This window comes from Anopheles moucheti, chromosome 2 (assembly GCF_943734755.1).
Source record: "Anopheles moucheti chromosome 2, idAnoMoucSN_F20_07, whole genome shotgun sequence".
NCBI classification, from domain to species: domain Eukaryota; kingdom Metazoa; phylum Arthropoda; class Insecta; order Diptera; family Culicidae; genus Anopheles; species Anopheles moucheti.
Window position 1 is genome coordinate 29575037 of NC_069140.1, and position 140031 is coordinate 29715067.

The 140031-nt window shown below is 45.1% G+C and overlaps 17 protein-coding genes across 18 annotated transcripts; 11 read left to right on the forward strand and 6 right to left on the reverse strand.

Annotated features, from left to right (window-relative positions):
- Positions 1-2801: 2801 nt before the first annotated feature.
- On the forward strand, positions 2802-12196 carry LOC128299527 (uncharacterized). The gene is made up of 7 exons (XM_053035521.1): positions 2802-2956; positions 4161-4392; positions 4491-4627; positions 4712-5011; positions 11029-11260; positions 11331-11467; positions 11555-12196. The coding sequence occupies exons 1-7, from the start codon at positions 2890-2892 to the stop codon at positions 11863-11865; spliced, it is 1416 nt and encodes a 471-aa protein (XP_052891481.1). The 5' UTR covers positions 2802-2889; the 3' UTR covers positions 11866-12196.
- A 220-nt stretch (positions 12197-12416) lies between these two features.
- On the forward strand, positions 12417-13482 carry LOC128309357 (uncharacterized). The gene is made up of 4 exons (XM_053045723.1): positions 12417-12592; positions 12749-12951; positions 13044-13221; positions 13290-13482. The coding sequence occupies exons 1-4, from the start codon at positions 12475-12477 to the stop codon at positions 13334-13336; spliced, it is 546 nt and encodes a 181-aa protein (XP_052901683.1). The 5' UTR covers positions 12417-12474; the 3' UTR covers positions 13337-13482.
- On the forward strand, positions 13376-13910 carry LOC128299529 (protein FAM98B). Its single transcript, XM_053035523.1, has 2 exons — positions 13376-13681; positions 13896-13910. Exons 1-2 carry the CDS (start codon positions 13376-13378, stop codon positions 13908-13910), a joined length of 321 nt encoding a protein of 106 aa, XP_052891483.1.
- Positions 13911-16279: 2369 nt separating this feature from the next.
- LOC128309348 (uncharacterized) lies at positions 16280-28887 on the forward strand. Its single transcript, XM_053045712.1, has 6 exons — positions 16280-16352; positions 19403-19467; positions 21261-21614; positions 22118-25456; positions 25707-25805; positions 26097-28887. The coding sequence occupies exons 1-6, from the start codon at positions 16280-16282 to the stop codon at positions 27453-27455; spliced, it is 5289 nt and encodes a 1762-aa protein (XP_052901672.1). The 3' UTR covers positions 27456-28887.
- Positions 28888-29237: 350 nt separating this feature from the next.
- LOC128309349 (zinc finger CCCH domain-containing protein 13) lies at positions 29238-33797 on the forward strand. The gene is made up of 4 exons (XM_053045715.1): positions 29238-29369; positions 29470-32569; positions 32640-32936; positions 33004-33797. The coding sequence occupies exons 1-4, from the start codon at positions 29331-29333 to the stop codon at positions 33249-33251; spliced, it is 3684 nt and encodes a 1227-aa protein (XP_052901675.1). The 5' UTR covers positions 29238-29330; the 3' UTR covers positions 33252-33797.
- Positions 33798-33864: 67 nt separating this feature from the next.
- LOC128309355 (mitochondrial chaperone BCS1) lies at positions 33865-35297 on the reverse strand. The gene has a single exon (XM_053045720.1). The coding sequence runs from the start codon at positions 35209-35211 to the stop codon at positions 33937-33939; it is 1275 nt and encodes a 424-aa protein (XP_052901680.1). The 5' UTR covers positions 35212-35297; the 3' UTR covers positions 33865-33936.
- A 282-nt stretch (positions 35298-35579) lies between these two features.
- On the forward strand, positions 35580-37145 carry LOC128309356 (O-glucosyltransferase rumi homolog). Its single transcript, XM_053045722.1, has 2 exons — positions 35580-35707; positions 35762-37145. The coding sequence occupies exons 1-2, from the start codon at positions 35581-35583 to the stop codon at positions 36817-36819; spliced, it is 1185 nt and encodes a 394-aa protein (XP_052901682.1). The 5' UTR covers position 35580; the 3' UTR covers positions 36820-37145.
- A 1357-nt stretch (positions 37146-38502) lies between these two features.
- Positions 38503-44206, forward strand: LOC128309353 (UDP-glucuronic acid decarboxylase 1). The gene is made up of 5 exons (XM_053045718.1): positions 38503-38584; positions 39318-39817; positions 41844-42431; positions 42505-42771; positions 43335-44206. Exons 1-5 carry the CDS (start codon positions 38524-38526, stop codon positions 43455-43457), a joined length of 1539 nt encoding a protein of 512 aa, XP_052901678.1. The 5' UTR covers positions 38503-38523; the 3' UTR covers positions 43458-44206.
- Positions 44207-44818: 612 nt separating this feature from the next.
- LOC128309351 (zinc finger protein 761-like) lies at positions 44819-47195 on the forward strand. Its single transcript, XM_053045717.1, has 5 exons — positions 44819-45170; positions 45244-45521; positions 45597-45893; positions 45956-46741; positions 46871-47195. The coding sequence occupies exons 1-5, from the start codon at positions 44927-44929 to the stop codon at positions 47156-47158; spliced, it is 1893 nt and encodes a 630-aa protein (XP_052901677.1). The 5' UTR covers positions 44819-44926; the 3' UTR covers positions 47159-47195.
- A 118-nt stretch (positions 47196-47313) lies between these two features.
- Positions 47314-50023, reverse strand: LOC128310446 (hexosaminidase D). The gene is made up of 3 exons (XM_053047089.1): positions 49652-50023; positions 47824-49406; positions 47314-47761 (listed from the first exon to the last, which is right to left on the reverse strand). The coding sequence occupies exons 1-3, from the start codon at positions 49980-49982 to the stop codon at positions 47597-47599; spliced, it is 2079 nt and encodes a 692-aa protein (XP_052903049.1). The 5' UTR covers positions 49983-50023; the 3' UTR covers positions 47314-47596.
- A 5130-nt stretch (positions 50024-55153) lies between these two features.
- Positions 55154-56906, reverse strand: LOC128297274 (lysophospholipase-like protein 1). Its single transcript, XM_053032889.1, has 2 exons — positions 56678-56906; positions 55154-56541 (listed from the first exon to the last, which is right to left on the reverse strand). The coding sequence occupies exons 1-2, from the start codon at positions 56751-56753 to the stop codon at positions 55853-55855; spliced, it is 765 nt and encodes a 254-aa protein (XP_052888849.1). The 5' UTR covers positions 56754-56906; the 3' UTR covers positions 55154-55852.
- An 871-nt stretch (positions 56907-57777) lies between these two features.
- LOC128296696 (probable methylcrotonoyl-CoA carboxylase beta chain, mitochondrial) lies at positions 57778-59971 on the forward strand. The gene is made up of 2 exons (XM_053032161.1): positions 57778-58032; positions 58105-59971. The coding sequence occupies exons 1-2, from the start codon at positions 57880-57882 to the stop codon at positions 59719-59721; spliced, it is 1770 nt and encodes a 589-aa protein (XP_052888121.1). The 5' UTR covers positions 57778-57879; the 3' UTR covers positions 59722-59971.
- LOC128299536 (probable methylcrotonoyl-CoA carboxylase beta chain, mitochondrial) lies at positions 59904-61045 on the forward strand. The gene is made up of 2 exons (XM_053035534.1): positions 59904-59920; positions 60082-61045. The coding sequence occupies exons 1-2, from the start codon at positions 59904-59906 to the stop codon at positions 61043-61045; spliced, it is 981 nt and encodes a 326-aa protein (XP_052891494.1).
- A 272-nt stretch (positions 61046-61317) lies between these two features.
- LOC128307372 (DNA topoisomerase 2-binding protein 1-A) lies at positions 61318-66601 on the reverse strand. The gene is made up of 4 exons (XM_053045178.1): positions 66364-66601; positions 62514-66297; positions 62010-62419; positions 61318-61938 (listed from the first exon to the last, which is right to left on the reverse strand). The coding sequence occupies exons 1-4, from the start codon at positions 66472-66474 to the stop codon at positions 61513-61515; spliced, it is 4731 nt and encodes a 1576-aa protein (XP_052901138.1). The 5' UTR covers positions 66475-66601; the 3' UTR covers positions 61318-61512.
- Positions 66602-67043: 442 nt separating this feature from the next.
- On the forward strand, positions 67044-69407 carry LOC128309475 (T-complex protein 1 subunit gamma). Its single transcript, XM_053045875.1, has 3 exons — positions 67044-67154; positions 67218-67279; positions 67403-69407. Exons 1-3 carry the CDS (start codon positions 67121-67123, stop codon positions 68951-68953), a joined length of 1647 nt encoding a protein of 548 aa, XP_052901835.1. The 5' UTR covers positions 67044-67120; the 3' UTR covers positions 68954-69407.
- Positions 69408-70368: 961 nt separating this feature from the next.
- Positions 70369-75538, reverse strand: LOC128297598 (E3 ubiquitin-protein ligase Iruka). Of its 2 annotated transcripts, none has more exons than XM_053033274.1 (6): positions 75383-75538; positions 75047-75317; positions 74832-74972; positions 74135-74761; positions 73835-74057; positions 70369-73746 (listed from the first exon to the last, which is right to left on the reverse strand). In XM_053033274.1, the coding sequence occupies exons 2-6, from the start codon at positions 75131-75133 to the stop codon at positions 73448-73450; spliced, it is 1377 nt and encodes a 458-aa protein (XP_052889234.1). In that variant the 5' UTR covers positions 75134-75317; positions 75383-75538; the 3' UTR covers positions 70369-73447. The 2 variants fall into 2 exon arrangements, with proteins under 2 accessions (XP_052889234.1, XP_052889233.1); XM_053033273.1 differs by having other exon boundaries at positions 74135-74764.
- A 747-nt stretch (positions 75539-76285) lies between these two features.
- LOC128305590 (uncharacterized) lies at positions 76286-105655 on the reverse strand. The gene is made up of 3 exons (XM_053043117.1): positions 104490-105655; positions 79493-79794; positions 76286-79415 (listed from the first exon to the last, which is right to left on the reverse strand). The coding sequence occupies exons 1-3, from the start codon at positions 105250-105252 to the stop codon at positions 77649-77651; spliced, it is 2832 nt and encodes a 943-aa protein (XP_052899077.1). The 5' UTR covers positions 105253-105655; the 3' UTR covers positions 76286-77648.
- Positions 105656-140031: the final 34376 nt, after the last annotated feature.

Consider the following 140031-nt stretch of genomic DNA (forward strand, 5'->3'; position numbering starts at 1 on the left):
GCGGAGTAGGCCCTTTCGCTTTGTCTCATTTCAAGTCCCCTCAATGTTCCCCTTCCCTCCTGCATCATTTTTAAAATTAGAGGCCCCAACTATAATTCCGCCCTGGGCCTCCAAGGGGATTGATCCTCAACTGAAGATGAGCTACAGCAGAAGATCATAAGCAGTATAATCCTTTAGGAATAGTTATGCAAAGGATAAGCACGAAAAAAAAACGAAGACTACTTCAAACATTCTTTTTGAACAATTTTCCTATTAAATAATTTAGAAAGGTCCAAAGCCAAAGCCAAAGCCAAGGTTGCAAAGTTCAAACTCCAAACGAAGATATTTTGTAAAATTCTTACGTAATTGCATAATACGTTTTGCTTTGTTTAGTTTTTTATCATTTACATTCGACTTCTATTTTGCGAAGTGCAGTAATTAAGATGCATGGTAAAAAATGTCTTCAAGGCCAGTTTTATTTTTCAAAGGAATTTTTATCTTCAAAAACCCCAGCTGAAGTGCATACTCAAAAGCTCCTTTGAACAGACAAACCAAACACTTCGAGGTGGGCTAATACAGATTGTGTACACCAAAACAGAAAAAAAAAACCGGCCAATGTTCATCATTGAATACCCCTCCCAACGGCTGACTTTTCGAACAGGAACAATTCGTTCTGGCAGAAATCATCCAGTCGCTTCATAACTCAAACAACGCTATGACCTAACTTCTCGCCATACTAAAGCGGTCATGTATCATGAACGAAAAAACAAAATTCCAGTACTCCACGCAATTACGATTATGCTAATCAGCAATGCTTCTCGGGCGGTCTATGGCATCGATGAGCTATCGTCGTCTTACCCGTCGTCGTGGCGTAGGTGATGGTGATCATTAGAAGCGGTTTTTTATCACCCTACTCTAGGGCTAGCGCGTATTGTATCCAGCAAATTTCGAATGTTTGCTATTGCGTGGGAAATTTCCTTGCTATTCTATCGATCCGTACATTTCCATATGTACCATTATGCAATCCACTAATGCACTAATTGCGTTGTTAAGCTCAGAAACTACAGGTAGTAAATTCGAAAAAAGGTGCATCTACAATGCTCAACAACACGCAACAGACAGTGTAAACATTCCATTTAACTTGTTTACCGACTGATTATAAATAGCCGGCCATTGAACTTAGACCATTCGCTATGTTACCATGTAAACAGCACATTTAGGGATTAATGTAATTCACCGATATACAACGACGAAGCAAATATGCATCATTTACAGGAACAAAACTCTTGTTTATTTTTTTAACGCCTACTGCTTCTTCGATTATTTTTTTTAACTCAGTCATAATTCTAGACGAAACTTAATCTAACAGCTTTGTAGGTCACACCAGGCCTGCCCTTGAAAGCTGTTGGACGGCCAGTTTTTATGTACCGTACCGGTTGGCATCTTCGGTCAATGCCAAGGACAATCCTTCCAGTTTAATGCCCGGCGCGAGAGACTGCTGGACAGGTTGGAAACATTTATCAAGTGGACACCATTAAGTGAAACTCGTTTGCGGATTTCAGTTCCGCATCAGCGTGTGGAGATGAAATTTTCATTAATCAGTTGCTCATTGGTGCTTCTTTTTTCTGCCATTGTTTCTACCTTTTTTTGGCTTTAACTCACTGCATATGGTGCGGTGTTTCATCCGATAATGGTTAATTAATTAGCTGTGTAACTATTATTGCAGCCATCTTAAGGTGGTTAGGTGTCCTTTTGTGTCACGTTTACGGTCAACGCACTCAATTGCGGTAAGAAATGGCTTGGCGCCATTGCATTAAAATGGTAAAGTTTAATAATGGTTTACAGCATGTTAAAAACGTACCTTTAACGCATTACTCGATTAATTAATTACTCGATCATACATCGTGTATGATATAAAACAGTAAATCAGTTCCGGGATAAAATATCTACTAAATCCTGGTGCAAAAAGAATCGACTAATAGATGCAATTCAAAACAAAGTATACAACAAAGTTCGTGTTAGTAGTTGACAGTGGGTGAGAATAGTTGACAAGCATACGGAATAAATACTATTCGCCCCCAATACTAACTGTAATCACAAGTTCAAGTTCAACGTCCCGTACCTGCTAAGGAGATTGTCTACGAGTAGGGCTATCGAATAACTGGATCCTTATGCTATGGCTGCGTAAGAAAAAAAAACAAGCAATGCGTAACCATCGAACGTACGCAACTGGATATCGCGACAAGACCCAAACACGGGGCAAACACAGCGCGGGAGGTAGAAGGCCAACTTCTCAACTGTACAGTGTATGGTGTCTAGAAGCTCACATCAGAGACGGTGAGAAGGCAAACCCCGCAACAGCAAAAAAAGGCTTTTTAACAGCCAACTCCTAACCCCCTTGACACAGCCCACAACCTAACCCTTAACATAAAGCACACAACTTGACAGCCGATCGGAACTGATCCCTTCAGTTACTACCCCTCCTATAAACAATCCTGTTGCACGCACCGTAAACCACCCTGGGTGGTGTTGGTAGTGTACCATACGCCTGAAGTGCGTTCAATCACCGATGACGTCCGATGGATCGGGCTCTGATTAGAGTGTGTGCGTGTTGGTGATCGCTCAGTTCTATTCACATTTAGTTTGGTTGATTTTTTTTTTTGCAACCCCTGCCCAGCACCTGTTTGCAGTACTGCCTTTGTTTTAAAACGGGCAAAATCTCCAATTGATTCGCGAAGTCACCGAGATTGGCGTTGCGCATATAAGATAGATCCGCACGGTACCGTAGTGTTCCAGTCCGTATCGTGCGATCGGTGCTGGCTAGTCGCGTGGCGTCTAATGATCAATCCGTTCGACAGTTACCGGTGCGTGTAAAGTGCGTATTCCTGTACAGTAGTGAAGCCGTTCAACATGAAGTACCATATTGTTCTATTACTAACCGCCACCATTATCGGGTGCGGATCCGCAGCCAAGTTCCGTACGTATTGATGTTTCAATTGTCCCGTTTTACGTCACAGGGCCTCAGTATGTCGGACAGATTTTTGGTGTCACATCTATAGTCAGGGAAAAGTTAATGTCAAGCAATATTGTTAATGAGATACGACCCCCCCAAAAAAAACAAACGATCGGCGAGGGCAAAGGCCTCTCTTGTACGGTTGATTTTAATTCTTTCCGCTAATATTTGTACGCATCTGACGCATCTGCGGGAGTTGTGTCCTTGAACGAATGATGCCGTTCGGCGTTGTTCACGGGCAGTTAGCACAAAATTAACTAGACGCAGCAGTCACCTTCCGACTCTGTTTGCATCAGCTATTAGTTCAGTAAACTCCGAGCAGCAAGTGAATCGTGAGCATAATGAGGATGAATCAGTGATCAGCAACCGTGGCAGGTTAATTTCGGTGTTTTCCTTTGACAGACATTAAATGTACACGTGCGCACGGATGAAGTTATTAGGTAGCAATAAGGTTGTTATTGATTTTGGAAGGAGATAGTTTAGTAAAAACAACAAATCATTTCGCTTTGATAGCTGTTATTCAAAGTTATGGCCTATTGTATCCAAAATTGAGCTGTAAACAATTATTTTCTACTTAGTACAATAAGTTTATTATCTAATGTATTTAACTACTACTCTGGTCCGTTAACACATTGGTAAGGTTCATGACACTATCGGAAACAATAACTGTAAAGTAACAAATCAAGTCATTTGATGGTGGTGATCTCTTGATGCCTTGCGTTTAAATTCAATCCCCTTAAACACCGAACGTTGCGTGATGGAAACGATTTATTCACACCAATTGCGAACACATGCCATCTAACAGGACTCGTTTGCATACAGTTTACACACCGCGAGCCAGTGCAGTGCAAAATGATTTGAATAGTAGATGGATTCTCATTAGTTAAACAATATGGCCACAGCCTGGCAGCTCGTCTCGCTAACTACCGGCAGAGCCTCGAGCTTGCTTTGCCGTACGAGCGATACATGTGACCGGTTAAAGCCGTACCACGTGTTGCTAATTGTTTTGCCGCCATTTCATTGCCAGCTAGCGTAATGGGCTAATAAAATGGTTGTTCTTAAACCGGTCGTTAACAGTTTCGCCTTTCGTGCATTTGATGCATTTGTTGAAGTGTCAGAAGCGCTTGCTAGCCATGAGATAACAACTTATATCTTCACATTTTTACAGCTGCTACCTTCTCGCGGTGCAAACAGGAAGATGGGAACTGCCTGCTGGAGGCTATTACCGCTACCTTCCGGAACTTCCACAAGGGTGTGCCGGAAATCGGGCTCGTACCGTTGGATCCACTGCGCATCGACAAAATGGACATCGTACAAGGCGATGGACCAATAAACATCGTGCTGAACTTCAAAAAGGTTGACCTCACTGGATTCCAACATGCGCAAATAAAGAAAGCCAGGTACGTTTTGTTAAAAGTTAATGTAATGTTGCTCTTCAATGATTTAACAAAATAGATTGTAAGTGCTAAGACTTATCGAGTGAAATGGTTATTTGCAGCGGATTTACTTCCAATCCCACCAAGATGGACCTGAACGTGCTCGTACCGGTTGCATCACTGGTTGGAGGATACAGAATTAACGGCAAAGTGTTGATCCTCCCTATTCAGGGCGAAGGTTCCAGCAATATGACCATGGGTGAGTAGTTTAATCTGAAGGATTAAACTTAAGTACTCTTCACCAACCGAATGCAAAATTCATCGCTGGATGCTTTCTTTTCAGTGAACTGTGATATCTCGCTAAAATGGACCGGCAAGCTTGTGGACAAGAATGGCAAACAGTTTTACCAGGTCGACAAATTCAAGGTACACTTTGATACGAGCCGGTTCTACATGGACTTTTCCAACCTTTTCAACGGCGATAAGGCACTGGGTGATAACATGAACGTGTTCCTGAACGACAACTGGCAGGACATTCTGAAGGAACTGAAGCCGGCAATATCGGCGGCTTTTACAAAGATATTTGAAGCGGTCGTCAGCAACGTTTTCAATAAGGTTCCGTACAATGAGCTTTACCTAGCGTAATGCGGTGTTATGGGGAGGAGGGCACGTTACCAATAAGTTGCAGTGAAATAAATTATCAATGAAATTGTTTTGCAATAAACTTAATGTAATGTATATGCATTTAATAGGTGTGAGGTATGTACCAAAGCAAAACACATTAAAAGGCAGTTTAAAAAGCAATGATGTGGTTTACTTATTCTTCGTTTATCCAACAAAGGGCCTTAAAAGGATAGCTGTAAAATCAAATGACTTTAATCAACTCTGATTCGATTTGTTTTTTTTTACAAATATATATTCTTTTTCCACGATAATTATTCATTTAATAATTGGCAAGGACTTAATGTCCTCATAGATTACAACCTACGAAAAAACCTTAGACTTATTCCTAATGAGATTTTCAATACATCATAATCCATTCTCTCCATTCTTGGCGTAACGATCTACCATGTTACTTCTGGTTTACTAGACTTATTTTACCACGTGGCCGGATAGTCATTCCTTGTCAGGGGAGATTAGCCCGAATAAGACCAGGATTTTGGTCTGGTTCGTTCGTGTGAAGACCGACCTTGTTACTCCGACGACTTGAAAATCTTCCTCTCAATTTCGTCGGTTGTCTGATTGTGTGTTTTTTTCAAGGTATACTTAACCGTTTTTTTCTTTTTGTGTGCTATCAACTCCCTCTGTTACAATAAGTGTCAAGTTTCTTCATTAACCCGTTTCCGCGCTCCTCTGTCCTATTCCTATGTATTAGATCAAGGTCAACCGTATTTCATTGGTTAAGGACTTAGGTATATGGCTTGATAGCGGACTCACTTTATATTCACTCTACGGTTTTCAAGGCTTGGAAAACTCTTGGTGGTAGAACATACATTGTTCGAAACTTCTCTAACCCATTGTGTTTGAAGGTGCTCGTTGGTTAGATCAGATCTAAAGTATTGTTCAGCAATCTGGTCTCCTACAGCTCGAGTCCACATCGGCTGCATTGAGCGGATGCAGAGGCCTTTCACCAGGATCACTGATCGCAGCAACCCTGGTGGATCCTCTTTCACTCTGCCGAAATATGTGGCTAGCTATCAACTGCTTAGACTTGCAACTTACGATGATGGCCGTCAATATTCCTAAATCATATTTATTGCTTCCTACTTGTTCGAATTTATTGATGCTCCTTCGTTGCTGTGCTCCATTCCTTTGTATGTTCCCAACAGTACCCTTCGTAATCATCCCACTTTACTTATCTCCTTTTACTTTACTACTTTTATATTTTACAGCAATGATCCTTTGATGTGTGCAATTCTTCGTCTCATTTATTGATTGTCACCTTTCACCTGCTGTATTCTGTTTCTGTTTTAAGATTTTTGTTTTTATTCCTGGACCTTCCAAAAACTTCTTCACCTAGTTCTTATCTTATTTTCAGTTAGCTATAAGTTTGTAAGTTGAGCCAATAATTAATAAATAAATAATAAAAATCATCTTTTCATCTTGATCTGTTCATCACACAGGTTTACCTGTTCATGTCCTACTAATTATTCAAAGCTTGATAATCAATTTTGCGTAACGAGTATGACATCATAGCAGAAGTGGTAAGCAGTGATTTAAAAAAAAACTTATGTTGGAATTTTTTATATTGACAAAATTCTTTTTCACGGTGATGAATGCAATCAACGGTTTAATTTATGAGAATTTATGAGGACAGAGAACCAGGAATATCGCTACCATGGAGGCAACTTTTACAGATTCTTCCACGCTTCACCGATGCGATTCCGCATAACGGTAGCGACCGGTGCGCCGTTTCCTCTCATTAAAAATATATTGACCAAACGTGACAAATGCGTATGAAACATGTCTATTCGCTTATTTGATACGATTTGCTTCCGCTTTACCCGTGGTAAGCTGGACGAGGTAATACAAAACATGGATAAATTGAATTACATTACAGATGGAACAGCATACAGCATGATTAACGGTGACATGAACATGTAACAGGTGGGCTGATAATTGTTTGGCCTATGACAGTAAAACACTTTTTTTTGGCCAAATTATTTTTTTGTATTCAACATACGTCCCTTCAAGGGCGATACACCAATTATAGCGGTCTTTCAATTTTTCGATACCCTTTTTGTAGAAGTATTTGTCCTTTGCCTCAAAAAAGGCCTCAGTTTCGGCGAACACCTCTTTATCCGACGAAAATTTCTTCTCAGAGGACATCTTTTTGGGATCTAAGAATAGGAATTAGTCACTGAGAGCCAGATCTATGAAATACGGTGGGTGGCGAAGCAATTCGTAGCCTAATTCATGAATTTTTGCCATTGTTTTCACTGGTTTGTGGCACGGTGCGTTTTCTTGACGAAACAAAACTTTTTTTTATTCAAATGCGGTCGTTTTTTGGCGATTTCGTCCTTCAATCGCTCCAAAAATTTGATGTAATAGTCGCTGTTAATGGTTTTTCCTTTCTTAAGATAGATTATTAAGATTATTCCTCGCAAATCCCAAAAAAATTGACGCCATAACCTTGCCAGCTGATTGTTGCGTTTTCCCCCGCTTTGGAGCAAGTTCATCGCGTCCAGTCCACTCGGATGACTGGCTATTGGACTTTGGAGTGAAGTGGAGAAGCTAAGACTCATCCATGGTAACATATTGACGCAAAACCTCTGATTTATTTCGCTCAAACAGCTCCAAACACTGCTCCGAATCGTCAAATCGTTGTTGTTTTTGGTTAAATATGAGCTCGCGCGGCAGGCATTTTGCACAGAGCCTTCTCATGTCCAAATACTCGTGAACGATATGTCCAACACGTTCCTTAGACATCTTTAGGGTGTCAGCTATCTCGATCAGCTTCACATTATGGGTGTTCTTAATAATTTTGTGATTTTTTTTAATGTTTTCTTCTGTAACCACCTCTTTTGGGCTTCCACTGTGTTCACCGTCCTTAGGGCTCATTTTACCACTTTTAAATTTAGCATACCAATATCTGATGGTTGATTTTGGTAGAGCAGTGTCCAAAGACTCTTCATCAAGCCAATTTTTAGCTTTAACTATATGTTTCCCCTTCAAAAACTAATATTTTATCATCACGCGAAATTCCTTCTTTTCCATGATTACTCAAAACACAAAAGTTGCGTCACACAAAATGCTCTAGCTCATTAGGTTGTGGCCCGAGTGCTGTCAAATTTGGACAGAATTCCTTTGAAGGTTGGTACAAACGAAATATGATATGGATAAAAATCTTCTAGCGCGATAAATGTGTTAGGCCAAACAATTATCAGCCCACCTGTTATAATGAAACACATATCGGGAATTATGAGCATACTAAATGAGCTATAACATGTTTAATACAGCTTCCTGAATACCGTGTACCTTTAAGAGAGATAATTTTTCACCGGTTTCATTAAATTACGATGTATTACAAGGTAACTAGCATGGCACTTTGCCAAACACGTGCCTTTTTAGCATCCATTTTGTTTGTTTCTACGACCTTTTCACCTTAGTTTTTCACACCATCACGGGGGTAGTTCAATAGGGCACACTATCTGTTATTATTTATCTACCACTGGTGAGCTGCTGAAGCACTCAAATATCTTCCCATGCACCATTTCCTGTGTAGCTCGGCAAACGAATGTTAACAACCTGAGCAATTATAGTCATTGCCGTGCAAAAGATCGTTCCCTTCATTCCAGATTATCTGCCACAGTTACAAGTGCCGCCAATTACTTTCCTACCGGACGTCGTGTGATTTTCGAAAAGGAACACGAACTTTCAAACCTCGACACGTTTATGGGTTAACTACAAAATCTCCGGTCCGGCATCCGGTCACTAACCGTGCACTAACTAACCGGCAGGGCAAATACAAAAAACTATTAAAGCACATGTGCATTTATCTAAACGCACCGACTGGACCGTAGCACCACATGTCTGAGGAGTCTATTTTTCATTAACCTTTTATGTCTCGCTGATTGTTGGCAGTACGCGCCGGTACTGTTTCCATTCGGATCGGTTTGAAGCTCCGTGAACCGATCGGTAGATGCTGTGGCCAATGAGAAGGGGGAAGGATTGTGCGAACGTGTCTCATCTTACATGTGCCGCATGACGCATAAGTCACGAACGTTCCGTGTGCGGAGCAGGGCTTTTTACTTTTTCCCGATCATTTACCGATCTTCAATAATTACTGTTATCATTTGCCGTGGGTAATGCCACCTCCGTCCGTTGCCATAACGAGCGTGCATGGCGTACGTGCGCCATATCGTATTTTGTATTTAATATCCATTTGATTCTAGAGCAACGGTAGTAGTTTCCATGTATAGTTATTTCCAACGCTGGTGCATATTCCAAAATTCCAACATGATGGGGAAAATCTAACGTTACTTTTAAAGGTATTGTGTAGACATTAGAGTTATATAATCGTGAAACGTTTTGCTTGACATTGAGCGGATATGGATCACTTAAAAGGCAGTTACATCTATACAATCACCGCAAGGAAAGTCAGAAGTACAAATCATCAAAATTATCTTGGTTACTTCATTTACAAGATGTAAGTCACAGGCTGCAGGGGTGATAGTAAACATACAAAAAAAAGAACCTCACCCACAACGATAAGTCACCTTCGGTGTTAGGTGTGCAAATAAGGTTCAGCCTATCCTGTTATTAGACTGTTCTCGCTTCCCAGGACGCGCAGCGACGAACCTGCAAAAGCAAGCAATTTGATCATGCAGGTTCACCACCTGCCGCCCGCCTGTATATGTCGCTTTGTTTGCAATCTTTTGTTGTGTATTTCACTCCTCCTTACAATAGGTTTGAGCCGTGCACAGAACGCGTGCGTCTCCGGGCGAGTCCGTCCGGCCTGTTCGCCGGGGAAAAAAAGATCATCGCAACCAGTTCTGCCGGGTATGACGTACGTCCAACGCGGGATGGCGTTAATGGCAGCGTAAGAACCGACGGATCCCACCGGCACCGATCCACCTAAACCTTCGCAAAAACGCTAGCCCCTGGGGTGGGGGGAAGAAGAAGAAGTGACTATCGGCGGACGGCAAATAGAAAACAACGACAAACAGTGCGGCATTCACCCCCGCTAGCCATATATAAGACCAACACTGGCCGGGCAGCTTCTATAGGTTCTGTTCAACTTTCGCGCCAACCACGCACGGTGCACGCTGCTCGGAAAGCTACTGCCCAGCTAACGAACGAACCCGCTCAAACGGCGCACTGTGTAGAATCCAAGTGTCCACTGTAATCGATCCTAGTGTCTGTTGGTGATTGAATCGTCATGAATCGATTGGTGGTTTTCGTGTGTCTGTCCGGATTGATGGCGTTAGGCAGTGGTATCAAATTACGTACGTATCGGCTTCATCAAACCCGTAAAGTTTTACGTGTTGACAGTGTTAACATTGTGAATATTGGTTAATCTTCCTTTAAAGAATCAGAATTACGTTTTCAAATAATCCTTCGTTCAATTTGCTATAATCAATATGCTAATATCGAACGGGAATGTGTGTGTGCTGGACAGTTCCATTTTAATGCGTGATTTCAAGCAACTTCAGGCGTTTGTTTGAAGTTTGCCCAAACGATATTCAAAAAATAATCTACGAAACGGAAATCACCAGCCGGTTTTATCGCTCATTGCCATTGGGCACCAGCACGTGAATCAGACCGGTCGCTCGCATTAAACTTGAACTTCCCTTCAACAAACCGGCTTCGTGCTGTTTCTTCCGGATCGTCCAAACACGCCGACAGGTGATGTCTCGGTGCGATAGAAGATGCGACAAGTTGCGTATCCAGTTAGCGCGCTATTAATGAGTTGTTTACGCGCACATTTGTAACGACTCAGGAGTGAACGTTGAAACGGTTGCGTTTAGTGTGCAATAGCAATCATTAGCTCGTTCGTTTTCGTTCTGTATTTGTTCATCGGAGCTTTAATAGTTTAGCGAATGGTAACGCACAAATTACGTTCAAGTGTACAGACAATCACTTTCTCTGTAGGAAATACATGTACGCTAGTTACATCGAAGTTTAATTGAATCAATTACACCGTTACATCCTTTACAGCTGCTTCTTACACCCGTTGCAAGGTGGGCGACGAACCATGCATTGTCCAAGCCGTGTCCGACACATTCCACAAGTACCAGGGTGGCGTTCCCGGGCTAGCACTCGCTTCTCTCGACCCGTTGCGCATCGACGAAATGGATATCGTGCAGGGTACGGGGCCAGTCAACATTGTGCTAAATTTTAAAAACGTTGACATAACCGGATTTAAGGATGTGATTGTGAAAAAGGCTAAGTAAGTATGCTTAACCAACGCACCGGTAAGCGATGCATACGTAATGTAAAAAAATTCTTTCCATTTGCAGAGGTTTGACGGCGAGTCCCAACGTGATGGAGATGAACTTACTACTGCCAGTCGCATCGCTTGTTGGGAGTTACAAGATTAAGGGGAAGGTGCTGATTCTACCCATCCAGGGCGAAGGTGCCAGTAACATGACTATGGGTAAGATCATCTTCATGGTTGCAAGAAAATTACTGCTATTATTTACGCAACGCTGTTAATTTTTTTGATACAATACACACTTTACAGTTAACTGTGACTTCCTAATGAAGTGGAACGGTGGACTAGAGAAGCGGGAGAATGGCAAAGAGTACTTCCAGATGAACAAAATTAAGGCCACGTTCGATACGACCCGGTTCTACATGCATCTGTCCAATTTGTTCAATGGCGATAAGGCACTGGGCGACAACATGAACCAATTCCTAAACGACAACTGGGAAGACATCCTGAAGGAACTGAAGCCCGCCATCATCGGGGCATTTACGAAAATTTTCCGAGCTATTATATCGAATGTGTTTGAAAACGTTCCTTATGATGAGCTGTTTTTACCAAATGCTTAGTGTACGATGAGGCGTTAAGATTAATAAATAATAACAGTATCTTGTGATGTCGGTTTAGTATCATAAATATTGAATCTGAGGCAGAACGATCAATAAAGCAACTGTAATAGAAAATCGTTTTTCTTTACAAAGCGGAACAGAAATAGAATAAGTTAAAATAAGATGATACACGAGTGAACTCATTATTTTGCCACAAAAAAAAACAAAGTAAATTCCAGAGAATAGTAATTAGATCTGGTTTGAACTAAAAGCTTACAACAAATTAAACATACAAATGTAAAACTTATAAGGTATATCAGATAAAGTGACCATTATAGTGAGTCTCTCTACTCAAGGTAAAAAAAATATATTAAACTAAATTCTGGAGCTCAACGCATGCTTTTATTTTACGGCTCACAAATTTTAATCAACGGTTATTAGACGATACATTTTCAAACGGTATCGTTGTCCTTTTCTCGCGTTTTATAATCCGGAGCTATCTGAACCGAACAAGCCGAACCCGGATCGGAACCATTCAACTGTCAGTCAACTGACAAATAGGCCCCCCCATCACTACTGTTGTTTTCGACTTTTCTTTTCCGTAAAATTCCCACTCTGAAATGCTATCCAATGAAGTGCAATCGAAAGCATAAATTTATGCGAGTTTCTTTCATCTTTTTCATCGTTTTGCTATTTGTGTGCGGCTCTCTGGCAGACGACAATAACGCGGAGGAAACCGTGATTGAAGGTAAGTGCTGTGCGAAAGGAAAACGACTGCCTGGCCGACGATAATGAAAGCTATGCGGTAGCTGTATAATCGGCAGCAGGGAAGGCAGCATTTATGCCGGCTACATTTCTTAAAGTGCTTTACCCTTTTAACTTCCATTTTTGCAATCGTTTCTAGATTTTTTTATATGCCGCACCTGTGGTAATGATGTCAGCGTAGCAAACCTAGCGTTCGACAAATATAGCCCTTTGGCAATTAGCGCTACGAACCACACATTTGCAGACACCCGGTCCGTTCTAGTACAGGAAGTACAAAACCCGCTCGGGATTCGGTTTCACATCTTTCTAGTAAAGCAAGCATCCTGCGTAAAGATCCATCCGGTAATTATTGACACTGCAACGTCTGGTGCACAAGTGTGCACCTACATACCCAGTTCACATTATCGATTTATTTACTTACATTCACCCTTCAGTGGACACACAAGTCAACCTGGTTCCCCGGCTACTCCTGGAAGGTTTGTGTGTGTCCCAAGTGCCATACACTGCTCGGGTGGATGTTCGAACCTATTGAGAGTGCAACTGCTGAGCAAAGTTTTCCTTCCGAGGCAGGATTCTACGCTCTCATCTTTCAAAACATTATTACCGAAGGATGTGAGTATAGGAAGCGGAACCAACGGAGCCAACTCGTCCATGTTGATCACTTTCTTTGTTTGTTCCAGACGTGAATTCATTGCTTATGAAAGAGAAAGCTCTTCGTGATAATTGAGACACCCACATTAGAAACACACTGCGACAAGGATAAATCATGGTTGATCCAAAAAGGCACATCAACGTCCTTTCCCCGGAGGAACAAGCGTTTCTAGAGGAATGTGAAAATGAGTTTGCGCATCGGTTCACAGATTTGGATGAAGAGTTTATGGCCCACTGTCAGCGCGAACAGAAACCTCCGCCCGTAGTACATCCGTGGAACACTCGGCGTAACGGTGGTGGCGAACGAGGAGGTGGTAGAGGTGGAGGAGGTGGTAGAGGTGGGGGAGGTGCAGGGTGGCGGGGCGAGAGGCGATTTAACGATAGACAAGGCGGTGGTCGAACACCCTACCGTGGGCGTGATGTAAGTTATCGACCGTATAATGTACCATCGTACCATCGTAGTAACGAAACGCATCGATCAGGTCGCGAAGATAACTATCAAAATAATAGCAGGAATCATAATGCATCACGCCCAAACTATAAACCGTACGATCGTTCCGGCGATCGTCAGTAAAAGCGCGAGGCGAGAAACGTTAACATACTTTACGTTAATGATGTTTTGTTTTTTGTTTTAGTACGATCAATCCTAAACCTACAATGGAAAACTACACGTACGCCGATTACTTACAGTAATACAGCCGGTTCTACAAACATAAACTGATCACTTTTTCCTTCACCTCTAACAAGCACACACACGAGTGTTAAAATACGCAGATTCTTTACGAGTTGTAAATAAATATCTGTAAATAAAGACTGAATTGAACAAAACAGTTGCCTATGTTACGGCTGATGTTTAGGCATAGAGAACTGTTGAATAGTGATAATTTAACATACACATGAAGTCCTCTAAAGTTCTCGCGGTCAAGCGCCATCGTCTACCAATTCAATATACCGATCATTCTGACGGATACAACAACACCATATTAGTTTGAACTAAAAGGGCTTACTGGGTCGTCCGGTGTGATTTTAATGACATGACCACAGCCTATCGGAGCCCTGACGAGACTCACTGGGTTGTCTAAATGTTATTGATTTCAATCGTGACTTTTCGTCACAGTTCCATAGAACATTTTTCCACCACGGATACATTACAACTGAACGTATCAAATTGGGATTGAACAGAAAACATGCTAAATTGTTCAAATTGCGCGACTTGTATTAGCTCACCAAGAAGGGAATTGTGATTGCAGATTATTTCTTCGAATCGGAATCACGGACCGTATCTCGGAATTGGGTTACTGTCGGTATATTAACTACGAATGTCCTTGATAATATTCCTATCTTTATCGCACTTTTTAAAAGGAGAGTTATCGTTTTTTGTTGTATAAATGGAATGGTAATACATACCTCTGCCATCGCAATTCCTCTACGCCCAGCACAGTGTGAATGTGAACCAACACGTGTACAGCTCTGTGTTCTTTTTTCGGGCGAGAGTCCGTTGTGATCCGCGCTCCCGAGCGGACGAGTGTATAGTATGTTGCTGCTGCTCGCCGTGAACGATCAAATGCGGTGAGAGTGCGTGCGTGCAAGAACCAACTGATCGGATAACCGTAGTATCTCCTCGGTGTGTCTCTAGTTCTGATGTGCCCAGCGTAAACTGATGTGTACACGCAGCACGACTTAAACCGAACCATCCCAGCTGTGTGGATAGATCGATACTCGGTGTAAAATGTCTTTCGTACGGTGGTTCCGTTTCCGTGAAATGTTCACAACGGAGAAGTCGCCGCGCTGTCCATTGTTTTAACAGGAGCCCCGGAAAACTCATGCATATGCAACAGGGGTGTGTGGGCCCAGGCAGGTATTTGCATAGATTTATGTGCGCGCTGCCAAATCGTCAACCGTGCAGTGCATTGATCGTGTACGCGTGCCTGTGTGCGTGCCGGGGTGTTTACGCACACTTTCCTCATTAGTGAACGGATGCGCCCGTGTAATGCTGCGCACGTTTGCGCATGCTCGAACGGAGGTTTCACGAGCTGTCAGTTAAGTCACGGGAATGAAGAAAACGATTTACTGGCTGGAAAGATTGCAGCGATCGTACCCACGGGAGCACATTACGTTGAAGCCCGCCCAACTATTGAAGGCAACGCTGGTAGCGTGTGGGCTGTTGGCTGTTTCCGTACCTAAACCGTGTCCTGTTTCCGTGTGAAATGTGTGGTGTTGTGGCGCGAGACAGTATTTCTAGTATCCGTTTGGGGTTCGAGGGCGAGTGGTGAAAATTTGGTGAAAATGGTTTACACCAACACATCGTCACAGGAGCTGCCCATACGGTGTACGGATAAAGCGAACGGATGATGAACAAGAGCGGTACTGTGCAGACTCGATTTCGAGAAAAAGTCATCAAACAGTGACAATGGTTGTCCTTGCATCGATTGATCCGAATTGTTGAAATATTGCACCGTTTCCGTGCGGCTTTTTTGCGGGCAGTAGTGGTAGTTGTGAAACGGTCATTATTTAATTCATTGGTTAAATTTCGAACCAAATCCATAAATTAGTTTGCGCTTGTTGGAGTCAAAACGCACACATTCCGGCCTGTTTGTGAATAATTCTAGCGCATGTTTAACGATCAATCAACTGTGTACCGTCAGTGCTCAGCGAGGTTGTTGAATGGAGCATCGGTTTCGCGCACCGGTTTATGATTCAGTGGGTAGTTTAGTTGTTTGTAACTGGAAAAGCAATCACGTGCCAAAGTGAAACAAAACAAACAAATCGATTGTGCTTAACTGTTCGTTCGATGAGGAAAAATATTCCGCGCTGGTAGAAAGGATTACGTTCTCGCAATCCTCCGAAAGGAAAAGCATCTCGGCGCATCATTTGAGCACGCGGCAACCGATCGGCCTGGAGGCCGAACCGTTTTGCTTTTGTGAACAATCGAAGGACGAAGGAGTTAGGTCCGGCACCACCATCCATTCCGGAGGGCCTCCTAACTCTCCGTCCGCCACGTACCCGCAGTCACGCAGTTATGAGCGATCTCGCGGCAAACGCCTGTTTTGACGCATTATCGGTGCTGAACAATGTGCAGCTCGTTGAGAATGGTAAGTACAATTTCCGGTACAACACGTGTGAATTTGCCATGCCCCAAGACGTACCTACCTTGTGGTGAGTGTTTGTTTTGTTCGTTAACACTGTTCTGCCTATTGTTTGCCATCGTTAGCCCAGACCGAGGATCGTCATTTCGGCACAGCAAAAATCCAAACGACCTTAGCTGTATTGATACAACTGTGTTTGTATCAATACAATTTGTGTTTTAATTGCATTATTTTTCTTTCAAAGGATGTGAATTATTAACACTGGAACTACCGGGCCAAAGGTTTAGACTGGTCTGGCGTCTTCGGATTAAATTGTTTTGCTGTTAAATAATACTTTCGCAGTTCGTGCATGATTCTAGTACATATTTGGTGTAACACAAACTCCAAAAACTATTGAAGTATGATCTAACTCTTCGAAATGTTATATAAAATAACTATACCAATAAAAATGGCAGTTTGGTTAGTTTGTACATTATTCACATAATGCAGCTGGTATCAAATTCCAACTCGTAACGATTACTTACAATCAACAAGTTTGAAAAAGTCAAAATTTACCCTTCCTTCATTGCATTAAAGCTTATAGTTTATTTGGTATATCTTGTAAACATTTCAAACCGATATAACAACCAAGTTACAGCCCAAAGATTACCCTCATTCGTTATGCGATTATGTTCAATCTGAAAACGAAAACCATTTCTCGAAAGCCTGTGAACCGATTGACATGAAAATTGCACCAAATTATCTTGATACAATTTACCTAGTACTTGGCGCTTTTATTTTTAACGTCAAGAATAGCATGTTCTTAAATGGGAATAAGGTAGCGAGTTGATCTTCACACGTCAGGACTAGTCCGGAAGTCAAATCCGGATCAATCCATGCGCAAACCTGACTATCCGGCTAAGTGGTAAATAAAGTCAACGAACGCCAAAAATCGCAGACTCCTTTAATCCTTTTGATAAGGTTCTTGTGCCTATGAAGCAGACGAATAACATAATTTTGGTAAGAAAGGTCATAATGCTTTCATTACAATATATCGCAAGGAAAACTGTTTTGTAGAAACTAAAAATTAAAATTGAAAATTGTTTTAAAGAAGAATTAAGTGTTTTTTATAGTTGAAAACGAATGTAATTAGTGATCTAGTGCAAATAATTGCAGCTCCAATCACTGTGTTTGGTTGGACTGTTAGGAAAAGTATCAAAAATTTAAATCTACATTACAAAAGATGATCGATGTGTTCCTTTTTTTTAAATTCAGCTTGTTGTTAATCATACATTATTGCTAGATGACACATTAACAAAAAAAAACATCTGCCTCGCATTATTTTCCTTGTTCTCGAATGTGTACGTTTGTTCTCAATTTGTACAGCTAATCGTAATATTACCGCTCTTCTAATACTAGCGCCCAAACAACAGAACTATGTGGCGTGATATGTGTGTGTCTGTGAGGGGAGGGGAGGGGTGGAGAGGGGGGTTGTTTTTTTTTAATTTCCCATCCCTCACAGTCAAAAGGGTGATGAGTATGGGTTTTTTTCTGACTTAATTTTCATTACGAGTTGCGCAGCTAGAGAAAATCTCACCAATATTGTGAAGGCACGTTTAATGTTTTCCTTCTTGTGGCGAACCCTTAAAGAACCCTTAAAGCGATACGGGTGTAAAAAAATAATAAAAAAAATAGCTTCAAATATTTTTTGTTAATATTGATCTCAACTCATCACTTCATTTGCTTTCAAATTCATGTGATTATATGAAACAACTGGCCAAGTTTCCATTTACTTAACAAAATGCCCATGCACACCACTTTAATACTGCATGATAACCCCAAAGGCTATTGGGATTCGATAAGACATTTAATGCACTGTAAAGTCCTAAACCTAGGGCTATTAATTAATTCTTAACGATTTGCTGAATAAAACCACCCCTAAATCCAAGGGTTGAATGCTTTTGCTTCGGGTGCGTATGCGTGTGCAGGAATGTAATTAATCGGCCACACACAAACCCCCACAGAGCGCGGACCAAACGTGCCGTGAGTCAAATAGACAATGTTTCATTTCCCTTCGCAGTGTGAAGACCTAGCCACCATCTTTTCCACCCCTTCTCCATGTTGTGCGCCAGCTCTTGCCGCTGGTGGCAACTGTGAATGAAGAATAGTCCGCGATTGGAGGGTTTGTGTGTGTGTGTGTGTGTGTGTGTGTGTGTGTGTGTGTGTGTGTATGTGTGGATGCATGAGGGTAAGCGTGTTGAGGGTGAGGTTTTACACTAATATCGTGAACGCAAATATTCTGTGTCACAATCACGTTTTCACGCACATCGCTCTCTCGTCGACCGCGGAACCCCTAGACGAGAGCGATGGAGAATCGCGCGAGCAAAAACCGCGCTTAAGCTCGCGCAGCATCCCAGACCGTTTCGTGCAGTTGTGTGTGCGGGCGATCCTCGCCGCGGCGACGATCATCCTCACCCTTGTACGCGCCGATACGTTCCCGGGGGGCTAAGCGGCGCCAGACTAGCTAGTATTGCGCTTAGTGTAGTCGTAGTCGCTGGCTGGCCTAGGTGGTGGCTGGTGCCGTTGCGTTGCTGGTTTGCAAACTCTTATCCTTCAAGGCCCTGGAATCGGAATCGGAGAGTCGACCACACACTCCACTGTTGGGGCCCGTCGGGGCAAAATTCGGCCGGCGGGTGGAAAAAAAATCACCTCGTTTCGTTTCGTGTTTCTTATTCATTCCGTTTTTGCTGCGTTCTGTTTCGTTTCATCGGCGGACTTCCTGTGCGTGGGGTGAATAAAAAAAAACATACACACACACACACACTCTCTGTGCACCTGTTCCGAACGCGTACATCCTGTGTCCTCTTGTGCCCAAATTGGACATTCCTCATGTTTGGGTGCGCTGGTGCTGGGGAAATTCGTGCGACGGCCCACCACGGCTACCTGCCCATTCATCTTGGCTGCATATCGTCCGGGTTGATCCTGCCCCCGCCAACGCATACGCCGCCCGCCATCACCATTCGCCCACATCTGGTCATCGCACACACGTTGCATCGCGCACGGTACGATGATTCTAGTGTGCAGCATCTGCGGGGCTTCGCATTACACCCAAAACTGTCCAGAGTATGCCAAAGGAGATCATGTAAGTACAACTATTCGCTCAGCACAGCAACATTGGGCAAGAATCAATGGCCAGAACGCTTTGTTGAGGTGTGTTCCAGCTATAGAGTAACTGTGCCAGGTCTGTAATATTCTCTGATACGCATCATTCGAAAGCAATGATTAAACTCTTTTAATTGATCGCTCACAGAAGGCCACTGTAGATGACTAGCGACGGTAGAGGGTTGGTGATCGTACAGTTGGTGCGATCAGCAGACCATGCGGTTAAATGGCAGGACTAGCGAAATGAATTCCTTTTATGGAAGAAAATTCGACACACGATCTCACCACCCCATGTCTTGTCGTGCCTGTGCGTATGTGTCTGACAGTTGCTGTTCTGGTGTGTTTTGTAAGCTCATGGTTTGCGTGCGTGCGTGCGTGCGTGCGTGTGTGCACACTTCCGCCCATATCGAGCGAGACAGTGGCGCACATCCTCACATCACAACATCCTTTGCACAACTCCACCCATCCGATCCGATCCATCTCTAAGCGTATCTGCTGGAAGTGGGCACTACCCTTGTGCTAACGGACTGATCACTTTCTCCGATTAAATTATATAATTTACGCATTTTATAATGTCCATGACAACACACATGTGCGCAATCCGGTCCTGTTTTTGGTACAGGTCTGCGCAGCAGCAGTTCGGCTCTCTCGCGCCCCTCACCAGTCCAAATCGTGTGTTGGCAGTTCCGTTGGATTGCTGGCGGACGATAGAGCGAAGGGCTAGAGCCGAGAGAGACCACCAGGGGTTGGAGGAAGAATGGTCAGGAACCGACACGGCAATACGGCGACGATCGGAAAAACGTGTGGGAAGGAAGAACGGAGTAGTAGGGGTAGAAGGGGTACGGGGGAAGGTGGCGGGAGTGATCTGTGATTTCGTGGTAGTGGTGTGGTGGTGGAGAAAAAAAAGTCAATATTTTTATCCTCAACGTGTGAAGGTGCACACGACTACAGTGAGAAAAGGGCACGGAAAAACTGTGCGTGTACGTGTAGGCACGGGAAAAACAACGTTCGAGTATTGGTGGCCAAAAAAAAAAAATAAAGGTGGTCGTAAAGCGGAGCAGTGCGGTAGATCTGCGAGATTCGGTGAGCAAGGTAGAGAGCAGGATCATCCCAAAGAGAACACAATAGAGCGGGGAAATTTTTATGGAAAACACATTGCGCTTTTCGGTTGAGATTTTTGTCGGTGGTGTGACGGCGACCACTTTGCAAATGGTCGGATCGTTGCCTCGTGTCGATGAATTGCAGGAGCATGGCAAGTAGAGAGGGAGTGTGTGTGTGTGTGGATGTGTTTTTGTGTGTTACATTTCACACCACTATTCGCCCTTTACCCACCACCCCGGGGGAGGGGTGCCGACAGTTTTCCGACCATTTCACAGAAGAACAACACACCCCGCTCCCGTTAGTGTGTGGAACAAGTTTTCCACAATGTTCAGGCCGAACAGTGAATTGGTGTCAACTCGGATCGGATCCAGGACGGAGAGAACCGTACACCTACACACGTACACACACGTACTAGGGAAATGTCTGCCATACTATGTGCGGCCACATTTGTGTGCTCGGCTAATTCCAGTTGCCGAATCGAATTCCAATTCCATCTACCATTCCAGTTACTAGTGGTGATAGGGTCTAACAATTATCTCCTGCGTATGCGCTTTTATGCAGCAACGGAACCCATAGCACAGAGCATGTAAAATAATCTATGTTTTTCTTCAACCAAATGACCAATGCTATTATCATCTACCACCACCGTTATCCGCATTTCGTCGCTTCCAGGTTAAGGATAAGCCGGCGCTTAACCTTTCAAGGTCGTCGGTCCCGAACGGTCTACTGATAATGGACAGCCATGCGGGCAGCTGTGTCGTCACGTCGCAAAAGTTCGCCAAGGGAACCCGGTTTGGTCCGCTGCTCGCCCAGAAGTCATACGTCCCGATCAAGAATATTCCATTTCCGCTCGTGCTGTTCGCGGGCCCGTACTACCAGCAGGACGAGTACAGCAGTGACCTGCAGGCGCTGCTCAGCGGTACGCGCAACATCTACCTAGACACACGGAACGAATCCAAATGCAACTGGATGATCCACGTTAACCTGGCACGGTATTCCAACGAGCAGAATCTTATTTGTTATCAGGTAAGAGGGGGGGAAACGGGACGAACGCGAGGGAAGCAGAATCTTATGCTCTCTAGTATGAACTCTAGCATTGGTAACAAATGTGTATTGCCGCGGGGTCTTCAAGCCTGTTATCACAAAATTTGTAATGCCGTTTTACTATCGTAGCGGAGATGGGTGTGTGTGTGTGTGTACGCGTGGTTATTTGTTGCCCAGTGGTTCCGATTGCTTATCATTAATACGCGATCGAGAATGTAGCAAGCGAAATGCTCCAAACAATTGTAATTAATGTTCGCTTATCTTTAAATAGTTGTTTAAAGACAGATTAACTCTCGCGCGTTGCCTGTTCATTGTGTTTCCCTTACGAAACAGATTATGCCGAACGTTGGGATCACTTCTCAGTAAGCGAAATAAGTCAATTCCTTAATTGACTTTCAGTACTATTAGTGGTGCTTATTGCGCGTACTGTAACTACTGCTGCTACTACTACTTCCACTTATAATTGTGTTCATGTATATTTTTAGGAAAACGACGAAATCTACTACACCGCAATAAGGGACATCGAATTGGGCGACATATTACGGGTGTGGTACTCGCGCAACTACGCCGCCAAGATCGGTGCCTCAATGTTAGAGCCCAGCTCGTACGATATCTGCACAAACATACTCCGGTCGGTCAGTATGGATTACGGTTTTGATTTGGAAAAGCAACAGAGCAACAACTTCCTGGATGATATTTACATCCGTCCATCCGTTACCATGGGTAGTTGTGGGAGTACCGGTGGCGCACATAGCATCAACTCGCAATGCAGTACAGCGAGCAGCACCAGCACTATGGCTGCAAGTGGAAATCCCTGCTCTTCCACCATGGTACTCTCATCTTCCTTCGACGATCGAACGTTGCTGCAGCACGGTCTGGGTTGTACCAACGGTAGAGGAGAAACACTCGAAATAGATAACAATAACAACAGCAGCAGTTTCTGCATGGACACCGAACATGGTACTATAGCGAAGGGGAGTAGTGTAGGATCTCCCGGTTCCACGCCGATGACATACGACACGGTTTCGTTACCACCGATCGACAGTCTGATGAAAACGACATCTCCAAAATACTCTACCTCCGCATCGCAGCAGCATATCTTCGATATGGATCTGCTGGAATCGGGAGTCTCTACAAGCGTGCCTGATTTGGTGGACGATTATTTCAGCTCTTCCTCGCTCATTCCCGCTAGTCAGCTAGAATATGAGCATATGCATATGCATATGCAACATCAGCAGCAGGGTATGCTGACGGGGCAGCACCACGAAGGAGAAATGATCCCATCGTTACAGACGGAGGCAACAAACGAGCTACGATTGACACGGCACGTTTACTCCACGGAACAGATCTCGCCCGCACATACTGACACGCATCAGCTGCACCAGCACCAGCACCAACAGCAGCAACACCAGCAGCTGGGTTCAATGCCGACCGTTGCTGAATTTCAGTGCCTTCCGCACGATACGCTAAGTCCTGCCGACCTAATTAACATCTCTATCGGTGCGAGCGATGTAAACATTTCGTTTGACACGGGATTTGGTGATGCGGCAGTAGTTGGTGGCTTACCCGAGGGTACCCATAGCCTATTGAGCTACGAAAGAGGTACGGATGATATAGACGGTGCATTCGGTGATGGCGGTGGATTCGATCTACTGGCAACAACGCACGTTGTGAACGAAAATGACGGTCCGGTCGAGAAAATGCACAGCCGGTTTTCATCCTCATCTGATTCGCTGATCACACTAAATGACACCGGTCTTGGGGCTTCTACCGCTACACCGACGCCGCCCGCAATGGGCATTGCAAGTAACGCTGGGCTCGAAGTGGATGCAGATAAAAAGTACATCTGTGAGGTGTGTCTGCGCAAATATATGACCAAATCGAATCTCGACAAGCACGTGCGCAAACACAATCTGTATCTGTGCGTGTTTTGCATGAAGCTATTCCAGCAGGCGGACGAGTTGAAGGAGCACGAGTGTAGCGAACGGAAATCGAAAACGGCTTACCTGCACTGTCCCAAGTGTTTGAAGGTGTTGTCCAATTCTTGGTCATTGCAAAGGCACATGAAAATACACAAAGATCTCACACAGGATGAACACCCAGCCATTGGAACAAGCAGTGGAGCTGTTGAACAATTGGAAAAACTGACCGGAGATGGAACAAACGGTTCAAAAATTTCAAGTGCATCTTTTGAGGACTTATCCAATCCTCTTCCCCCCATTGATGATTTAAAACCAAGCATCGAATCACTAGACGGACCCGAAAACGTATCCCTACGGCTTACTACTGCACACGGTGACGACAAACATGATATCCTCGATTCAGAAATGGCTGTTGCACATCGTGAAGTCAATCCTCCATTACTAACGGAAGCGGAGATAAAAAAGGAGCCCATCCACGGAAACACGGGCTCGACTCCCGCTTCACCACTAACCAACGCGGCAAACGTGCCCAGTCTGACAACCACAATTATGCCGATCACGAACATGAGCTCTAGCCAAGATATGATCACGAACGTGCAAGCCCCCAACGGAAAGCAACTGTACAAATGTATTGTTTGTTCGAAGCTGTTCAAAAATCCCAACGCTCTCGAAAAGCATCTCCGCAAAGTGCACACAGTTTATACCGTTTCGAACGATTATAAATCGGAAAAGAAGGTACTGAGTCAGCTGAATCAGAAGAAAACTTCACCTATAAAACCGGCGATTGCCAAGGCGCTCGCTACCAAGCTTTCGCAAAAGAGCAAAAAGCAAGAAGAAATGGCTGCGGCAGCTGCAGCCGCAGCAGCAGCAGCAGCAGCTGCGGCAGCAACAGCGGTTTCTAATACCTCTGAACATACGGATGGACATGTTTTGTCGAGAAATACTAGTGCACTGGCAAAGCAAACACAACACGCATCAATAGCCGTATCTGCATCTTCATCATCATTGTCCACAGAGCATGGAACCGCTGGTGGTGGGCAAATGCGAATGCACAGTAAAAAGAAGCATTCGACCGGATGTATCACTGATGGTGGACGAAACTCCCTAGACAATGTGTACAGCAGTACTGTGCCTCTTGCAGGTGCTCAAATAGTGGGTCTCAACAGTACGATCACCGGTGTTAGGATAACTGATCCACTGATACCTGCCAACACCAATGAGGGACCACACAGTGAACTTACGGCGATCCCCAATGGAACAGCCACGTCCACGACCACCACGCCCGCAGCTGGCAAATCCCATAGCATCATCATCATTTCCAACGTGGAACTTACCAAAAACAATCTAATCGATACTAGTCAGCTGTTTCTCAATCAAAACAACACACACGGTACCGGAGCAGGTAGTAACGGTGGCATTAACGCTTTAGGAAATAAAATCGACCTGAAAGTATTAAACTCTACGGACAAACTACCGAAGCTGGTACCGATCTCCAGCCATCTTCCTCAGCATAATCAGCTGCTTCACCATTCGCATCATCATCAGCAGCAGAACGTTGTAGGCGGAACAACTACTTTGCAACTGGCCGGTGCCACTATTATGGTTCCTTCGGGTATGAATTCTACAGCGGCGTGTCTTAAAAACGATGCAGGAAGCTTAGCTACCGATGGTGGAATTGTTTCCGATGGTCATCGGTATATTAATGGTGGCATCCTCACGACACCATCCACCTCCACGATGCTTACGCAAAGCACGGCACCTACACGCATGCTGACACTCTCAAATGTGTCGATGGTAGCGTCGAGCGATTCCGCGAACAACAGTGCTCTGGAAGACATGAACGTTGATGACAAACATCAAATCGATAAAATCAACACCTGTCTCAATCAGGAAGACTTATCCGTAAGTGGAGTTTTGAAGTGTTCGCTTTTAAAGCGTATTTGTGTAATTCTTGTACTCTATACCCTAAAACTCATTGGGCAGTAGGTGTGTGTGCGCGCTTGTTAAATGAACTAATATGGCTACAGCTTCACTAACCATTTATCTTCTATTACCTTTCTCGATCATCGCAATCATCCCAATGCGGCTTTATATAAATGGCTTACATACGCTTCATCAACTGCAATTATGATGGTTCATCGCGTTACAATAGGACGGTCGTGAATGTACCTTAACTCCCGACGACGAGTGCGGCATCTCGCAAACAGCGCAAACATTTCCTTGTGAAGAATGTGACCGTGTATTTACGAAGGTAAACAACTATTTTTGTAACTCGCTTTTCCCATTGTCCATCCTGTTGCCGTTTTACTATTATTGTAACACATTATTGTTGTACATTATTGTTGTATTGTTTTATTGAATGATGAGTACTGCAAGCAAATTTAACGCGTGTATCTTGTGTGTTGGATCATACATTTAAAATTAGGTAAACTGTGATAGCAGCATTGTGATTGCGTTTTAGTTTTGCCAATTATTTCTCACACTCATGTCCTTAACCGGTTCACCGAAGGCAATTTCAAACGCTGTATATTTTCTGTTCCAGAACTATCAATTAAAGCGACATATGGAAATTCATGACAGTGTGTACTATACCTGTCCATACTGTGATCGTGGCCCGTTAAAGGCAAAGGCATCGCTACGAAAGCATCTGTACAATGTGCATGCAGATCGGGCACCACCGAAAGAGCAGATCAACAAATTCATCACAACACTCGTGGTGACGGATGAAAGCGTGCTTCGAGAATTGGCCATGAAGAATGAACGTAAAATTCGCAACAAAAGTGCCAAACAGCAGGCTAAACTGCTTCAACAACAGCAACTACAACAGCAGCAGCAGCAACAATCGCCTCAGGTACAAGGAATGACCACGATTGACATCTCATCACCTAGCGACAACTACACGTGTCCATCGCCTGGACCGGCCGGAACGGATGGTGGTATGATCATGTACGAAAACGAGCTTTCGGAATCGGTGCTGAGTGACCAGGTCGAAGATATGTTAACGTTCAAAGCGATCTTTCCCACGGAGGAAGGCAGCATCGGTGACTCGTCCATGGATCAGATCGATCAGGTGGTGCTGGAAAGCTGCGATCAAAGCAGTACATGCAGCAGCAACACCACGGCAAATGCGGTAAACAGTGTGCAGGTGAATGTTCCGAACCACGAGGAAAAGAAACGTAAAGCTGGCACGGATGGTCGGGAACTCCAACGGCATCAGCAACATATGTCAGCAGAAAGAACTACTATTACCAATTCTACTGTCGCTGATGGTAAGCGAATGAAGATAGCCGGCTTAACCCCGTGCACTAGCGGAACTGGTCGTATTGATCAAGTGAACAGCATCGTTTCCATTGGTAATACGATGGGTGAATCGTATGAAGTGGATGCACTCCAGGAAACCAGTCATAATAGTAGTCCGAATGGTCCGGTGATCGTCGCTTCCTCCAATGGCACCAGCAATTCGCTACGCTATTTACGCAAAAATGGTTTATCCGCCATTCCAACGACGATCGCAAATGCTGCAACTGATTTGGTCGGTCCGAGCGGATCATCGTCACACGGCAATGGAAATCAGCAGAGCCAACATGGCCACCAGTATCAACCTGCGCAGGGTAATAGTGCAACTGCGCTGGACGGAAGTGGTCAACTCAACTTAGACAGCCTGTTCGGTAACATATCGATCGACAACTATGAGTTTGATGATAATGCCACCATTCAATCGTTCAGCCTAATCGAGGAAAAATTTAAAACTTCGTTCGACCAAATCCAGGAGAAACTAGATGCAGAGCTACCGTTCGACGAGGAGCAGATCAAATGGCAAAACAACATCATGACAAATGATTCGTCTAACGAAATCGGCGACAAGCTGCTGACCGGCGAAGGAAACATAATGCTAATATAGACTCTTTTTGAATGCTTTCCATTTTTACAGCAGTGTGTCTTGAAATTGCTGCTATCAGTAGCAAACCGTCAACGTCCCTTGTTATTCGTCGTTATTTTATTTCGCCTTTGTGCTGCAGAGGACATTGTAATATTAGTTTCATTCAATCATTAGTTTTACCTTGATCTTGATCGGTAGGGTAATTGTAAAGCTTTTACATAATGTTTGACACACTAAAATAACTGACAACACGTTGGCGTATTGGTTTGTCAAGCGCCTTGTTTTCTTTAATTTATTTGAAATATTTATTCAATTTGCTCTTGTTTAAAACAGTTTCGGCTTAAAATGGTGGTTTGTTCATTGCAAACGAATTTTGTACGTAAGACCATAGCATCCAATCATTTGGTATGTATGGTGTGAAATTTCAAATAAATTAATGATATTATCTATTTATTAATTTATACTAGGCATTAATGTATACCCTTACAAATGATTTTTAATATCAATGAAATTTTTGCTTTAATTTTTCTTGCCATTTCTTGTTTTTTTTTTGTATAACATTTAATTACTCAAGACTATACAACCCTGTTTTGTTTCCCGTAGCTTAATAATATTCTGAAAGAGGAAAATGTGCAAATCCCGTTGAAAGTGGTACAACTTATCGTATCATCAGTGTATGAGGGGAAAAGGTTATACATCGTCTGAACGATAACATTATTATACATAATACGATTTGCAAATCCAAACGTTGGAGGCAAACTAAAACCTGCGTGTGCGTGTGTGATTTTGATAGCTGATGAAATATTAACAAAATACTGTTCAAATGTGTTTTATATAAAGACTCTAGTCTACTGGAAGTGCTACGAGGCAAGGTTGCGAGGATGATTATATACTATTTATAAGAAAAAGTTTATACTAAGATTTTTATTGATCTGCATACACATTTTCCCAAGCAAACGTACCGAAACGGTGTGATATGCAAGTCCATATAGCATGAGATAAATTATAGGCGCAGATCGAAAACCCTACAGCACTTATCCGACTTGAGCCAGGCTTGTACTGGACCATGTAAGGAGCAGGATTGACGAACCGTAACTTGACTGAAAGTTTTTAAGCATAAATGAGAAGAAAAGGACCATAAAGTAACTATTGTTTAACGTACATAGCTATGAATACTGAAAGGGATAGGATCGGCATCTTTAACACAAACAAAAAAAAACAATCTCGCATCGAAAGCATCTAATTGCGCCATTTTAGTTAATGTATCTACTGTAGTGCATGTATCGGTTATAGTATCACGATTACAACCAGCTAGGTAATCGCGTGCGAGAAACGAAGGATGTATACCAAATAAGATTTGTTCGACTACAGGCAACATCGAAAGGGGGAATTGAAACCAAAGTTTTCTTACATGAATTAAATTATCTTTCTTACCTTCTACTAGCGTATAAGATATTGTAACGTTTGCTTAATACAACAATGTTTTAAGTGAAATAATAAACATGCGGAAAAGTGCTTTTTATTTACGAAACTACAAAACGCGCAACGAAATTGTTTTTATGTTTAAAGTACGATGATATGATTTGGATTGGAGAGTGCAGTGTTAACGGATATGGAGAATTTAAACATAATTCTACAAAAAAACTCTCGAACCACCCTGTAGTTCGGAACGGATCGGAACCACTCGGAACACTTGAACCACTTGTCAAATGAGCATGAAATTGGTGTCAGCGGACCATCACTAGCGAAAATTTCCATGTCGATTTATCAACCTTCCGTCTGTTTACTTGCGTTTTCGTTCAGCAAAAATATAACATAAAATTACCAAACTATTCCATATTTCTTTACAAAACTATCACACAGTTGGGTGTTTGATCCGTTTTCTAAACTAATATAATGGATACCTTAGGTACAGAGATTGGTCAAAAAATGAGGGTAAGTTTAGTGACTTGTTTGGTCTACTCCTATCGGTAACCAACAGAAAAACAGAGTTATACTTGACTAAACACATTTGGTTGTACGATTTGTGTTCCAGAGTGCCGTGAAGGCGAAGCTAATCGAGCTCGGCACCGGTTCGGGCACCGGTTACATCGATGATGAGCTGCCGGATTACGTGATGATAATGGTGGCCAACAAACGCTCCCGGCAGCAGATGGTAGATGATCTGTCACTGTTCCTCGGTGCACAAACCGAAGTATTCGTAAACTGGTTGCACCAAGTGCTGCAAAAGCTGCAGGAAGTGACACTACCGGCGACTACTGCGACCAAGTCGAAAGAAGGCACGAAAAGGAAATCCTCCGAGGTGGAAGACAAAAAGAAGGACAAGAAACGGAAAGACAAGAAAACGAAACGAAGAGACCGTAGCACTGACGGGGAGGAAGCTGCCGAGGTGTCCAATCGCATGAGTGGTACGGAGGACAATACACCGCCAAGACCCGCAGTAGTACTGCCGGCAACCTCGATAACAGAAGTATTCGCACATCAGTACATAGAAAAGGCAAAGAAATCGCTCGAGTCGGACAGCGTACCGGTCGCAAAGAAAACACAGGCAGAACGATCGGAATCGCGCGATCGAACGAAGAGCAAAACACCACCAACGGCCAGTGAGGAGCGCAGTGTGCCTTCGATCGTTGATATTGCTAGTGCCAGTGTTGTCCAGAAGCACCACAAGGAACTGTGTGAGCTGAAGGAAATTGAAGAGCGGATCAGCGCTGCAAAGCGTCATTTGAGGTCATTAGGGACGGATATTTCAGATGAAGATAGTGAAGATTTGCTGCTATTGAAGGCCAATGAGGACGATTTGCTGCTGTCGAGAGCTCGCTCTGATGAAGCAACTTCAACGCGAAGTACCAAACCGTCACAAAGCACAGTAAGTAAACAAAGGCAACGAATAACTATGGGCCCTGAGGAGCCTTCGAAGCAAGCGCCACCAGCTCAAAGCAATGCACCATTGGCTGCTTCACGGTCGACAGACACACAACAAGCTAATGCTAAGAAACGGTCAGTTTTAGAACGCCTGGGAACCAAAAAACCTTCCATCACTGCCGAGCGAGAAAAAGCTGTAAATTTAGATACAAGAACTGCGCGAGAACCTACCACGAAGGATGTGAACAAATCTAACGACGCTGCAAATTCGGGTGCTTCTGGAACGAAAAGTACCATCATTAGCCTATCGGCACACAGGCGCGAGGAGAGAGAAATTTATGTGCCCCTTTTTCGGCGCAAGGAGGCATCACAGGAACAGTCAGCACCAAAAAACCGGGTGCGACAGGAGGGTACCATAAAGGGAGACAACCGTCAGAGGGAAAGAAGCCGTGAACGTAACATACGCGAAACGAGATCGCCTGTCTCACGTTTACCACCATCCCATGCACGCAACGATACTAATCGTGCTAGATCTCGGGAAAGTAATTTTCGTCGCCTAGAACGCGATCGTGTAGAGCGTGTTGATGATCAATCGATGGGACGCAAATCTCGTCCAAGGGAGCGATCACGCAGTCGCGAATGGACCAGAGACAGCAACCGGGAACGTTCCGGTTCCGATGGTCACGTTAAGAATGGGACGGATACCGTGCGTGGACGCATAGGTTCGCGCGTTATCGTACTTCCACCGAAACCGGAATACAACGAAGACGTGATCGAAGTGCCAGTGGCCAGTGTTATAAAAGTACAGCCACGGCCCGTTGTACCGAAGGCAAAACAGCCCAGCAAGAACTTATTATTAAAAGCAATGGCCGAAGCACAACGATCGACGGTAGCGAATCTTAAGAAAACGATAGACAACACCAGGGAAAGCAGTGGCTTACACCGGACAGATATGAAGCGTAAACTTGTGATTGAGATTTCCGGCGTTACTAATAGTCATCTGGCGGTGGACACCCAATACGAACGCGTACCCATTACCCATTACACACCGCACGAAGCAGTAGCTTTCAACGAACTTAGGGAGGAAGAGGATCACGACCAGCCGGAAGAAGAAGAAGAGGTGCATGAAGTAGACATAACGAACCAGGTACTGATGGAGGATTGCGATGTAGATGAGGAATTTAAAGAAATCCTCCAGAACGAATACGATGGCGCAAAATCATCTGCAACACAGAATTATCAAATGGAGGTGATAGAAGAAGATGCACCCAGCTCGGAACAGGAAGCTGCTACAAACGACAGCAAGGATACAAAATTTGTGGTTACTTTAGATGGAGCTTTCAAGTCGTCGGTGGACAGAGAAGTGTCACCAAGCCACACGCCACCACCACCGCCCGTAGCAGTACCATCGGAACAGACTAAGGGAAGAATGTCCGTAAAGGATCGTATTGGGTTCAAAGTTAGTGCCCGAGAATCAGCAACAAAATCTCCCAATCCAAAGGATTCCAAAGAGATGGAAGAGACGCTCAAGAAACGTAAGGAACGGTTTAGCGAAAAGCTTGTAGCAGCACCGGCAACAGTGAAACCAGCTAGTATTAAAAGTTCTCCAACAGCTGCATCAAACTCGACGTCACGTGCAGCAGCAACATCGTACGGCAATAACTCGTCCTCGTCGAGAGCGAACCGATCGCCGAAAACAAACTCTCGTTCTACCCAAAGCCACTCATCATCGCGTCGCCGAACGCCATCGGTTAGCCCAGAACGTGCCCCGAGGCCAAAAAATACCTCCCCAACTGAAAGTCGTTCGAAGCGTACTGAAAATGTTTCGCGCAATGTTTCCAGCTCACCGAATCAATTGAATGAGCTGTTACTGCAACGCACGAAGGAGCTGATGGATGATAGTGTATCCTCGTCGCCGATCTACATGTCCAAGTCCGATTATGACAAGATGGAGCCATCGTCCCGGAAGCGGAAACGAGTTTCACCGATTCAGTTCGATCTCACTGATGAGGACGAACGGCACGACAGTGACGATGACTATCACCATCATCATCACCGTGACCGAAGAGCACGCAGCAGAGAGGAACATCGGCCACAGCATCGCAGTCCATCGCGTGACAGTGATGAACGGTCCTCGACGAGAAAGGAATCGCGCCGCGAATGGGAGCGAGAAGGTGAAGGGAGGGAAAGCCGCGAGGCCCGGGTTAAGTCGCCCGGAAGGAAAATTAAGAAGCTTGAATCAAGCCGAAAATTCGATGATATTCCGCCACGTAAGTAATGTGCCCTATTTTAAAACAGGGAGCAAAAAATCATATTAACATTTCTTTCTTACCCGTACAGTGCTCAGTGCTGTTTCTTTATCCGGAGTGGAAGGAAAGACCAACAAATTGATTAGTGGTGCTGCATTGAAAGAACGGTGCAAATATTTCCCCATCTGTCGCCAGGGAGATGCGTGCGAGTTTCTCCATCCAACCACACCATGCAAAGCGTTCCCTAGCTGCAAATTTGGCGACAAGTGCCTCTATCTCCATCCAATGTGTAAATACGATCAAACATGCCACTGGTTGGACTGCAACTTCATGCACACAAAAAGTGCAACCGCCGGCACCTCGAGTGGCCTGTCGGCGCCACCATTAGGTTCGTAGGGCATGAACGTAGCCACTAGTTTAAATGAATATCATTAAACGTGTCTCGTTTCTTTCAGCATCATCCGTCGTTCCGGTACAAAACTATAAGTCGATTATTGCGAAACCGCTTCCGCCTGTGTGCAAATACTATCCAAACTGCGTCAACAACCAGTGCCAGTATCTGCATCCGAAGATGTGCCGCTTTGGCAAGCACTGCGTTAATAAGATTGAGTGTAACTTCTACCATTACGATATACCGACGAAGGATTTGCACGATGCCTCATCAAAGGACAAATTTCGATGGATCTCGCCATTCTCTGCTTGAGCGCCGCATAGCCCAACACTTGGCTAGCTACTCACGGCGAGCGAGGATACTTTGATTCTAACTTTATTTGTGCTATTTGTTCCATTTCGCTTTCGTCACATGCAGCTTCTCCTTTTGATTTTACCCAGTTTGGAAAAGGTTTAGGAACTACAACACTGATTGTGCGTGCATGCCACTATATTGCACTGGACACTTTCTTTTTCCTAGGCGTTTGTTTATTATGTGCTAGATTTAAAACTGCGCAGAACCCATTTTATGCTTCACGCAGTTGGGTACGGTTGGATTGTTTTATTTCAACAAAAAACGTGTATAGGAAAAGCATTGAATGTACTCATGGATGAATGAGTACAAACTATAAAACATAGTTTCCCTAACCGATATTGGATTGATTGTTGCTCTCAAACATCAACACTTATTAGATAGATACGCAGATCATCATGTGAGGGTGTGCTGCGTTTAGCGAAGATCATTGCAAGGAGACAAATATTCTTCATTAAGCACTTTGCTTATATGTTTAAGCAGGCGTATAATAATAGATGTAGTAGCATGTTCAAAGAATAATTAATTCTAATCGCTCTTAACATTTTCGAACTTTTTATTAAGTCAACTTCCGAAACGTGTGGTTCGTAGTGAAATTTATTTAAATAAGTTTAATACCTATACCCCCCTCATTGTCTTCCCGCTCTCATGTACTGTCCCAAATTTGCTGCACATTATCCAGTACGGTTTGCTGATCGGACATTTTGTGCACCATGAAGTATCCCTGAATCTGTGCCGGGCTAACGTTTCGTCCGTCCGCACCAACACGTTCCCCAAAAATCCGCGCATTCGCTTCTGCATCCGTACCGGTGTAGAACCGTCGAAACATTTGCTCCATCTGATGGCGTGTACAGTGGCCAACGTATTCCTTCACATCGACCCTGCCCGGTCGAATCAGTGCTGGATCGAGACGCTCGAGATAGTTGGTGGTCATGAAGACGATGCGTGCCTCGGTCGATGCCACACCATCCAGACAATTAAGCAACCCACTGAACGTCACCCGATTCAGTCCCTCGAAGGCTGCCTTTTGCTGTAGTGTGTCCTGGCGCGACACAAACGCGGCATCGATATCCTCCAGCAGTATGATCGACTGTTGCGGTGCAACGTTCATTAGATGGTTTAACCGATCGTCGGTAAGGCCACGCTCGGACAAATTAAGCAGACAGATACCGAACTCGATCTCACCAGCTAGGGCAGTGATGAAACTAGATTTACCACAACCGGGCGGTCCGTGTAGCAAATAACCTCGCCGGTAGGGTATACCGCGGTCCGAGTACCATTGTGGATTTTTAATAAACTCCCGGCAATCGCGCAATATGCGCTCTGAAACACCTTCATCCAGCACTACTGAACCAATCGGACGCCGTTTTCGTGGATGACCGAACGGTCGCCATTCGGAACCCATCGCCGTGTACATAATTGTCTTTCCTTCCGTGTTTTTCAGCGCCAGCTGTCGGGCCTCCTCCAGTATTTTGAAGTACAAATTTTTATCCCTACCGAATGCGGTCAGCTGTACCGTTTCCCACGGTACACCCATGTGTAGATCGAGCGTATGCTGCTCCCGGGCACGGTCCACCTTTATCCAAGTGCCACCGTACCGCATGATGTGTGTGCCGACGGACGGTATAAAGTCGTACCGCGTTTTAACGTGACCCGTATCACGCTGCTCAAAGGACGTCTCCACGCTGAGGTGCTGCGTTTGCCGGGCGCCCTTCTGAGTGATCCACTGGAGCAACCACTGGTACGATTTATCCCGGCATGGTACCTCTAGCGTTATCATATAGTGCCGTCGGAACAGTATCAATGCACCTTGCATTCCTTTACGTAACATTGCTGCCCCGGCACCGACACCGAACAGACCAAAGCCGGCTCCGAAATAAGGATTTTCGGACAGGGCACTAATATACTCCGTTATCGTCATTCTGCGTTATGGCTGTCCACCACACGAGGCGTTGTTTGTGGAGATGGAAAATTATGAAAACACTGTTTCTACACGACTATTTTTCCATGCTACACGCACTCTACGCCTCCGTGCAACTGATTAACGTCAGAAAACCCAGATCACAACAAACGGACCGATAAATAAGCAAGGGTAACTAAAAGGAAAAAAACTCAGCTTTCTGTCAACTGCTCCGTTGACAATTGGCTGTATACGTAAATAACAACAAACTGAATCCGGATCTCACATTTTCATAATGTAATAGTTTTTAGATTAAATTAATAGTCTTGCAACACATATCGCTCGCAAAAACTATCCCAATACCGCCAGTGTTAGGGGAAGAATATTAAAATGAAGTTGTTCAAATGCTTTCTCATATGTTTAGTAATATACGTTGGACAAATTCACTCGTTCGAAGGAATGTGTACGGCACAGGGACAGTGCACGGCACCGGAGAGCAACAGTCTCTACTCGGCAGGTAAGATTGATTGCCTACAATATTACGCAGTTTAATTAATGCTCAATTCCACAGATTTCAACAAATATTTTAGCGCAATAGAATCATCCCTAGCGGCGTATGTTCCTTGCAACAGCACCAATTGCAACTGCCACACAAATGTACTAAAGGCTGACCTAAAGCCATTCAAACCACATGGCATCACGAAAGACTCGATCAACCGAGCGAAGCAATACGGAACGCACTATCAGGTGGTCGGCCATAAATTGTACCGGCAACGCGAATGCATGTTCCCGGCACGGTGCTCCGGTGTGGAGCATTTCGTGAAACCTTTACTGTCACTGCTGCCCGACATGGATCTGGTCGTAAATTGTCGCGATTGGCCCCAAATCCATCGGCACTGGAGCAAAGAACGGATACCGGTACTTTCGTTTAGCAAAACAAATGAATATCTCGACATAATGTATCCAGCCTGGGCCTTTTGGGAGGGCGGTCCAGCCATAGCTCTCTATCCCACCGGTCTAGGACGGTGGGACCTTCATCGGAAAAGCATTACGAAAGCAAGCACCGACTGGGACTCGAAGGAATCGAAAGCATTTTTCCGCGGTTCACGTACTTCCGACGAGCGTGATGCATTGGTGCTACTATCCCGTGCGCAACCGTCGCTCGTTGACGCACAGTATACGAAAAACCAAGCCTGGAAATCTCCACAGGATACGCTGAACGCAGAACCGGCGCGGGAAGTGACACTGGAGGAACACTGCCGGTATCGGTTTCTGTTTAACTTTCGCGGTGTAGCCGCTAGCTTTAGATTTAAGCATCTTTTCCTGTGCCGTTCGCTCGTTTTCCATGTGGGCGATGAGTGGCTAGAATTTTTCTATCCCTCATTGAAACCATGGGTACATTACGTCCCGGTACCGGTACGCAGTAGCCCAGAGGAACTGGAAGCATTAATCAGGTTCTTCCAACAGCATGATGAGCTGGCGCGTGACATTGCCGAACGAGGATACGATCATGTTTGGAATAATTTGCGCATGGTTGATGTTGAATGCTACTGGAAGAAATTGTTAAAACGGTACGGAAAGCTAATAAGCTACACGGTTGAGCCTGAATCCAGTTTGGTCGAAGTGTAGGGCGAGTGTCCAATAAGGCCGAACGAAAGATATTATTGAGCCATGGCATTCATTATGACTGAAAATGGGCAATCTCACAAATTGATCTAAAGATTTCATTCCATAATTTTCTTCCACATAGAAATAAACAACAAAAAAACAGACAGAAATATGGAGATAGTAAACTAATCACTGTGATCGAGAAATTCTGTGTGAAATAGAAGAGGAGAATATTTTAAATAGTCTCGTGACCAATACAACGGATGATTTGATCAAATCGCGACTATGGAACTGAAGACTACACCTACAAAACTTTCTTTTACTCCTTTGACTAAAGTTCAGGCCGCATGCCGTGAACCTCCACGCGATATTTCTAACCCATAAAATAAATCCTTACATCAGATGTCGTCACAAGTGTATCCATTGATTTAACCCTTTCTTTCTTTGGAAGTGTTTACTGCACATCAAAAAAAGATTTCTCATCGTGATCCATCAATTATTACTAGAGAGATATGGTTGAAACAATTCACGCCACAGGTGAATAAGCACATGGCCGGAATTCACTTTCCACCTGCATCGCAACGATAGAGATTGCATGTGTTATCACAGGCACGTTATATAAAACTTTTACTACTTCAGATGTTACATTGAGAAGCTCGTGGAACAGAAGAAAATGTGCTGTACATTATGCACTCACCATGAAGGTCAGACACCACCCATTTGAGGAATTGCTGGACAGGCATGTTATTTATTTGAAAAAACGATTTGTAACGCTTATGATTTTTAAATCCCAACATTTGATACATGAATAAACGAAGATGATGGAGATGATGCTGGTAGGCTACATACATACGTAAAAACGAACATTTTCAACCTTGAAAAAGCGTGTATGCAAATGGACAGTTATTCAAACCGTTGGCGGCTTCATTTTGCATTTCTTCAGCTGTTTTGTAGACATTTCGCAAAGCAACAGAAACTAGTTTTAAAAACGGCAGCGCATGTTCGGCAAACTTCATAGATTCGTTGTAAAAAAATGTTAGCTACCTCGAATTACGAAACCGTCGGGTATATCATTACGAAATGGACTTGTTTTCTGGGACAATGCACGCTGACTCACTGGGCGTTGATTGCACGCGAGATTGGCGCGTGCTCATGGGATAAACACAAATGTGTCCTACAATTACGTTCGAAAAGATGAGTGAAAACGTGATTAAAAAGAAATGTTCTCCACAGAGACGATAAAGTAGAAGGCTAGAGCATAACAATCCGCAAACAAGTGTAGGGTTTAATGTTGGAAAAATAGATAAATAAAACCAAACCGCTTTCATGCTCATTGATTGTAAAAAGGCTCTCATCCAAAACGTTCGCTTGACCGATCTCTTGCAATCTCCCAACTGTTTTGAGATTTATCTCTCGTAGTGTTGCTAGTAGTGTACACACCGCTTTACCAAGATTACCACTTCATTTAGCTCCCATGACAGCTGATCACTGTTTGGTTGTGCGTCTCCTTCTCTCTGCCCACATTTGGTACACAAACACATTTGCTCTCGCTTTTCACTCCGTCGTGTAGCAACCGGACTACACCACTACCAACGCGCACATACGCATGTAGGATGCCTATCTGACACTGGTTAGAAATGACAAAATAAACATGTCAAAACAGTGCAGCCTTCTGCGCTCGGTTGGGTTTTTTGGACGAATTTTTCGCTTAACCACCGAGTGATCATGGTGTTTTCGAAGAGAAAGATGAAGCAGTTCCTAGCGTTCGGAGTGACGATCGTGCTCGGTAGGTGCTGTGTGCAAGAAAAGCCCCCGTTTGGTTGCGTACCAATCGCGGCAAATAGTCGTTCTGTGCGTGCTCTGCATGGGACGTTTCTGGCATAGTTTACTTTCGTCCAGAAGAAAAGGCGCCCGTTCAGTAGTGATAACAGGATAACAATCTTTCATACAAACAATACATTACACTACACTGTAAGATGGTTACATTAAACGGTGCAAACCTTGTCAAATATGCTGTGAAAGGTCGTTAAAAGTTTATGTTTACGTTCTTAACATTGTTGGATGTTGTCAAAGACGACGAAAAATGGCTGGAGATGGAGAATCGGACAAATGTTCGAGAATAATCAGCTTATTTTCAAACCTTCACCTTGTCCATCAAGAAGTGAGCAAGAATTGTGGAATTATTGTGTGGCCGTTGTAGCCGGACCGTTTGCTGCTCCCTGCGACATACGGCTAGTAGTGAAAGTGCGTGATTGCGTTGTTGTTACCATGGCGCCTAGGATATGTGTTTACTTTATAGTTAATTGTGTCGATAAAGGCGGTTGAATGGCTTTTACTTATTTATTCACCAGCAAGAGCAAGTCCACAAGGGCACCGTTGCAATATCCATTAACCATCTTTCAAAATATCTCCAAATTCAATGATTTTTATAAGAAATCGAGCGTTCCATCCCATGTATTTATGTATCGATTACTTTCCATTGGTTCTTTTCTTTTGCTTCATAATGATTTCACGCACAGTGATTTGTTTGTACAAATCATGGGGCAGTCCAACAAACGGGATGTCACACTATGCGTATGATGACGGTGATAACGCGATTGACGGCGCGGTAGATAACACGGCCGTCGAGCAGGAGAATCGGCGGGCCGGTCAATCACCGGAACGGCTTGTACTGTCGGTGGCCGATCGCAACGGTCACAGGCACCATAACAGCCTCGATGGAGCAAATGATGATGATGCTGACGTTGGTGAACCATTGGGGCATGATAATGTTGAACGGGTGTTGAAGCAAAACAAGCTACGGTCACTGCGAAAGGGATCTTCCTTTGGCGTGATGCCCAAACGACACGACGATCTTGCGCTAGATGACCCCGAGCGAGAATCACGGTTAAACGAGCTACACGAGGCTAAACGACAAATACTGGAGCTGGAACGGAAGATACAGGAACTGGAAGGTCGGATACCGCGCAAGTACCCGGACGTAACGTTTTTGAACTACAAAAATCGTAAACGAATACTGGTAAGTTTGCTATTGTCGGCTGTTGAACCACATTTAATGATGCGCACTGTGTTAGACCATTAGACGTAATTTGGACCAAATACGTTGGGGTTAACCTCGACGAGCTATTTGCACTAGAAATGATACTTATACTCAAGGTGATATAAAAAAAAAGTTGTGTTATCTAATGTCCGTCAATAGAGTAATACGTTCCGCTTTCAACAAATTACAACAAACTAGTGATCTCCCTTCAAGGTTATTTATTTAGTAAAAGATTACTTTATTAATTGGAAGTTGGAGCAGCAGTTATTCAAATAGTTTATTTAAATGATACGAATCAGAAGATGCTTAAAACCTCTCTCGTTTAACCATCAGTTTCATCGAACGAGTCATGCCTAAGATATTAGTAACAAAAGTGTGTACTTCTTGGTAACTTCAACAATTTGCAACAGCAAAAAATGGTTTAATAATCAACCGGTAATGTTTCCGTTCAAGCACGGAACGAGAATTTCAAACAATGTTAAAGAGCTGCATTTGACGACAGGTATTCCGACAGGCTGGGAGGCTGTTAACTCTTGTGATAATATTTACCAAAAAGATGATGGAACGGTCCGCGGCGATTGGTACATAACACTTTCAAACACACGTGCTCTCGCTCAGGTATTGGCAATCAGGCCCAAGGATTATGGAGCGGGGGAACAGGCTGAGCAAACTTTTCAGCTGCGTGGCACACACTCATCCGAACTCTGATGAGCTTGTTGATATGATGAAGCGTTTTTCGGGTTGGGTGCCAAGTTGAACTGAGCGGGCTTTTAACAAAAAAATACCCGCCACATATATGCTACCGACTTTAATGGAGTTCAACAAAGTTACGCAATGTTTTTCCAATAGTGGAGCATAATTGTGAGCTTCCAGCCATGGCAGCATGTAATGGCAAAGTAAACCCTCGGGGCTGTGTACACAACGCAACGATCGTCATTCCTAGCTCCTAGCATACAGGGAGATCTCAGAAATCGAACCACAAGCAAACGACACCTGAAAAAGTGCATGTCGCCTTTGGGGTTCTTTTTTATCATTCAGATCTCTTAATACACGGTTGCTCTATTTCCCTGCCTTTTTTAGAAAACTTTTACCATTTCGCTATTGATCGAAGTTTAGCTGCCTTATTTTTTCTACCAGCTCCAGAGTTATCAGATCGCACGATCTGACTAAAAGGTTTTTTAAAATCAGCGGTTTTTTGCTTTAGTTCCACGATATCAAGGTTGTGGATACTGAGGTTTAGGTGAATGTCGGTTGTTAAACTTAATTATATGAACCTTCTAGGGTCTATCCGTTGCGTGAAAGGAGATATTGTAGGGAGTCTGACAGAATGGCTAGAAAATGTGGTTCTTTTTTTAATTATAAGCGCGTTTTTGCTTGTTATGCTACTATTTATCGTGATTTTCTTAGATAGCGTAGGAAGGTAACTTTTTACCATCGTACCAATTCCAACATTCCATCAATGGTATTTTAACTTTTTTTTAACACAATGAATTTTAGGCAATGAATGTTACAATGAATATTATAAACCTTTGCATTTTCATAACTTCTATCTAAAAATAAAACAGAGAGATATATAAGCTTCTTAGATTATTTAAATTCAAGATTTTTTATACATACTTATATCTCTATATAATAGTTCGTAAAATATTTTTAATCAAAACACCCAACAAATCTTGCATAGCATTGCGAAGTGTGTCACGTAATTTTGAAATATTACATGAATTCGATTATGTTGTATACTAATTTAAATAAAATTCATAGTTGTTATAACCATCCGGACTGTTATTGATAGTCAGCTATTTTAATTCATTGATCGCCCAGTCACGTTTCATGCCCAAAAGAAAGACAGCGTGCGTGATGTCATAACTTTGGGCAGTTAAATTTCGGCAAGGTTAATGTCAACCATGCCCAGTTTCCTGCGGCAGACGATGAAGCAGGAGAAATTTATACATGCAACACCACACTCATTCTCACTTTCCTCTAATGCACTCTCACTTTCCGACAGATAACGGGTGGAGCCGGTTTCGTTGGATCACACCTGGTCGATTATCTCATGATGCAAGGCCATGAGGTGATCGTGGCGGATAACTTCTTCACGGGCCGGAAGCGTAACGTGGAACACTGGTTGGGGCATGAAAATTTCGAACTCATCCACCACGACATCGTTAATCCGCTGTTCATCGAGGTGGACGAAATTTATCATCTGGCCAGCCCGGCTAGCCCACCGCATTACATGTACAACCCGGTCAAGACGATCAAAACGAACACGCTTGGTACGATCAATGTGCTCGGTTTGGCGAAACGCGTGGGCGCCAAGGTACTGATCGCCAGCACGTCCGAAGTGTACGGCGATCCCGATGTGCATCCGCAGCCCGAAACCTACTGGGGTCATGTGAATCCGATCGGACCGCGCGCCTGCTACGACGAGGGCAAACGCGTGTCAGAAACGCTGAGCTACGCGTACGCCAAGCAGGAGAAAGTGAATGTACGCGTGGCGCGAATCTTTAACACGTACGGACCACGAATGCACATGAATGATGGGCGCGTCGTGTCTAATTTTATTATACAAGCGCTACAGAACCAGTCCATAACGGTGGGTATTTAGTGATTGATTTTGAATATGAGATTAGGAGAATATTAATTGCATTAAACTGTTATCTTTGCAGATTTATGGAAGCGGTCGACAGACACGATCGTTCCAATATGTGTCGGATCTGGTTGACGGTTTGGTAGCGCTGATGGCATCCAACTATACGCAACCTGTCAACCTTGGCAATCCGGTCGAACGGACGATACAAGATTTTGCCGAAATTATACGCGACCTGGTGGGCTGCAAGAGCAAAATCATCGAACTGCCCGCCGTCGAAGACGATCCGCAGCGACGGAAACCAGATATTTCGAGGGCAAAGAAACACATCAACTGGGAACCTAGGGTGAGTTTAAATTGGTGTTGGGTGAATCCTATTTTGATTCATTAATCCAAGTGAATTTTTCGAATTGACTGAATTACTCTGAATCAATTCCGAAGACTCATAAATTCTTAAAAATTTATTAATCTCTGTAGATTGCATGACCAGAAACCACCAGATTGCTTAATGATTCTTAAACCTTCTTAAATCATGTTTTTTTAGTTTTAGCTTCTAAAGTAAGAGTCTAAACTGAGTGTCTAAACTGATAAAATATTGGAACTCTAATCCCTTGAATAGCCCCAAGAAATTTTTATTTCAGAAGCAAGAATCATAAAATATGCGTTAAATCGTGATTTGTTTGCGAACCATCAATCTTTAATGATTTATCTTTGGGGATTCTTGTATCTTCGGGGAATCATGAATTTATGCGAGTTTATTAATATTTCGAGAGTCAGCTCAGGATTTAAATGGCTCGTCTGAAAAGTATCATTAGACACAGCACTAGTGAAGATGCTTACCTAATTGGGTGGACTAACTTAATGAAATGTGTTGTAATGTGTGTTTTTTTTTCGTTTACATACCGACAGGTTCCGTTACAAGAAGGACTCATGAAAACGATAGACTACTTCCGCAAGGAGTTAGCCCGCTCAAATCACTCACAGCGAAACATCTTTGTTCCCGAAACGACGGAGTTCCGCAATTTGCTATGATACCGGATATTATGATGTAATGCGGATTAGTGTGCCAGATATGGCAAACAGGATTTAATCCTTTCCTGCACAATATATTGCACCTTCGCTTTAAAGCACATAGGAGACGACGGGCAGAAAGTGCATTGTAGATATGAGAAGGGCTTGCCGTAATGTATAAGTCTAGCAATATGATTATCATTTACTGATACTCTCTACGTTTTAAGGAAGAGTAGTGAGTGAGTATTTTTCCGTAAAAGAGTGTCACATTTCAATTCCCAAAATTGAAGCAGTCTTTCAAAAACGTCCAGTATCTATTATTTCGGGTTTAGATTCGCCATCCAATTTTTGGTTCAATTTAAGAAGATTTATATAATTGCAGCCACACGTTCTAAACACTGCAAACAGCATAGTTTAGCAAATTTTCGAATAGTGTATGATTCTATACCGGTACGAGCAGTAATCGCGTGCAATTTAGCAAGGAATAATTCAAATTCAAATGAACAAAACCGTGTAAATCTGATTTAGAAATTATTTGTTACCGATTTCTAGCAACAATGCTGCATCAAATGCTTAGAGAGTGAACTGAACTTTTACCGATCGTCAGTCTCTTTTAAATGTAAATACTTTCTAGTCTGGTTTTAATAGCATAGTACGTAATGTGGAATATGTTTTTGGTTTACCTGTTTGTTTTTGGTGAAATAAGATAGGAGTGCTGAGAATCTGTTAAATATGTAATCAGTAGAAAAATAACAATAAAATAAAATTTACTTGAGTAACTTCATACAATGTTGTATTCTTATATTACCCTGCTACAGCCGTTGTTGGCCATGGACCATTTACAAAAGTGGTAGGGTCGGGTAGATTAGAGATTTGCACCCAGATTTGGTTCATTGTGAGTTGTGTTTTGCCAACTATTTGTACTGTTTGAATGGTTGAGTAATTTGCCAATAGGTTTTACGTAATTCACATGTCCGTGTATTTAGCTAAATTATCTTACAAAAACGTAAAAAGTCAAATTTTACTATAAATCATACAATAATATAAAAAGTTTTAAATTCGGTTGCCTTTTCAAAATAGGAGACAAATATGGCAACACTGCCTGTTTTGACATTTCTTCCATGCACACAGGAAACGCATTGCTCAGAATTCACGAAACAACAATTTAAACTCAATAATATTTCAAACTAATCATAAAATTAAATTACTGTCAAGAAATGAAACAGAAAATGTTTGCCTCTTATAGAAAATAATTGTTTTGTACAAATCTATGACATGAAACATCATATTTGTATTCCTGCGTAGCATTCCACAGTTCGATTTTAGTGCAGTGTAAACAAACAAATGCGATTCCGTGCCGTCGATGGTGTGCAGTTATTTGTGTTGTAATTTTCAATAAATCGCAACAGCTGTTTGGTGTTTGGCGACCACCACCTCGTCAGTAATCGTAGACACTTTCCAAGGGAGGCTGATCGTATGGGCCGACGAGAATGAATAACGTTTTATGCAGATTGTGCTTAATGAAGTGTGAAGAATTGTTCGGAATGTACATCACCTCGCCGAGCGGTGTACTGCGTAGTCTGCCGAAAATCATACGGGAATGCATCTCCATCGAGGTAAACGATCTCGAGCCGAACTTCTTCTCAAAGTTCATCTGCAACCAGTGTATCTACAAGCTGGAGCTGTTCTACGCCTTTCGGCAACAAAGCATCAAAAGCCAGGATTACTACAATGGTGAGAGCGGCTTGTATTTTGTTATGGAAGATAACATGTTTCAGTGGTGTATTTCTATTACTCCTATCCATAGGGCTAATACAATACTATCAGCAATCAGTGCCTTGCTCGAGCAAAGTATCATTAGATCCTGCTGTCGACGCGGCACAGGTGCCCGGAACGGTTGATAGCGTATTTGAACCAGAACAGTCAGTTCATTCAAACAACGAGCTGGCCGATATAAACTTTTCCGGAAATGAATTTATGATGGATGAATCGGAGAAGCACCAGCTCAGTAAAGATTACGATGATATTATTCGAAATTTGCAGAAAGAAGACCTCGATTTTTCGACAAACGATGGCGAATTAGTGGTAATGTGTTGCCTTCGTAAAAGTCGATAGTTAAGGTCTATTACCGAAAGCTTCATAATATATTCTATTTCCTAGATGAAACATGCACTGGGAATCTCATTATCGACGAATGATACCAGAATAAGCAAGCAGGCTGCATTGCAGCAGGAATGCTCAAGCTATCTACATCACGATACTGACACCGCGGTAAATATTGTGCAACCTACGGAGTCCAACGACAACGGTTGTTTTGACCCATACAATACGATGGCCGTAGCGTGTGATAAGGACATAATTAACAGCAGCACGCTTTCCGTGGACCAGGATGACGATCTTAATTATGACGATTTTGTAGGTATCCAAACGACACCGTTAGAGGGTAATCGAGAAATGGTAAGCAAATTGGCGTTGTTGACAAATTTATGTCACCTGTTGAGATTCGCTTTCTTTTCTAGTCTTTATCCGAAGTGCACGTACAAGACATCATAGCGGACGTGTACAATGTTACACCTGACAAGATACAACAGACGGATGCAATATCACCTTCCCAACAAATTGCTGACGTTCAGTGCAGTGAAATTTCAGCCCTTCAGCAGAATGATGGTTCGTATTTTTCGCTGGTTGACTTCAGTGAAACGGAAATTGCTACTGCCAGCAGCAGCACAACCTGTACGAACGGAACGGTAGAATTAGCGAACGACAAAACGTGTGAGGTTTGCTTCAAAACGTTTCGCACCAGACAAAAGCTCGCCATTCACCGAAACACGCATCTGCGATTGGCACCGTTCAAGTGTACGTTCGAGGGATGCACTAAAGCCTTCAAATCGCGCATCGGGCTCGACGAGCATGTGGCCCGACACACGAACAGTTTCGAGTTTAGCTGTGATATCTGTCAAAAGGGTTTCCAGCACCGTAGCTATTTGTCCGCCCATAGGCGAGCGCACAACACGGAACGAAACTTCCAGTGCGCACTGTGTGAGCAAACGTTCAAGTCAAAGCAAGCGTTAGTAGATCACAAAAATCGACGCCATCTCGGTGTGAAACCGTTTGCCTGCGAGCTGTGCGACAAGCAGTACACGAAGAATGCTCTGTTGCGGGCGCACATCGAACAGCATCATGAGAAACGGGACGAAGCGACCGCGCGCTATCCGTGCCAGGAATGTGGAAAACATTTTACCTCTAAAAGCTACCTGAACGTACACAAGCGAATACATCGAAACGAGCGACCGTTCGTGTGTGAGGTATGTGTAGCACCTGTTTTGGTCATTTCAGAGAAACGTTAAACGATAAAAAATGCATACGATCGTCATTATGATAGATTTTCTAAAATTTCTGTAATAGCAATTTATCGATCTATCTTTTCTTTACAGATCTGTAATAAGGGGTACATTACGCGGAAAGATCTCGCAGTCCACATGACAAGCCACACGGGCGAGAAACCACTTACCTGTGACATATGTGGCAAGGCGTATGCACGCCGTAACGCCTTAGACTGTCATCGCAGGACGCACACCAAGGAACGTCCATACGTCTGTGATATCTGTGGTCAAACCTTTTCCCAGCCAACACCGTTACGGGTGCATCGGAAGCTGCACGAGACGGTGGATCACAATAAAAAACAATCACCGCTGGAGGTCATCAATGTTACGCCTGCTTAAAACCGGCAATAGATCGGTACGGTTAATAAACGTCCCTGCAGATTGTAACTGGTGAGTGTTTTCCACTATTCGGTTGGGTTTGAACGTTGAGAAAAGTACACACTAATGTTAAGAACTGCAAACTCATACGAATTTGTTTATAATTCAATCGTTTACACTACAAACTCACTGTCTGTTTACTATCTATTAAGTAACGCTATATTTTCTCTGTCAGTCTTGTTTGGAAACTCACGCTTGGTTTGCTATCAGACGTGTGTATCATCAACTTTTAGCGAGAACATGATCGTATACAAAATGGTTCGACAACAGGACTGCATGTGAGTATGGAATGCTCGATCGCTAATATTCTAACGCTAGAAACTGGTCTAAAATCTTGCAAACTTATCCAACCTAATGCATTTATCAGTGTCGAAAGGGAATTTTAACATACTCGGCTAGCTAGGTTTTCTCATCAATTCCAAGCACTTCAAACGGTTTAAGGTAGGGCAGCGGACGTTGTAACCAGAACCGGCGCTTTTTAAGTCCCTCTCCAGCGCGTTCCAAGCGTTTCAGTTCTTCCAACATCGGAAAAATGCGCTGCTCAATGAATTCTCCATAGGTCCACTGAAGAAAAGAGGAAAATCGATAATTTCTCAGCACACACCGGAATTACCGCAACTACTTACATGATCATACGCCTCCGTTAGTGTGGAGGCAGCTGTACGGGCAAGGTTAGAGACTGCATTCAGCAGCCGATAGTTTTCCCCCAGCAAATCGTCAACTCGCGCAGCACTGCTAAAATTATGCCGGATGTTGTAATCGGTTAACCAGCCGCGTTTTTGCCGTATCGCATCCGTGTACTCTTCCGTTTCGGACGTCAGTGTCGCCAGACGAAGCATGAAGCGATAGATCATACTGCCCGGAAACATGCAGCGCGAAAACATCACCATCAGCGAGTCTTTGTGTAGCTCCAACCAGGCGTGATGCTCACCGGTAGGTTCCGGGCAGGTTAGGCTACTGAGTACGGGGTTGGTCCTTGCACTCACGTCGAAATATCCCTTCGCAGCGGTTGAAAGACACACCGCGAGACTGGGCAGCGAGGCAGGCAGCAGTTCGCATAGTATCGCAAAGTGATCGTATCGCTGCCAACCCGTCAGGGCCAGGCCTTGCAATCCGTGCGTGAATCGGTTGCCTTCGCCCTGCATCACAGCGAGCCATCGGAGTGTGTTCTCTAGATGGCGACGAATCGGTGGCATCAGCAAACCCTCACCGTGAGCCCCTTTAAACGCGGACGCAGCCCATGCCGTACTGAAGACGGATGCGTACTTCTCCCAGGTGGCCGACTGGACGAACTTGTAGATATCTTCCGCGTACACCCAGATCATTGGCTCGACCAATTTCCCAATGCCGGATGCTTGTAGCGCATCGAGAGCCATATGGCGCAGCATATCATCCCATATGATGATGCGCAGATGGGGCCAACGTCGCCGGACGATCGTTGCTACGTTGTACACATGGTCGAGAAACAGTTGATCCTTAAGCCGATGTCGACAGCGAGGACATTCAGCTAACCGGTATACCTCATCGCAACCGATGTGGATGTGCGTCAACTTTGGTGTCAGCCGCTCAATATCTTCTTTATGTAGAAGATTAGTGTTTGTGGCCGGCATGTGGTACTCGATCACTTGCGTCAACAGTTCCTCGACGAATGCCATCGAAGCGTTGTAGCTCGGGCACAGAGCCTGTGGCGAGTCCTCCACCTCACGCAAGTGGGCAAATTCCTTTAGCTTCAGTGCGTACTCCAGATGGCCAAACGTTTGCACCAAAGGAATAACGGTGAGTCCGAGTGCGAAAGCCGTCTTCATGAGTTCCAGAATTTCGTCGCGGTTGTATGCATTCCGGGCGGCCAACGGTGCCAATGAGCCACCGTATGGAAACATGTCTTCGTACTCAAGCAGAATACCCGTGGCCCCGAGGGTTTTGAGAATCGGCATTAGCCGCCGAAGGTAGGTTACTTTCGGCGGTGCCCCTTTTAGATCGAAGTGTACCAGTCGTTGGGCCGGAGGAGGTCTACCGCCTGGACCAATGCCGGCAATAACCGGAACGCCCATGCGCTTTAGCTCGTGCTCGTAGTGGCTTTGTCGTTCCGCCGCTATACGCATTTCGTCGGTGATGTGGTGTTGCCCTTTGGCACTCACCTGCTGATTAACCAGCTTCCCATCATCTGTTCGATCCTGCATGATTACATCCCAATCTTTGGTGTGTCGTCCTTTAAGAATAAGAAGGAAAAGTGGAAAGCGATGTTATTGAGAGATGGTTAAGTGGTGCATACATATAGTGTCAACAAATTGTGCTAATTACGACCATTCTAACACATAATCCACTTAATAACAAGAGTTGGAAAGTCAAAGAATTGACCCTTTGATGATCAGATCATACACGAGAATAACTATGGAAATGTCGGCTAAAAGACCGATAAAGGTCGGAAGATAGTAGTTTAATGTGCTAACATACCCTTGGCTGAACGCAATCCACCCAGCGTCGGTTTGACAAACTTGACACCGCCGGCATCACCTTCCAGCTGTATCGAATTTGGTTCGCCATGCGCAACATCCTGGGCAGCATCGTGACGATCGTGGAAACCTAACCGCTGCAGCAGACTCTCGTGTCGACCGTGCGCACTGCCAAGCATAAGCTCCCGCACCGACACTATCTTGCCGCCATCCTCGGTAATGTGCGTGGTATACAGGAAGCCCCAAAACCAAAGAGCAAGCAGGAACAGCAGGGATGCACCGAAAAAGAAAAGTTTACGCCTCCAACAAACCATCAGCATGCGAGAATGCATTACGTTTTGTTCAGCGTCTAGCGAGGGATGTGTGTTAGGTGGAATCTGAAATAGAAACAGAAAGAAACAGGGGTTTACGGTAGGAGCTATAGGTTTGGTCAATAATTGTCGCGGTAACATAAAACGAAACATGAGTAAAATCCATCGCATCAATATTTAATCTTCGACAATTTCTCAAGGAATTTTGCTTCCTTGTGGGATGCTTGGGGGATAGATGGGGCAGTCTATTTTCTCTTCAATTTACCGCTTCCTAAAGCCATTTGAGACATGTGTGAATGATATTGAGTTAAAGGTCGTCGTAAACAATTAAAACCCCTCCCCTCCGGCACTTATTTGAAATTATTGACATTTTGAAGAGTGAGATAATAGTTAAATCTTCATTCTAACTCTTGAACTCGGATTTAAATTTTCGAAAAAAAAAAATCACTTCTCTAGTTTGATCCGCTAGAAAACTTTGTCTCTTTCCAGTCTTCTTCATAGACAAGGCACGTCGTGTGGTAGGTTCAGATTGGGATGGAATGATGGAAATCATTTGTCCGACAGAATGATCGGGAAATGATGCCGATTGTACAATCTTCTCGATCAAAACAACTCTTTTACTTAAATAAATTTCTTCGCAAGTTTGGAAGGATAAGTATCAAAGGGAGTTCATGAAAAAAAAAAAACACATACACATGATAGGAACACATGCGTCTTGCATGCTGTATATCAATCGGTTGTATCGTGCATTCTCTCAATTTGTTGCATTCTGACGCCGATAGCATAGCGGAAAAACCAACCACCACAGGCTGCAAGACATTAAAAATTCACCTCGTATCGCGCCAAATCGGGCGGAGGGGCGGCTTTACCGTGTAGCGTTCGCAGTGCAAGGCAACAGTCAGCATTGGCATTGCCGGTTTGCCGGTTACCGTAAAAGGATGGTTACGAATGTGTTTATTGGGTATTTGAAAAATTATGTGAATTTGGCAGCATCCTGCAGCTATGTCACGTTGCAGATGGAATGGTGCAAATGGGGAGATAATTCGCTCAGAAAACTGAGTTGTCGCGGACAGTGATCACATGGTCGATGAGAAGGGCTGGCCGAACGTGGCGAAAACCGGAAAGAGTAACAAACATCAAAGCGTTGTTGGATGGAGGGGTTTGGGAGGTTAACAGTCTGAACCTGGTTCCTCGAGGTGCAGAAGAATTACACGGGGAATGCGTTCGGGTAGAAAAACATGGTTTTGTTTTTTTTTTTTCGTTGAAAATGTTTCACTTGGCATTTCTAACATTTGTGCCTTCGCTCGCTGCGCTGGTCAGCCTCTGCGTTACACAGCGAAATACACGGGCGTCAAGGGAATAATCACACAAAAATCGGCAGAAGGAGAACCGTTCGATTGATTCGTGATTGGAGTGGTAATTAACTGCTTAACCTGTTCATATTCCTTTATGCAGGCACCTTTTTCGAGTGCCTTTTTCAGATTTGTGCTGGTCTTGTAGCAACTTATGTAACAAACTTTAATAATTTATCTATATCAAAACATCAATTTTGTATGCAAAGGTGACCGACATGAGATAAACATAATTAACCATCAGATTCAATTAACATACCCATGCGACGCTATTAAAATGATTTAGTACGGTCAACGATGAATGGAAGGAAGATTAATTAATTATGAAGGACATTACTGCATCCCACGCATACATTAACACGCATTGTCATATGAACAAGTGCATATGAGATATACACGGTTTCATTCACTTACATCAATTGCAGATAGATTATGTTCTCATCCCACCACGGGATTTCAGGAGGAGAGAGTTTTCCCAACGCACTTATTAATTACTACACTAAAATATTGTTCTTCGTTGAACAGCGAAGTTGCGTGCTAATTGACAGAGATGGAAGGACAAGAAATCATTCCTGCTTTGTGTCCTCTGGATGCAATTTCTTTACTTAATCTGGCACACACCTGTTTACTAAATATAACACACAAGCAAAATATAAAACTCGTACACGACTTGATGTCCTAACATTAACTATTAGCACCGTACACTTCCACAAGGGTCAATACCTTTCTTTGCAGCCCTTTCTGATCTCAGCAGAATCGAAACAAACACGGCTGATTGATTCTTCGGAGAGCAACGTGGGTTCCTCCCTGCAGATGGGTCGATGCTTTCGCCACCAGAAGCAATCAAAGACTGAACACGTTTCGAAGGTTGATAATGTGTTATAAAGAATTTGCCGGGACAGTTTTGCACTCGCTCGAATCCGATGGTCGGTTGCACCGAGTTACAGCGTCATCCGGATGGAAAGCAGCGTTCATTCCGCGGTCCTTGCGATGCTGTTTTGTTTGGGAAACTGATGCGAGGCACGGAAGTCAGTGCACTAGTGCGCCGAATCGAATCGTCGCGTAGAGGAGCGTTACTTCGGAGTCAGTTCCACCCGGACTGCTCGGTATGCTCGCTTCAAAACGTGGACGAAAAAAAAAGATTGACGCTTTCTACCGGCATTTGCAGAAGCGTTTGGGGAAAATAAAGTAACTAATACTTGTGTTTTGGGAAGCAAGCTCTTTCTAACCGGTAGTTTTGTGTTACTATTTTATTTTTCTTTTAAATCACATTTTTACAGCTCATAATTTGAGACGGCATATGATTTATTTGGGAATCGAAAGAATTGAAAGGCAATAAAATATACATTACTCTGGAATAATGGAGCTTTGCTAATACAAAGCCTCTTGAGGTCCTAGAGACTCTCCTGCCCAACTCCTCCTATTCTGTTACGTCCTTGGGTCGATGGATGGATGTAACGCAAATCATCCTTCATCTCGCTCAAACTTTCTGTCGGCTGGTACGAAATCCCATACAAACCAACTGTTTTCAGATTTCCGATACCAGGAGAGCATGTTTTTCAAGAGGTGACACCTAGTAGCAGCCGAGCAAGCACAAATCACGCGCTTCCTGGTAGTTGCATTGCGCTTATCCCAAGTTATCCCAGTGGTAACTGGTGTTGGTGGTGATATAGCCAGTTCCGATATTGTATTCGAAGATGATGATGGCCCTGGCGGACCATTTGAAGAAGATGATTAGGAGCAATTAGGACAAATTAAAAAAAATGTGTAATAGTAAAAGGTGTATACATAGGCCTCCTCTCCTTATGCTAGAGGGGGCTCCGAAGGGTACCTCAAGCGGCCCCTGGCGAAATTTAATGGATAAATATGTAACCCAACGACTAAAACAACGTTGCTCTTGTGTTTGAATTGTCATTAGCTTATTGGAAAGCTTCCAATGTGAAGCAACATTAATGTACAAAACAAACATTTACTCTAGCACATTCAGCACACGGAGATCAGGATTGATTCGCCTAACGACTTTCACAGCTGTTGTTGGAAAAAAACGAACGGATTTACACCACTGGTCTATATCTGGTGCTGTGCTACGGGTGAGACTATTTCCATTTTGCCATTTCCCCGATTGGCAGATGTCAAGATTCCCGATTTCAAACAGCCGGACTGATTGCAATGTATGCAAATTTAATTGCCAGTATGGTTGATGATGAAGTCACCCCCTCATTGGTTGGTGCTTTTAGGGTCCTTTTTCCTTCTGCTCCTGTATACTAACCGGTTAACGAACATTCAAACCAAAAGCTTACACTTGGTTAACGTTTCCAAATGAAAATTGTAGTTTACCATCAGGGTATGGGCACGGGTACGCTCACTGTGCTGGAACACGTGGAGCGAAAATAATTTGATTGAACGCGAAACATGGCATTCTTACATTGTATGCAATTGATTAGTGCAGTGCCAATCCGGTCGTCCCACCGTCCGTCAATTGCTGTGCTATTCCTATTTGCGTATTTGCACTCGTACGGCCATGCGAACCTTCCAGTTGCGAAAAAAGTACATCCTTACGATGGGAGTTCTAGCAGGTGCAATAAAGCAGCTCATTAATTACGTGCTTTCGTGCGGCAGAATTCGTTAACGTTGACGCCGTAAATTGTTTTTGCCACTCTTCGTTTAATGAAGGACGACGACGGAATTGTTTTGTAACTGCCGTATGCTTGAATGGGAAGGGTGAAGGTTTAGAATAGTTTGGTAAAAAATGTCCTATGCCACTGCACTATCGATCCAATTATGGAGGACTATATTCATCGAACGAAACCAGTTAAAACAAATGCTGCATATATACACAAACTCACTGAAAGTTGTTTAACGATGTATAACGAGAATACGGATTTGTATGGAGCTTGAACGTAAAAGTATGATGGCCGTTAAGAACACGTACCTTTTGTAATATCTGTCGTAACCGTACCGGCATTAATCCCTCGTTAACCGTCGCTGGTTTTGTTCAGCCTTCGTCTTTTCTAGCACGCTTGCCTGCATTGATCGTAGAGCACGATTCATCGACAAATCGTACCAAATTACCCTGCTGCACCGGTCGGTTGCTTCCGGTTGAGTCCGTTGTGTCTGTGCTAGAGCAATAGTCCGGTGTAATACCCACGGATGCAAGCTTTTGATGCGGTGACTGAAGCAAAAACAGATCCTTCATTAGCTATCTGTTTGGCCATTTTTGTTCGTCCGTTCAAAATTTTGTTCTTACCCAACGCTCCAAATCGCAGAACTGTATCGTGTAAGTGGCGCCACTTCCGGAGGGCAGTAATGAGTGGAACTTTCGCAGTTGAAGACCGCGCTGCGAAACGAACAGGACGGCAACGGAGCGGGCTACAAAATGTTCCTGAATTTGGTCGTTTTCCGAAGAAATAACGACACCGGTGGTGTGTGCATCTTGCAACGAACCAGGAACGTTTCTCGATGTCATCATGGCAATGTGTGTTCAAGCACTGAGGTATTGCGTTGAGTTGTCCCGTTTGAACTGCTGCGACAGGCCAGGATTGGGGGATGGACCGTCGCCAAGGTAATGTGTACCGTTGCAACACACGATTTATGCGTCGCGTGATGTCCATCACTTAAAAACAATATCGCTCATGTACCACTGCGGGAAATGCTTTGTCTGGCGGCTCTTGTGAGCCATAGATTTGTTTGTGTTCCCATAGGTGTGAATGGGATGAATAGCTAATAGATTCCCAGGTGACCTATTTAAAGGGTTTTTGAAAGAGAAAAGATTTTAAAGAGAACCCATTTGGCACAATAATTTCCTGCGTGTGATTTACAACTTTACTGTTTCATGTCCAACGACTGGTGGACGAGTCGTTCAGTTTTGTTCAGTAGGATTTTTAGGAATATAGAGCTACATTGTTACCGGTTATGGAATATTTCTGCAGCCAACATACACCGATATCCTTTAATGCGATACAATTTGGCATCAGATATCAAACGCTCGAATGGGTTTCAGTATTAATAACTTTTCTTTGATTTAATTATCTCAAGCATACTGTACAGCTATAAAGCAGGGATTTGAGATTTTTGTTATCCTTTTCAAAGATCTTCATTGGTCCTATCATTTGAATGTGTGATGTGTCATATAAAAACAACCGAACGTTTATTTTACCTTGCACCTAAAGGTTTATTGCACGATGCATTTTGCCACGAGGATACTAATAATAGTAACCACCCCCAATATCACGTTTAACAAATTCGTTTAGTCTTATTTTTAGATGCGCTATGTTGTGTGGGTTTTTTCGGAATTTCGTATGTGTGCATCGGTTGGTTGCCGGTTGTTTAAATCGTAATGCAGGAGTAACTAAATTTCCGCTAATCGCAAAACACTTCCTTATCGTTGGTCGTGAGACATTCTATTTGTTTCGCAGCATCATTGTTCAACACATCTTCACTTCAAGGCTGATAAACGCACAAAACAATAACAAAATAAGAGTTTTATCTTATCGAGAAAAAAATCGGGCTGCCTAAGGTGTGTGTTGTCTGGGCACAATATTATAGCTTTCCTTTCTTTATACTTTTGGTAGACTTTGTCGTATCGGACTTTGGCGTGGGTTCGAACACATCGTCCATCGGTTCCGGTATGATCTTCTGCACAAAGTCAATAACTCGCAGTAGTTGATCTTTCTTGATTTCGTGTAGTGCGGTCCGGTGGGGCACGAACTGACCCCGTACACCAAGTTTGGCCAGCTCGTCGAACGTTGTTTGGCCCCATTCGAGCGGCACTAGTGTGTCCCGTTCACCGTGCATCATCAACAGTTCCGGCAGCTTTTCGTCATCCGAAATACAACCGAGCGAATCGTACACGATGCTGCCGGTGTTGAGGAATGAAGAGATGGCAAACACGCCACCCAAGTCTCGGTTCAGATGGTAACCGGTGTGCATTGCCAATGCACCACCCATCGAGAAGCCACCGACAACGATTCGATTTAATGGCACTCCAGCGGCCATCTCGCGCACCACCATTTCATTGACGGTGTCGTATATCGAGGCCAGCGAGGTTCGAATTTCGGGACAGTCCATTTCGATGCGCTTTCGGTTGAACCATACATTCGAATTTTCGCCTCCCATCGGCGAATACGGTTGTACCGGTGCCGTAGGTATGATAACCTTGATGTGCGGAAATTCCATATCGCGACCCAGAAGGAATCGTATCCATTCCGTCAAACCGTTCCCTGTATCGCCTGCAAACGAGTGAAACCGGACCGGCCATCCATGTTTAGTTTAGGCAATTGAAATTAAAATCACGCTACATGATTAACCCTTCGACCCCCATTCTTCATGGTACGCTGTACGTCTGTTTTTTTACATAACACTTACCAGAACCGTGGAAGAATATGAGCGTTCCGGCATGCTTTTTGCCCGTAGGATTAAAGACCTTCTCTATCAGCCTCATTGCAATGCTGAGTTTTATCTATGAGGTAATGCCTTATCACAGATGAACGTAATAGTCTGGCAGCAGGACCGAGACTGATCAAGGTAAAACTTAAAAAAAAAACACCGTTCGAACGGAAACACGTCGCTACGATTTGGTTACCAACTTCGTATCGGTTCGTAGCGCATATGAGAAGTAAACAAACCGCTGCAGTCGTTTGACAGTGGTTGGAACTACGGGCATGATAATGACGTTTCATTTAGTAAACTTTCTTAACATTGTTCACACGAGAGGCATGGGATATTGAACTTGACTTTTGTTGGTCTATTAAACCTGTTTTTCTTCGCTGGTATAACAACTTTTCAGAACCCAACGCCAATAAATTTCGTTTCAGTTCTTTAAACTTAAAAGTTCCACCGAGTAAATGAGTTGTCTTACAAGTAATGTTTTCTGTAACTGCAGTTTTTTCCCCAGTTAAACAAATAATGCGAATGATTGCGGCCTGCTCGGGCAGACCATTGGCGCCCTGAACCGGGCAGACCGGGCAGCCCCGATGCTGTCTGGAACGGGCTGTCCAATGGGGGTCTGAACGGGCTTTCCGATGGTGGCCTGATGGGGCAACCCGATGGCGGCCTGAACTGGCTGTACGATGGTGAGCAGAACGGGCTGCCCCATGGCGGACTGAACCGGCCCGATCATCCCTCTATCGGACAACAGTTTGCTCTGGCCGTCATCGGGCAGTCTACTATGGCCGCCATTGGGCAGCTCGTTCAGGACTTTGAATTAACCCGTAAGTTATCCGGTTAATTAGGGGTGATTTTAGGATATTTTAACGATATTCAGCTCATAGAGACGGCTGTGTCGTTCATCCGATAAATTAAAAAAAAACTTCGTGCCTTCGCCGTATTATCAAATATCTGTCATATGAACACAATGCCACACATTGCTCACAATGCAGACGTGTGCAGGCCCCCTGATCTAACGTCTTACGTTTGACAGCTGATTTTGTAAACATTACTATTTAATCTAATCGCGCATGTTTACATAATACTTTTACTTTCGCAAATCGAGTCGTTTTTCCTAACCCCATCTCTCGTTCGATCCTCGCCTGTTCGCAAGCTGTGGCGCAGACGCATTGGAAATTAGAATGTTATCCAAGGCACGCGTTCTATTTTCCCGCACATTAGCCCACCAGGGAACGGTGGCTAAAGTGCTCGGTCCGCAATGTTACCGATCCGTGCACGTTTCTGAAGCGAATGTGCTAGCAACGGAAGTAAATCGCCAGTCAGCAGAATTCAAGGTATCGCGTGGTCTCCGATGTTTATAGAAACATCGTTCGCACTAAAACAACATTTTGAAACCATTATTACAGGAAAACTATGGACAAATGAGCGATTTGGTCAGTAACCTGAAACGTGTCACCGAAGATGTCCTTACGGGTGGTGGATCGGAAGCAATCAAAAGGCACACGTCGAAGGGAAAGCTGCTGGCGCGTGATCGTATAAACCGTCTCGTCGATCCTGGCTCTCCTTTTCTCGAGCTTTCGACGCTAGCCGCACACGAGATGTACGGCAAGGATGTCGTCAACTCGGCCGGCATCGTAACCGGCATCGGTAGAGTGCAGGGTGTGGAGTGTGTGATCGTGGCAAACGATGCCACTGTGAAGGGTGGCACATACTATCCGGTCACGGTGAAAAAGCACTTGCGCGCGCAAGAGATCGCTCAGGAGAACAATCTTCCGTGTATTTACTTGGTAGATTCGGGTGGCGCAAACTTGCCCCGTCAGGCCGACGTCTTCCCGGACAAGATGCATTTCGGAAGGATTTTTTACAATCAGGCCAATATGTCAGCTCGCGGTATCCCGCAGATCGCTGTCGTTATGGGTAGCTGCACGGCCGGTGGTGCCTACGTGCCAGCGATGGCCGACGAAAGTATTATCGTGAAACGGCAGGGCACGATCTTTCTGGCAGGTCCTCCGCTTGTTAAGGCTGCCACCGGGGAGGTAGTGTCGGCGGAAGATCTAGGTGGGGCGGATCTACACTGTCGTACGTCCGGTGTAACCGATCATTACGCGGTGGATGATGAACATGCCCTGTACCTTGCACGGCAGGTGGTAAAGAATTTGAACCGTCCCGGAAGTGCGAACTACGACGAGCTTGCCGGCAGCAACACGGTGACAATGATGGAACGGGATGGGCTTACCTTTGGCTCGGAACCGGAACCACCGCGTTATCCGGCGTCCGATTTGTACGGCATCGTTGGATCGAACCTGACGAAAACGTTTGACGTGCGGGAGGTGATCGCACGGATTGTCGACGGAAGTCGTTTTACCGAGTTCAAGAAGTTCTACGGTGAAACGATCGTGTGTGGGTATGCCCGACTGTATGGCCAGCTGGTCGGTATCGTGGGCAACAATGGGGTTCTGTTTTCCGAGAGTGCCCTCAAGGGAGCGCACTTCATCCAGCTGTGTGCGCAGAAGCGCATTCCGTTGCTCTTTTTGCAGAACATTACCGGGTTCATGGTGGGACGCGATGCGGAAGCCGGTGGTATCGCAAAAAACGGTGCCAAGATGGTGACGGCTGTCGCCTGTGCCAATGTACCAAAATTGACGCTCATCATAGGTGGGTCGTACGGTGCCGGTAATTATGGCATGTGCGGACGTGCATATTCACCCCGATTCCTGTACATGTGGCCAAACAGTCGCATTTCTGTGATGGGTGGTTCGCAAGCGGCCGGTGTGCTGGCGCAGATTACCGAGGAACAATACCGTAGAACGGGTCGCGAATGGACGGAGGAGATTGGCAACCGGATCAAGGCACCGATCGTGCAACAGTTCGAAGCGGAAGGTTCACCATACTACAGCACGGCCCGTTTGTGGGACGATGGCATCATCGATCCGGTCGATACGCGTCGCGTACTGGGGCTTAGTCTGCAGGCGGCTCTGAATCAACCGGTTGGCGAAACTCGTTTCGGTGTCTTCCGTATGTAGTCCTTTGCGAACCCTGACCCGTTAAGATTGGCGGAAAACCAGTTTTGCATTTATCTAGTGTGTAAGACTCAAAACCGAAACAAACACTCGACATTTAGTTCTAGCAGAAGCGAAACATTGCATTTAATGCATTCCATGCGACTTTAGTGCGCAACAGATGGCACCTAGTGTCAGGGCGGGATATGTCTCCTAAAAGAGAGTGAATGTAAAGTGTGCCTTATCTTCCACAAATATATCCAATATATTAGGTCTCTGCAATTCAGTTTGTACTATTTTCCTATTGCTGTAACACCGATCCACCGAAAGATCCGTTTTGTCCCAGCTCGCTCATTGTTGACCACGTCGTTCTTGCATAGCCAGGTCAACAATCCGTATCCAGGAATCTCAGCTAGACAAAATCAGCTGGTCCACTGCGAAAAACCACTATACCTCGAAGGGAAAGCTGCTGGCGCGTGATCGTATAAACCGTCTCGTCGATCCTGGCTCTCCATTTCTCGAGCTTTCGACGCTGGCCGCACATGAGATGTACGGCAAGGATGTCGTCAACTCGGCCGGCATCGTAACCGGCATCGGTAGAGTGCAGGGTGTGGAGTGTGTGATCGTGGCAAACGATGCCACTGTGAAGGGTGGCACATACTATCCGGTCACGGTGAAAAAGCACTTGCGCGCGCAAGAGATCGCTCAGGAGAACAATCTTCCGTGTATTTACTTGGTAGATTCGGGTGGCGCAAACTTGCCCCGTCAGGCCGACGTCTTCCCGGACAAGATGCATTTCGGAAGGATTTTTTACAATCAGGCCAATATGTCAGCTCGCGGTATCCCGCAGATCGCTGTCGTTATGGGTAGCTGCACGGCCGGTGGTGCCTACGTGCCAGCGATGGCCGACGAAAGTATTATCGTGAAACGGCAGGGCACGATCTTTCTGGCAGGTCCTCCGCTTGTTAAGGCTGCCACCGGGGAGGTAGTGTCGGCGGAAGATCTAGGTGGGGCGGATCTACACTGTCGTACGTCCGGTGTAACCGATCATTACGCGGTGGATGATGAGCATGCCCTGTACCTTGCACGGCAGGTGGTAAAGAATTTGAACCGTCCGGGAAGTGCGAACTACGACGAGCTTGCCGGCAGCAACACGGTGACAATGATGGAACGGGATGGGCTTACCTTTGGCTCGGAACCGGAACCACCGCGTTATCCGGCGTCCAATTTGTACGGCATCGTTGGATCGAACCTGATCGAGCCGCTGTTAGGATGTGTGCTCTGTCCAACAGCTCAGCTACCTCGTGGTTCATCAAGACTTCAGAAAAGAAAGCTAGCGACCTCGTAATATGCAGAATAGTCGCTGACTGTTTCTATTTGCTCCCCAATTTAACCACCTCGCCCATTCGTGCAACAGCTTGCGTTTCCACTGAATATATAGAACCGGAAGAATTAAACTGAATAACCTATAATAATAACTAATACATCCCAAAAAACGAACCCACAACGGACCAAAGAACGCGATACTCCGATCCAAAAATCGTTACCGCATCATGATTGTTGATCATTTGTTTGAAAATATCAATGATATGTTGGATAAAATGAGTAAACAAAGAAATGTATTCAACTTATCGATTTATTACCGAAGATAGCCATTTTTATTTCGAAGATAGACAACATCCTCATTTTCAGTATACAAAAAAAAATAGTTTGAAACACTTAACATGAAATACCAGGCGGTGATTAATATTATGAACAATATCGATATTGAAACAACACTAACGGATCGGAACCAAAAGGGAGAAATCAGTGTCGTTAGATCGGAATCTGAAAATTATTGGGATCGGGCAGACTAACCGACGTAAGGTACGCGTTCAGGTACATGATGGACAGTACCGCAATGCCGGCCTCCGCAAGTGCTCGATGATCTTCGCTGGACAGTTTAGCCTTACGGTCCACGAAGCAGTGTGTCGCCGACATGGCACATTCCGATTTGATGAACGGTGGATCCACGTTCAGCACATATCCACCACCGGACTGCAGCAAGCGTTCGAACTGATCTTTCTTGGGTACGACCAGCAGCACGCGGTACCCGGTAAATGCCCCGTCATGTTTGCCCACATCGTTTGCAATGCGCGTGCGCCACGTGTATGCTGCCGCCGCCGTTTCCATATCACCCGCCGAAACTAATGCCGCCAGCTTGCCAACAGCTTTCGGATTGCCCCATTCGTAACTCTCCTCCTGCAAAGGTAAAAGGTGAAGAAAATGCACGATTACAAAAGCCAAATGTGCCTGTGGTCCAAACAACTTACATCCAAAAAGTAGCCCGCTTCAAAACTGTCGTCCAGATACTTGGTAGAGAGTAACCACTTGCCAGCTGCTATACCGGATAGCATCTTTTCACCCCGGTTCGGTTTGCCGCACAGGATGTGCGTACAGTTCGGATCGTACCGGTTGGGATCGGATGCCAGCTGTCCTTTTAGATGTTCGATCTTTCTAGCCAACTCTAGCCGCACGTTCTCCGGCACACCTGAGATTGCAAACACGGGTGTACCGCGGTATTTCATACCGTTTCGGGGGGCACACTTAGTCGAACTTTCCTGCCCGATGCTCTTATCCCGACTCGTATCGCCCAGTTTCCCCTTGGGTGTTTTCGTCCCTTCATTCGCTTGAATATTTTCAATGTCACGCTCACGCCACACCACACCGCCAACATTAATTTCTGTAAAACAATAAACATGCCAACGCATAACACGCGCGACCATGGGAACAGTGGTAACGAAACGTCGGTGCAATCTTAAAGCCTATCTACCCACCCGAATCATAATCCATCTCGGTGTAGTGTTCTGGCGGAATTTCCGTATCGGGCTGCAGTTGGAACTTTCCCTTTTTCTTTGCCGATTCTTTAGCGGCCGCAATCACATCGCTAAACCGCTGCACCTTTTCTTCACCCTGGCCCTCATTGAGCAAACGTTTCTTCATGGCTGGTTGCTGCTGTTCGGATTCGTGTCGCACTCCGACAGGACAACCGTACTTTTCATCGCTTTCGTCCAAATTGTCTTCCCCATCCAGCTCCTCCAGTTCAGAGCGCGAACGCTTTTCGGCACTAGTGTTGCTCCGTTCGAGTGATCCTCTCGAGAGGGAAGTGGACGATGAGTCAGCCGAATGGTGAGATCCGGCCGCCGGGACGCTTCTCGTAATAACAGCAGGTGAAGCATCTTTCCCTCGTGGTTGTGGAGCCGTACTGGCAATTTCTTCCTCCGGGTCAGATTCTTCTCCGGAACGGTTTAAATCCTGCATCCGGCGCGGTACCGTGGTACATTTCGATTGTATATGGTTCGCGTACTCATCGCCAAACTTTTCCACGTAGAATCGACGCTTGATCTCACTGATCGGTGTGCTTAACCGGCGTGCTTTTTGGGACGCCGTTTCAACCGGAGCCTGGTCCGATGGGCCAGATGCTCCTTCAGCTGTAGCACTGGTAGACGATTTATAGTAGCGATCCCAGTGCTGTAGTTTGCGCTTATGATATGCATGATTGTCGGGACTAGCGTCCGGTCGGAAGCCATACGGCGTGACGGGTTTCGTCATGCATTCAGGTAGCGTCGGTGTACGGATGTGCCCATCACCCATTACCGTCGCAGGGCCAGCTTGCGGTGTAGCCAACAGTTCCTTTACGCGACGCGTTCGGGGTGTGATTTTGCTATCCGCTTCTTCCGCATCCTTTAGCACCTTGTACAGCGTGGTTCGGATCGGTGTGTCAAATTCCATCACACGCTGCGTTACGCTCATAGCTTCGTATTCACCAGCAACCGGAGTGATGTTAGTACTGCTCGCTCTCGAACCGCCGACCGGAGTAATTGGCGATCGTGAGGCGGACGATCCTCTGCCTTCCTCCTCGCTTATGGCGGTAAAACGCCGTGTCCGCAACACATCCCCAGCAGGAGATTCCATCACCCCTGGTACGACGGTGCCTTCGTTCGGATCGAAAGGTTTCCTTTGGGCACGCTGTGCCTTGATCAGATCCTCGTACTGATCCATCTCCTGCGAGTACACCATTCGTTCGTCGTTGGTCATTTTTCTAAGCTGTGGCGTGGTTAGGCGCTTAAACCCGTACTGTAGTTCCGTTTCGTCGCGCGCTTGCTGCCGTGTGATGTACTGAAAGTCACCACCTTTCGTCGGCTTTGCCAGTGGTTTCATCGTTGATGAGGCCTGCGGAAGCATGGAGGGTTCTTCATCCTTTGCCTCGTCCATTCTGGGCGGCGCGTGTGCATCTTCACGTACTGAATCAATATCTACATCATCGGTGGACGTCGTGGGAAGGCATCCGCCAACAGCTCCTACGGGAATGTTCTTAGCAGAACAGATCGCATCTCCGACCAAGTACGTATTTTCCGCTACACGACTCCTCAGCCGGAAGCACTCCCTCAGCCATTCCGCACGTACCACCGTCAAGTCCCACTGAATGGCGGCATTGTATTTGGCACCACTTGCTTCCTTGCACACCAACAGCGGGGCCGCCTTCCGCACAAATCGTTCCTGCACGCAGGCTCCCAGCACCTTGCCCATCGCGTTTAGAAAATCACGTTCTGGTCCGGAGTATGAGCTTATAACGACTGTTTCTCCTTCCAACGGAGTGGGATCATCTTCGCCGTAAATGATGGGCTCATAGTAGTACTCCATCGGGCAGCATTGGCCATTCTGTATCGAAGTTTCAAGCCAAATACAGTTTACGGTGAGTCGGCCGCGCACGGCAAAGTCCGGCGTTCCGATGCACGACGTTGGCAGTACGATATAGTCGACCTCATCGGTATAGCTTTCGTCAACAATCGTTCCACCGCATTCCTTACAATCGGACAATATCTGCACGGCGTCCTCTTCCGAAAAGCCAAACACGAACAATGTTTTGCCCAGCATGAATTCCGAAAACTGCGATTCCAGCTCCGAATCCATCTGGCTCACACCGCTGGTGATAGAGCCAGGACCTGGAGATGGTTTCGATTCAACCGCCGTTCCCGAAGACACCGGCAGTCTTTCGGCCGTATTTTTCTCCATGTACTGCAGCATAATGGAGTCCACTTCGCTCGGTTGTTTTGGTGCCGGCGGTGCTTTACTAGGGCCGGGTGCAGGTGTCGCATCTTCCAGCCGGAACTTTGGTACATCCGGTCGCTTAAAAACGCTACTGTTCATGCGCTGGAGATTTTTCTTGCTCGACGGTGACGGCGGTTCCGGTGCACGATCCACAATCCCTTTGCCGGACGGTTGGAACGCATATTCACTCGCTTCTTCCGGTGCCAGTTGGCGCAACTCGATTGATTTCGCTAACCATTCGACCGTGAGCAGATGGGCTGTAGAATCACGGAACTTTGCGAGCTCGGACACGTGCTGCTCACCGACAATCACGTGGCTAATGGTGCTCGATATCTCGTCGTACCGTACGGCACCGACCGAGTTAAGGATTTTGTTCAATTTCTCCTTTTCATCCCCGGTGAAACCGCTCAGAAAAACGTTGCAACCGTCCAGCACATGGCCGGCCTTCTTGGCTTGCTGTACCGTCATTCGGGCAAGTACCTCCCGGTACCTTTGAGCTCCACAGAGACGAGTAACGACCGTTCCGCTGGAGAGAATCCCATCCCCTGCGCTAATTATGCTTTCGTTGATGGTTTCATTGCGTGAGGAAAAATTCGCATGTGAAATCTCCGATAGTTGGGTACAATCGGGATTAAATTGACCACCGGACATGCGAATGCCCACATTACCAGAACTAACCGCCGGTTCGTCCCCTTTCGTAGGTGTAGAAGCTTTCAGGCTTTTCACTTCATACTCTCGAACTGGCAGCACGTAGCCGCTGGCAGCGCTGTCCACGACCCATTCGGGTGTGAGACATTCCTTGTTGCATCGTACGGCGCCTCGAAACTTCGCCGACTCGGTGCCCGTTTTTTCCAGGATCAATATGTCTGTTGTTTCTGACTTGAACGAACCCACGTAGTTTCCTCCGTTGGATTCGATCAACGCTTTGATTTCGTTCTTTCTCGCAGCGGTCAGACCGGTCGAAGTGATCGTTAGTGCGTAGAACACCGGCAAACGGTACTGCTCGATGATGCTGGGTTCCGTAGCGTGAAGATCACGCCGCTGACTTTCCTCCCATACCGCACTCACCCAGTCTGGATGCATTATGGGTAGTTTGCATTCGGCCGCCTTCTCATACTTTACCGATTTGACGGTGGAGGACACAAGGTGCGTACAGCTTGCATTCAGCACGTCCAAATAGTATCCGCCCATATGATACAACAGCTGGCTGACGAGGGACTTGTCCTTCGCCTTTAACCCAGAGCTACAGACGGTTAGATTTCGCATCGCTGTCGTATACACGGGATGTACGCCGAGCGGAATCGTTTCATTGTCCATGAAGCAACTGATGAGACACCGCGGCCCGATTACGGTCGAAGGCGATTTGCGAGCATGTTCGAATGCGGTTCCGGTGAACTTCTCAAACACAAACACGTGCCGCTTGGTAAGTGACTCTTCATCCATCTTGAGGCACTCTTCCTCGGTGATCCAACCCTGCAGCTCCTCGTTGTCGTTGTGTTCCCGTGCGGTCTAGAAAAGGAAGACGGAGAAGTAAGCTCGGAGCAGTTCCAATTCTGGTTGCCGTCAATTTCTTACCGAGTAAGCCATTTTCATATCTTCAGAGGCATTTTCGTTCGAACTGTGTCCTGCACGCAGTACAAAATACAGCTTGGCCAATTGCTGATCCGCCAACAGCTGACTATTCATGTTGCGTTCCGTAAGTTATTTATACGACGATACTGTGTGCTCTTGTTTACTGTTGTGCAGCTTGGTGCATCTCTTTCGGAAATCACAGGTGGAAAAAGAGTTGTCTACTGTTCGTTTACGGGCGAAAACACAGTATTGCACGAACTAAAACCAGGAAGACTAGGGTTAAATACAAATATTTCAGCACAACAGCAAGCTACGGCAAAATTCTCCCGATTTAAGCACCGCTAAACAGATTCTGCATTTGAATTGTCATTTGACCGTTTTTGGGGGGAAATTGGACTTCACATTTTAGTACTGTCAGATTTTAGCACAACTTGCTTTCCTTCAAAAACACGTTGATTTTGCGTTAAAATCGGTATTTAATAAAATATTTACATACAAATGGGATTAAATATAAATTTAACATGTTTGTATTGTTTAACATGTATTGTAAAAATTGGAGCAATTGGATAAATTACAGATGACTGCTTGATTTGGTGACTGGGTGATCCTGTCAAAGGACAGTTTCGTCAAAAAGAACAATTTTGACATTTTCGTTAAAACATGATCCCGCTTGACATTTGTTTCGTAGATCTCTTTGTAGCAGCATTTCATTTAGTGGAAATAACGTGATTTCTGTACGGCAAATTTCCAACAGCTCAAAATGTACGCCCCACAACAGCCAATTCTGATTCTCAGTAAGTAAATCGTGCCGTTTATCGTGTGAACGATCGAGAAAATGATTGTTGGTACCATTGCAGGCAAAAATACGAAGCGAGAGAGCGGCCGAAAGGTGCAGTTGGAGAACATCAATGCCGGCAAAGTGAGTCACTGTGTGTGTGGATGCGTGTGTGTACTCACCCGTGTGTGAGGTGCACACATGGGGTTAACCACGAGTTTGAATTAATTGCGTTTGTGTGTGGGTGTTTTTGGTATCCTTCCGTAGACCATAGCTGACCTCATCCGCACATGCCTGGGCCCACAAGCCATGATGAAAATGCTGATGGATCCGATGGGAGGCATCGTGATGACAAACGATGGTAATGCCATCCTACGTGAAATCACCGTGCAACATCCGGCGGCCAAGAGCATGATCGAAATTGCTCGCACGCAGGACGAGGAGGTTGGTGACGGTACCACGTCCGTAATTGTGTTGGCCGGTGAGATGCTGTCAGTGGCCGAACAGTTCCTTCAGCAGCAGATTCACCCGACGGTCATCATTCGGGCGTACCGGGAGGCGCTCGAGGACATGGTGCGCATCCTGCAGGAAGAGGTCAGCATTGAGCTGGACCGCAGCGACAAGAAGCGGTTGTCGGAGGTGGTAAAGTCTTGCGTTGGCACAAAGTTCGTCGGGCGCTGGTCGGATTTGGCGGTGCGTATTGCTCTGGATGCGGTCGAGACGGTGACACTGACGGAGAACGGGCGCACGGAAATTGACATCAAAAAGTACGCCAAGGTAGAGAAAATCCCGGGCGGATCGATTGATGACTCGTGCGTGCTGCGTGGAATCATGCTGAACAAGGATGTGACGCATCCGAAGATGCGCCGGTACATCGAGAAGCCACGTATCGTTCTGTTGGATTGCCCGCTGGAGTACAAGAAGGGTGAAAGCCAGACGAACGTGGAAATTATAGGCGATCAGGACTTTACGAAGCTGCTACAGATCGAGGAGGAGCACGTGTCCCGTCTTTGCGAGGAGATTATTGCCGTGAAACCGGATGTAGTGTTCACGGAGAAGGGTGTTTCCGACCTGGCACAACACTTCCTGATGAAGGCGGGCATTACGGCTATTCGGCGACTGCGCAAAACGGACAACAATCGGCTGGCTCGTGCCTGCGGTGCAACGATCGTGAACCGCACGGAAGAATTGACGGAGAAGGACGTCGGCACTGGGGCCGGACTGTTCGAGATCAAGAAGATGGGCGACGAGTACTTCTGTTTCGTGACGGAGTGTGAGGATCCGAAGGCGTGCACGATTCTGCTCCGTGGTGCGTCCAAGGACGTGCTGAACGAGACGGAACGCAATCTGCAGGATGCGCTGCACGTCGCACGCAACTTGATGCTCGATCCAAAGCTGCTGCCCGGTGGAGGTGCAGTAGAGATGGCCGTCTCGCAGGCCCTGACCAACAAACAGATCCAGGGACCGTACCGCGCCGTTGCTCAGGCCCTGGAAATCATCCCCCGTACACTAACCCAAAACTGTGGTGGTAATACGATCCGTACACTGACTGCACTGCGAGCGAAACACGCATCACACCCGGCCACCGAAGGCCCTTGCACTTGGGGAATTGATGGTGAAACTGGGCAGCTGGTGGACATGAAGGAGAAAAACATCTGGGAACCGTTGTCGGTGAAGTTGCAGGTGTACAAGACGGCCGTTGAGACGGCAATTCTTTTGCTGCGCATCGATGACATTGTGTCCGGATCGAAGAAGAAGAGTGACGATGGCTCCGGCCCTTCGCCAGCTGCTGCTGCCGCCGGTATGGGAGGAGAGTAAACAGTGGTCGCGTGTTGTTTCGTGGCCACTCTAATGTTCCACTCGCTTAATTTCCTTCACCAAGCCTTTTTTTTAGTATTGAGCGATGCGGATCTACGCTACGCGCGGACAGTTGGTGGTGTTTTGCTTGTTCTTAAACGCCCCGTACTATACAACCTTACACGTTCCAGGTCTGTGGCCTGTTGCATTTTTTGTCAATGCCTAACATTTAACACACAACCAAACATCTTTAGCACACGCACGCATCGTTCTTTCATTTTGTCCCTTCGTATAACGTCACCGTCATCCTTTCCTGGTTCGTCTTTATATTACCATTGTTTGCCTAACAAGTACGGTCGCGATCGATGTTGACGATCACAGGGGAATCCTCATACATATATGATTACTTATCCTTTGAGGAGCACATATTGCGATCGGGTATGATGTAGCACGTCGTAAAATAAAATATTCATTAAAAACAGGTTCTTGAAAAATATTTTCCGTTCATTGTGAAAGAAAAAAGCAGTTGATCTTACGTGATCGTTTACGTTTTTCTCCATTGATTCCAGTTTGTCCGGTGACTTCTGGACACACGAGCCTTAGTTCCGAGGGTGGACTTTCTGCGCATAAAATGTACGAGAAACCACTCTTTTTGTCGCTGGTCTCCTGATGGCTAAGACCTGTGCCCTAGCTCCAGATCATCCATTCTATTAATGCGTTGGAATCCCTATCGATTGAAGCAAAATGTTGCAGTGTATCCGTGGATGAAGTAATATAAGCAATTCTGATGATTCCGGATGCTTTTTTCGAACGTATTTAATTAATTGTGTCTTTGGCTGTCTTACTTACCCGTACAAAAAAGTGATATATTGATGCCCGGAACAATGGAGATTTTTTCCTAAAAGAACTTAGTCCATTGGACATAGAAGCAGAAACATTCTAAATGAGATGGACAGCAAAACAAGAAACCTTCATATTTCTCACACTCCCCGTCAGCGGATTCGAAATCCCATAGAAACGAGCCGTTTTCCGATTCCTGATACCAAGAGAGCATCCAAACCAAGAGGTAACATTAATTCCCCTCCAGCGTGCACACAGCTGTTCCGCTCTCGCATGATATCATTGAGCGTGATACGAAATCCCATAGAAACGAGCCGTTTTCAGATTTGCGCTACCAAGAGAGCATCCAAACCAAGAGATAACATTAATTCCCCTCCATCACAGCTGTTCCGCTCTCGCATGTTATCATTGAGCGTGACAGACGATCTCCCACTACATCAGTGTTATCATTATCCCACACTATCAAATACTTGAAAATGATCGCTAGTGTAAATGAAATAGACAACAAAACAAGAATCCTTCAGCTCTCTCACACACCCCGTCAGCTGATACGAAATTCCATACAAACACAACAACTTTTGTTTTCCTTCTCTTCTTTATTTTCAACGCATCAATAATAATAATAATTCATAATCATATCAATGTAGTGTTACTTAAATGTGAAATTATCGTTATAAGAGCTGTCTAATTAACACCATGCAATCTGTTGTCTTTCTTTAGAGCGATAGTGACCCCTTTTAAAACGCAGTCCGATCGAACGAGCGCGCTGCATCCGTATCAGAGGCCATTTATTATGACTGAGTTAACTGTCTTTGAATGCCGTAGGACGCCGAACACGGGGACAAACCTAAACCCTTTACATTCGTCCACATTACAATAGAGGCAGAGAACAGAAGATTAAAATCGTTTACTAGAGCATTTAGGTTATTTTATACTGTAAAATCAAGTCCATGTTATCGTCCGTTTAGTTACATTTGCCGGTATGAGGAATTGTTCTGTGCAAAACGATATACACAGTATGGGCAGACATGGGGGAATGGCGATATTAGGAGATTAGGGCATTTTCATCCGATGGTAGTAACTTCCGTTTTTCGTTTCAAAATTTTATACCAAAATTGTTTTGTGCCAATTGATTGCAGTCGTAGACAAAACTAAAGCTTTACTTTGTCCAGAAAACGTTTCACATGCTACAGTTGCCATTTCGCACGAATAAGCGTGCCATTCGACACGCTGTATTGAATGTTTCCTTCTGGATTGTGGTTTCTATTGTAGTTTACTGATAATATGGCGATTTGGCTCCATTTCGAAACTAACCGTGCGTTTATTACGTTGACAACCGAAAAGGGGACACTTCGCTAATAGGAAATAATAATTGTAGTCCCCTTTTCCGTACTTCGCCTTTCCACATTCCCCTCCACCTCAACCGTTCATCAATTCAGTCCTTCGTATTGTGCTTTTGCAAAGCGATCTGTTTTGTTGGGTCTCTTCTTATTTTCCCTCCCTTTATTTATATTTTTATTCCTTGCTCCTGAATACGTCCTGCTGTACACATCTGTTCGCTCATCCAACACACGCACTGCCAATTCGTGTACGAATGGCAGAAGAGAAGCCAAATCACAGGAATGAATTGTGACGCAACTAGCGATAAAGCGGCAGCGCATTGCTTGCTGTTACCGTATGATACCTGTTCCGCAGGGGGTAACTAAGCCTGTTTGCTTTGCTTCTTAAACACACAAACCTATTAACACACAGCACACACACACACATTCTTCCCACAGCCCACAGTTGAACACATTCTTTCCGGTATGCCACCGGATTGCATTTCAAAAACCTGCCCCGATTGAAGCCGTTGGCCATCTGCTTTGTTAAAGAAAATCAATTACTGTTTTATTAACCGAACGGAGAAAATATCGTTGCTATCTTTATGCAGCAGCACAACGCTCATTCGCTTTACTGCTTTTTCACCCAATGAGCGCATTAAATGGCAACCGCTAAGTAAAATTAGATAACAGGCATAAAACGATATTGCTAACATGATGCGGAGAAGAAAGAAAAAATAAAAGAAAAGGGAACTGCCAACACGGATTTCCGGCTCTCTTCGCTTTCTTACTTCCCCCAAACCGTTATATAGAATGAAAGTCCTTGTGGTGGTGTTCCTTACCTAACCCACACTCACTGTCCTGTTGTTAACACATAAGTTAACATAAGTTGTTAACTTGATGCACATAAAGCATGTAGTGAATTAAAGCAAAGTTGGACCAAATCGTACGCGAAACTCCTAGGTCTACATACAGGCTTTCATACAGTTTATCTAGAGGACTGCATCGGGAGGATCCCGATGATACCCCTTACCCTTTAGCTTGAAAGTGTATTTCCGGCTTTGAATCCAGGTACGGACAGTTCCAACAGGCTACCAACATGTTCGAGGTTATTGGCAGCCTCGATGGAAGCAATTTAAGTCAAATCGGCTAGTGTGAGGGGTCGCTCCCCCTATGGTACCGTACCGATACAACGCTCAATTAAGTGAGGTCTTCTATAGTCCACAAGCTGTAGAACATTAGGTGACAAAGTTCTAATCACTTTTCGCACTTTGTGAGCAATGTTACGGTCTTACATAGTGTCTATCTCGATTGCTTTTTGCGAGCATGAGTTTGGGCAACGGAGAGGCCCATTCCGTACAGGATTTGTAGCATCGCTCCCCAGGAGTCCATCCACAGTCCAGCCTCACGCAATGTGGGTATGCAAGTGGGCATTTCAGTACCACGTCACCGGAGCAGATGACACCATATCAAGAGGTTCAGCGTCTAATTCGTCAAGTCCGTAACCGAGTCGTTCCTGCCAGCCAAAAATCCGTCCAAACGACATCCAAACATCAGGGAGATCTACGTAAACCTAACCCATTGGCGGCTCAACCACCAGCTAGAGACACTTCTGTACACTTTGGAGGCTAGTGTGAAGAAGAATTCTAGCCTTCTTCACACTTCTTCTATTTTCTGATTCTCTTGACGGCCTTCTTGTCCTACTAACACCCGTGTGGTTCAGTTACCTTTCAAAACTTAGAGCAAAAATTGGAACACAACACGCAAGCAAACCAATGCAACAGTCTAAAAAAGAACTTATAATACATATTTTAACACTTCTCTCTCTTCCTGGTACTACTACTACAGCCTGGTGGTACTACAACCTCGGAAGGGGTACCATTTTTATCTCTCCTTGACCTTTGAGAAGAGTCAGTCCCGCGTACAGGAAAACTATCCTATCCTACACTTGAAAGTGGGTCAAGTGTTGCATTCCAACAAGTTTTCACCTCAGAAAACGGTTATTTCAACAGACATTGTGCATAATTCTAGACCATGGTAGAATTGAATGTTGAGGTTGCTAAAAAGGTAAATATTAATTCTCCGCCTTCGCCTAAACAGAAGGAACTGAAAGAAATGTATACAGCAGTTCCCGGTGAGCACCAAATACGTCTCGTTACACAGATCAGACCTCAGGACAGCAAAGTTTAAGTAACAAAATTCTTCCTCATCATCTTCGCGCCTCGCGTGTTTCTATACTCCCTTACCTCACGGAAAATCGTTCCTAAAGCAACAGCTCCCTTCGGGAAAGATTATGCGCATGGGCGCGTGTCTGTTTGTGTGTATGTGTGTTGTGTTTGCGGCGAGGACTTTTTGGTTAATCTAACTCTAGCGTGTAATCAATGGTACCGTCTTCGTCCCGCTGGCTGTTGCTCGGTTGCGAACCGTTTGAACCGCCACTGGTTGATGCACCGCCCACGCCTGTATTGTTGCGACTGGTGGTAGATACATCACCGTTGGTGGTGGTTCCGGTACCAGCACCGGAATTGGCACCACTGCCGGAAGCCGTTGGTGGTAGACTAGATGATACGGATGATGCAGTAGCCGCCAGAGGTTGCGCCATCTCGAACAGCAGATTTGTCATCGCAGGCCCTGAAAGGGTAGGAAGCAGATCATCTATGAATGGTTGTGTGAAGAACTTATCCGCTGCGTACGGTGCGCTGCTGGATCGACGACATTGGAAGTTGGGTTTTGGGCGACATACGTATTGTGAAGGTTAGAAAATTGGAATTCTGCCGCCCCGAGTCGGACTGCGGCTGCGATGCTTGCTGATGTGGCTGCGAACTATCACTGTGTGATTGGGCGCTGTCCTGCGACTGTGATTGCGCGCCACCATGTGAATCTTCCGGTGTAAGACTATTTCGACAGATAGGACACGTACCGTGTAGTTCCAACCACGGAATGATGCATGGATCGTGATAAACGTGCTGCAAAGACAGAGAAGCCAAAGTGTAATTACTGCCAGAATCATAACCGCGTACGACTGTGGAGGTTTTGGGCTTACCAAACAAGGTAATTTTCGGACCGATTCGCCAACAACAAAATCTTCAAAGCAAACCGAACACTGTAGCTTCTTTTCCACCTGTTCCTCGTTGATGGTGACGGTCGGTATCTGCGCGATTCGCTCCTTTTCCAGCGGAGGCGGACCCGTATTGTCCATTTGGTTGAGCAGCTGTGTAACGATGGTGTCGATGCCTTCGCGTCCCCAAGCATAGTCTCCCGGATTGCCCATAAAGAACATCGGGCCACTGGCACCGGCACCAGATGCACCGCCCGACACCGATATCAGAATTTCGCGCAGAATTTGATCTACGTGGTTTATGTTTTGAACCCCTCGTCTACGACTACCCCGTCTACCGGTGTAACGCATGGATGGACGAGTATCACCACTACCCGCACTACTGCTTCCTGCTGCGCCATCGCCCATTTCGCCACCAGCTGTTCCCGATGCAAGCGGAACACCAGACGACGGACCACTGCTACCATCCATAGGAATGTCGTCTATAAACATAGCAGGTTCACCACCTCCCGCACCAGCTCCGCTCGCCGATTCACCATCCTGGCCGTCAGAACGACGAAAGAACGGCGACAAAATAGAGTTTGTAAAAATTTCTCCGGCTAATCTTATTGCCTGCTGGCAGGGGAAAGAACAAACAAACGTTACAAATATATTTCAATATACAAACAACACTTTTGCATACCTCATTGCTAAACTGCGGATTGTCGTAATCGCTTGATGGTTGTTCTGTATCTTGTCCTGCTGCTGATCCAGCTGCTCCGCCCCGTTCCGCTGCCGGAAGCTCTTCAATGAATCCTTCCAGACAGTGTGGGCATGTGAATTCCTGTGGCATTTTGAGCAAGAAAATTGCATTGCTGTTGACCATACGTATTACCTAGACAGACCCTCAGCTCTTACCGATGAGACACGATCGATTTCGATGGCGCACGAGTGACAGTAGAAGCGGGAAGGCGGGGCCGCCGCATTCTCTACCAAAGCTTCCATCGTTCCAACAAACCGGTCACTGTACAGACACTCTTGCACACTGATCCTTCGTTGTTTTTTTCTAACGACGTCGTCACGGAAACAGTATTCTTTCAGAACAGCCCAGCTGCTACACTGCTCCGTGGAAAGTTCCTTCCGCCCACACCGAAACCAATGCGTAAAATCACAAACCAAATATAGGATACTACAAAAAAGAGACGATTCAATCACGCTCTTATTACAAATGGGACGAGTTTACTTCATGCCTACCGCTTGTTTGCTGGCAGAATCGATTCCGGTCACTTGCCAAATCGGAAGCAACCACAGCAGCCCAACGATGGGAGAAATGTTTCGCTACTTGCCTACCCCAGATTTCGTTCGATCACGAATGTGTCGCTCGAGAGAACTATTTCGTCATCCTGCTTATGATAAGCGCATTCGAGCGCTGTTCACACTAGGCAAAGGAACGCGTTTCACTTCCTGCGTGTAGAATTACCTCAGAAAATGGACAAATTGTCGTGTAAATTTTAGGAATTTTCTACGAAGAAAAAAGAGCAAGTGATATCTATGACAAATACAGAATTGTCAGAATGGTTCCACTGTCAAGGTGCGGTTATAGCAGGGGGTTCAGTTCGCCGATGGATGCGCAACCAAGCGTGACCTTGAATTTGAATTCGTGATTGCAACCACACGTTTGCCAATATTTCTCACAAGTTATGAAATACAAAATTAACTCTATTACAGTGCTCTTCCTAAGGTGTAGATGGAACAAATTATTGAATATCCATGCTGTAACAATAGCTACGACAGCTCACTGCATCTTATCATCCGTTGAGAAAAGACGAGTTCGAGGAAAAGATGAATCGCGTAGATATGTTGAGATAAACTCAGCAACTTAAAGCCTAGCCACAATTAAACAATCATAATTTCGAGATTGAATAGAAATTGTCTGAAGAAAGGAACTGAACAAGATGGTTTGTTCAGTTTGGCTGGATTCATTTGAGCGGCAAGTAACGAAATATAGAACGAAAGATAAAGGAAAATGACTTTTATTTATTGCCTTAAATGTACGACCCAAAAATGGCCCAATCGTATGTTAAGATCCTGCAAAGACCCCTCCTAAAATACTTACGTATTCTTTCCATAGTTGTGATCTTTGTTTCGTTCTTAGTTTCAGTTTAAAGTTTTATTTTTCATAGAAACTTGTGACAAATACAAGGAAGAATAACATTTCCGAACGTGGGTATCAATAAATATACTCGTTCCCTGCCCCGATCCTTATACATGATCTCCGTGGAGTAGAGAGTGAGAGACAAACAACAATTCCACTGGCTTAATATAGTCTAATGTCTTGGTTTTCCAGCTTCCATGCATCCAGCATGCGTTTCCCCTTTTGTGCTAGCGATCCTGTACAATATCCAACCGACATTTGCCTTTCCCATATGCAGGTTATTGTATAAGCCACGCGCTACCTTATTTTCCCTCCCACGGTTAACTATACGTTATCTTTTGTGATCCCTTGTTCCCATAATGCGCAGTTATATGTATTAGTCGTGCCATGGAAGCTTTTACTTCTTCGGCGTGCAGAGTCTGCAAAGTCTACTTTATCCCTTAGTGTGCGACAGTAAAACGAAAAAAAAACAACTCGTCTGGTGGAAGTAAACAGATTCTTGTTTGGAGGAGTTACCTTCCCTACTTGCAGCACGGAAACCCATGATGAATAGTTTGTGGTAGTAATCTATACCGGGTAACCGGGGTTCTATGGGAGAGAGTAAGTTTCAATATCTTCCGGAATTAGATTCATCGTTCCTTTATCTTTCAGGGCGTCAGGACACCAACATAATATCCATTTGCTTTCCATGTTATAATTAAGCGTAGCTTGCTGTATCTGTATCTATGGACAATAATTATAAAATAATTTATTTGGTATCTGATTGGATCGTGCAAACCTTTGCAGTTTTTGCGATCCACTGCCACGAAAGTGTGTTCTACTCTGTATTAACCAGAATGTTCTGGCGATTACGATCGAAATTCAACTGCTTATGCTAGCGGCTAACTGTACTGTAACGCCAAATCTGTAACAACGAAGCAATAGCATGCAGTTGCCTGGAAGGAGGAGTCCTTATGTCCATTGCAAATCTGCTTCCCACACTGTGTTTCACCCTGCGAGTCCTGTATGGGACCGTTCTTCTTTGTCACACTGCACAACAATGTAAACAAAGGTTTGGATTAACAAAAATGGAAACTAACCAATAGTTATATATTCGCCGTGCACTCATTCTCACACGTGACCTTCAGCCGAGGATCTAATCTGTTCTAGAGCATTAAATTAGTGTACTAGTAACATGTAACAATAGCCACGTAAACCTAGCCTAGAAATTATGGGTTTGAAAATACTAATCTTGCTTCCGAGGTGCAAGTTCCTTTACGAACTCGCATTGACGACAGGTAAACGAATCAATGTCCTTAAAGAATGTTCCTTCTTCTTGAACCAGTAGCAGCGCTAACAACTATCATCTGTTTTCGACGCCTTGCATCAAGCCGTGACCGATTTTATCGATGGTTGATTGTCCTGGAACTCGACGTAACCGGACTCGTCGCTAAATTCGGAATCCGAATCGATCGCCTGCAGATGATTGATCAGCTCGGTGTTGACTGCGGCCACGGTTGACTTTAGGCGCATCTGGCGCACCTTCGGCTTGGTTGTCTGGTGGTGAGATTCGTCGTCCCGTTGCGCTTCGACAATTGAACTGTTTAACGAGTCCAGAGGAGAATCGATTGGCTCACTAGCTCCGGTTGCACTTCCAGCCATCGTCATGGGCATAAGAAAGCTTGACTTTACGCCAGGTGCTGGGAAGGTGATACTGCGCTTGAAGATCAATTCCGGTGAGGCTGTGACGCTGCCTGCGTCTTGTGCCACTTGATGACCGGTACGTTCCCCGAGCGGCACATGGATCACTTGGTTTTCAGCCAACTGTTCAAAGCTTCGCACTCGCTCCAGCACCGATCCTGGTTTCCCAAGGGAAACGACTGTGACATTCCGTCCCGTAATCAATCCATTACCACTTGCACCCGAGTCGTCCGTGTTGGTCGTAACCGTGCTGGACGTTTCGCATCCGCTCGATATGGAACCTTCGTCACTGTCCGGATGGGTTGCTCCGCCGGCCGCTTGCAACTTGCTCGTCACACACAGCAGCGACGGTGGTGCCGTGTCGTCTTCGGCGTGTAGACAATCCGAATGTCGGAGCCGTTCGTCGGAAAGGCGACGGTGGGAAACGGACGACGATGCGGCTGATTCTGCAGCCGTGCGAAGCATTTCCAGCACCTCGTCCTGGTTGAAGAACACGTCATCCGTTTCCAGGTCCACGTCCCGATCTTTAAGCTCCCGGGTTCGCGCTTCCGGTGCATCCGATTCGCTAACCACTCCCGGAAGCGAGTAATTGTCCAAGTCGTCCAAACTGAGCGCTAGTCGCTGCGTGTCTTCCAACGTTACTGGGAGGCTACCATGGTGCTGGCTGAGGTCATGCATGCTGCAAACGGTGTTCGGGTTAAGCTTCATGTCAAAGTACGAGATCAGTTCCGTTGAGAGCGGTTCGCTCGAGTTGTAATTATAGTGCGCTAGAAACGATTCAAAGTCATCCTCCGACGAATCGGAGTTGTGGGATAACTTTGAAGCTTTTCCCATCTTAGAACTGGGCTTCGGTTCCGTCTGTGCCAAGCCGGCCTCAGGATGCGGTTCCCCGTTTTCCCTCTCCAAATCATGCTCATCCTCTTCACCATCCTCCTGGCTGATGGTGTCGAGGATGGAGTCGACCGATTTGTTCATCGGACTAATGTGCACGATGTTCTCGTTCTTGAGCGGTACACGTGCCTCCACGTCCTTCGGCGACTTGAACGAATTCCGCAACCGTGACCGTCGTATCGAATGCCCCCGACGACAACGCCGCCGTCCAAGGGTGGTCGAGGGGAACAGCGCATCCTCCCGGCAGCACGCTTCCAACACCGTACTGCCACCGTTGCTGGTTCCAGCTTTAGAGGTACGCACACCCACCGCTCCTTCTACCTCTTTTCCTTCGTTTTCTTCTTCGTCCTCTTCGCCAATCATCTCCTCGATGGCCATCAGCTTCGGGGCGGATTTGGAGCGTTCGAGCGGTGGCCGATAGTTGTTAGCACCGACACTCAACATAATCTTCCTTCGCGGCATGCTCGGATTGTCGTACACACTGTTTGCCAGACTGAGGCGTGCATTCTGGCGGTTTAGTTTGTCGCGTTTAAATTCGCGCAGGGCTTTGGCTAGGTTTTCCTAAAAAGAAACGAGATTGACCCGAGTCAGGTTAGCTGATGGGCGAACGGGGCACGACGGAAGCACCGGCCACTTACCTTCAGGACAGTGCTGATCTCCTGGGCGATCGTTTCTTTGGAACAAATGACCGCGTGACAGCGGAACTCATGCTTTAACTTGCGGCCTTCATGCCGGTAAATCCAGCAGAACACCCGGGGATAGTTCTTTGGCGAGCTGCAGTAGGTGATCCGATGCGACCAGTACTCGGTAAGGCCGTGCTGGCGGGTGGTCGCCTTCAGACCGGATGGGCACAGGCATAGCTTCATCATCACGTCCGGTTTGCTGTTTTGGGTGTAGTTACGCCACAGGGTAGCCAGTGGTTTCTCCACGCATCCATCACCTGTAGGAAAGGAAAAAAATGCGCACAAATTGAGCAATTAGAAAAAGCACAAACAAATCTGCAACACAATCCGCTAGCTGTGTCTGAAATCATACATTCATGCTTCTCAAAAAAGAACCTTGAAATTGTTGTCCCCCCGAAAATTGGTCAGTGCGCTGCTTGTGGCAAACAATTGAACGCATTGTGGAAACATTACAACACGCCCTTCCCCTTCCGCACTCAGAAAGGCTAGGCAGTGACACCTCCACCGAAAGGGAGTTGCGTGTGGTTTGTGCGTTCCTCTTAGACCTTGAAGTTCTAAATTTGTGGAATATTTTAAAAGCCACAAATAACAGCAACGCCTTACAAAACGTGACAACGCGTGTCCCCGTGCGCGAGGGCGTCACCGCCAGCTGTCTTATGCAATTGCCTGCAAGCCGAACTCTGCGTGTCGTCCGGTTCGATAGCAAACGATTGGAAATCGTTGTCTGCCTCCAAAGACCATCAGCTGATGGGTGGTGGTTGTTGTACTTTTCCATCGGCCGTTCCAGCGGGTGGGGTTGCACATTGCTGAGCTATTATGGCATTCGTTCCCCCGCTCCCACGGCACCAATAACCTTCCACTAGGGTCTAGGTTGTGCTGTATCCGTTTTGCTGATGATACGTGTGGTGTGCGGGTGATGGCCATTTACTCGCACGCACCTGCACGATGAAAAGAAAGCTTGGGAATTTGTCGGACAGGTGAAAAGTAACAGACTTTGAGCGGAAGTACTGATTGATAAAATGCTTTCAAAGTTTGACGACAATATCGAATAAGGGTATCCAACATACACCTTCCCTTTCCCTGGGTGTTCCCTTACTCCAGAACAGTTCCAAACTTCCGGAAGTTCATGTAAATCCACACAGCCACGTGAAATGATTTCTAGTTGTGGTATTTGTGGGAGTGCCCGAATTTAAACCGTGCAAGGTTGGGCGGCAAATGTACAACGAACCACACGGTGCGATGCATTGTGGTGATGCATTTTACAGCCCCATTTGATGATAATGCTTCCCGAAGGGACACAGACACAACAGCGGCGAGCCATAATGGAACAAAAAAACTCCACCCACTCGGCCAGCGTCGTCGAAGCGTTTGCGGTTGCTAATAAGGTCACCCCGTGGAGCGGAAGTGCAGGGCAGCATGGTTTGTGGCTGTTATTGGAATGGTACATTCTAGCCGTAAATGGTAAAATATGGCAGATAATTCTCGCCCAAACGATCATTCACGGCGATGGGTTTTGAGTGACAGGGGAATGCATTTTTTGTTGTTGTTGATGCACCATTATTCCAATGAGGAAATTAATACTGAGAAGTAATTTGTTTGCTAGTGTTGATTTTAATTGTCAGTGACTGGAGTTTTTTTGTTGTAGATGATTGACGCAACAATGATAGATTGCGGTTTTGTTGAGCAGATGTGAAGTTAGAAGTGTCAGAAGCCATCGAAAGATATGGGATTATATATTGAAATAGTAGTATTTAAATTTTACATTTGAGAAACATTTTACCATAATACATTAACACGTTCCAATAGGCAATAGAATAAACAAAGCATTATTAGCGGAAGCTGTTGCGACCATAATCGGAACCCGGTTCGTCACTACCGAACCGCTACCAAATGTATGCGAATTGAGCGCTAATTGTCTGCGTCAGTTCTAGCCGCCTTTTTCGCCTTCCGCCGATAGCGGCCATTATGTCTGGCAATAAATTAAGGCCACCTGATCGATCGGTCGCCAAAACCCCGGTCCCGGTGTTACAAAAACGAGCTCGCGCGAAACGAACGGAACAAAAACCCGGCGACACCTAGTGTGCGTATACCGCCAGCGATATCACCCCGTCAAGGTCAGTAATGGCTTATGGAGGAGCATTGTCCAGACGCTCGTATCTCATCATCCGGCGTCTTTCATATGACCCGCGAATCATATGGAGAAATAGCTGTATGTGTGTTGGTAGGTTTTTTTGTTGCAGTCTTAAGATGATCGAACACGATCGACAACCATCTGAGTAGTACGGGGTTTCGAGGTGCGATCGTACCTACTGGAATGGACACGATGGATTACCAACAACAAAAACCAAAAAGAAAAAAAAACCCGGATGGCAACGGTTAGGATTTGTCGATGTATTCACGGGAGTGTGCACAATTACCAGCGGGAACCGGTTTCAAGCTCCCAACATTCTGTTGACGAGTCGATGATTCGCTTTGATTAGGTTACGATACGGCTCCCCTACAGGGATTACCGGCATCCAAATTACCAACAGAGATGATCAATACAAAAAAAGCTGCTTCAAGGATAAATCTTAGCTATTAACAATATCCCCGGGAAGAATGTCTACAAAAAAGTGACTATACTACTAATTAGCTGAGCTCACCGTAGAATCCCGAGGTGCTACGAATAGAAGCGGAGAGCGGAGGTTTGTAGATAATTGCTGGAGTTACCGGAGAACTAAGGAATGTGTTGATTTATGAGCCAAGAACGAACGAATAGCAAATAACGCATGCAAAAGGGAAGGTTTTCCCACCAAGTTCAAAAAGAGATTTTCATTTCTACGAGAACTCGTTCACGAGTAAGAATCCTTAACCATAGGGAACTATCGCAGTTTTTTAGTCCAATTGTAGTAGGGATTTACGAATCTCTATTATTTTTTATCTTCACAATCCATAAATCGTGGTAATTCATCAATGCAATTCCTGATTTGGATAATTCCTCACAAAATATTCACATGATAAATTGTCCTCGGAGGGTTCATTAAGCCGAGCACTGCAATTAACGCACTCATCATTCGTAAACACTTAATTAAGAAAAACACTAACCAAATAACAAAAAACAAAACTGGAACAATAATGCTATTAATTGTTGAATAGCTGCCATCGAAAAAAATGTATGCATCGCACACCGGTACGTTCATCACATTATATTGGGATCTCTTTGTTGCGTGGGGGGAGTACCAAATAAGAACTGCAAAAAAAGGAAGGCAGCGTGTGTAAGTGAGGTAGGGTAAAGAGGGAACCACGTCTTGTGCCCTACACATATCGCTGCTAATTTGCATACGCATACAGGTTTTGTACGCTCAAACACGTTCTTGCTATTTATCATCGGCTGACGATAGAGCTCGGTGGGGTTCGAGTTCGGTAGGTTCGCAACATGGACGCCGCAAAAGGGTCAGGTGTGTGCAACAGAATAGGGATGACGGTGTCGACTGTCTGGTACCGTTTGTGACCCGTTTGTCGTACGCACGGGCAGTTCAATTCTGCTTTCTCGCTAAAGTGATTGAAAACATTTTTCGCTGTATTTACAACAACTTGCACACCTTCACCGGAGCCCCGTTGGCCCGGTGCACGTACCTCCACACGGTGTGGCACGATTTCACGGGCGGCCATCACATTATCGGGTTTTTGGGATTTCTCCGTCCGTCCCTTGGCTGCCGTCACTATTGACACGTAGCCGCTGTTAAGCCAAAGTGTCACCGTCGCCGTCTGTGCCGGTTCTGGATGACCTATTCTAGAGCAATAACAACGCGGCGACGACGTGAGACAATTCATTAATCGACCACCTGTCATAACCTCAATTTAGTTTCCTCGCGGTAATGGCGCCACACCGGTGTATGTCCGCATTAAACCGTGTTGTGCGTGAATGTCCATAAATTGTTTTCCACCCCCGCTCAAGGGAAGCGTGGTGGGCAAACAGGGCTAATAAATCAGATCAAGTGGACGCATCGATCGAAAAGTGATGTCAAAAGCTTTGGTTGTCTATTGCTTTCTAATTCCCGTAGCTAAACGCAATTTGGCTAAAACACCAATACGACCGTTTCTGAGGACCGTGGAGCAAGCCATTACAATACCTCTATAGATGTCCCAGAACTTACCCATAGAGTGCATGTGGCTGACATCTCATTAAAGTCATGTGCTAATGAACTGCACAAACCTTTGTATTGTATACTCTGTATTGCGTACTTTACAAGGCACCACAAACATTGTAACCGCTTTGATACGAAGTTTTTTAACAGTCCGACAATCAACGTTCAACACCAATCTCGTACAATGAACGAACGTGCAAAATTTCGCGTACAAACATTCTAAACGAACACAAACCTTGCCACCTCGGTCATTTCCCGGTAATCCCGAAAGTGATACGTATCTTTTGGTGTAGAATCTTCATCAAGTTGAAAAAATATTCTAAAGTAAATATTGGTACTCAACAGAAGAAGATACCGCAGATAAAAATTACCCCGATTTTAGTAACTTCCACAGGGAGGATGGTGCCTTTCTGGAAGTGTGGGAATATGGCATCCACGGTGATATTGCTGTCGAAAATTTAACAGCAAACAATACGCGACGCAAACACCCAGCTGAATAGCTGATATAGCAATCAACGCTCCCGCGTACAGAGATACCTTCAAATGTATGCCGATCAAAGGGGCGACGGCGTCTCAAACGGAACCACGTCACCTCTCGTGGAATTCTCGTGGTATGTAATTTGCAAACAATATTTAACCTTAGCGAGGTTTTTAACAACGAAACTGCCAGATCCGCTGTTGACGCTACCGATTGACGTTGTTAATGGATGGGAGCGTTGTCTTTATTTGTACAAACGCTTGGGGATATGTTTGCTCTCGTATCTCGAGAACAAAACCCGATCGCTTAGCAATTGGCGATGATAATGTACGATAATAGGGAAGTTGATCGGACAGTTCGATTTGGAATTAAAGTACTATTAGACACAACACTTCCTTTGCCCACGCTGCCCGTGAATGTTTTAAGCAAATATTATTCATGTGCATTCATTAGGCAGTCTACCTTCCAGCAGCAAAACAAGCATGTGGCTTGATAACAAGTGAAACTTGCTGACTTTAGTTCCCTTTAGTAAACGTAGCAGAGGCTAAAGGTCACTACCACCTTATCTGGGGATCGCGTTGGATTTTGAAATGGGAGAAATTTTCCCATGCATAAAACAACAATCAGCTATCGGCACAATGTTGGATACAAGACCTCCCAAAACAGCACCCTGCCAAAGTTGGTGGAAAGGCATAATTATGCTACGCTGGTGGATGTTCGAAATCTGCCGACGGATTTAATTATTTGCTGCGCAAAAAAAACTGCTCCCGTCTCGAGTGTGTCTGATGTTGGCGTTACCTTCCCCACTGGGGCCGGTGTTTGAAGTGTGATGCTTCGCCGTAAAACCCTTCAAAGATCTTCATCACGAACCCTAGATGATGAGATCTTCAAAAGCAAACAGCAACAACAATCGCACCTCACACGATCGCACTCCAAAAACTGGCCTTACTTTCTGCGCCCTTTACACCACACGGCACGGCATAAATTGTTCGCGGGAAGGACGTCTCCATGACCCTCGCGTGAGAGGGTAAGGGTTGCTCGTGATTGTTTGTAGTATGTACGGATGTGTGTGTTTGTGTGGCCGGTAAGCTAGGTGGGGGTCATGAAACAATTGGATCATAGTTGGCCGGATGAAGAGAGGATGGAGAAAAAGGGTAGCAGGCGCCGCCATGCAACAGTGTGAAGAAATGATTCTACTTTCTTCTTTGGGCGGACAATACTGCTAACGCGATCGCTAATGAAAGCAGGTTGAAGTTGTCAGTGAAGATTACGGTTGACTCGAACCATTGCCGAGAGTTAGTAAATAAGAGTACGACACTTTGAGGTTAGTTATTAGTACACGCCATAGAGGGCGCTAAATGGGTTTACTTTGATCGTCATTAAACAAAATTGCATACGGCGCTCATTAATGTTGATGTTTTTACAACCAACGACACTTCGATCGTCCATAATTCTAGCCGTAATTACCATAAATAACTTTCAGACCTTCTGAAGAGAGATGAAACTTAGATAGCTCATAATAATATTAGCGGCACGACCACATTAAGCTGTACCGCCAATGTTTATTAATGTCAACAATAAATAGCAACAAAATAATAACTGAAGTTTACTTCAGTAAATGTTTTTTTAAAAATAGTGCACATAAGAGCTATTAAAAATAAGTGCTATGGGTAGCAGAGAGGAAACGAATGGTAAATTCACGGAACTCATAACAGCAACAGCTGAAATGATGAAGAATACCTAAAATACTAAGCGGCAATGTGTTATAAACACGGCCATCTCTTAACGACTTCTCACTTGGAGGTGTTAAACTTATAATTGTTCTCTCCAGCCCTCTGCCCAACAATGTATTTGTATATTTGTTATACAAGCAAACGTAACCATGCGGCGGATATGCGGGGAATTACCTTGACAAAAGCATTTCAAAATTAATCTCTTCCAAATGCGTAACTTTATACGATAGCGAAAGTTATGGAGCAGTTACTTTGCACATATATGTACAGAAAAGAAATGCAATGTAGGATAAAGATTTTATATAAATAAGAAAGTTAGTTTCTTCGCAAGTAGACAAAACAGCATTAGGTAAGTAGTTTCGGTGCAAGGAGAGTTGTAATAAGAAAATTTGGATCTCGTAACCTGCATACATTTGCAGACTAATTCTCCACAGCCCATCCTCATCAGCCCGTAACATTTAAATTATGATTTTTTCCCCTCTAACGTGTATTAAAAAAATGTTTGTTTCTTTTCAATGATCATCACGAAAATGCGTGCCAAACACTCCATTGCGCACTCTATTTCCGCCATTCCCAAAATGCAACCACCACCGTTATTGCATGGAAGCGATACGATTTCGATTTCATTGCCCAATAGTGCTCCCCCTCCGACAGTAACACCACAGTGGGGGATGGGTGGATTGGTCATTGATCATTAATCATGGATTTATTGACCGTTCAGTTGCGGGCGCACGGGCGCAAATTGTCGGACCGATGCGGGATGAACCGTGCGAGACAGCGTGAAGGAAAGCGTGAGGTACAGAGATGCTACGGCACTGGGTGTAACGAGAAGATCCCAACGGATGCAGCGTGTTTGTGTGTGTTACATAGAAACGGATCGGAGGCTGGGTTGCGTTACGTGGTGCATCGGGAGGGTGGTGTGCTGCTGAGCGTAAAAATGGAAGAATTAATGGTGAAAATTGCATAACGCTGCTGCACTGTACGGAGTCGCATCTACAGGCTTTACTACAGGTGCATCGTACACTCGTGGAGGACAGTCTATAATTATCGATTAAATCAATCGTTCACTGTCACTCGATGGGTCCCGGTAAGATAATGTGTTCCAGTTCCAGCCATTTTGTGCCTTTCATTTTGTTCTTCTATCGACCAGAGAAGGAGCCATGCTGGAGATCCTGTTGAAAATCGCATGACAGGCAGCACCGTACCGTGGCTAGTCTCTGCCTAATGAGAGAAGGACAGTTACATCGTGCTTTAATAATCATCAGATGGCGCCAGCCCTACAGGTTGGTGACAACCTTCAAAGAGGGCTTGGAAATATAGACACACAGTGTTGCCTATGCAGCTGACAAGCAAATAATAGAAGGTTTTCATTTGTGTACTAGCCACTGGCCTGGCTCTCGACTTCAAAGCTGTGTCACAAGGGTTTTCGTGTAACAGATCGTAACACAAAACCTTCTCTCACAGCAAAGGAGCAAGGTAATTCCACCAGAAAGGAAATACATTGGAAAAAGCAATCATTATTTTAATCAGTTACCATCCTGCTGCCAAGACCGCTCTAGGGGTACATTGCTTTGATGCCTTCAGGGCTACTACTACTACTACTACTACTACTACTACTACTACTACTACTACTACTAAAAGGCATAAGAGATAAAATGCAAAATTTCCCAGTTTTGCAAATATTGCACAACTCCCTTTACACATCCGCCGATCAACCTGGACAGAAAACATCTTCAAACAAGAGAAAAAAGGCAGTTTTGTTAAATCATCGCTTCACTTTGTGCACACAACCCACTCTCTCCCTCTCTCTTTGTGTGTGTCTCGTACGGTTCCAGGACACGGCAGGAAAAGTGCACCTCCTTAAATCGTATCCAGACGTAATAAATAGCTCGTCGGTTGCGTATCGCATCAACCGGCCGTTAAGCAACAAAAAGTAAAACAAAACTTTATTACACACACCCTTTTTGGACAGAAATGCGCGAAAAACCACCACGAATAATCACGCGATCGATCATCGGTCACACAAGAAGCTGCCGTTGCCAGCCAATGCAGCGAAGTAAAAAGTAAATGGCTTTAGCGTTTTGCTGGAAGTTGCGTAAAGAACGTGAAAGAAAGGAAAAATTGGAAAGCAACAAAGAAAATCACCATCACCGGTGTGGTCTAGTTTCCAAAATCGACGGTGATGCAGATAAAGCCGACACAAACTGAGCCGGCAAACAGGCAACCGAAAAAAGAGGCGAAATGTTTTCCAATTATTTTGACGGTGCCAAACTTATAACACCGTGTGATCGTGCGGAGAATGAGCAAAAATCGCTGAAGGGGTTGTAAATATTTTTATACAACCCAATTTTTTGGGAGCTATTTTTTATTGGATTTTTGGAGACAAATGTAGAATTTCGTTTTCTTCCTTTCTCTTTGTCTCTTTGCTTGTCCAAATCCACGCTTAATTGTGCCAAACTCTAATCCCGTTGACCGTTGCATAAATGTAATCCGGTTCAGTAGGCATAACCGTTGCCCAACTGACATCGATTGACATTCGCCGAAACTGGAGCTAAAACTGGAATATCGATTGATGTAGTGTCTGATGTGTGAAGCAGTTTATGACATCGCACAGTGGTCCAAGCTCAGAGCTTAGGGAAACGGGCGGACATTGTATACACATGTGTTTGAAGAATTAAGTTTAATCCTGAATTAAAGCTTATGATCATGTTCGTTGGATATCTAGATAGCGCCAGCGCAAGCAACTGTTATATGGTGCGAGGAGTAATAAAATTCATGTTAAGTTACACATCATCAAGTTTTTCCGCATAGGAAAAGATGAACATAACTGATGCAAAAACATTTCTGTAACAAAATATTGATGTTTTAGTTTCCCTTATCCAATATCCTTATTTCCTTTATCCTTATTTTTGAATTTCACAGAAGATATCAAAAGTGTCATTACAAATAATGTGGCAAGTGCAGGAGGTTACAGGTCTAAAAATCGAGATCATCAAACACAAAATATATGATAATTACAGAACTTCTTGGAACATTTTTGAACGTTTATGAAACATAGCTTTTGGATATAGACTAAAAATCCTTCGTTCAAACTTAATTGGTTTATAAGTATAGGTAGACAAAACGACACGATTTCAACCGTTTTGTCAAATTTTAGTTTGTACATTTCCATTTCAGATGGTGATACCTTTCAAGTTTATAGACGGAATGGATCAAAATTTCGCTATTCGGCATTATTCGGCATATTTCAGCATATAACCATCATACTTTTAATGTATGTATGCTCGGTTTTAAAGCCAAACATATTACATATTAAGCGAAAATATCGCCCCTGAACCATAGTGCAACGCCGCTCAATTTCTGCTATTTCCTCGTTCGGCGCAGCACAAGAGCATGATTGATTGTTGACATTCGATAGTGATCGAAGAGTAGTGGTGCTACGAAAACAGTAAGCCTTCCACAATAAAAAAAACACATAGACCAGAGCTTACATCATATGTGGACCTGTTGCCGATCTTACCGGATCAAAACGGGTCATCAACGGTCTGAAACCAACTGTCACTAAATAGCTGATGGAAGTTATTGCCGATTAGCGGCTCGTTCGTGCATTTACGAACGGCAGCAACTCTGTCCTTATTGCGTATGGGAATTAAGTTTATGGAGCCAACCGTCATAAAATAGTACAGCAATTGAAAACAAAATTTCTTCGCATCACCGTATCAGGCATATGGTGCAGCTTGCACCTCGTGCGATATAATGGAGGAACCAGGAGGCACCTGATGTGAGGTATCTATTAAAACAAAATAACAACTATTTACTTTCACCAACCTGGCCAACTTGCGTGTCCGTGCCTCGGAAATTCGGCAATCGAAGACGACAAGCGGCATCAAGCACCCACCAACTCGGTCCCCCCCTAGCCCGGTGAATGACGACGACGACGCACTTGGTTCAAAAAGAGCAACAGCAGCAGCCCGACACCGCCCCGATGCCGTTATGAAAGTTGGTCAATCTGTGGGACACGCAGTACGGCGTTTTGCGATGGTGTCCGTGTGTCCGGCTTGGAAGTCGTTGATCGTGTTGGTGCATTGAATTTTTGGGGTATTTTTACCTTCCTACCCGTTCAACCGGTTTACGAATATACGCGGCGAACTATTTCAAGACATCATTCGCGGTCGCTGTTAACCGTGGCACGCAGTAGAAATGGCTCTTGTTAGGTAACACCTTGGGTTTTGTGGAGAGTGTACTACTGCTGTCACCACCACTACTAGCAGTGAAGTTACGCACGGGAGTAAACAATAACAAGCGGTGACAGTTACAGCTCGGAAGCAAACTGTCACTGCGAAGTACTAACTGCACCGAAATGAAGAGGGGTACAACGAATTGATCGTGCAGATTCAGATAAGCGCTTTTGGGGTTGGTAAGCAGCCGGCAACTGATATCGTAGATGGTGCGCACTGGGTGCTTCGTAACAGTGCAGCGTAACGAAATCATTGGCGCTCATTGCATTTGTTTTCAATACTAGCTCAGCTATTTTCGGTACCGAGATGGATTCGGCACACGGAGGAAAGGCAGCCACATTTCACGCACTAGCAGCTATATATTATCCCCAAGGTGGCGAATAGTCTACGGCGTCTAAGCATCCTAAGCATGTCCATCTTCTGTTGCGGCTCTTACTAATGTTGACGGTGCGGAATGACACCAGCCAGAGGAAGTACGTCGATAAACATCGATTTCCGTCGCCGTACACACAACACAAGGGGACGCATATACCAAGGTGTACCGTAACTTCACAAAACCGGTCGCAGCATACCTGCGCAGCACGGTACATTGCGTAAGCCCTGTTGTTGCTCCGATCTCGAAGGTATGTCGACCGTATTTGCACACTTGAAGGCTTGACCGGTCGGCTTGGCTACTCAGCCCTCAGGCTGCTATCTAGACATGGTCACAAATTGGAAGTTATTTCTAAAGCACTGCAGCATTCGGACATCATCCGGTTTAGCTGTCAAAAGCGAAAGATAAAATAACCTCCGAAAAAAGGGCTATTATTATTTTGAAAGCTGACGGTAATATTTTGTAACTGAGCTGCTTAGCAGCAATTGGGGGGAGAGAAATGTGTGATCAGGTGTTTGGCAGCCGAGAGCGAGATGGGGCCAACATTAAAAGCTCCCTTATGTCACGGTAACGTTGGTTTAACTCTGTGGGCTGTTTTTTTATCAAACATTCCCATTCTCCACCCAATGGAGCGCCGTAGACGCTACATCACCTGGGGTGAGATCATCTTCAAGGTGGCAAACTGGGCATCTCGCGTACGGCAATTCCCCGGCGAATGCTAATCATGCACCACTGAAACGAGCTGTGCGCGTCTTGTGGTTTTATGGTCTCGCTAATGGTGAGGTAGTTAAACCCAGGGTCTAAGTGAGTTTTGCCATCCGAAAGTTTCTGCCGACCATTAGGACAATGTCGCTGCAAAGCTCGATCCGTTCCAAAGCTCGAAGGGGGAAAATAATTTGGCTGCTCGTCGCTTGGACCTTCGTTCACAATGGAAATGGGGATGGATGCACTGCGGACTTGCACTGATTAGTGATGCGCACGTCGTAATCACCCAACGGCACGTCCCTGAGTAGGGTCACCGCACACACTTTCACCCTTCGTTGTTCGCCGTCACGCAAAAGGTATGCGACCGGGGCATCACGTTCGATCGTGGTCGATCATCGGAATACGCGCAAAGGGGTCTTTGGAAACTACTCCACCACAAGCACCACAACAACGAGGTCACAACGTTTGGAGTACCGCCGTCGCCCGTTCGCATTCATCGCTACCTTCGGTCGCTTATCGCGCCGGTATCTGTTTTGTTTTTCGCTCTGAATGTTGATCTTCCCCGCCAGAGGCATCCGCAGGGCCCAGTGTAGCTATCCGGCGAACCCAAACAAAGCTCTGACCGCATCCGACGGGGAATAATCAATTGGTGCACTTTTTATTTTGAGTGTCGGCGAACGTCTTTCTCTTCGTCCCATTGCACACACGGGGACACACACTTTTTGTGGTGGACGCCATTATTGTCCACACACACACACACACACACACTACTGACACCGTTCTGCGCCCATCCTTATACGAGGAACTTAATGGTTTTCTTTCTCTTCCTACTCTGCCTGGTGCATGTTCGTTCCACTTCCTTCGCTAAGCGCGGGACCCGCGGCCACCTTCAGAAAGGAGACCCACCCAAAACGGACGACACGAACCGCGCCCAGCGTAACGAGCCTGCACACCCAGCCCGATTATTAATGATCCCGTTCTACTTAGTCGTCGCCGTGGTTTCACTTGCGGTTAAGGTCCCAAAAGAATCAACACTATCGGCAGGTGGGGACACAGCGGCACAGAGATCCAATCCGATGAAATGCTTCGTGGACGTTCGAAATCGTGCCGGGTGGAGATACTCGCCAGATCTAAAACATCACCCCGAGCAGAATACAGGGCATGAAGGGCGAAAGATCTTTCCCAGCGGAAATAGAGGTGTCCCTTTGTTGTTCGTACATTGGCCACGGTCATTTAGCGCTTGCAAGCAACGAGTGGCAATGGCAAGCACAGCCACTAGCGATCGATTTCCACGGCAGTGCGCCACAACGTGGCAGGAATGGATTTGAATTGACACAAAGGAACTTTTACCTTTTGGTACGAACAGCAAACTGATGGACCTTTCTGGTCGGCAATCATTGCTCTAATAGCAAGATGCCATCCCAAGATGCCGTAAGTAGGTCAATCGATTTGGTTAGCAGTAGGCATTGTCCTGTGGGGGCTGTAAAATGATCCACCCGGACAATTTGGGCAAAAGGAGAATAAATTGACAATGCACACTTTGCATTTCTAGTTTTGGCCTTAAAATGCCATTTGAAATCAGGAAGTTTTATTTTTCTTTCGTGTTGAGGCTTAGGTGAATTCCATGGACAGCAACCACATTTAACTATCATTCTTATCTATCTCATGCGCTCCACGGTAACTCATCTGCTGTGCTCTGAGGACTACAGAGAATACAGGGTGTTCAATAAGTTCAAATGCAATTTTGAAATCGCATTTCAGATTTAAAACAAAAACAGATCATATGTTTCGTTTCTGCTTTTTACTGTTCAAAGCTATGTTTATATTGAACCTATTCAACATATTTAATAAAATATACAGCTCCTTACTTCGTACTGTCCAGTGCACCGTATTTCATTGGAATTTTATCCGAGATTTGAGAATTACTTGTACTGAGAATCGACATCAGAATATAGAACCAAACAAAAAGTCGATAGGATTCACATTCGGGGAACTGGTAGTCCAAAAATGTTGCCCAATACATCGATTAAATAGTTCGGAGTATAGGTTTGGACCAAAAAAACGGCTGGAACACGAAGTGCTCATCTTCGTAGAGGTTTCGAAGACCACAAAGACAACAACCTACACTTAGTTTAAAAGTACGCCCCATTGAATTCGGCTTTGTTTGTTTTTTCAAAAAATCTAAGAAAAATTGTCCGCATGTTGGAGGCTGCAGCCCAAATCATATTGGACGATACATTTGGGGAACGACCGATGCTCATATTGGATTCAGGCATGCTGTACCACGTTGGAGTCTAAAAAAATAATGAATTCTTAACCCATATGCCAACCCCGTTAGGCTGTGATCTCTCCGAAGGAACGACTGACAGAATGTCAACGCAACGCAATGCAACTGACAAACAATATCGGAACAGAATATGAACTTATTGAACACCCTGTATGTATTAGAATTCGGTGACTTCCAGCCGCAGCTACATCCACACACAGTGGATGTCTTCGCAACCGGGACAACGATGAAATGTTGGTGCACTAAATAATCGATTACGAAACATGCTTTTTCTCCGGCCGGTAACCGTGGTACCGTGTGTAACCGAGCTGAACATGCATGTGTTTCGTGCCGGTTTCTAGCGGAGATTCAAGCACACCGTTCCAGTTGCACGGCTTCCCAAACTAACCTGTTTGCAGTTTCCACTGGCAGCGGTAAGGAACACGATATCAATGCGAGAGAGGGAAAGAGAGAGAGGTGGGAATTGAATTCAAACATAAATGGACGTTGATAGGTAAAGGGAGCACGTAACGTGTCAGAGCACAGGCAGGGTAGAATGCATTTATTGCAACGGAATGGGGAAATTGTGGATTTGATTTTCAGCGCCAAGAAAATGAATCACTGATTTCAAAGCAAAGTTATTTTACTGACATACATAAAGACGGTAGGAAGAGGACTTCCAGTTCTACGAAAGATTGATTTGTCACTGGAATAAACAGTGGCAATCGTGGCGCTGTTAGTACCAGCCTAGTGGATTTTCAGCCCATTAGGGTGCCTTTGATGGCTTACCCATAATTTTCTTCTGATCGCAAAATTGTGCTCATGAATCATTTATGCTCATCATGGGCATACCCCGGTTGCACACTGTGGTATCCGTATGAGCCATTATGCACACCACACGATCGACGCCCATTGTTGGTATGATTCATCAAAGTTTCCGCGTGGCACACGAAACACAGCCCGGGCGCTCACCGGAGTCTTGCCCAACAGAAACACAAGCCAGCGCGCGAGCACGCGCACGCCCGCTACCAAAAACTCGCGTTGCACAACGATTTCTGCAGAAGGCTGCTGATCATCACCCCTTTTCGCGGGGGGAGGGGGAGGGGGCGTACGATCCTCACGGTATAATTTATGCGACGAGAAGGCGAGAAATTTGGCAGAAGCAGAACACTTCCCAACGCTCGGTGGGCCATTTGCTGGTGTGTTGTTTCGCTCCCACGTTTTAGGAACTTTGGGTGATTACATCACGCTAAAGAATGCCACGAGGTAATGAAGGGCCTGCAATTGACGGCTGGTGGCATCTATTGGTTCTTCATCGTATGTGGATAAAAAATCCGCCCCTGAGTCCCAGATACCAGCCCCAGTAGCACGGTGTAGTATTAAAGTATGTGGACACATCCACCGCCGGGCAGGATTTACGTGGTCCAACATTTCGTCACCGCTACGATGTGTTGTCCAATGGCGAAAGAAATCATCTTCACACACCTGATAATTATAGCGCGCAGTAAAGTTCATCGAACGCCCGCAGGGATGATGGCGGGTCGCCATCGAACGGGTGTAAGCAGTGATCGTTGGTTTGGAATTCGCCATAAAACTCCTGGATGGGTTTTGCGGTACGAAACGCTCACCAGTACGCTCAGCAAATGCAACGCAAATGGTGCTCGATCTTACGACCAGTACCAGCGCATTGCATCATGTGCGTTAGCATTAGAATATGTGTTGCGCAGTACAATTGCATTAACTTTACCGGTAGCTGGGAGACGGATCGTGTGCTGCAACCAGCAATGTTGCTGGTACTCCAATCCGCGAACTTCTATAAACCGCGAAATATGCTGTGGATCGTCTAATCATTTTTTTTTCTGCTACTGTAGTGGCCTTTGCGCGGTCACCAAGCAATGGCTAATGTGGGGCGTATCTTTCATTTGCTTTTTTTTTGGTTGCGGGCTTGCGACCGTTGTTTCAAAATGGCATCCGATGCCGCCGGATTCGAGAGTGCTGGGGGTGCGTGAGCCATTATGTTTATTATGCAATGGGGGTTTTCTTTTCGCGTGCTTCCTTCGCATGAGGGAGGCGGCCAACCCCACGCTTCGCGAACGGTAAAGATCAAAACTGAGCATCTCCGGGCAGGGAGACGGGGGTGTGCTTTTCGCCACCTTCGCGACATGTAGCAACCGTAATTGGTGCAAATCAGTGCGCACGGGCAACGAGGCTGGACAATTTCACCGGGGCCAGCCCCGGAGACGAGCCCTCCACGGGGTGTAAATTGGGTGGAAATCTAACAGCTTGCCTATTTTCACGCGTTTGTTTCTACACCAGCGTCAGCGCTTTTACGATCAAAAGCATCGGTTGTGGAGGAGCTTTTTTTTTCGTGGAGGTTTGGTTTGCATCATAATTGTCTAATGCTTGTTTCCTTGGAATGTTTCCCACCCTGCACCCCTGTTCGCATCTTCCTTTACGATGTGTCGTTGCTGGTTATGAAATGTGTGCAAGCAGTAAAAATCGCAATTGCCGACAGTTATTACTCCGCTTCAGCTCGGTCCGGTAATGTCTGCTTTAAAGCGTGCGAAATACGATATTTTCGTCGCCCGCTATTCATGGGCAAAGAAAACCTTACATGTTGCTCGTCTTATTTGCAGGCCGCACCAACAAAAACCAAACTTTACATTCATCCACTTCTCAATTCCAATCGATCAAAGTGACATAATTGGCTTTAAAGTTTATCTGGCTCATGTTTTATTTTTGCAAGCTTTTTTCCTGAGCTGACGCAGCGAATGACAAGTACGAACAAATGCGTCCATCTTCGTCGTAGTAAAGCGATCTCTCGCATAAAATGGCACAAAACTATCATATTTCCGGTCGGGACAGTTCGAGTGATCCCCATTTTCGGTAGGTTCGCGTGCTCGGTGCGTCTGCCATTCCGAGCACCGAGGGATGGAAAATTGATGTGTCTGTTTGCCCGCTTTATCATTCGGCCATTCCCCCTTCGGCTTCCTTTTTTATAGTTTTCACCACTCGATTGGTCACGTTTCTGCATAACTTTTAGAATCCCCCCCAATGCAGACACAAGCACAGGACTGGTATTATGAAAACCAACATGGCACGATGGTGAGGGATGTGCAAACGCGTCGCAAAGTTTTCCACCCTGGGCCACAGAACAGTGTCATCGGATCGCGGTTTGCCACTTGACACTGTTTTCCGAGCCAACTCGTTCCCAGTGCCGGGCGTGAGTGTGAGCTTACCGCTCGAGAATGAATGCCAGAGAGTCGGATATGCCGAAACAAAACAAACAGAGCAAAGGAGATAAAATAGAAGCTGAAGGAAAACAGAAAACTTTGCTCGTTAAAAAGCAACTTTACGATTTCCGGTTTCATGGCAACTGGAAATTGCGACGCATTCCGCGAATGAGCATCCCGGGAGCGGCCGCATCTGCGATTGCCTTACCCGCTAGAATTTATCGGGGCTTCTCCTTGCAACGGTCCGAGCCCAGCTCCATCCCTCGACGTACATAATGTAAACGAGAGGACAATAAAATCTTTGCTCGTAGCTCAAATCGGATTTACGTCTGCGTCCACACGGGGGAATAACGGAGCCGAATCATCAATTTTGCATGCGGGTACCATATCCCACAGCTTTGCAAAAGGGTGGCGCGGACACTCAAGGCAACCTAAAAGCACAAACTGGTACTAACGGTCATGGATAAATGGACCAGCTGCAATCATTGAAACTGTCATCTGACAAGACTTAAGACTAGTTGCGCTATGATCCTACTAAATAAGATATCATTGTAGTCACAATGTCGGTAAAGGGAGGTGAGACTGCTTTGAAGTTGCAATCGATCGATTTAATCGGACATATTATGCGTCACAGTATATCAAACAATCAAACACAATATTCAGCAAAAGATTTGCTTCCGATCATGTGTCGATCTCTCTTTCTCTCTGCTCCAACTGTCGATACAACTCCATCGATGGTTCCATAATTAAGGTAACCTACTTCCGCCACGCGAGTATTCCATTGGTAAAACCACCTCCACCTTGTGTCAACCGGTGAAAACCGACGAGAAAAAACAAACCTTCAAACACGGAAGCACCCACCGCAGGCACTTAATGGAACCGTCGCGCGATTTTCCCGCGCTTACAAATGACAACAAAACCCGATGTGCGGTGAGCGGTGTCATTTATCTTCCGTCGGATCCCTTTTAACCTCGCCCCGGTAGATTGCAGGCCGAGGACACGGCACTCGATCTGCAGCGAGGTGGCGATGCAGATCGATGTGGAAAATGCGTCACGGTAGTTGGTACCCTGCAACTCCCCAGCTTCACTCCACAAACGGGTCACACCGTCCCCTCCGACACACGCCCCGCACGATGCGGGGAAATTCCGACCGATGTACCGGAACTCTGGCAGCGTTATGGCGGAACGCTTACGCCGAAGAGGCTTTCCATTCGCGGAAGCAACGTCAAACAATAAACCGGCAAAAGCATATCGTAAAGCAATGCTGCTGTAGCGCGCGGTGCACTGTTGTGAAGCAGGTTGAAAAACGAAAAGGAAATGAAATCCGATGATACAAACCAACACCATTTCTAAGCACTTCGGGCACTTGGGACAGGGTTTGATAATGCTAATAATAATAATGATGATGATGATTATGATGATGATGATGGTGTACAATCACATTTTCACGATGGAAGAGTACTTTTTTTTGTTGTTGTTACGAGATGTAGACTGAATATCTGGATGCTGTCGACCATAATGTTAACGTGACTCGATAGCAGTGTCGCACGGTTATTACAGGGTTTTACAATACGTTGGATATGGTGTGCTCAGCTTACTGAATCGGGTAAGCGAATGAGACTAGTGGAAAGATTGATAGTGAAAGACAAAACGCTTTACTTTACTATGGAACCGCGTGCATAATTCTGATGAATGCCAAATCGGTCAATCTGTTTACGTATAGACGGATTTATGGGTTGAGATATAAAATACACATTTTGACGATATTTCGAACAAATCAAATACAGAAATGGAATTAAAAATTATGCTCACTAATAATGTATACTTTTACATAGCTTCCAACTAATTTAATCCTAAAAATATTTATTATACATCTCAACTATTCAACCTCATATCAGAGGGTTTCAATCAGTGGGACACCGACGGTCGATACTTCATTCACTAAATTGTGCACGTGATTCCATATTAACTTTTTTTTGATTCAGTAAAGTAAAGTTTACAATTAAAGAAAAATTGTACATCAGACAGGTGTTGGGTGTTGAACTGCACATTCATACATGTTGGTGATAGTCGATCAATAAAAAAAGGTACTGAACGACTGTGCAGCAAAGCTTGGTGACACGCAAACTGACACGCAAACTGACACGAATGAGACGTATAAAATGAACCCCACACTACCAATTGTCGCGGCATAGCGGGCCAAATATGGCGAAGGGACAAGAAACGCGAGTTTAATTAAAATGTCAATTATCGTTAATTTAATTCGTTTGTTGATTTCTTGCACGGCTCATTGTGTTGGTCATGTGTTCCACCGACGCCGTACGCCAATGACCGACCATCCCCGTCCAATTTCAGGACGTTGTAGTTGCAATAGTTTCGAATGGGTTGCAAGCTTTAAAACAAAACACATTATGGAACGGTTTCCAAATCTGTGTTGAACATTATCGTCCATTGGTTGCCTTCTCACTTTCAGTGGTCTGTAGCTGTTTATGTCTTGATAAAGCCCTCTAAAAGTTTACCATCTCGTATGGAAGATATATAGATAATGGTCCGCACATGGGGATGCAGTACATTTAAGGTGAATGGCTTAATGTCTGTGGACACTCATACAGACGTCAGTTACACTAGATGCTTGCTTACTTACTTTTCAGGTGCTACAACCGCTTCCCGATCTTGGCCTGCGGCAGGAGTTCTCCAAACCGCTCACGGTCGATTCTGAATTACATTCTGAAGGAAGCATCAACGCCATCGCTCCATCTCAACTCGAGAATTACCACGCCTCCTCTGTCCATGTGGACGACTCAAAAGGACTTTACGGGTTGGGGTGGTCCGGTGTCAGTTTCTTGACGTGACCTGCCTACGAAAGCCTGGCGAGTCTAATCCGTTGTACGACAGTGCGTTCGTTGTAGCGCTCGTAGAGCTCGTCATCGTCCACACACATACGGGACCAAAAATCCTTGTGATAATCCAAGCTGGCAGCTAATAGGATTTCTTCACTTTTAGACATAGTTCATGTCTCAGAGACGTATGTGAGTACTAGAACTATAAAAGTTCTTTAAAGTTCCAGTTTCGTTCATCGCGACAGGTATTTTGAGTGGGGAAGTTCCTCAGACTGTAGAAAGGCCGGTCGGCAGCCAGCACCCTGGCGCGTATCTCAACATCAATGTTGTTGTCAGTACTGACCTTTGACCCAAGGTGAAAATTTTGGACAACTTCGAAAGCGAGTTCACCTATCTGTACGTCACCCTAGCGTAAGTTAGGGTTTGTTAACAGAGCCGCTAGTGATGCCACCATCAAGTTGCTTCGTTAATCTCCAAGCGAGGTTATCCGCCGCCTGCTCTATCCTTTGGTAAGCATCCGTAGGTTGCACTACTGCACACTAGACCATGCATCACTTTCCAACAGTTGACCTTCTTACACTTTTATCGAATCCTAGCATTATCTCTTCCTGATGTTTGGGCACCTGAACGTGCAAAACAAATGTGTACTGTTATGCGCCGGTTTCTCTACGAGTCCCACAACTTGACCGATTCGAAGCGATTTTTCACACCTTCCAATTAAGTCTCTCTACATCGCGAACGTAGATGATTACTATCTTTAGTACCTCGGTCGTCCAGCCCAGTACCACCGGGCAAGGCATCCAAAACTGAAGCATGATGGTGTCGGGTTGATTTCGCCCTGATTTCTTCCCACTGCCATCGGAAGAATGCAGCTTCGGGAGGCATACCACTGTTGGTTGGCGCGCATGGTTGCGTTCCTGACCGTTCAACCTAGTTCCACGCCGCCCAAAGACGCCAAAAGGTCAATAGAAATAGGATCACCCGAGCCAAGCCCCTCGCTCTCACGTGTTAAACGGAGCGATCACGTTCCCTTTTTTCGACGTACGACGAGGCGCTCCGCTTCGGCAATAAGTTGGGCCAATCGATCGATAAGTGGCGGGAACGTAACGTTCCAATCGACATGAAACTCTAACCAGGTAACCAATAAAACTGTTTACAGTTATAATCATACTACAGTCACCCGCACTAACCTTCCTGTGCAAGCGGTCCACAAATTAATCCGCTGCCCCACCGTTTGGAACCGTGGCGGATGGCACGGAATACGATACATACGCGATCGATCGCTTAGGTGTTGCCGGTCCGAAATTATGCGAAGCTTGCCGGCTTGCTGTTTAGTACGCCATACCTCGTCGGTTGGCTAGCTGCAGGAAGAGAGGTCAACCGAAAATCCTCGTGAAACGGTTCGATGAAAGATGAAATCGGTTTCTTTCTTTTTTTACAACATCATTGCCATCGGAAGATTTAATTAACACGTCTTGTTATGGAGATTGTGTGTTACCAAGAGGCAAACGGAAATTGAGGATTTTATCTCGATGGCTTTGTAATCGTTAAAATTTGAGGGCCTATTTTTTTGTTGTTGGTACCGTGGACGCTCTGCCCTGGTGACCTTCAAATTATGCTGGTATGTTGGGAGGCAAGATAAATGCCGTTTTACAGAAGGGCGGTGCATAGTATCACGTAACGTTAATACACGCTGGATGCCATCCAAAAGTCGGTCATCGCGTGCATCACCGTTTTCGTCCAGTCTTGTTTTTTTTGTTGGTCGTGTGTGTTCTGCATTCTAGGTGAACTTTTGCTCTGCATGTCGTAGATTATGCCTGGGTTCCAACGGAACGATAACTGGTTTGATGCTTCAATCTTCCCAGCGCCCGCGGATCTTCGCAATGGGTGAGAAGTTGCACGACCACCCTCTATCTCCGGACTGTGGTAGCCTGCGCAGGCGATGCTCAGGCTTGTAAGCAGAATCACCAGAGGAAACTTTATACCGTATTACATCAGGAGCTAGGTTCGACCGGCAGGGTATCATCAGCGTCATCAACATCCGTGGCGATACAGTCGTGCAACAACCCCCGAAACCATACACGATCGTGCATTCCACCAGGCGAGCCTCTGCTATCGCGTGTGGTCTCGACATCCCTCGACCAAATCCTCATTTTTACCAAAGCAACCGGTTTCGGCTGTCCGTTGAGGTCAGTTTGCTAAAGCTGATCGCTGTCGGGGCTCGGTTGCAGCAGGGCCGGTGATTGTGTCCTCGTTTGACTTTCGAGCCGATGTGTGCAAAGCATCTCCCGCACGTCCTCCGACGATCTTATCGACGAAAAAAAAAATACAACTTGTTCAAATTCAACCTGCATCGGTTTCAACATTCACATGGAGGCTGGAGGGAGCTACAAAACGGCACGGTTCGTAACGGGTTCGCCAGCCTAGTTTGCGGTCAATGTAATCAGTAAATGGCTACGACAGGCAAAGTATCATCGGCAGAGACAGACTGGTGACCGTTTGGCAAGACGATCGGGGGAATGAATCATTCACGACTAAATTCAATTTAGTGGCGGCTCGCGTCGATCGTGTCTAAGTGATCGTGTTGCCGAAGGAAGCGCACATATGAGCGGTGAGGCAATGCTGGACCGTCGACGAACGTCGCGTGTTCTCGCGGCATCGCCAACGTTGCGTAAGGTCAAGCAGCGGGTCTTCATTAGATGGTTCATCAGTGATGGGACAATTCATTTATTGCGGTACCCTCAAGCGAAGGTAATCGTTAAGGTATTACGGTTGGGGATTGAAGCACAAAAATAGGCACATGTAGTTGCTAGTGAGTCACTTACATGTGAGCCTCGCATATGGAAATGTTGTGATGGAACATTGAACAGCCGGTCTCATTTTCAAACGCCACTCGGCAAGGTCCAATTACTTAGCATCAAAACTAAAAACAACCCTAGCGAGATGAACTAATTTCTAGCGTGTTCTACGCGATTACCTAGCGTAAAACGGGTACCGCTTCCGGAGATGGCTTCACCCAAACCGGCTTCACACTCGATTATTCTACATCCTAACAGGTTGCGCTGGCGAGGACTGCCACACTGGTTTGCTGTCCCCTAAACGGCCCTACCCGGCACGAGAGGCAAGTTGGGAGTAAAGCATAATTGTCCCGCATGCTGCCACCCTACCGGAATCGGAGTAACGGCGCTTTACCGCCACGGCCAGGAGCGGTGCCGTACGACGATTATCAGGTTCCCATCTTTAGCGGCACAGGGTGGTTTCAAAGCATCCGCCGAACAACAATCTTGGGATGCATCGCCGAACCACGGGCGGCAACCGAACGGTAACGTGCCACGCGACGAAACGAGGAGTGACGATTAGGACAAGGTAAATTATTATGGCTTAGGTACACGCGGATCGTGGCGGTGTAGGGCCAGCGGCTCTCAATGACACACACACACACACTCACACAAACAATTGGTACATCAATCATCGTTTGAAGGTGGACCTGGTTAACGTTGCTTTCGTGTGACAGGGCGGTGGTGCAGCATGGGTTCTTCACCTCGGTTGGTCATAATTGAGCGTACCCGGGTGCCGTTCTTGATGGGAAACTTGGGCAGCCCTTTTGTTAGTTTGCCGTTCAGATTAACACTTACGATAAACTCCAGTGTGTGACAATTTACACCCAATGCTTCACTATGCTGCGGTAGTGTACGAAAGAGAGCGTCCCTGATGCAGGTGGGCAGAGGGACATTTGTCAAATGAAGCTAATTGATAGTTTCAGGGCTGACAGTTGTCTTGCTGCTAAACACTCCAGGTAGACTGCTTACCGAAAATGTGTCGATTTTATACCAGATCCTCTCGTTGATTCGTGTTGGTGCAAATGGAATGCAGTGACCACCATTACGTTGCATAATCTAGGTCTACCCAAGTAGTGCTAGAGTTTATCAAGAATACAGCGTCATCCTAACAAACAGCACCAACTCTCTTAAGTGGAACACCTTCTTCTCTGAAGCGTTAGCAGCAGGGCAGAGAGCAGAGTTTGGGACGGTGCATCGTGCATTCCAGAGCTTACAAGGGTAAGGAACCATTTCGTTTCGCTCCGTTGATCGAAACGTGCTTCTCAGCAGACAACTGTTTGTAGCACAAACTACAAGTGGCCAAGAAATATATTGTTCCGATTATTCTCCGTTCTACTGCCCGCTAAACACCTACAGGTTTCAGACCATTTACAATAGGACTAGGCTTTTCGACGTTGCCTAGCTAGATTTACAATCGGTACCCAAATAACAGTTTAATACCGCGACGCACTGCGAACAACAAACCCAAATGAAAGTCAACCTTCGGGGCGAGACATTTCGGAGGCCAGTTTACTGCATTCCCAGCTGGTGGTGAGCGGAATGGAAATCTTAATCAAACCAATCAACACAGCCAAGGCTGGACGATGGGTCATTGTTTTTTTTTTGCCAACCAAGATCAGAGATCTAGGGAGATATGCGACAAAGAGACGACCACAATCGGAGTACACATCTGTGGAGACCGTGGGATATAAGGCTGGCTGCGGCAGAGGGAAACCTTGAAGCACCATAGAATTCCGGCACGAACAATCAATCGAATGTCCAGCGATTGATTGTTTGCCGCTGTGAGCGTGAGTGTTCATAGATGTGGAGGGCCCAAGTCAGATAGTTGCTGGATAGCTAATCCACAGTCGAATCGACAGGTGACCGGATGAAGCCGATTGGACCGACCTGCGCTGCACGTTAATTACCCCCGTACAATAAATCAATAAATCTGTAACACTGGTTCGCGAGTACAAACTGCTAAAATCGTGCCGAGGACCTTGATAATCTGATTTATCTATGTGTTACCGATCGGATCCGTAGAAGATCGATAGTAGATCTCAACAACATGAATGTATGCTGACGTTACCCTATACGTCATCTAACACAACAAGGCCTAGCTACATACGCTTTCACCTACCTTTTGCCCATCCAGTAAGAACGTTGCCGAGGTAAGACACCTTGTACTCCGGATCCGGCCGGCTGATATCGATACTGTGACAATTTCGCCTCAACAATCGTCCCAGCCCGCGTGTGATCGACTTGATTGCCTTTGCACTGTTCTCGCTATCGTTCACATAGCACGAGTCACCGATTTGCAGCTCTCCTTCGTCGGTGTCCTCGGGTGCACCAGCCCCACTGTCCTTCTTGTGGAACTTTTCACTGTTCAGGAAGCTACGCTTGAACTGCTGCAGCTTCAGCAGTGCGCTGCTATCGTCATACTTTTTGGTATTGTAGGTATTGCCAAAGATGCGCGCTATCGAGGCACTCTTCACGAACCGTGACTTTTTCTTCTTGAGCGTTTCATCCGCACCGGTCGGAACACCGGCGCCATTTGCCGTTTGTTGCGATGCCATCTGTTGACCCGCAGCGTGCTTTGCAATTGGCCCCGTGCCGGGGTCACTTTTTGGTCGCCGGCGTAGGTGGAATATGTTGAACTTGTCGAGCGTCACGCCTGTTTTGGGGACCGAATCTCCTTCCTGTCCTTTCTTCCCACTGGCTATCGATGCTCCATTTGTCTTGGAAGATGTCAGCACAAAGTCCACCTCGTCCTTACCATGTTTGTTTGGTTCGGTCGGTGAAGTGCTTCCACCACCTCCACCACCCTCATCACTGCCACCGCCTTCGTCGCCTTCTTTAGGGATGTCCTCTTTGGAGGAGTAGTGTTTGCGATTCGCCGCCATGTTTATTCTAGCTTCCAACCACCACCACTTGACTCGAACAAAGCAACACCACCGAAACACTCACTGCAAACTTCAGCCCAGGGCCGTGTATAGGTTGCACAGTAGCCAGGCGGTGGAATTTCCTTCACAACTCGTAACAGAAGTTGCCGTTTGTTTTCTCGCTTACATGTGGTTATGGGTACACTCTTCAAACTACATGTTCAACGCGGCATCGGAACTGCTGGAAATTGGGCAAAACAGTGGGCCTCTTTCGAGCAAGGTGTATAAACATTGGTGCTAAAACAAAGAAAAACTCGATTGAAAACAACGCCACAGCGATATCTAAAACACTCGCAGTTTTAGGATGCTTCAGCGAGAAAAAACACTACAAAATGGCGCACTTCTGCTTGAGATTCGAGACTTTTCGACACACATACACACACGTACAGATACACACTATACACAAGGGAACACAATTTGTACTCCAAACAACCCTTTTGATGGCCACTCTATCTTGCTGTTTCGTAACACTGGTGACACCCAATAGAAGAAGCTTAAGCTTGCGTTGTTGGTAAGATATCACGCTCGCAGTATCGATCTCTATTGATCCACGATCGATCGTACACTGGAAAAAATCGCGCCCAGCGTTTACTGGCGCCGTTCGGACCAGCAGCTTGATGTTAGAAACTAGAAGCCCTCGATTGTCCGCTCGATTCTTGAGCTATACGGCCGTTCGTTGACTTCGCTGTGCAATGGTGGCGCCCTGTCCGAACAGGTGCCTTGAACTCGATTGCGCCAAATTCTCGCGGTACGAGCGTCAAGATTTCCCTCCCAATATGCGCACTCGAACGGATCGATGCGTCGGCACTCGCATGCGCCTACTGGGGACGGTGGCTTGGTGTTAGTAGTGGCACCGGCAGTGTGTTCGATGATGCAACTGCAAGCCCGCGATGGAGGGGATGCACGCATACAGCAGGAGCGTAATGCGGAGCACGATTTTCCTTTTTTTTGCGATCCTTGCGTTCTGGTGTTAGCTAATCGGTGGCGGCGTCGGTGGGCCGTTTTTTTTCCTGGCGGCTTTTTTATTCGTTTCGATGGTTTACGGTGCTTCGCTCGACCATACGATCACGATCCGTACGGTAGGGCTACGAGAACCGATGCAGGAACAGGTCCGACAGAAGGGCCCTGCTGAATGCCGTTAATTACTACGCCACTGCACCGGACCGTGCACGTTGTTCACGCGTAGGTTGGATGTGTGTGGTGATGATGCCGATTTAATGCACAACGCACCGTTGTGGGTGTGTGAGGATCGCTTAGTGCAGAGACTCCTGCAATCGCTTGGAATTCGTGGACACTCCAATAGGTGCTATGTAACGTTCCGTCCTGCAACAGAAAAGAAAAGATACACAAATAAATACATGTCGCTGTCAGAACTGTAGCCCATTAGGTGGTTTACGGGCATCTTGCTGTATGAGAATTTTATCGACCTTAACCCTCGTAACTCGTCTTTTCGATAGTGCGATAGTACCGAGTGGCTTCCAAAACATTCAACAGACTGGCTATTCTATTTTACAAGTCAAAAATACCCACATCGTTAAGATTCAGTAAACAAAGGCACCGCACGCACCGCGACGCAGTATGTTTCCGGGCCCGGAACAAAGCGAAGTTTACCGTTTACTTTGACCATTAACGTTTCAGAACATACATTTAAAGCAATTCGCTCGGTTGCGAAATGTGATGGTACTATATTAAAACCTTCTACCGTATCATCTGACGTATCTACTTAATGTTTGCTCCTCAAAGCAACCAGCATATCGTTTTGCTGAAGTCCGGGTGCTAGAGGAGCACCGATGTTCAAGAGGATGAAAGGCTCTCAAGTCACACAACCAAATTGTGTCAGAAATGCGATAGTTGGGAGGGTATTTCGTATGATTATTTTCAAGTTCAGCATTAAATCGAGAAGCATTCGGCAGTAAAACACTGCGCTAAATTGATCCAATGTGGTCAACTACTTCAAAGGCCACGCGTTGAAACGAGTGAGAGTAGTCGCCGCCATCCGTTAAAGCCCAATGTTTCATACACATTTCGGTCACTTGTTTTGCCACAATAGCTGAAACCTTTTAATAGGGAAAATAAATCCACGGCCTGAACGGTGCGATTACATAATGAAGTGCAATCTATCGGCACTAACGACTTCTTCCGATGGTGTGGTCCACTTCCATTGCGGGAAGCTTGAAAGATACAGTCAGACACATTCACCGTACCTTCGCACTTCGCACCACCTTCAGGGTGATGTGCCGTGGAGCATAAAATGGCCACAAAGCCGTGAAGACAAGTGCAGCGCTAGGTGCCGTAAAACGGAACCTAGAAACCCAGAACGCGTCGTGGTAAATCATAACCACACATTTGAGATTTCTAACGATTTTCAGTCGGCTGTGCCAAAATTGGTCTTGAAAATAGCAACAACAACAACAACAGAAAAACCAAGCGCAACAAAAGGTGAGTGCTTTGTGATTGATTAGCGCTCGTTAATCTTTGCGCGGCAGGCATTCGCATCGGCATGGCATGTGAACAATTTTCGACCATTAGCGGACCGTGATCGGACGTAAGGCATATGATCCATTTCTCTTCGTCGAGTGGCACACATTCGAGGCTTCATTGTTTTTGGTAAAGGCGGTACATGCACTTTCGAGCGCATCATGAATGCACGCTGCATACGACGGGAAAGCAGTACAGCGGTGTTGAGCGATCAGATTTACAAAAATTGGTCCAAACAAGAGGCAACAATTATTCTTCCTTTTGTCAGACAGACAGAGCTGCTGGAGCGATCAGATCGGTGCGTCGTTTGTTTTGGGGGAAAGATTTTGGGGATCCTTTTCTTTCGTGCCACGTAATCAGATTGCTCGTGACGAAGATGACCGCACGACGATCAGTAACCAGTTTCCGCTGTACGGTCCCCGTACTCACTCAACTGACAGCTGTCATATCTCTCGCTACTCCCCAACGGGAGTCCATCGAACCAAGTGCGGTTGATGGGCGCAGATGTAAATTAACGTTTGCCAAAATGACAGTTTTCGCCTGTTCGTACGGGTGCGCGCGACCGGAATGCTAAATCCAACGTACGAAATCGGATGGAGCAAGAATGTGGCTATAAAACGTTCACAATGGCAACCGTCGTGGACGCGCGGACGGGTTTCCAATAAGGTCCCGGGATCGTTAAACGGACTCTCGTCATGCAAGGCCCGCCGCCGATGAACGTGCGGGGAATTGGTGAGCCACGGATAAATCCATCTCCCTGCCGATGTCGATCGGGGGGACTTGACGCACCCTACGATTGCTACGCCTCAGACGAAAAAAAGGAACAATTCTGTTACCCAGCGGGAAATTACATATCGATCAAACGGGGTTAGGAACCGCAAATACACATAAAGGCTGAGAGAAAACGCGAAAAGGGTTGTTACATTATGCAGATGGTGGAATTGATATTGGATCACCACTCCCCCCTACAACCTTGTATTTAGCAAAGAAACTGATAGAGCCATTCAGTTTGTTAAAACAAAATTTAAATCATTGATAAAACAAAGCTCCCTAAAAAGAAAACGGAGTAGAACCGGAAGCATTGTGCAATTGCATGCCACCATCCAACATGGTACCCCTTAGATGGTTACAATTCCTTCAATACGTGGGTGGAACACCTCGAGTCGAACAACAACAAAAAACTAAACTATCCTACCCTAAACCCACCCACATTCGGTGTGGAGAAAGGAGCAATAAAAAAAGGGAACTCATTTGAGGAGAAAGGGACCCTCCTTTTGCTCGGACCGGTACGTCACGCGGCATAGAAAGCTTTCAAAAAGCGTGCCGCTGCTGCATTTGTACTCCATTTACCTTCCCCTGCCCCATTCGTTGGGTGGGTGAGCCAATGCAATGCCACGCAATTCACGTGTAATCTGGACGTTGGGTTGTGCAAAATTCCAGCTCTTTACCGGGCGAATTTGCACGCCACGACGGAAGTCTAACCACCCTGCCCCGAACTGTCCATCGTAGAGTGTGGAGAGGAGGCGAAAGGGAGGAAGGTTTTGGGGGGGGGGGGGGATTTAACAAAATGGCGGGGCCGCACTGGACCCACCGAAGCGTGTGGACCGGAAACTATTTTAGCAGCCATCCGTTTCATCGGGCCGATTGGTAAATTGGTTGGTCGAACACCCGATTATCGGGCGTATTGAATAATGGGTTGGAAAGTTTTTGGAGGTGAGTTCTTGCACTATTCGCATGCAGCAAATCACAGCAAACGAACGCAAACCAGAAACATTAGCCTGCGTAATATCCGCTAGACATCTCACACCGCAAGAACTTGTTAGCTCGGGTCACTAGATCATTGCTCAACGTCATGCACTATGTTGACAGTTGGATCGAAATAAGACTTTCGTCCATAAAAAATGCTTACTTTTGTTGCAATTCTTCGATTTTCATTTCGGTGTGAAACTATCATTAGTCCAGTATTATTAATAATTTTATTAACATGCAGCTGGTGAGTACACATCATTGAGCGGTTGAAGTTGACTGAAAGTGCGAAAATCCAGCAGCTTATAAAAGCAGAGAGTTTGTTTTAACAACATAAGCGTGCAGAGAGAGCAGGTAATAGGAAATATTTTAGGTGGCTATAATTAAAACAGCAAAACGGGCAATTAGAGCCATTAAATGTTGGATTGCTGGCACACATTCGGTGCACAGTGAAATGATAATCGCGTGCGATGCGTTGTAGCGCAACCGGTTGCTTGGTTAGCGATCAGCTTCTGATACGCACAGCACGAGCGAAACATTTTATTGGCACTCAAAAAAAAAATACAGTGTGCATCATTTCTTTCCATTTAACAACTTGATTCACGATTAAACCACAACACACAAAGAAGTCGAATGTAGGCGCAAACTGATGCTAAACACTCGCCATGCAAACGTAAATTTGTTTACAAACAGAAACGCACGCTTTTGGCACGATCTTCTACGTAGTTAGTAAATTTAATTACGTTTCTTAAATTTAAAGTCCACTGTTTAAACTAGTGTTCAGTGATCGGATTCAGATGCATGAATCAGCATAGGTGTTTGAATTGGCTGAATCAATCTAAATCTTTATTTTAATGATTCATGAATCCTGAAAGATTCTCGAATCACCCACGATTTATGATCTCCACCTATGAGCTTGTTCGTCATGCTCACCCAAAAAGGACCCAATTACCATTCAGCTTAAGGCCAAGAACCACCACAGCTCGGAGCATTCATAAAATCTTCTTCTTTTGAGAATCGATTCCTATTTTGAATGACACTAAAGATTCATGCAAATGACTCTTCTGAAAAGATTCATTAAGCACATCAGTAGTTTAAACAAATCCTACGTGGATTGAAACATTCTCTTCCCAATCGGAAAACCCACCCGGTGATTAAACAAACGGACAAATGGTGATTGGAAAGGCCAGCGGTCTGTCAGAAACAAGCCACGGGTTCACTTTTTCTTTCCCTATGCATCTATCAATAGTTGCAGCGCATTTGGTTTAATCTGCTTCGAACCGACACGGTTGCATTATCAATTGCACTCCCGTTCTCCCAACGCGCACGGGGTTTGTTATGGAATATGTTTTCTTGTTTTAGTGCAGCTATTTTTACTTCCTACTTAACCTACTACTACTTGAGCTGCTTAACCTCTATTTCTCGCTTTACCATCCTGTGATACTGATAGCGCCAGATGATGTCTTATGATCGTTCGCCTCTGGATCGCTGCCTCCCCTACAAGGGTGTTGTTCATCTTATAATCTACTGACACATTGGGTAGGGCACGTGCACCTAAAGCGACAGAATCATTGGTGGGGTTCGGTGAGGCAAACGCTCGCTGCCACAGGTTGGCTACAATTTGCATGATCATTACCAATAATTGACCACATACTTGCCCATTGTCGCTCGTTGTGTTGTTATCCAAGCCCTAACCAACAGGGGTTTGGTTTCCCCAACCAATTTTCCCCGCGAAATAGTCGACTATGGTGGGGAAGTTGGACGCACGCTTACATAACCCAATCCTTCCCAGTGTGTAATCGGTTTTGGTCTGTTGGTCACCTAACCTATCTAACGACGATCGACAAGGGTTATGAGACGTTCTCGCGCTAGATGATATATATCTCACGACGGGCTCTTGCAAACACGCGCGTCACCCCCTGCGCTACAAATCGCTAATGCGACCCGAGTCAAGGCAAACCCGTCATCTGATGTGGGGTCGTGATTTGTGCACCGCAGCGCAGCAACTAGTTCCGGAACTATTATCTTCGCACACTGTACTGCGACCTTCGCCAAGGTTTACGATCGTCCCGGTGCTATCACTACCGGCAGCCAAAGCAATAACAGTTTATTTAGAGGTCCCAAACGCGTGGAAAGTTTCGATGGAAAGTTCATGACCCATGCCGCATATGTACCAGCAGAGTAAGCTACCACTCTATTGAAACACTTGCAAGTGCTTACATCTAGAATATCCATCGATGGGACGATCCTCAACTACCTTTACCGAAACTCTGTCGCAGCTCATCTTGATGAGATCTTCATTCTGGACACGCGAACACCGCTCCGGCTTCGATCGTTTAATTGCTGGGTGAACAAGGGGAATAAGAGGCAGCTGTAATTAGAGGGACGAGAACCCTGCACCCGGGATCAGCAGTTATTTCATTGGTACCGTCCAAGCAAAACGGGAGATATGTCACGTGCCCACAGCGGATCCTAAGATCGCCAAGCTGATCGACCTCTTGACTTGCTCGGGCTGGTATCGCTTCGGGCCATCGGTTGTGCCGTAAATTTCCGTTCCGTACCGAGTCCACTATCATGCTCCGGAACATGTGACATTCACTGCGAGTGTCGCCCTCACGTTGACACACTCGTCTAGGCTCGAGATTACGTGAAGGATGGTAGTAGATGCAGTAGTCGTTAGTACCACCCTTCTCGTGCCAGCAAGACAATAAAGATCCGGAATGTTGCGATCCAACCACCACCTACGTGACGATCAACACCCTCGGACATCGCATCTTGGGGTCATCTTGCCTGGTGATTACAGACAGACAGTAAGCTAGCTCGTGATTAGGATTACCTGCAGGTATCGCATTGTGAAAGAAATTACAATCTATCTTCAAGCTAAGCATTAACCCGAGGGTATAGAGTATCTCCAAGGCAATACACCAGAATTCCTCGTGGGTTTCGTAGACCCTCACATTAACGAACATTTCCGTAATTCTGCTCAGGTTCAAACACAACATAGAAAGGTCCCCCAAGCAGAGTTCGCGTGGTGACAACAATAGCGAACAACTCGGAAGTTTTGTCACCTTCCAGTCGACCATGACGCCTCGTGGAGACACCAATCCATCGATTTCTTATGCCCAATGAAGTCTGGTAACCTTTTCATTCTTCCTGTGCGGGAGGTGGAAGAGTGGCCACGATTTGCGTACCAAACCACAACCTCATTGCCTTCATGTCGCGTGGGTAAAATTCCGTAATTTACTCCAATCTTAACCAACACACACGGGAGCACCGTCTGTCTTCGTCGTCTCGATCAATTTCATTGGAGGTGGGCAGGATGGCAGCATGCAAATCACCAAATGTCCGCGAAACACAGCGCAGAATGAATAGGAAACGTGCGCCGGAGATACCGTGCCGATCTGAGACGGTAGGCGACCCTCGGTATGAATAGTAACTAGTTTTTATGAGGACGTACGTGACGGTAATCACGAATAATCGACTACTACCCGACGACTACTTCCCGGATCGGTTTGCCGCGTTGTTATTCCCAGGGAATAGTACAACCGGCAAGGTGATTTAGAAGGGAATTAGATAGTTATTCCCTACGACGGAGCTGGTTCGATTGAAGCCAACCGCCCAACGTTAGGCGGAGATAGAGTTTTCCTAGAAATGATCAAGCAGAAGGAAGCCATCCTCGCGGCTTATTAATAGCTCCCACAGATTCTCGCTTATTCCGCGAAAGTGCGAACAATTTGCAATCGATCTTCAATTCAATGCGCATCGTGTCGACTTACGGTCAACAGGTTCGCTTAGCCAGTAAACAGTGAATAAAACGAAAAGAAGAGATAAATTGAATAATATACACACAATTTCTGCTCGCAACACACACACACACTAAGGTGAAGAGAGTATGTCATCCCTGCCAGCGGCGAAGGGTGTACATTTCAACGATTGACCTACAAACGAGGCCATTGTGGAAAGTGGAGGGACTTATCTATGTACGTTCGCTTAGAAATAAGTGAAAAAACAGCTTATTAATCTTTACCGGTCGTGTCAGGTATGCGAAGTGGCAAGAGAACCCTCGGCGGCTGGTACGATCCGGCAGTCCGATGGGTTATTTCGTTAAATGCTCACGTCCACGGCGATGCAAGGTGGAGTGTAGGCGTAAACTAATGAAAAGCACGTACCAAGTGTGTTCTAGTGGTTTCAGAGGGTGTAGTGGAAGATAGATAGGAAATGCACAGCAACGCCATGTACGCACCCGTACGTTCGTGTATTTATTTCAGTCCAAAAATGCAACTTTTGCAGATTGTACCAAGCGCTTAGTGGACAAATTGCACATTTTCTCTATAAACAAATTTGTTTGATAAACAAACAACAAAGATTACAACAAAAGTTTACTAATATCATATCGTATTTCTGCAAGAGTCTTGTCAGTGATCGCCAATCTCGTAGCATCACAAAAGATTCGGGTGCCCCAACAAATGTATAATTAGTTTTAAAATAAGTCCACAAGTAAGTAGATATTTTGTTTTCTTATTTAGATCCTTAGATCTCCAAGTATGACTGAAAAAAGTACTTCTAAACATTATAATAATACCGTTTAGCAAAAGACCACTGAAGGATCCTGCTCATGGCACTAAAATCGGGAATAGATATAATTTTCTGTTATTCGTAACAAACTCAATAGAATTTCGGTTAATGATTTATTGTAATATTAAGCTCATAACTAGTCATTTTTTATTAGAACAGCTTATTTTATTTCGTTGAAAAATTCGGTCACCAACGTGTAACTTATTATTACACCCACAAAAAGAATGAATATTCAATGACTACCAACAAAAGAGTTATCATAAACACTGGTTGATCAGTGATTTTTATAAGAACAGCAATAACAACCGGATAGAACATCAATTCCGACTCCATCGTTACATTGTTTATCCAATAAAAATAAGTTTCGTAGGGAAAAAACTTTGACCTCCCGCAATATGCAGCAAACCTTAACAACACACAAACGCCCGTAAAACGAGTGGCAACATCGATAGCAACATCTAAAGTTCATTGACAGCCAGCATACCAAAATCCACCGCACTTCTCTGGCACCGATTACAAACCATCGCGAGATGAAACGCGCATGAATGAATTAGCTCTCTTACTTCTTCGTCGCGCACACATTTGTGCGGCGAATGGACTACGCGAAGAATGTGAGTATTTGAACCCGCCAAACAGCGACAGGTCAAACTTTCACTTTTTGCCATTGTGTACTGGTCGGTTGCCCTTCGCGTGGAACAAAGCTGGGTGGCGGGCAGTAGGTATGGAGAGCGAGTTTGAGTGTGCTCGATAGATCGTGTGCAGGGGTGCATAACGCTGGGGCACATCGAGCAGACCCCAAATCATGGCCCAACGGTCCCTGTAGGGCGAAGTAAACCGGGCAAACAGGAGAGAGAGAGAGAGAGCTATGGACGGTGGTATTTTTTGCCTTCTGTTTTGTTTCACTTTTCGTATAGTTTTTCAAAACCTTTTATACTCTGTCTTATGCTTTCGCAGCTTAGATTCCAAGGAGGTTTAAAACACATACAAATAGATATGTTATCTCGTTTTCTTAGCTCTTTAGATGGATAGAAAAATGTATTAACTATGATGAAAATGATGTGTCATGTTGTAAAACCATCGTTCATTAGAATGAAATAATTACGATCGTAAACATTTATGGCATAGAAATATTTCGAGACTCTTTGTCTGGAAGCTGCTGCCGATTATTGTCACAGACACACACAAAAAACCCGGCATGCACCGTAGTACGGCGTGTTCCACTTTTAGCAACGTTCGAGAGGCATACCGAGCGCCGACTGACCGGTTTGGTTTGGGAAGGTTGTAAAAATAATAAAACCACATGATGGAACCCCGTGAACATGCATGCGAACCCCATTCCCCACACGGTGTATGTTTTGACTACTGATCGATGGTAGATATCGGGGCGAGATTGCAGCTCTGGTGGCGAAGCATAAAAACACCTTCTCCGGTTGTAACCGACAACGCGCGCCACAAGACATGCTCTGCCATAGAACATTCTTCGGCCCGTGGGAAACTATCGAAAAATATTAACCGAAACATAAGGGCCCCGAGGGCGAACAGGCAACCATCGCAGACATGCCATTGCAACATTAACTCTTTTTTGCCAGCCTTTGGACTTTGGTGTTCTCAAATGAGAGGCGATTTGGAAGGGGGCGAGGAGATGGAGGTTATCATTCAATTCGCTCTGGATACAGCGTACTGTTTGATTTAACCTTTAAGTCACTTATTTTCGGCATCAAAATCACAAGAAAATTGATTCTTATAACATGTTCTATAGAAGAAAAGCAAACGTGTATCCTGGTCACGGCACCAAACTGTGCCGAGTTATTACTGCACACAGTAGAAATGACATGATACGCACAACGCGGGAGGTACAATTAATACCCCATTGATAAAGTAATAAATTTTAAATCGAAATTGATTGCATTTGCAAATACGAACTCGTACAAGAGCATTACTAACATTCGGATCCAAACCATCCAAACCTGTCCGTGCGAGCTAGTGTTCCCATATACGTACTGTTTGTATGGTTTTGCATGCGTACTCAGTATGGATTGGCAGTCGTCTCCACAAAAGAAGCAATATAAAATAAACCATCCATGCCGCTGTACCCAAAAACGCTCATCCCGATCAGGGTTAACTTCCCTTCGAGACCGATGCTCTGGTGAGGCTGGCGAGAGAAAAATAATCTGTTTGAAATGTTTAACGAACGAATTGGAAGCTTTTAATGCTCGAGCGTTTGCGTGCTTTTCGTTACTTCCAAACCTTTCCAACCCGCACTAAATGCTCCTGTGCCGCTCTCCATTCTTCTCCCTTGACCTTCCTTATTGCAGGATGGATCGTTCCATCAGTGGTTCATCAAAGCTCACATCCTTTTGCAAACAACGCACTTCGTGAAACGTTTTCGCTTTTCGAGTTCATGTTTGCGTGGTAGCGTTTGCGACGCACGGTGCAATTTTCTCACACGCCAAAATAGAGAAAAAATGGTCGGAGAAAATTGCGAATATCCGTTTGCCACAAATGCCCGGAACATGCGGGCACGGACAATCGGTTTGTGTGTGTATGTGTGGTTGCTCGTTCGAGATCACGCGCGTATCGGCCCACCGCACGGCGATGGGGTCGGTACGCGGGACGTGGGTTTTCTTTCACCTTTTGCACCGGGCCCCATAGCGAGACTTTTGCCGACCATTGGCAATAATGGTTCGAGTCGAAATCGAAACGGGCGTGGAACAATAAACGGCGAGAAAACACACATTCGAGCGCATGGAAAGCCGGGACACACCGCTATCATCTGCTATCAACAAAAAAGCTTCATTTTCCGGTTGGCGCGTGGAAATGGATGAGATGGAAAATTGGTCCGAAAATTACTAGCACGCCAAAAAGGGGAAATGATAAAAAAAACACATACACTCACACGCACACAAATCGGTAGGCGGATTTCACTTTGTGTTCAATGTTTATATAGAGTGGATAGAGAAGCTTCTTCCTCTGTACCTGGGTCATGTGAAAGTTAACATCGCACAGTGATCGAACGTTTTCGATACTTTCAACTCCCCGATTTAGTATCGAACAATATTTTTGTACATAATTTCGAAAAGGACTTTTAACATTTTCATTTTTAAGGAGCAAGCTATACAACAAATCATCCATCATGCGTAACCGAAACGAACCATCTGTATGTAACCATTTGTGGCGACAGTAAGTGCGCGACATCAAAGGGAACTGAAAAGGGAAATTCATGCCCCGAAGCTATTTTTCCTTTCATCCCACAATCGGGTACAGTTTTCCTTTTTTATGCAAATTTCCCTCTTTTTTTAAGTAGAATACACCAAACTTCTAGCAAAGCACAAAAAAAAACCGATGGCAAATGTGGAGCGAGAGGCCACAACATAACGAACCGATTGTCTGTTGGTGAAACCAGCTGCTGTTTTTCTATTTTGTTTTTTGGTCACCACAAAACATTCCCATCTGGGGGTACGGCCGTTAAGCTCAAATATGTGCGAAATCAACGCTGTTTTTCGTTGTCTTGCATTCGCCTCTTTCGTACGACGGCCGACCCAACACACACCTAGGCCAGCCGCCAGGAAGTTTTCATCAATTTTCACTATCAATGAAGTTTCATCGCGAGCAACGTGTTGACGCGCGCGCGTCTCGTTGCATGGGGAGCTTTTTGTTTGCCATAAAAACAATCAAATGGAAATGAAAGCATAACAACAACCAAAAAAACCTCTCGCCCACAGTGCAAACGCGCGGCAATAAAAGAGGCAACAAAATGAAAAAAAGCTCACCAAACAAGAGCGATGAAAGTGATCGAAAATCACCCCCGAAAAAGTGCGCTGCATCATTCAATCAGCGACAATCACACCAAACTGGAACGAAAACAAAATGGGCGAGAAAAATCAGTGCCGCGTGCAGTGTGTGTACCGGTGGGCAGTTGCTTTCGTTTTTTGTAGCCGAATTTTCCCACCGTGCAAAACCGGGCACTGGTGAGATGATGCAGATGTAGCACAACATACATTTAATCGATCAAAATGTGTGCCTAAAAGCGAACATAATTTTCATTAATTATCATTTAAATCAAACGCAAATGTATTAGTAAGCACACCGATCAGGATCAGGTGCATCCGAAGACGTCAATCAACCGTGACCCAATCTTGCTGCGCAACTGGACACAAGTGCCCCTCCCCCCCCACCCCCCTCCTCCCTCACTCTTTCTGGCACAATTGGCGCAATTCGATCGGTTATCGTTCACTGAACTGGAAACCTGTTCCGGTGCATTGAAATGGAACGGGCCGGAAGCATTAACATTTTTGCAGCTCGTGACGGCACTGATACTAGTGAGTGACCGTGTAGTTACAGCACGAGCCAGTAGAGGGCCTCGAACAAAATGATGCCGTATGAAGAAGTTGCGTTATTGTGCATTACATTAGTAGTGGTTTTATAATTGCACACAAGTGGCGGGGAATTTATTATAAGAAACACATAAAACTGGAGGTCGATTTGTGACCATAAGGCGTATTTTGTTTCGAGAGTTTAGGAACAAGGTAAGCGAGGTTTATCGTTGGGAGATTTTTTACAACAGATGGCGCTGCAACGTAGTATATCAAAGGTGATAAGTGTGCATCACACACCTTCTAGAGATCTTCTATCCATCATACTGTAACAAAAAGAATTCCAATTTTATTGAGAAAAACAATTATATTGAGAGGTCTTTTTACCCTGCCATGATAAAGCCATCAAGAACTTTCAAGAAGAATCTCAACCTCAAATTTTTCACAATATTACTATTACTAAAATAATGTAGAACATTTTTTCCGCCCGCTTCAGGCTATGCAATAAGTAAGTAGGGACTCTTGTCTAGAATTCAAACTACTAGCACAACGATTGTCACCGGGTTCCGAACCGGTTATCATCGTTCGCAAGACCATTCCAACCATCGTGCATGCAACACTCATACAAATGTGCTGCGTGTTCGTCCTCGTAGTTTTCCTGATTTTGCACCGTTTCCGACATTTGCAATGACAACCACCGGTTGTATCCATTACCGATGGCTCGTGGGAGGTAGCAAAGAGATGCCATCGCGGCGGGCAACATCCGAAAAACAATGTCATCAATGTCACCGAAGGCTAGCAGCAAACCGGGATCGGAATGACAGCTAAGCTCCCCGACTCGGCTGTACACGACCTACACACGGCTGTCAGTCATTGTACGTGCTCGATGTGCGCGCCAGATTCATCGTGGTGCCCGGTGGTACTCGCAGGCACGTACCCAACAGAACGGCCAGTTGCTAAACTTATCGATGAACCTTGTGTGAGGTGAGCTTCGTCCGACCAGTTTGCACTGTAACTGTAAGAACCATCCGTGCCAAACGTTGCGCAACGAACACATCCTTGACGGAGGCGCCCTAGTGCCCGTGACTCAATCATGCGGACGTAGCCGTCGGACGTTTGTTCGCCGATCAAAATTCCTGCTGTATCTGTCAAGATTCCCACATGTGCAATCGAACTGACATTCACGAACCATTACATTGTCCTTGTTCAATGAATGAAACTTCCTAATGAATATTTAAAAATCACTGCATGCGAGATCTTAGCAGCCCGAGTGTTGGAGAGTTTGTAACAGTTGGGAAAGTCATTTTAGCATTTGCATAATTAACTTCCCGTTCGTTCCAGTATTCAGCGAGTCCGCCATGGAGTACATTTGCACATTGTACAAGGGTCAAGGACTCTTTGGTATAAAACTTTGATACAAGGTCATACACAGTGCTACACAGGAAGCTCTGCTCTCACAAATCCTTAATCATGCGATTTTCGAAATGGATCGTAGCATCCGATCGTCTAAAAAAATATCTTAAACAATATTCTAAGCAAGTTCATTAGATGAAAATGGAACCAGTTTTAGTGTGAATTTAAATACGTTACTTCCCAAACCCACTGGCGAGGCAACAGACCGAATACATTAGCCATAAATCCCCGGTGGGAGGAAGTGTCATTACTTTTTATCACCCCCGTTGCGATCTTGACTTGTTTGGCTATATTTTACACGAAAAAATAATGCCCACATTTAGCAGAAAAAAAAACAAGTACGACCGGACGAGCTGCAGGAACTGCGGCAAATGATGGGATGGAGATATAGGCGGGATTAATGTATTCCCCACTGCCGTCTACAGACGGATCGTCTTCGTTCTTTCGTCCTCAATCGGTCACATGACGTCAAGATCGGTGATTTTTGGTTTGGTTTGTATCGGGTTTTTTTTTGTTTTTGTTTCGACATCGACCGTTAAAAGGAATGTTATCTGATGTGGTTGACTTTGGCCGAAAACCGGACAGGTTTTGGCGGAGAAGGTTCATCCGAGTTCGCCGAATCGAATTGCGCCGCAGAACTGTGCTTGGGTACGAGAGTGTAGCGCGTTGAGCATTTATGGAAGAAATCTAAGGAAGAAATATTTCTGACAGTTGACGACGTCCGTATATTTCGCTGTCAAGGAGGTTCGTATATTTAGCAGAAGGCTTACGGGTCATAACACTCTTTTGCAAATGGTAGGCCACCTTTGATTGATCACTTTGCGGGGGATGATAAATTTTCATCAATGCCACATAAAGGATCCTTATGCCGAATCAAACAAAAAAAACAAAACGCTTGATGGACATTAGAGTGTACCGCAAACAAATGTATGTTCGTTGAATTGAACATCTTACATATTTCCATACGATATGTTCGATAAATGGATAACTCAAACTATTATTTTCTAGAACAATTGAAAGATCGGTTAAGCATACCGTCCTACGAGCAAATGATGCCGCCTTTCGGCCAGATTTACTCGAATGAGGTTGTTCATGTTGTTCGTACATACGAAATGGCAGCGCGTTGGCGCCAGTAAACGTTTCAGTGGGAGTTAAAAACAAGATCGCACGATGGGTGTTTGTAAAACATGGCGCGAAGTGTCTAAGGCGTTTAACGAACCACCGCACGAACCTGGCGGGCAAGGAAGGAGGAAACGTAAATGTTCGATAATTGCCTGTAGGAAGTGTAATTACCAGCCGCACACTTAATGACATGCGCAATTCGAAAATGTTGAGGTCTTCCTTTCGGGTGAGATCTTTGCCAGCACATGTTACGAATCCATTATCAACCATCGTACGTTGCCGTTGCAAAAAGGCTCTTTTTTCCGCTTTCAGCTAAGCTGGAGAGTGTTCCAGTTTGTACGAGCAGGAAATACACCACGTCCGATGAACGAATGTGAATCAAAAACCGAAAGTTTCGACTGCTTGCGTTTCGGGTTGGGATGTGTTAATTGTTGGGGGCCGCTGTCGGACGCGCTGTTAAGTTCATGTCTGCACAACTGCACAAATTGCCCCGAATTGCATTATCTATACCTCGCAGTGGTAACTTGAACGTCTTTATTTTCCCAGCATTCAGTCGTCACTATTAAATCTTTCGTTCGAACGTGAACGTTCACAGGGAATCCAGTAGCACGACAGAGCCGCTCAACACCCTTAAGTGTTCGATGTGCAAACTCGTAGTTGCAGGTTTGAATCTGCATAAAAGGATGCGAAGGCCCTAACCTCCAGCCGTCACGCATGCCAAGGGATCATTGTCTGCTCTTGAGACCAGTGAATATCCATTTCTGGAACCGCTTCGGGAAGTAACTCATCGGGTGTGCTAAATGCGTTCGACATGCAAGGCATTAAGCAACCAGTTTGTATGATAGGCATCTCGACAGCTTCTGGATCGAATTGTTGCTCTGCTTACGACTATCCAGCTGGGGAAATGTTGGGAAATCTTGGAAGACATCAGGGGTTTAAAGTAGGTGTGCTTGCTTTGTCTCTGCCAGTACTGCGATGGAATCTGATAGAAGCGATTGATTTTTAGTCAAGTCTTTTAGACACATCCGTAACTTCCGACGAACACACGACCAGTGACCGGGGGCCATTGGTGACTCAACATATTGTGCATATGCACGCTCCATGTCCAAGATCTTTGTCTGAGTGATTCCTTCCCACTAAGTCAGTGTGTAGGTGTCGATTGGGTGGTGTTTAGCTCACACGACCACACATTCCAGACAGATATCTACGGCAGTAGATCACATCGCATCATGCTCGATCAGTAGTACGATCGGACGTCAAACATGGGGCAGCTATAGCAGCGCCACGCCACCTTCTCCCGAGACTCCGAGCAATCTAGTGCAGTCATACGGAGTGACCTTTCGAAAGGGACAGCAGAAACAAGCCCTCCACCAAGTTGATCCTATCCTAGTTCACATGCGAGAGAGACGAAGAAAAAAACATCGAACAGTTGGTTATACATTGTTGAAATATTTTCTCACGGGGTTTAACAACTGCGGCAACTGCCATTTTTATTCCTGTTGTGCACTTTTTTTACGCTCTGCTCCATTATGCTACTATAGAATGCCGTTGCTCTATTGCCGGCAACGGCACAGTCGGATCGATCGATTAAAGGAGTACGGTATGTTCACTAGACAAGCGAGTGAATAACCCATAAAGAATGATCGCTACCGGAGGATTGGGTGTGCTGTGAAGTCCGGGCGGCGACATTACCTCTTTCAGGGGCGAAACCAGGCCCTGCTGTGTATCGGTCGCGTTAGTGAATGGAGCTCCATGGAAGAATCGAAGGTGTTGTCATGTTGTGGCAGGTTTTACTTTCAAACTTCTATAGTTCTTCATAGCAGCGGCAGATCCGTGTATATCCGCTCGTGATCTGCCTGGACGTGAGCTTGAGATTGGGCACCAAGCACGGCCGGCCGGCCGGTACCAATGTTTGGCATACATCATTACTTATTGGAGCAGGGAACACCACATACGATCGTTCATACTCGAGTGTTTGAATGCTGACTACCGACTGCTGCAGACGTACTCGTAGTTAGAGGGGCAGAACAAGGCGTTTTAAGTGTCCAAAACTAAAACTCCCAAACTTAAGCTTCGAAATATCTGCAAATCCATATTTGTCGTGACCGTCCTTGAGAGACGCTCCATTTCCAAAACAAACCAGTTTTCAACCTTCGTGCTGTCATGTCATTTTTATTTTTTTACTCCCCACTCTGTGTGTTTGTATGCGGTACCATTAGTATGGTTCTCTATTTTGGGGAGATTGTTGTGCGTCTAAAAAATAATATATACAAGTAAAACCCGTTCTTGGGAAGGAATTTTGCAAGAAACAAAAAAAAGACATGCGATCGTTTGAAAGTCTTCTCCGACACAGTACAGTAGAGCGACTAAAGTTCAAGGTTTAGTGCGACATTGGGTCGGTATTAGGAGTGATTTTTGGCGCTTCATTTTTCGCAAGCTATTCCACCCGAACTGACCAGTGCGTTCCGGTGAGATGCGCCTCAGATTGAGGTTAGATTAAGTGCGACGGAGCTTGCTATCTGTCGGCACTAATTGTATGAATAATTAATTAGGTACGCATGATTGTGATCGTAATTCTGGTTCATTTGCTGCAATGCATTACGATAGTAAGACATAAAAAAGAGGATCAATTAATCAATTTTACGCACAGATCACCACCAAATTGCATGATGATAACATCATCCGATGTTTGTTTTTCTTTGTGGTCGTCGGTTGACGTAAGACTGTGGAATCTTGGGTATGCTAATGTAAACATTTAGACCCACACCCTCTTTCGTTTGATGACACTTAAAATCGCAATGCAACGTCAATTCGTACACTTAGTTAACAAACATAAATCCTAGTCGTTTCAAAAAACTTTTAAAATTTAGTCACAGTTGCTAATTATTCCACTTAAACAACGTTGATGGAAGAACATAAATCAAAGATTTTTTCTGTCAAATAATGACATTGGACGAACGTATCCATCACTCATCATCTTTAACAGTCAGTGATTTTAAAGTAATTTTTTCGAATTTGCTATCGCAGAATGTCCTTACTATTTATGTACGGTTATAACGAGATAAATAAAACGCTAACACTCGAGCTGAAGATTCCCCCCTTTACATTTTTTTACATAAAGATACTTCATTCCGGTTGAACGATTCCACAGCTTACTGGGATCTACTCTACTTGACATAAATTGACTACCATTATCGTTCGTTCATCTCGTTCTATTATAGCCCCTTGTCCTTTGTGCCAACAGTTTATACTTCATGTGACACTTTAAACTGGCCCTAGGTGATCTCTTATGGTACATGTGTACGATCAAGCCCTGCCATAGTCTTACGTCAGGGTTCGTCACATTGGCTGCACCCGCAGTACGCTGCGTTGGTGGATTTGCGGGAAGGTTAATCGCGTGTAACATCGTCACGCAGCAGTGATCCTCGGTGCTATAATGTCCGCCGTAATGCCAGAGGTGGAAGGTTTTCTCTATCGTACATCTATACCGTCGGTATCGTACCGTAACATGCGGTGCGGCATAGTTCCAATCACGTTCTCTGCCAGGCCGAAATTACTTTTGTTTTGTGACAGCCCGCAATTAATCAATAGAAATTTAATTGAACTACTGTTTTCTACGTCCAGTTGGGTTGTGACATTGCGATCTGTTCGGAACATTCTCGTGATACGTTTTCTCCCTTTCATGGATCAGTCCTTTTGATGCAGTGTGAAAACAATACTCTTTTCAATTACGTATTTAGAAGGCTCTCCCTAAAGCCGTGATCACATTAACCTTAGATGAATTATAAGATGAATTTATACAGTATTTCCACTCAAAGTGCACTTATGACAAATAATGGTATTTCCCATTCCGTGCAGATAACACCATTTCCTTCAAGATTTAACGACCCCATCGGATATTCATTGTAGTGTTTTATGACGTTGCTACGAGATGGTTTGGGGTCAATTTTCTTACGCTTTAGAACGTACCATGGTGAGATTTGTTGAAGAGTAACGGATCTTCTCCGGTTCTTGAAGTGGATAATTTACGATATCAAATCAGTGGAGCTGCCGGAAAGCGATTTTAGCACCAATCTTGGGTGATGTTCTCATTCGTGGCTCTGGATGGAGCGTACAATTTCTTTTTCTAAATAGCCTCATCTTTCTCGCTGCACCGAGAGTGCCCGGATGAAGGCCAGAAGATATTATCTATGCACTAAAAATTATTAATTTAGCATAATTTGCGCTGAATTAAGGTCAGCATAATGGAAATGTGTGTCTTCCGTTCATGGGAAACTTTGTTTCTGGCAAGAGTACAGGAGAGCTGTGGCGATAGAACCAGAATGAAAGCCAAAAAAACGTCTCATTACGAACGATTTAGAAGCGATCTAAAGGCTGGAACTCAAATCAATCTTAACACACACTCTCTCCACTATCGGAGGATTTATTTCTGTTTTCAAAACATATGCCCCCCCCCCCGGATTTGCCGCTACTTCATTGGGTTCCCGCGGGTGGATGGTTATTTCTGTTGCAGCGTGTATGTGTGCGTAGCAGGCGGGCGAGTTTTCCACAGCCCCAAAACACACGGCGCCATGTAGGATTTGGACGCACTTGTGACGTGTTGTGGCCGTCTGTTCTTTAGCTAAAACGTGGCCTTCATGCGACACATTACTCCTCCAATCTCTCCGTTTTGTCTTGGACATTCCTTTGCCCATTCTACTCGCGCTGGCGAACGACAGGAAAAAGCCGACCCAAACCGGTTCGCCCGTTGGTGGCAGGGAGCCACCGCTGAGATGGCGTATCACATCACAGGCAGATCTTTTTGCGGCTAAGCTGGAGGGCTTTGATTGAAACAGGTTCGGCGTTCGAACCTCCCGGCCGTACTGGAGCAATCGAAGATCTAGTAGCATCAAACAAGCGAAGAAAGCAACAAATTCCTGCTGCGTTCGATGTCTAGCCATTCCGATGCACGCCATCTACACACACGCGCGGTAGTGGATTTGTTGGGCTGATGGATTTTGGTGTATGGTGTATTTTTTTTATATCCTTTCCTCGCTCTCAGCGTCTATCAAAACAACAAAAATACCTACCCACCACACCATGCAGAGAACAAAAACCCACCCATCGATCATTGAACTAATGCCGTGTAGGCTTTTCTCCATTCTAGCACTTTTCCCCCCGGGGTTTTACCTTTGCCGGGGCAGCTGTAAGACATTTCGGACGAAATGAAAGCATAACAGCAGAAGCAACAACAGAAAAAAAGCTGTAGCTACATCACATCGAACCCAAATAAAAATCTATCGACCAACACAACCGATATACCCGAACGCAACCAGACGGTGTGCGATGGAACGGGGTTAGAAAAATTAATGAAACTCCTGCGCACCGATGGTCATCATGTGGTGGCGGTCTGGCAAGAACCGGCAAAGTGTTCTCGGTTCTTTGCGCGGTAGATGATTTGAGCAGCGCGTAAAATACTATAACTGCCGGTTGAGATTGCTTTGGTGTACGAGAGGCTGTAATGTAGCAGTTGAGTGGGCCCAAAAGTTGTGGCGTTCAAGAGCCACTTCTAGCGTAGTTACGACGATGGTCTTGAGGCGTCTAATGATTGGAATTCGAAGTCGTCATCTTTAATGGTAAGATGTGTTTGAAAATGCTCGTTTGTTTTTCGTCTTAGTTATTGGAAAAAATAGGAAGCATGATTAAAGGCAGCGCTGTAAGAATATCCCATAACGGAGATGGTTTTCTTCTAAGGGTGTAAAAAGGCTTAACATGTTTGTTAAATCTTGGAAAGAACTGTTTGCTAGCAATCCTAAGGTGAAAATTATAATCGTATGTGTCGATCATCTTCGATATTGGTGTTCTACTAACAACGAAACCTAAAAACTCTTTCCTTTTAATGAATTAATTAATGAACCAGCTCGCTAATTAGATATTTGTACAATAACTAAAAGTGCTCGTATGGCTCAGGATATCTGAATCTGATGAACTTTGAGTTTGGATCATTCGTCCCATTTATTTCCACAGCACACACTACTCTCTGATAGCTCTTCTGTACCATAAAAGCCACTCTCCCCATGGAATCTGCTTATCAATCAAAACCACGAACAATTCAGCACCACAAAACATCCAACGCCAATAGCAAACCACAGAGCAATTTTCAAAGGCACACCTTCAATAACAAGCAGCTGATTAATCGTAGAACTTTGCTTACCAATGCAAACGGTAAACAAACATCTTTCAACCTCACCCAAAAACCCGGACAGCAGCAAAGCAAAAATACGTTACAGCGAACAACACACTGTACCAATTATTGCATCGAGAACCGCCAAAGCAACACTCCGTCTCTCGAAAGCGTCGAACTTCTCATTATCATCGCACCGGGAGCATAAACAGAAGCTTACCTGAAAAGAGGGAAAATGTGTAAAAAAAAAAACATTAAGTATAAAAGGCATGAAAAACAAACTACACGGAGTGCTAATTAAACTAACGGTGGTGTATCGTTTTCAAGGGTGCTGTTAGCAAAAAAACAAACCCGAACCGAAACACAGCCAAGGGATGGAGCATTAGTGCGCGCAGTTAGTCGCAGTCCTAAGCTGTTGCAACGCAATTGCATGGTTTGATAAGGGATATGTTTATAAAGCAACCATTGCTACAACCCGGCGTCAGGCTTATCAGCTTGACACATCGAACGATAAGAACTTGGAGAGCGTAATAAGGATCTAGAACTGTTGGTAATTTTCCTAGTGCAATGGTGGTAAAACAAGCCTCCAAAGCTATAAAAGTTTGGACAACATGCCATTTAGATGGTACATTCGTAAAAACAACAGACCGTTGGCGTCTTGAAAGATTGACGGGATCAAATGGAATTGTTGGATCCGGCATGTAATCAAAATAAAAGACCGTTCAAAGTCTGTTGACAGCAAGTTGTCGATAGCAACGTAAAGTAGGTTCACTAACAACCTGAGTAATATGCATCCATTATATTAAAAGGACATCGCCATGTGACAATGTACTCGCACCACCTGACCTGCTCGGTATTACTCTTAGCTTAGCAATATTGAGATGTTCTAGGTTAATCAGATGCCTAAACCCCCACCAAAGCCCTTGACAAAACTCGACTGGCGCGTCCATGGGTGCAGCGAAACGCTCCGTTCCGAAGATGCGCTCAGTGAATCGTCAAACAAGCCGCTGCAGCTGGAATTCGGAAGTTGCATCCCCGATGTCAGCAGGTTGCTGACCGTGAGTCGAAGTGTTTTAGACACCGTTTAACAGCTATCACGGTCACTGATCACAGCTGGGTCACTACCGCAACGCGCGTGCTCGCGTTCGTACATCGGATATCGGAAGTGGTGGGTTTTCAACGATCGCGAGGCATCGACTGTCAAGGTGCCGGTGTGAACTTTTCTTTGCCGTTGCTGGGCGTTCTAGAAAATTCTCCAGCACTCGAGGCATACTCGGGGGCGCACGGTTACGTACCCTGATTATCTTACCGCTTATTGCTGGATATCATTATGAACAGCAACAGCAACAAAGGTAATTTGTCAGCATTTGTGATAGCACTTAACATTGTTCTACGACCAACCACCAACCGGCGATTGAATGTTATTACTAGACCATTTGGACGATGTTTACCGAAAATCTGGTACTGCACACATTTGCTGTTCACATTTGCCAAGCAAGCGATAACAACATCGCTTTATCGCGATGCACACACTAGTGACGTTGGCAATCTTGAAGATTAGATTGCGTAATTGTGCTAAATGCTTCACTTCCAAACAAACGCAATGCAAATGATGTCTTCTTACAGTAAGTACGTAGGCAAACGCTGTGCGGATGCAAAATATTTGTCCTAGCCATGATAAGGGTTATTACTTAGTATCGCTAGATAACCTAGTTACAGGGTTTGTTTGTTTCATCGATCAAAGCAATCAATATTTTTTGGTAAAGGATGATAATGTGATGATCGATAGAATTGTTTGCTGTGTGAATCAACACAATTAAACTGCATTGTCCTTTGTGATCACAAACAAAAAGCTTCCTTGAGGAATATAATTTTTAATACTACTAATGCCTTCCATATGTTTTGCTGGCTAAAATCAATAAATTTGTATATTTTTTACCCTTCTATTATAAGTAATAGTTATGAAAAATAATTATATCTGTCAAGTGAAAATTGTCTATCGAAAAAAATAAATTCACTTGACCCATGATCAGCATCAACTTTCGCGTGTTTCAAGCCATCTAATATTCACACTGCTGTATGATTAATTTATTTTGTTTTATGTATATCGTTTTTTTTTATCTTCGCTTGCGCTACGTATTGATAAAGGTGCATCAGGAAGTTGAAAACACTATTCATTGCACCGCACTTCATCCGCACATCCAAAAGCTGGCTGTGGCAATGGTGATGATGAACCAGCTGCTCGATGAGTTCTTTTCCTTTTCTAATTATTCTCAAATTGCTCAAGAGAAATACACTCAACATGGGCAGCAATTTGCAATTCGATAATGATAGGCAACGGTAGTTTCCGATGCTACTCCGCATGCTCGGGTGATATGGGAGTTCAGAGATGCGCCCGCAAGGCATCGCTCTAGAAAATGGAAATATCTCACCATAACCGTGAACGTTTTGGGAAAGTTTTTTTTTCGATTTCAAAGGCATCCGTTTTGTATTGTTCGTTTATTTTTTTATTCTGTTCAGGTATTTTTATTTTCACCCAAAAACAACAAAAAAACCCTAGCATGTCTATCGGGCGTTGGAAAACTGCACGATAATGGCTCTTACGAGTGATGTGTGTTTATGAAATCGTGCACCACGGTAAGCAAACAATTATGATTCTCAATACATATCCACCTCAGACAAATGAGTGGAATTTAAGTGGTGCCAACCAAATTTTGCGTCTGAGAACATAGCATCAGCTCAATGAAAAGGAGTTTTATGAATGAACAGGGAAATTTTTGCACAACGGTCTTGTTGGTTTTCATAAAGATTTTTTTTTCGGTGATTTGAAAAAAGGTTGGTAAATACATAACCGAACTCAGCTCGGTAAATATTGTGTTTATCTCAACATCTTCATCCTTTAAACTGGCATTAAATCGAGATTAGAACTAGGCCGTTGAGCCGTTTATAAGGTGAATTGAATTCGCTACCCATGTCGAATAGTACGTTACCTGTTTCGACAACAACTAGGAAATGCAACAATTGATGCGAAGAGTAAAGCAGAAGTTTTGTGATTAATCAACTGAACATTTCACCAAGCATTACATATAACCATTCGATGTATTAAAATTTATGACATTTATTTTTTTGTAAAACAGGTAAATCTCATCATGTAAATCTGCTAAAAAAACATTGCCATCCAAGATTACAACCCCTGGAAAGGTTCTTATCTTCATTCATTTAACGTCTTACAACCCGTAACTTTCCCCGTACCGGGGGGATGACGTCCCATGTTCCGTTTTACTTGTACGTAATTTAATTTTAAATTCATCACCATCACATAATCCTCGCACCGGAAGCATCTATCAAGTGAGAGCCGGGGACAAAAATAGTACGTAAGGAACGAAAAAGCACGACACAAAAACACCTTAATTTACCCGCCAACAACAACAACAACAACAGCAGAATGAGCTGTAATTAATGTTTGGCTTCGGTTATGTTTTGTTTTTTTGTTGCTCACCACCGGGTCCCACGGCCCGTGCGTCAAATGTGACTTTAGTCAAATAACAACCAAATAACACACCACTGTGTGGTGTGCGATTTGCAGGATAAGGAGCGAAAGTATCCTATACTGTGCGCCTTTGCCAGCTGCATGGATTAAATTTTCGCTCGCAATAATCCCACAACCATCTACAACGGGTTTTGGTTGAGCTGTTTGACATAAACTGAACGTTCTGATGTGTGAGCCATCCTATCCCTGAGTCTCAGTGGACGGCAAAGCCATATGATTACTATTTTATTGTGCTAGTATTGTCATTGTTTCAGTCAGACAAATCTGTATCAAACAGACTAACAAAATACGTTAAACATAATGTTGCATCTTAGTTCTTCGTTGTTACGAATTTGCCAACCACTGCCCAAAGCACAACGCGCTCGGGGGAAGAAAAGTTTGGTTGCGAAGGAAGTGAAACATTTTTAATCGAATTTCATAAAGCAGGTATGATGGAAAGCAAAGCTCGATGTCATTCTGTGCTGCTGACGTCTCCTGATACGGTTCTGTGTTCTGTTACGGCCGTCTTACCGCTGGCAAAGTAGCGTCTTTGTAACCGTTTTGTTGGAGTCCCGTCTTGTGCGTTCCGGGCACAGTTTTCTATATATCCTGTCGTCGTGTGCTTCGGGGTGTCACTGGCGAATATATATCTTCCTCCCATACCTTCAACGAAGTTGAAACGCTGAAGAGCCACATCACTGTGGGGCCAATAATGTTCGTGAGATGTACATTACTTTGACCATCTTCTAACGGTGTTGCGTTGCATTCTTGAGCCAGTCGCCCCAGACGGTTAAAAATAAAACATTCTTGAATAACAAATATGGTTCCCCCGACTGTAAGGCTCGTCCAAAAAAGCTTTCGCCATAGAAAAATAACAATCTTACCCCGGTTACGGTAAGGTGGTGGTGCGCTTACGAGGAAGGTGAAAAGACATTCCAAGGTACACGGAGGTCTGCACGGTGTGGTTGGCAGAATCTTTCTAACGTGACTGCCACAACATACAACAAACGCCCCGTGAAGTGTTTCTTCGTAGATTCGTTTGAAGTTTTTCGGTGTGCGGAAAAAAGTGAGCATGCAAACGAAGACATCCCCCCCGGGCAAACGGTGTGTGAAGCATAAAGCTAATGTTTTGCATTAAATTATACTTGTCTCTCGTAAGTCATGGTCACGGCCCAACCCCTACGCGCCTAATGGTAGTGAAGATATTTTAAACCCCGGATCCCAGGTCAGGTCCGAGTCTGCCCATCATGACTGGCAGTTGATTGGCTTCCTTCCAGGGAAGCAAGTGGCAAAAACGAGTAGTTTTGAATTTCCGTTCCGTTTGGAGAAATGTGCCCGGTCCTTTTCGGTTGGAATCTGTCATGCTTCACGGTTTGGTGACGATATGAAAGGGACAAGGGTCTTCATTGGAAAGCTAGTTGTAATTGGAGTTGTTTGCTACTGGAATTACATTCTATCACTTGAAACCATTTAAATAATTGAACGAAAGAACGAACATAATAAATGCACTGTAATTAGATTTTGCGTAAAGAAAACACAACACTATTTCACATTCGAAATAGCTTTGATTCTTCCTTCATTGGTTCCACATTTAATGAACAGACAAAATGTTTCATATTTTCGATGGAAACGTTGTCGAAAAGCTTCAATTCACAGTCACAGGTTTTTTTTCGGAAGTGAAAAATCCCACCCGCAGCAAAGGCGGGAAAGAACCCGTGAAAAGCCGTCTCTCACAGTGATGGTGAAATGGTTTTACGGTCAATAGAAACACAGCCACCGGAGTGCCATTTTGTCTAATTTGTTTCGCTTTTGCAATCACTGCTGCTCCGTACACCGAGTAGTATTCCGACCCGATGGAACAGTATCGGTTGGCATCGGGCTGACAGCAGGCCGCAGCCATAGTCCGCACAATATGCTGGTCAAAAATCTATATACCATGGTGCGGATTTTGCGAGAGGCAAGAAGGGGCTTTGAATCAACATAATTTAGTGTGACAAACCCATTTGTGTCCCTTGAAACCGTGCATATAGGTCAGTGGAATTTAGGAATACCCGGGTGGAACGGTGGTGACTGCATTGATCCCAACCGAGTCCGACAAATAACCGTGGGCCCGGTTCGGGGTGAAGGTGGCAAAGAGATTGATGGGAAAAGTGAAATGCCAGCGAACCATAACCCCTCCGCCTCCGCCCAACTGGGGCCTGGGGCGGACAATGGGTAATGTCAGGAAAATGGTCGTTCGGTTTTGTTTGGGAATTATTATTTCCCTGGAATACATTCAGATTTATGTGCGGAAAATTCATTTCCTCTACAACCGTATCGCGTTAAGCAGAAAGACGGAACCCATTGCCTATTATCCCACATGATGTCCTATCGAAATTGAAACATTAGCTTCAAACAAATCCAACATTGAAATGGCTTCCCGATGTGATTGGCCGAAACCTCCTGCACGTTACGGTCCATCTCTCGCTTCCTGCCTGTGAAAAGTGAAAGGAAGTGTACGTTATTGTTCAGCGGTAAGGTATCCCGAACCGGCAGGAACCATTAAAGGGTTGATCGACCATGAGGCAAAACACTCCAAGTGGAGATCCATTAATCTACAATGGCGTTGGAGCGATCGCGCCGTGCTCAGGTCGTAGGGTCAATCGACGTTGAAGAGATGATACGGTTCCACATCAAGCGGACATACAGCTGAAACCACTTGAAAGGGTTCGTTTTTTCCAGCGCACGGGTCCCTTTCGCCTGGCACCACTCATAAAACGGCTTCAATTCGATGATGCACTTGCAGTTCGGTTATTCCTTTCATTTTCCCCACCATTGCAACGGTTGGTTTTTGTCGCCTTTTGGTGCAGTTTTCCACCGGATATGTTACACTTGTAGCCAGTGCGGCACTTGGAACGTCAATGAAAGGGATGGCCACTTGAACACGGATTTCCCTTTGTTGGAGAAAGAGAAAAACAAACAGATTCGAGCGGCGGTACATTGTCTGCCTAAACTAACCTAACGTAACATTTATCTTAACTCATTGTACACTGTTCTGGTCACCGCTGGATATAGTTTAACACACATTGGCGGAAGCCGAAAATGGCTCTCTGGTGTCTCATCTTTAACTTACTTCTTCCCGCCCTCCAAACGTCAACCGGCATCAGGAAGGCGTTGAACTTTTACGCTGTTGCTCGACTCGGACTCGGACGCAAAAATCTTTCTCCATCTGCGTGAGACCTTCGCCTTAAGTGCCGCCCATGCCCGACACCACCACACCAAGGTGTCTAATGCTGTATTAATAATAAAGCTATTAAACGTGAATTACGGCAACGATCGTTTCCCTACACGTAGTCGCAAATGGAAAACAACAAATGGGGTGGTTGTGCGAAGATTTTCTTTCCGCAACATTGGTGCGAAGCCGAACCACCACCCCCCTTCGCCGGCGAGACACCTTGCTCAGCTAGTTTGGCAACCGTGCAAGGGCCCCGCACAAGCGGCATGGTACGCAAGATGCATTGTGGTTGGTGGGGTGTATTTGGCAACACCGAAATGGCAATACCGCGGCGAGGAAGGTGTAATTTATCTTCGACGAAACCACTCACCCGCGGGCGCGGGTCGCTGCCGGGATTGGGTTGGTGGTTGGGTCAGGTGTGTAAATGTTGGGCGGTTTTGCGAATATGATGAAAGTGGTTCGCGATTCGATATGCGATTTTGTGCGAAACTTACCACCCAAAACCCCCGCTCTATCCGTGAACCGATACTCTACACACACACACCGTTGGGGCAAGTGTTTTGTTTTGTTGCTCAGGGCAGGGCACGTGGCCTATCGTACGGTACACTCACGGGAGTTACTATTTCGCGAATGTTTACCACCACCCCACCCACCGGTGTGTGTATACTGGGGGAAATATTGCTTTTCTTGCTCTTTTTAGCGTTTTTTTTTTAGCAAAGACAACAACAAAAAAACACCTCCAACAGCCCTTATCGTAACGAGAAACCGACGGGAACGACGTTTGCAATCGCATCTGAAATAACCGCGGGCCATATCCATACCGTTCATAATTGAAGCGATAGAGCTATGGGGTGCAGCGGAGCAGGAAAGCGGCAGCCCTAGATTGGATTGGATTGAGTTGGATCGACCTCGGGCGAGGTCAATTGATTAATTAGACCAGATGGTAAATCGGCACACCAACAATAGCGCGCTCGGGCAAGACAAAAGAAGAAATTTCATTTATGAATATCAATCGATGCATTGCTATTAGAAAATCTCGTAATCATTCGCATGGGAAGCACTTGCTCTTATCGATCCATTGGCCGCTTCAGTCGGTACACTCGGAATACTGCATCGTAAATACAATAATCGTTGATTAGTTGGAATTTCCATGTTTAACCTTGTTCTACGACCGCAATTTATTGATATCGATAAATTAGGTTAGATGTCACACTGCACAATGGCTAAAATTCTTCTAATTAGGAGAGAAAACAAACCTGACAAACAGAATTGGCATGTCCCAACAATTCTCCTTCCTAATCTCTGTCTTACATAGGGGTGTTGTGATCGCACCTTTAATGAATTTCAAAATTTCCAAGGATTGTGTCAATTAGTCGCACCGGAAAGTGAAATTACACTGGTCCAGTGATTGATATCGTAACAGCCGCTGTCGCGAATGGAAATTGCAGGAAGTTTCATCTGAGATTGGGTGACTGCGTATGGCAAACGGAGTATAATTAAAGTCAACCCCTTGGGTAACGAATACCTCTTATTTACGGATTTTTTTTCGCTTAACGATATGAATGCTATGGAACTATCCCTTTTCAGTTAACCAATTTTCGCATAACGAGCATGTGGGTTCGTGGAATTCTTTCTTTTTTACCGATCGGTGTGCCACGGTAGAAACAATCATGATATATAATATATCTTAGTAGATATAGATAGGTTCGGAAGCTGATCAGATTAATGCCATTAGTGATTCAACCGTTAATTTGATTGATAATGCTCACCGATGCCCACTAGTTCTGAGTTGGGAATTAAAGGCAATAATACAGAGCATATAGAAGAATTCCCGAGAATCTACCGAAGAACTTGTGGAGTTACTGTTGCTAAAGAAAAAGTATTTTCAAAACAGGATGGAAACAATCCTCAATCTTGCAAAGATATTCTGAAGATATTGAAAACATTGCATGTTGTTTCCTTATACTAGCCCTACACTGGTAATACTGAGCACCGAACTGAAAAATTGAGATAATTTGACACTAGTAATGTGATAGCTGTTAACTTTGTTCTAATATACACAAAATTTTCAGATGACATCAGATGTTTTTGTAAGTAAACTACGTGAATAAATTTTAGGTTCTCTAAGTTGTAATCTAACAAAATAAATACCGGTGGGATCCAGTTTACGTATACTATTATGAGTTATTGAAATTAGCTACTTGCATCAAAGATGCATGGTAAATTGATTGTATGGGGTACATGTTTAGGAAAAAGTATAATCCGTGAACATATTTCAAGCACCTTCAGAACGTTAGGAACGTTGCTTGTTTCAATACAAACGTAGAATGATAATAGGAAAATTAAGACAGGTGAACTTCCTGTGTGAAAGTATCTCTGCATATCTTTTTTCCCTTCCTTCAAAAGCAGTAGACCGGCATCTCGTTTCCCTGGAAATATGTACCTTGACGCATCCCTACACAGTGACTCACAAATTAACCCAACCGGAACGTGGTGTGTTTGTGGTTTATCTTTGGTTTCTGTTTTCATCCCTTTCGTTGTTTCCCAAATGTTCACCGCTCTACCGATAGTCAATTATGTTGGTACCTGTTTTTAACGTAATGATCCCCTTCATTCCTCGATCTTACCACAAAGCGTACCAAAAGAGTTTTATGCTTCCCAATCCCTTGAAGATGTGGCTCAGTGTGTATTCTTACCTTTAAAATTCTGCTGAGTTGCCGCTAGCGTACGGTTGAGGTGGTTTGCTTTTATCATCTATCACTGCGACTCTTTTGCACCACCGCAAGCGGAAGAAACAAACGATGCACATCAATTCACTTGTTGTTCCGACTTCACGACGCAACACAGCACAAGATCATGTACGATCGTTGGCAGATATCACACTCAGCACACAGCAGTAAGCACCAGGAACAACTTCCAACACCACACCACACGACAATGGTAAAATTCTTATGCTGCTGCTGTGTTTTTTTCCTTTTCCTTTTAAATCATACAATTAACACGCACCTTTTGCTCTTGCCATGGAGAGCAGCAAAACAACACAGCAACCTTTGCGCTTTTTCTTCACTTGACACTTCTAGAACTGTCACACGAACCGCAGCCGGTGCTGCAGGTTGATTTTTATTTTTGTTATCCGCCCCTATCTGCCGTTCTCCGACAGTGGCCGTTTAGTAGAAACTTCTTCCAACGAAAAGAACGAGAAAGCGGGACGCGTTCCGTGTTGTAGGTTTTCCGTGCGTTAAGGTGTACCAATCTTGAAATTGGTTCTTCGACAGGTGCGCGAAGAAAATTCAAAATGGTTATCGAAATGTGGGTTGTTTTTTCCTTCGGTTCAGAGAAGGGTGCACTGTGTAAACAAACGGTGGGGTGAGGGAAGGGTGATGTTTGGGTGACGGGGAGAGAAAAACGCAAATGTAAGCAAGCGCCTTCAGTAGGAGCGCACTTGAAGTTCGGCTACGAAACACACTGTTCCACACACACACACTGTTCCAAAAAGGATGCACAATCTCGATCTCAAGGTGTGTACATTTGTTTTTTTCCGTTTCGCTTCGTGTAGGTTCTGGATTTTAAATACGCACCGGGCTTCCGGTTCTGGTTTGGTGACTGATCGTCGCTCGACGGTGTATCTTACCAGACGCGAGTACTTTAAATTCCTGCCGCGTTCCTACGAGGGAAGTTGTTGCCGTACGGCCTGTTGTGCGTGCAAGTGTGTTGGTGCTGTGATGATCGTGTGCATACACCTGCACCAGCGAATGAGACGCGAAGCGGAGAGCTGGCCAGCGAAACACCACACGCCCGGAGGGGTAAGTCAAGCGACAAACACTTCCGTTCCTTTCTTTTCCTTTCGATTCTTCCACGATGCCAAGATTGTGCGTTTTGCTTCGCTTTGCTTGTGGTCTGTTCTCTGTGCCACTGACAGCTCAATCGTATTACACACCTTCACTCACACAAAAAAACGCACACAAACTGGCAAACCCGTTCCATCAGAACGATCACGGGGGAGCTTTTTCTTTTGCTTTGTGGGGTCGTTTGTTGTTTTTCTTTTGTTTTATTAGTGTGCTATTCACTCGCTTTGCTCCTCTTGCGTTGTTTTCCACAGGCAAACTTCCACCCCACAGTGATCGTTGATAGTGTTGGTGTTGCGACCCGATCGACGAGGCACGGAAGGCACCTGGGGATGACTTTTCAACCTGAAGTAGAAAAGTTTCCCTCCGATCGTTGCTCCGTTTAACATTCCACCCCTTCGACGGAAGAGTCGGATAAAGATTCTGTGTGTGTGTGTGTGTATTTGTGTAGATCACGGCCCCCTTTTCACCTTACAACGCCCGTCACCATAAACTCACACACGCGGCAGACGATCGTTTCACATCACTTTGACGGGAGATTTAAACGACCATTCACGCCGAACCTGAGTTTTTCCAACTATGTACACTAGTTCCTCTCTCTCTCTTTCTGACACTCGTAAAAGGAACTGTATGCTGTTGGGTTATGGTAAAAATACTCTACACAGTGTCCGCATCTACTGCATCTCTGCCCTTGTTTGTCTGACAGTCCGCGGATCAGTTGTTGGGGTTTTGGTTTTTCGCGTATACCGCGGAGCGCACTAACCGTCGCGTCCACGTCGGATGAGCTTACGATTCAAACTTCCAACTCTAGCCCCCAACGTGCGGTTGGTTTCTTGGAAAGTGGAATCCACACCGTGAGAAGAGAGAAAAATTGGAATGCGTAAATCGTGCGAGAAACGTTCGCTCACGTACAGTGCGTCACACTTGTTTGGTTGCACTGGTAAAGCGTTGCTTATTGTGCGCTATTTTATTTTCCCTAATTCTGATGATTCTTTGCAAATTCGCACAGATTATTAGATAAAAAAACAATCTTGGTCGTTTTAAACCCGTGTTGTTCATTCTATACCGTTTCCTTATGATGATGATGATGTCTGACCTCTTACTTCTGCATGGGACAAATAAAGATAGAGGTATCGTTTCGAAGAGAAGTAATCAAATAACTAGATTATATTTTATTCAAACGATGCAGTATACTATACTATTGAACGCATAAAAGATGAAGTATAAAAGATATTGCACCTGTTCTTCGCGTTGAAAAAATGGCAAGGAAAAACAAATCTTGGGCATGACGAAACCTACTGCCAAGCACTGTATAGTGCAGTTTTGTGGGAGAAACTCCTGTGAAGGGATTCCACAGGTTGATCTGCACTCTTCTAGCGGGCCCACGCACGCAATACATGGCTCTCTTTTATGTTGATTTGTTATGCTCTCATACGCCTAGTGGAATCTCTCTAATGAGAGTGAGAACACAAAATTATAGTTAAATTAAAACTGGTAAAATTTACGTTTGAAATTCATATTGAAATATTAGTCCTTTATAACTTCATAGTATAGACATCAGTAGCAACATAACTATAATTTGTATTCACGATATCGAAAATAACACACTACTGTACAATAAGTGTTTGCTCCGAAGATTCATACCGCTCTCGCGGATCCATTGCCGCGGTACACCGGGTCACACACTCAACCGATCCGATACACAGGCCACAAGGTGCATAAGCCACGCTCGTTAACCTCAAGCCAGGCTAATTGTGCTACATGAGCGTTCTGTGTGCGTATTTCATTCTACACAGCAGTAATGTTCGGTGGTGGTGGTGATTTGCTAAATTCCAGCTTTACTCCCATACCGACAATAATGGATGCAATTTATTACTGCACACCGATCATGCGCCGATCGTACGATGGGGCACAATTTTGATTCCATTACAGGAAATATAATTTGATTTCACAATGCTTCCTTTAAATATAAAACATTGTATATTTGGAAGCTGGACAGCATTGGAGTATAAGTCCATTAATACATATCCGGCACATTCTCCAGAACTGCGTGGCGAACCTTCACGACGATCGCTCCACTCAACTCATGCCACCGATAATACGATTGTTTGCCCCGCAAAGTAGTAATTCTAATGAGCAAATTGTGCTGATGATTTATGACCTCTTGCAACTGATGCTGCCGCACGTGCTGCCATCTTGACTGCTAGCTTTATGCTATTCCGGGTTCCTGTTTGCGATTGATGCGAGTCACCTGCTTCACAGACTATTGCGGGCTATTTTCGATAACATTCATTTGCACAATGACGGCAGCCTTCCATCACTCTCAGCTCAACCGGATCATC

What these genes read in the sequence shown, in the direction of transcription:
- LOC128299527 (XM_053035521.1), top strand. Translation starts at nt 2,890, where the DNA reads ATGAAGTACCATATTGTTCTATTACTAACCGCCACCATTATCGGGTGC. An exon ending in TTCCAGCAATATGACCATGG is followed by an intron (nt 4,628 to 4,711) that starts GTGAGTAGTTTA and finishes CTTTCTTTTCAG; the next exon opens with TGAACTGTGATATCTCGCTA. An exon ending in TGCCAGTAACATGACTATGG is followed by an intron (nt 11,468 to 11,554) that starts GTAAGATCATCT and finishes CACACTTTACAG; the next exon opens with TTAACTGTGACTTCCTAATG.
- LOC128309357 (XM_053045723.1), top strand. Translation starts at nt 12,475, where the DNA reads ATGAAGTGCAATCGAAAGCATAAATTTATGCGAGTTTCTTTCATCTTT. An exon ending in GGAGGAAACCGTGATTGAAG is followed by an intron (nt 12,593 to 12,748) that starts GTAAGTGCTGTG and finishes AATCGTTTCTAG; the next exon opens with ATTTTTTTATATGCCGCACC. An exon ending in AAACATTATTACCGAAGGAT is followed by an intron (nt 13,222 to 13,289) that starts GTGAGTATAGGA and finishes TGTTTGTTCCAG; the next exon opens with ACGTGAATTCATTGCTTATG.
- LOC128299529 (XM_053035523.1), top strand. Translation starts at nt 13,376, where the DNA reads ATGGTTGATCCAAAAAGGCACATCAACGTCCTTTCCCCGGAGGAACAA.
- LOC128309348 (XM_053045712.1), top strand. Translation starts at nt 16,280, where the DNA reads ATGAGCGATCTCGCGGCAAACGCCTGTTTTGACGCATTATCGGTGCTG. An exon ending in TGTGCAGCTCGTTGAGAATG is followed by an intron (nt 16,353 to 19,402) that starts GTAAGTACAATT and finishes CGATGATTCTAG; the next exon opens with TGTGCAGCATCTGCGGGGCT. An exon ending in TCAATCAGGAAGACTTATCC is followed by an intron (nt 25,457 to 25,706) that starts GTAAGTGGAGTT and finishes GCGTTACAATAG; the next exon opens with GACGGTCGTGAATGTACCTT.
- LOC128309349 (XM_053045715.1), top strand. Translation starts at nt 29,331, where the DNA reads ATGGATACCTTAGGTACAGAGATTGGTCAAAAAATGAGG. An exon ending in ATTCGATGATATTCCGCCAC is followed by an intron (nt 32,570 to 32,639) that starts GTAAGTAATGTG and finishes TTACCCGTACAG; the next exon opens with TGCTCAGTGCTGTTTCTTTA. An exon ending in CCTGTCGGCGCCACCATTAG is followed by an intron (nt 32,937 to 33,003) that starts GTTCGTAGGGCA and finishes CGTTTCTTTCAG; the next exon opens with CATCATCCGTCGTTCCGGTA.
- LOC128309355 (XM_053045720.1), bottom strand. Translation starts at nt 35,211, where the DNA reads ATGACGATAACGGAGTATATTAGTGCCCTGTCCGAAAATCCTTATTTC.
- LOC128309356 (XM_053045722.1), top strand. Translation starts at nt 35,581, where the DNA reads ATGAAGTTGTTCAAATGCTTTCTCATATGTTTAGTAATATACGTTGGA. An exon ending in CAACAGTCTCTACTCGGCAG is followed by an intron (nt 35,708 to 35,761) that starts GTAAGATTGATT and finishes TCAATTCCACAG; the next exon opens with ATTTCAACAAATATTTTAGC.
- LOC128309353 (XM_053045718.1), top strand. Translation starts at nt 38,524, where the DNA reads ATGGTGTTTTCGAAGAGAAAGATGAAGCAGTTCCTAGCGTTCGGAGTG. An exon ending in AAAATCGTAAACGAATACTG is followed by an intron (nt 39,818 to 41,843) that starts GTAAGTTTGCTA and finishes ACTTTCCGACAG; the next exon opens with ATAACGGGTGGAGCCGGTTT. An exon ending in ACATCAACTGGGAACCTAGG is followed by an intron (nt 42,772 to 43,334) that starts GTGAGTTTAAAT and finishes ACATACCGACAG; the next exon opens with GTTCCGTTACAAGAAGGACT.
- LOC128309351 (XM_053045717.1), top strand. Translation starts at nt 44,927, where the DNA reads ATGAATAACGTTTTATGCAGATTGTGCTTAATGAAGTGTGAAGAATTG. An exon ending in CAAACGATGGCGAATTAGTG is followed by an intron (nt 45,522 to 45,596) that starts GTAATGTGTTGC and finishes TCTATTTCCTAG; the next exon opens with ATGAAACATGCACTGGGAAT. An exon ending in AGCGACCGTTCGTGTGTGAG is followed by an intron (nt 46,742 to 46,870) that starts GTATGTGTAGCA and finishes TTTTCTTTACAG; the next exon opens with ATCTGTAATAAGGGGTACAT.
- LOC128310446 (XM_053047089.1), bottom strand. Translation starts at nt 49,982, where the DNA reads ATGCATTCTCGCATGCTGATGGTTTGTTGGAGGCGTAAACTTTTCTTT. An exon ending in TGGATTGCGTTCAGCCAAGG is followed by an intron (nt 49,407 to 49,651) that starts GTATGTTAGCAC and finishes TTATTCTTAAAG; the next exon opens with GACGACACACCAAAGATTGG. An exon ending in TAACGGAGGCGTATGATCAT is followed by an intron (nt 47,762 to 47,823) that starts GTAAGTAGTTGC and finishes TCTTTTCTTCAG; the next exon opens with TGGACCTATGGAGAATTCAT.
- LOC128297274 (XM_053032889.1), bottom strand. Translation starts at nt 56,753, where the DNA reads ATGAGGCTGATAGAGAAGGTCTTTAATCCTACGGGCAAAAAGCATGCC. An exon ending in CATATTCTTCCACGGTTCTG is followed by an intron (nt 56,542 to 56,677) that starts GTAAGTGTTATG and finishes ACTCGTTTGCAG; the next exon opens with GCGATACAGGGAACGGTTTG.
- LOC128296696 (XM_053032161.1), top strand. Translation starts at nt 57,880, where the DNA reads ATGTTATCCAAGGCACGCGTTCTATTTTCCCGCACATTAGCCCACCAG. An exon ending in GCCAGTCAGCAGAATTCAAG is followed by an intron (nt 58,033 to 58,104) that starts GTATCGCGTGGT and finishes CCATTATTACAG; the next exon opens with GAAAACTATGGACAAATGAG.
- LOC128307372 (XM_053045178.1), bottom strand. Translation starts at nt 66,474, where the DNA reads ATGAATAGTCAGCTGTTGGCGGATCAGCAATTGGCCAAGCTGTATTTT. An exon ending in ATATGAAAATGGCTTACTCG is followed by an intron (nt 66,298 to 66,363) that starts GTAAGAAATTGA and finishes TTCCTTTTCTAG; the next exon opens with ACCGCACGGGAACACAACGA. An exon ending in AAGCGGGCTACTTTTTGGAT is followed by an intron (nt 61,939 to 62,009) that starts GTAAGTTGTTTG and finishes TTACCTTTGCAG; the next exon opens with GAGGAGAGTTACGAATGGGG.
- LOC128309475 (XM_053045875.1), top strand. Translation starts at nt 67,121, where the DNA reads ATGTACGCCCCACAACAGCCAATTCTGATTCTCA. An exon ending in ACAGCCAATTCTGATTCTCA is followed by an intron (nt 67,155 to 67,217) that starts GTAAGTAAATCG and finishes GTACCATTGCAG; the next exon opens with GCAAAAATACGAAGCGAGAG. An exon ending in AGAACATCAATGCCGGCAAA is followed by an intron (nt 67,280 to 67,402) that starts GTGAGTCACTGT and finishes ATCCTTCCGTAG; the next exon opens with ACCATAGCTGACCTCATCCG.
- LOC128297598 (XM_053033273.1), bottom strand. Translation starts at nt 75,133, where the DNA reads ATGGAAGCTTTGGTAGAGAATGCGGCGGCCCCGCCTTCCCGCTTCTAC. An exon ending in TCCGAAAATTACCTTGTTTG is followed by an intron (nt 74,058 to 74,134) that starts GTAAGCCCAAAA and finishes CTGTCTTTGCAG; the next exon opens with CACGTTTATCACGATCCATG. An exon ending in TTTTCTAACCTTCACAATAC is followed by an intron (nt 73,747 to 73,834) that starts GTATGTCGCCCA and finishes AACCATTCATAG; the next exon opens with ATGATCTGCTTCCTACCCTT.
- LOC128305590 (XM_053043117.1), bottom strand. Translation starts at nt 105,252, where the DNA reads ATGGCGGCGAATCGCAAACACTACTCCTCCAAAGAGGACATCCCTAAA. An exon ending in TCTTACTGGATGGGCAAAAG is followed by an intron (nt 79,795 to 104,489) that starts GTAGGTGAAAGC and finishes CCTTTCCTACAG; the next exon opens with GTGATGGATGCGTGGAGAAA. An exon ending in AGATCAGCACTGTCCTGAAG is followed by an intron (nt 79,416 to 79,492) that starts GTAAGTGGCCGG and finishes GTTTCTTTTTAG; the next exon opens with GAAAACCTAGCCAAAGCCCT.